At 42.8% G+C, this 116,006-nt stretch overlaps 5 protein-coding genes and 1 long non-coding RNA gene across 16 annotated transcripts; 3 read left to right on the top strand and 3 right to left on the bottom strand.

The window, feature by feature from the left end:
* The first annotated feature begins 1,753 nt into the window (after positions 1-1,753).
* On the top strand, positions 1,754-10,895 carry PIAS3 (protein inhibitor of activated STAT 3). Of its 4 annotated transcripts, XM_019739905.3 has the most exons (15): positions 2,544-2,634; positions 3,740-3,800; positions 4,488-4,905; positions 5,059-5,143; positions 5,372-5,422; positions 5,673-5,763; positions 6,224-6,358; positions 6,574-6,679; positions 7,236-7,309; positions 7,431-7,591; positions 8,262-8,395; positions 8,476-8,644; positions 8,808-8,941; positions 9,130-9,167; positions 9,710-10,895. In XM_019739905.3, the coding sequence occupies exons 3-15, from the start codon at positions 4,491-4,493 to the stop codon at positions 9,974-9,976; spliced, it is 1,860 nt and encodes a 619-aa protein (XP_019595464.1). In that variant the 5' UTR covers positions 2,544-2,634; positions 3,740-3,800; positions 4,488-4,490; the 3' UTR covers positions 9,977-10,895. The 4 variants fall into 4 exon arrangements, with proteins under 4 accessions (XP_019595462.1, XP_019595461.1, XP_019595464.1 ...); XM_019739903.3 differs by lacking the exons at positions 2,544-2,634; positions 3,740-3,800 and adding an exon at positions 1,754-1,907; XM_019739902.3 differs by lacking the exon at positions 3,740-3,800 and having other exon boundaries at positions 2,484-2,634.
* NUDT17 (nudix hydrolase 17) lies at positions 8,374-13,629 on the bottom strand. 4 transcript variants are annotated; one of them, XR_016021770.1, is made up of 9 exons: positions 13,379-13,570; positions 12,967-13,150; positions 12,697-12,722; positions 12,479-12,571; positions 12,127-12,225; positions 11,772-11,908; positions 11,231-11,383; positions 10,872-11,043; positions 8,374-8,507 (listed from the first exon to the last, which is right to left on the bottom strand). XR_016021770.1 is itself a non-coding variant. In XM_088799568.1 (8 exons), exons 1-8 carry the CDS (start codon positions 13,568-13,570, stop codon positions 10,929-10,931), a joined length of 855 nt encoding a protein of 284 aa, XP_088655694.1. In that variant the 5' UTR covers positions 13,571-13,629; the 3' UTR covers positions 10,465-10,928. The 4 variants fall into 4 exon arrangements, 2 of the variants coding, with proteins under 2 accessions (XP_088655694.1, XP_088655693.1); XR_016021769.1 differs by lacking the exon at positions 8,374-8,507 and adding an exon at positions 8,632-8,721; XM_088799568.1 differs by lacking the exon at positions 8,374-8,507 and having other exon boundaries at positions 10,465-11,043; positions 13,523-13,629.
* Positions 13,630-13,646: 17 nt separating this feature from the next.
* Positions 13,647-14,583, top strand: LOC148757803 (uncharacterized). The gene is made up of 3 exons (XR_016021771.1): positions 13,647-13,757; positions 13,811-13,906; positions 14,500-14,583. It is a non-coding gene; the product is annotated as an uncharacterized LOC148757803 (long non-coding RNA).
* An 800-nt stretch (positions 14,584-15,383) lies between these two features.
* On the bottom strand, positions 15,384-28,727 carry POLR3C (RNA polymerase III subunit C). Its single transcript, XM_019739906.3, has 15 exons — positions 28,572-28,727; positions 27,387-27,553; positions 26,599-26,854; positions 26,304-26,489; positions 25,158-25,246; positions 21,856-21,960; positions 21,632-21,724; positions 20,375-20,455; positions 20,084-20,135; positions 19,666-19,726; positions 19,070-19,220; positions 18,206-18,307; positions 18,027-18,076; positions 17,466-17,615; positions 15,384-15,532 (listed from the first exon to the last, which is right to left on the bottom strand). The coding sequence occupies exons 2-15, from the start codon at positions 27,531-27,533 to the stop codon at positions 15,454-15,456; spliced, it is 1,602 nt and encodes a 533-aa protein (XP_019595465.3). The 5' UTR covers positions 27,534-27,553; positions 28,572-28,727; the 3' UTR covers positions 15,384-15,453.
* A 58-nt stretch (positions 28,728-28,785) lies between these two features.
* RNF115 (ring finger protein 115) lies at positions 28,786-83,937 on the top strand. Of its 3 annotated transcripts, XM_074318755.2 has the most exons (11): positions 28,826-29,143; positions 32,294-32,410; positions 47,622-47,680; positions 48,545-48,596; positions 50,956-51,013; positions 63,014-63,225; positions 74,627-74,698; positions 75,832-75,904; positions 76,821-76,914; positions 78,803-78,918; positions 79,599-83,937. In XM_074318755.2, exons 3-11 carry the CDS (start codon positions 47,671-47,673, stop codon positions 79,728-79,730), a joined length of 819 nt encoding a protein of 272 aa, XP_074174856.1. In that variant the 5' UTR covers positions 28,826-29,143; positions 32,294-32,410; positions 47,622-47,670; the 3' UTR covers positions 79,731-83,937. The 3 variants fall into 3 exon arrangements, with proteins under 3 accessions (XP_019595469.1, XP_074174855.1, XP_074174856.1); XM_074318754.2 differs by lacking the exon at positions 32,294-32,410 and having other exon boundaries at positions 28,793-29,143; XM_019739910.3 differs by lacking the exons at positions 32,294-32,410; positions 48,545-48,596 and having other exon boundaries at positions 28,786-29,143.
* Positions 83,938-84,861: 924 nt separating this feature from the next.
* On the bottom strand, positions 84,862-101,218 carry CD160 (CD160 molecule). Of its 3 annotated transcripts, XM_019739912.3 has the most exons (5): positions 101,089-101,218; positions 92,127-92,270; positions 91,166-91,492; positions 87,745-87,882; positions 84,862-85,986 (listed from the first exon to the last, which is right to left on the bottom strand). In XM_019739912.3, the coding sequence occupies exons 2-5, from the start codon at positions 92,191-92,193 to the stop codon at positions 85,979-85,981; spliced, it is 540 nt and encodes a 179-aa protein (XP_019595471.2). In that variant the 5' UTR covers positions 92,194-92,270; positions 101,089-101,218; the 3' UTR covers positions 84,862-85,978. The 3 variants fall into 3 exon arrangements, with proteins under 3 accessions (XP_019595471.2, XP_088655696.1, XP_088655695.1); XM_088799570.1 differs by lacking the exon at positions 84,862-85,986 and having other exon boundaries at positions 85,999-87,882; positions 92,127-92,413; XM_088799569.1 differs by lacking the exon at positions 84,862-85,986 and having other exon boundaries at positions 85,999-87,882.
* Between the last annotated feature and the right edge of the window lie 14,788 nt (positions 101,219-116,006).

Below are 116,006 nucleotides of genomic sequence, written 5' to 3'. Positions count from 1 at the left end.
CCCTCCTTTGTCTGGTAACATTAATTTATTACACTGATATTTAAAGAGTCTACTACGTGCCAGGCACTGGGGATAGAGTGAACAGCACCGAGAAGGTTCTTGTCCTCATGGAGCTTGCTTGCACGCAGGATCAGATTCAAGTGCCCTGCAGGGTTCCTAGTTTTCTAGCATCTTGTAGGGATGCCGAACTTAGAAGTCAAATGAACTATTAAAGGAGACCCCTCCTTTATGAAATCACTCGGAACCAAGCTGAGGTTGACTTTCTTTTATATTTTTACAGCTTTAATGAGGTATAATTGACATACAATAAACTGTATGAACTTACAGTGTACAGTTTAAGTTCTGACATGTGTATATACCCATGAAACCATCTCACCATCAAGATTATGAACATCCATCACTCCCAAGAGTTCCGTCGTCTCTCTCTTTTTTTAAATCCTCTCTATCCTCCTTCCCTCGAAATCACTGAAAATTCTAGAAGAGACAAAATAGTTCATAGTCACTTTTTTTTTTTGAAGTTAGAAAGTTTGTTCAAGAAGAAAAGTGCCGACGGAGAAGCCACCAGGGCAGAGTCTAGATAGAGCAGACAACTGCCCATAATAACTTTTGACCTAGAGGAATGAACAGGAAAAACAATGAGCTCAAGGCCTGATGAAGGCTCAAGTGTTGGAGACGATGGATGCTTGGGATTAGGGACCAAATACTTGCGCTTCAGTTTAGCTTGAGGTCCCACCATTGCTCGCAGCAAAGCAGCAAGGAAAGAACCCGAGTGTCAGCTGAAAGTGGACATCTTCCCGAAGGACAAAATCCACTAAGTAGTTGGGCATAGTGCAGTTTAGAAGGTACATGGCATATTGGTAGGTAGGCTGGCACCTTCAGGCCTAAGGCTTGGGTGGGGTCTTATGGGGGAGGATTACACTGAAGGTTTAAACTAGATGAGAGAATTATTATTATTTACTAAAGCACTCTTTTTGTATGCTGATTATAGGTTTAAGTGTCTTGTCACTGCGGCTAGACTGAGAACTCCTGCAAGGCTTTTATATCCCAAGCACCTAACAATGTCTGAACAGCATTCAAATATTTATTGAACAAACACATTACCACTTAGGTCCCAGCCAACTAACTATAAAATGCTATGTTTGTTGTGGGTAATTTGTTTGGGTAAACTGCCCTGAAGTTGGTGCTTTCAGGAGACCTGCACGTGAGTGATTAGCTTGGCTGAGGATGGGGCCTCTGGAAGGTCCAAGGCTTTGGAAGAGGGGAAGTAATTAGTTGAGAAAGGGGCAGAAAAATGCCATATTTGGGCAAGAAAACCTCCCCTCTGGTCACCTTCAGCTACACCAAAGGTGTGGGGTCTCGTGTCTGCCCGTGTATTTGGGGAGGGGGTGGGAGACCACAGGTAGAGTTAGGGTTTAGATACACTTTGGATTCTAGCAGCCCAGGCTATTCCCCCAGGGGGAGGCTTGTTCCAAGTAGGAACCTCTTTATGCGGTCAGATCCCTGGTCCAGACTCTCATTTCCAGCAGGCCTCCACCTCAAGCCTGTACCCCAGAGCAAAGGGTCAGAGCGATGGTGAAAATGCTGAGCTCCGAGAACGTCCACTCTCCTGACCCGCTGACTCGAGGAGTTAATGTCTCCAGAGCCTGACTCCGAGTCCCTCCTTCTCCCGCCTTAGACTCCGCCCCCTCCCCTCTAGCGGGCAGTCCAGGCCGGCTCACCCGGGAGGGGGCGGCCCCAGCCGGAGCGCTGGGCCGGGCGGAGCTCCCGCTCGGGCGGAGCTGCGGCTGCAGCGTCCAGCTGCCTGACCGACCTCCAGCCGTGCCGCCTGCGGGAGCCGCGCCGGGCCCCCTCCCCCACCTCCCCAGCCCACCCTCTGAGCGCCCTCCCCGCTCCCCGCTACCGAGCTGGTAAGTCACGCTCTCGCACCAAACTTTTCTGCTGCCAAGTCTGAGTCCTGCGGCCGGACCACCAGCTACATTGTAGTTGGTGGTGGTGGTTGGCGGGCGGTGTGTGTGGGGGAGGTTTGAAGGACTGAGAATAGCCGTCGTGAAATGAGCTATTCACGACTCCATTGCTTCCCTAAAATGGGTCGGATCTCCCCCATTTCCCGAGTTGGCAGAACTCTTGATTTTAGCTGCTCAAACTTGTAAAGAGGGAGAGGAGGGTGTTTTGGAACTTCGCTCCCCCAACCCCCATTTCTGTAAGTTTTAGCAGGTCTCGATACTTTCCCTCGGTATTTCAAGACTCTGGTTTCCTAAAAGCTCATTCCCTCCTAACTCCGGCGTGGCAAAACCTCCTCCCCCAGGCACCTCTGTCCCGCCTCCTCTCCTTTACCCCCCGGAACCCCGCGATCTCTCGGGCCGTACACTCCCTCGGTGTCCACCCGTTTCGCATCCCGGCCAAAGACGTGCGGGGGCTGGGTCCGGAGTGGTGGGAGGGGCTGAGGCTGGGGCTTGTCCGGAGCCAGGCGGGCGGGGCCGGGAAGGGGAGGTGTAGGGGCCGGACGGGGCGGAGCAGGCGGCATTTGCGGCCGGCGCCGGGGTGGAGAGTTGTGCGCCGGTCCCTGGGCCTGAGCTCGGGCTCGGGCTCGGGCGCCTGCGATGTCTCAAGATGGCGGAGCTGGGCGAATTAAAGGTACCGGCCCCCTCCCCCATCCCCATCTGGACTGAGCCCGGCGGTCCGCCGAGTCAGGGGAGCGACCGAGACTGGGTGCTGACGGCTCGGGTGGCGGCTGGAGACGTGGCGGGGACTGGCTGCTGGGGATGGGAGAGAAGTGGCTGTGGCGAGGAAGGGGCTGCGGCGGAGCTCCGGGGGCGGGGCCGAGGGGCAGATGGAGGGGTGGGGCCGAGGGGAATTGCAGCTGTTGGGGGCCGGTGCGCAGGGGGCGGGGACGCGGGGTAGGAGTCGGGTTTGGTGGTAGGGGCAGATGTAGGGGTAGGGTCAGGGGGAGAAGCTGCTGCAGAGGCATAGGGGGCGAGTTGATCAAGGCCAAGAGATGCGACAGTAGGGGCAGATGTAGGGGTGGGACTGGGGGTCAGGCGTACTCGAGGCTCCTCTGGGAAAGGCAGCTGAGAGGCAGAGGCTTTGGGGCTGCTTTTGGGATCCCAGCCTTGGGAAGTACCAGTGGGCGGCTGATCTAGGGGGCGGGGCTGTGCAGGCGCTAGATGGAGGGGTGGGGCAGAAGCATCCTGGAGCCCGAGAGGCAGGTCCTCCCTCACTGAGTTTGGTATCTTTGGGCAGAGACAGAGGAGGCGGAAACTGGGGGATAGAAAGGGGGGAGTTCTTGTCAAAGCTAATGGGGAAATACACACAGGACAGAGGAAATAAGGATGGGCAGAAAGGTATAGGAGCAAGTTTTTTTCATCACTCCTCAAGATTCACAGAAGGGAGTCCTTTGAGGAGAGAGCTTGTGTTCTCCCACTGCCATCCAGTCTTGAGAGTAACCATATCCGAGGCCATCTCACAGAACCTTAAAGAAAACCTTTGGGTTCATCCCCTTGCCTCCCGGCTTTGTTCTGCCCTTTGAAATGGAGTCATAGCCCTGGGCAGGCCTGAGGTCTAGTCTCTGGGCCCAGCTGACTTTGTGATTCCTCACCGGGGCCACCTGCCTTCTCATTCTCCCAGGGCCTCTATTTAGAGTTATGCCCTCTCCTCTTCCACCCCTATGGAGGCGGGGAGGTGGGGGGAATCACTCATTTTTCTCTACGAAGGAGACAAGCAGGATATTTGCTCCTGACAGATGGAGTAAACAGGCAGGATACCTGGACTCAGTGATTCACCGTTAGCCACGTCGCCCCAAGGTTTGGTCTTGTTTCCCTCCCAGAAAAATAGGACTGAGGGAGGGGTGGTTAAGTAAATACCCTGAGAAAGGGTTTGGGGGAGTTGTGAGCATTGAACCCTGACCTGAAAACCCTGGCTTGGGGAATATAGCTGAGGTGGACTGAAGTGTGTGGAGAGATGGGCGGGGGACACAGTCCCCCAGCCACCTGGCCCCCTTCTTCTCTGTGGGGTGTCTGGCCTGAAACCTCTTCTCCCCCTCCTTCTCCTCGTGTCCTGTCCTCTTCCCAAGAGGCTGGGATGGGTCTGAAGGTCTGAGAAAGAGCAGGAGAAGAGATCAGCAGCTTAAAGGAGCGTCCAGGTTTGAGGCAGGTTAGGAGCCTGTAGTGGACTCAGGTGTGCCTGAGGATGGCTTGCTGTCTCCCCTGCCCCCACCAGGTCAGCTTCCAGGCCCAGGGAGATAGGGTTGCTCAGGCTCTGGGGGGGTGCGGTGGGGGAGGTGGTGAGGTTGACTGAGGGTTGCTACAATGGGACTGAGCTGTCCCTTTGGCCAGGTTGGCTGTCTGACAGTAATTCACTGGCTGCAAAGCATCTTTATGGTCAGTGCTGGAGGGAAAGAGGCATTGACCTCCCTGGTAGCTCCGCCCCAGGCTCCTTGGCAGGACAGGCCCGTGGAAGGTAGGATTCTCAAGCTTCTCTGTTGCCCACAGCACATGGTGATGAGTTTCCGGGTGTCTGAGCTCCAGGTGCTCCTCGGCTTTGCTGGCCGGAACAAGAGTGGACGGAAGCACGAGCTCCTGGCTAAGGCCCTGCACCTCCTCAAGTCCAGCTGTGCCCCCAGCGTCCAAATGAAGATCAAAGAGCTTTACCGCCGCCGCTTCCCCCGGAAGACCCTGGGGCCCTCAGATCTCTCCCTGCTCTCTCTGCCCCCTGGCACCCCTCCTGTAGGCTCCCCTGGTCCTCTAGCTCCCATCCCCCCAGCCCTCTTGGCCCCTGGCACGCTGCTGGGCCCCAAGCGTGAAGTGGACATGCACCCCCCTCTGCCCCAGCCTGTGCACCCTGACGTCACCATGAAGCCATTGCCCTTCTATGAAGTCTATGGGGAGCTCATCCGGCCCACCACCCTCGGTATGGCTCTTTGTGGTCCCTCAGTCTTCCCGGACTCCATGTCTCCAAGCCTCTCGTAGGCTTTATTCTTGTGGGACCAGCCGCCTGGGATGGGGGCACCTTCTGCGGCTGCCTGTGCACAGGCAGGGGAGTAACTGCCCTTTGTGTCCTCAGCATCCAACTCTAGCCAGCGGTTTGAGGAAGCGCACTTTACCTTTGCCCTCACACCCCAGCAAGTGCAGCAGATTCTCACGTCCAGGTGCGTCATCCTTCCGTCCTTCTGCCTCACCGTAGGGCGGTTACCCCTGGCCCCTGCTCTCTCTCCTCTCTGCCCCGCTCTCCTCCCTGTCCGGCCTTCTGTACCCGCTTTGCCTCTCGTTCTCTGTATGTCTCATCTCTTCACTATCCTCTGCATATCTAAGTTCTGTGTCTCTGTTCACCTCTGCCCTCCAAGGGCCACGTACTGACACCTCTCCCTCTATTACAGAGAGGTTCTGCCAGGAGCCAAATGCGATTATACCATACAGGTGCAGCTCAGGTGAGTTGACCCTCCCTCCTCCCTCCCTCCCTCCCTGCCAGGCTCCTGTTGGGGGTGGGAATGAAATAAGGGTGTGACAGGTACTCCTAGGAGATGTCCCCACCCTGCTGTGTCCACTGGCCCTGGGTCTCTTTTGGGTGCTGAGGCCTACAGATACCCACCACTGATTTTCTGAAGTTCCCTTCCTCTCTGCGAGATTCTGCTCAAGAAACTGCCTCTTGCCCTTTCATCTTCTCTCATCTCTTCCCAGGTTCTGTCTCTGTGAGACCAGCTGCCCCCAGGAGGATTATTTTCCCCCCAACCTGTTTGTCAAGGTCAATGGGAAACTGTGCCCCCTGCCGGTAAATGCTCTTTCCTTCTTCTGGCAGTAATCCCTTCCCTGTTTCAGTTCCTAAGTATTAACTACAAAGCTGTTGTAAAAGAGACATGCCTAGCACAGTGCCTGGCACATAGTAGGTGCTCAGTTTACTGACTGAATCACTATGATCTAGAAAGTACTAAGATAGCTCTGAACAAGGGTTTTGTCAGAACCCAGAGGAGGGATGTTAGTTCAACCCAAAGGTTCAGGGAAGACTTCACAGAAGCGATGACACCCAGAGCTGAGAGTTGGACGAAATGGGGTGGCCCTGTTTTTCCTCCGGAACTCAGTGAGTGGGTTCCTGTTTCCTTGGTCAATGAATAAACTCTCCTTTTCCCCCAGGAATGAACCCTACACACAACCCTTTGATAGTGCCCCACTTTTGTGAGTCACAAAATTGACTGAGTTAGTCTTCCCTCTTGACCAGTCCCTCCCTTCCCCAGGGTTATCTTCCCCCTACCAAGAATGGGGCTGAGCCCAAGAGGCCCAGCCGCCCCATCAACATCACACCCCTGGCTCGACTTTCGGCCACTGTTCCCAACACCATCGTGGTCAACTGGTCATCTGAGTTTGGACGGGTGAGCATGGCTTGAGGCAGAGAGGCTGAGAAGCCTGCAGCGGGTAACGGGGAATCACCCGGTGTCCTGGGTTCGGGAAGTATCTTTCTCTTTATGGGTCTCTTTGCCTTAACCCACTGTCTCTGGTCCTCATGGGACAAAGGGTAGGGGGGTGGTAGAAGCTAACTGTCTCTCCCCCAAAACAGAAGCTAATTCTTTCCCCCATCTCCAAGTAGAATTACTCCTTGTCTGTGTACCTGGTGAGGCAGTTGACTGCAGGGACCCTTCTACAGAAACTCAGGGCAAAGGGTATCCGGAACCCAGACCACTCCCGGGCACTGAGTGAGTAGCGTCCTGCCCCCTTCCCCTCTCTCATCTGGATCCAAGCCTTCCTGGCCCTCCATCCTTGACAATCAAACCCATACCCCTCTAGGACAATTTATCTCACCTCTCACCGTAAGCCCAGGCCTCCCCTTACCTCCCTTACCAATTTCATCGTTGTGAAGTCAGGCCACTCCCACGTGCTGAATGACACCCTTGTATTCCCAACTGTCCATCTGCTTTTACCTCCCACACCCTAACTCTGGCCCCACTGGAATATGGCTTTTCCAGACTGGAAAGAATCTTAAAGATCATCTAATCTAACTGTCTCGTAGTGCTTCAATTCTCCCTAGGTCATGTCTGCCAAAGTGTCACCCAGCTGTATTTAAGCATCTGGGGGATGAGGAAATCTCTGTCCCCCATCCAGTCTTCATAAGCCCATGTGACATCCCACTGGCCCCCAAAGCTTCTACCCAGCTGTCTGTCAGCCAGAGCCATCTGCTTCTGGCCTTGCCTCCTTCCTGGCTCCCTCTCTAGCCTTGCTGACCCCATGGCTCTGGCCTCACTCTTGTTTCAGTCAAGGAGAAACTGACCGCTGACCCAGACAGTGAGGTGGCCACTACAAGTCTCCGGGTGTCACTCATGTGTCCGGTGGGTACAAGAGAGAAGAGAAGCGGGAGGAGGGTTGGATTAAGCCTCTGGACTCAGAGGAGGGCTCCTGGGCTCCTAGAGGAGGTGTGGGGACTCTGACCAGAGAACTTTTTCTCCTCAGCTGGGGAAGATGCGCCTGACGGTCCCTTGTCGTGCCCTCACCTGCGCCCACCTGCAGAGCTTCGATGCTGCCCTTTATCTACAGATGAATGAGAAGAAGCCAACGTGGACATGTCCTGTGTGCGACAAGAAGGCTCCTTATGAATCTCTCATCATTGATGGGTAGGGCCATTCTGCATCCTGCGTTCTCACTGAGGACGGCCACGGGCCGCTCCCCCACATCTATGCCTCTTACTGGGTATTTCCAGCAGTGAGGACTTACTGTACGCTAAACGTGGTGCTGGGCACTTTGCAGGCCTTCTCTCCCTGAATCCTCCTAATAACTCCATGACAGGTACTGTCGGGACAGGTGAAGAAACAGGCCTAGAGAGATTGAGTCTTTTGCTCAGTTCTATCGTTAAGTGGCAGCCAGTGGATCGAACTGTTCCAATGTTCGCCTGCGTGAGCTCTCCCTGAGCGTAGCAGTCAAGTGCTTCTGAGGCGTGTGTTGGTCTAGCTAGTTCTGACCCCCTTCCAGAGCCCACACTACGGTTCTTGTGCCCAGTGCCCTTTTTAAGATGGTTTATGGAGTTCTGCATCCTTGTTCCCTTTGTTTTATCCCTCGTACTATACAAAATAGGTGCTAAAAGTGCATTTATTTTAAAGCTTAGCATTTAAAGTTTGCAAAGCTCTTTTACATACTTTGATTCGAATAACAACTCAGAGAGGTCAGTAGCGTAGGTAATACCCATGTTTTATAGATGAGGAAGCTGAGATTCAGAAAAGGGAGTCCCAGAATTCCCTGGGGACTGCCCCAGCCAATGAATTCCCTTTTCTCCCCTCCACCCCCCAGTTTATTCATGGAGATTCTTAATTCCTGTTCGGATTGTGATGAGATCCAGTTCATGGAAGATGGCTCCTGGTGCCCAATGAAACCCAAGAAGGAGGCATCTGAGGTTTGCCCCCCGCCAGGGTATGGGCTGGATGGTGAGTGACCCCCTGTCCCCCAGCACAGCTAAGTCTGGGGTGGCCTCTTCTCTGAGACACAGTCTTCTTACCACCCACAGGCCTCCAGTACAGCCCAGTCCAAGAGGGCAGTCTGTCAGAGAATAAGAAGAAGGTGGAAGTTATCGACTTGACAATAGAAAGCTCATCAGACGAGGAGGACTTGCCCCCGACCAAGAAGCACTGCCCTGTCACCTCAGCTGCCATCCCGGCCCTACCTGGAAGCAAAGGGTATGAGGAAACAGGCTGAGTCTGTAGCAGAAGGGACCAAGGAAGAAGTCCGAAGCTTTCTGGCCACTGGGCCAACCCTGGGGCGGAGAGGGCATGTGGGAGGCTGAGCTGGGTCAGGGCATCTGCGGGTCACTGGCTACCCCGGCTCCTCCTCTCTCCTCAGAGTCCTGACATCTGGTCACCAGCCCTCTTCGGTGCTACGGAGCCCTGCTATGGGCACGCTGGGCGGGGATTTCCTGTCCAGTCTGCCCCTACACGAGTACCCACCTGCCTTCCCACTGGGGGCCGACATCCAAGGTAGGACACTGACCCCAGGGCGGGGCCCCACACTGCCACATCCTCCCCAGAACCAGATCGGAACCCCTGCTCCTCCATAAGCCTTCTGGCTGTGTTTGCAAAGGGCCACAATCCATGGACTTCTTTGGTGGTTCTTTGGCGGTGAAGGGGTCAGACAGGAGGTTGATTTTCATTTTTTTTCCTACCAGGTTTAGATTTATTTTCTTTCCTTCAGACTGAGAGTCAGGTAAGCGGCCCTGACCCTCCCATGGAGATGTCAGATCTCTGAGGCTTCCTTTCTGGGCCCTGATGGACACCCTCCCTCTCTGCTTTTCCCTGGAGTCCTAAACCTGCTGCTCTGTGAGGGAAGGGGGAGGGTGCAGGCTGTTTATTTCCTTTCGAGGCCCCACTGGTACCTCCTCAGCTTCTCACGCCTTCCTGGGTCCCCGGTTACTGTTCTGTGTAGAGATTTTGGTATAGTCCTGCCACTGCCTGCTCACCCCCACGCCATGTGCACTTGAGTACCGGGCCTGCCCCAACCGGACATTCCTCACATTTCAGACGCCCACGAGGCCAAGAACCTAGCGGGGTGGAGGGGCTGTCTCCAGGCCGGGAATCGGGGTGCGGTGGAGGGGAGTAGGGAAAGGGTCAGAGAGAGGCTGTCCTGCTTCTCAGAGAACACCTTGGGATCCGGAGGGCTTGTTTGCCCAGGTGCTATTCCTGAGGGGAGTGACGGGGAGGTGCGTCGTCAGGATACAATCCTAACCTGTGCCCTTGATTTCCTCCCAGCACTATGGTCCCTCCGTCATCACCTCGCTAGATGAACAGGATGCCCTTGGCCATTTCTTCCAGTACCGAGGGACCCCTTCCCATTTCCTGGGCCCACTGGCCCCCACACTGGGGAGCTCGCACCGCAGCACCACTCCAGCACCCCCTCCTGGCCGTGTCAGTAGTATTGTGGCTCCTGGTGGGGCCTTGAGGGAGGGGCACGGAGGACCCCTGCCCTCAGGTCCCTCTTTGACTGGCTGCCGGTCAGACATCATTTCCCTGGACTGAGTCCCCTGGATTGTGGAACCTTCGCTGTCTCCCAGTGCTGAGCAAGTCTGCTGCGGCGTCCGGACCCCTGGCCACTCTGTCTTCTTGGGGGGGCTTTGGCCAAAGCCAGATAGACCTTCTTGGACACTTGTTTTTGGCCTCATCTCTGCCTGACAAGGCCAGCACCCAAAGGACTAATATTTAACCTCTTTTTAAGGACATTTGGGGTCTATTTTTGGAAATGGTCTTTAGATGGCTGGCACATTCCTTTGGGGATGTTAACCCAGGCAGTGAGAGGCAGATGGGATGTGAGTTGGGGGAAGGGCTGAATCCTCAGCTTTGATTGTCTAGAACCTCATGGGGAAGGGGCCCCTCCCTTGTCCCCCAGATGCCCTCTCTTCCCATTCCCCAAACGCACGGCTCAGTTCCTTCCCCACAGCCATTGTTTCTTCGTGTCCATTCCATTTTCTTTGGCCAAACAGAAAGGTGGAGAAACAGATAGGCAGACACATGGACAGAAAACTCTATTTTGGGTTGCAGATTTTTTGTACATAAAGAAGAAAAACCAAAATACATCCAAAGATGACTTCCCCTGCCTCCTACTTCCCAGTATGACTGAGGAGGAGATAAGGCCTTAGCCCTGGTCCCCAGGGGTTTGGGAGCAGGGCCTGGCCTGTTGCCTGGGGCTCTCTCTATTTATATATTTAAGTTCACGATGTTTCTTAGGCCGACCAGCCTAGGGTCTGAGCTTCTAAAGGCTCATGGCCCTGTGGGTAGGTCTGGCTCATTCTGCACCTTTCCTGGGAGGTAGGAGGACACTTGTGCTCTCCCCAGTTTCCTTTTTCGGCTCCCCCAGGGCCTGGGACCTCTGTTGTAATTTTACTTTTGATTCCCAAAGGTGTAGCAAAGTTCTTACCCATAATAAAGGTTGTGAATGTTCTGTGAGTGTCACAGAGGTGGGCTGGGGAGGGGATTATGCACTTGGCTTTCCGGATCCCTGGTTTGGGGGGAGGGGGTCCACGTTCTGTTCTTCCTTTGCGAGCCCTGGGTCCACGTGAGCGCCACTTGCATACGGTCGGGGTGTCACACTGAGGATTCCAAGAGCAGTTGTTTTTTTCTTCTTCCTCTCCTCCATGCCCACAAAAACACTAGCACATTCAGCCCAATGCCATGGAGCCATCCAGCCCTTCCTCACCCTCGCCGGCCCTTCCTCACCCTTGTCTGCCCTTCCTCACCCTCGCGGGCCCTTCCTCACCCTCGTCTGCCCTTCCTCACCCGCTTAGATGTTGCAGCCAGAGCCTGAGGGCAAACTTAGTTCCAGTGCTGACCCTCTCTTCGCCTTCTGTGGTGGTTGGGGTCGTCCGGAGCAGTGTGGACACGGGCAAGGCCAGAGGGCGAGTTCCTCCATCGTGCTCCAGTTCCACCGCACTGCATAATGACAGCCCGTCTGGCCTGTGCCTGTGGCTTAGCCCACGTCCATATCCATCAGGTCATGCCCCAGCCACGGCAGGAGGGGTGGGTGCGTGTTAATGTTTTACAGAAAGGAAACAGATTCGAGGAGGGTTAAATGACTGGCCCCTATGGGAGAGGGGCACAAACCCAGGTCTTGAGCACAAGCTAGTAGGAGCAGGTACCCCTGGAGTTTGATGGGCAGTGTCTTTGGTCTCATGTGCTCTCTTCATTTATCAGATGACCAACTCACCCCCTAAATGCCTCCCACTGCACAGAATTCCCCTTCCCCCCGCCAAGGAGGAGCTAGAAGCTTAACTTCTCAATGTGGTGTGTGTTGGGGGGCCAGGGATAAGCTCTTACTTACAGTACAGAGGGCGGTAGGTCCTGGGAGAGATGTCTGGGTGTCTCTGTCCCATCCTCTGTGGCAGCTATTGCAGCTGCCACTTCTGGTCCCAGCCACATAAAGGCGCTCACCTCACTTGGGTTTGGTTGGATCCGGGCCTGGGGCCAGACACGTTGCTCCCTTTATCGTGGCCTCTCTTGGGAGGCCTGTTGTGATCACAGCCTGCCCACAGGTGGAGTGGGGAGAAACTTGGGGCAGAGGCTATTGGATTTCTTGGTTATCACTGACTTCCCCCCTTCCCCACCTTAGGAATAGTCAGAACCAGTGTGCTTGGGCCTCCTGCGCCCCCATTTCCTTCCTTCACTGCCAGCCTTACCTGCAGCTGCTGCTGTGACTCCTGCGAGACCACAAGTAGATAGAGGACGATGTGATGGTATCTGGGGAGACCCCAGCTCAGCCTAGGCGGGTAGGCAGACTAAGAGAAGAAAACAGTGCAAGTGTGAACTTCCTGGCTCATTTTGAGACTGTAAATCCAACTGAGGAAATGGAGGGTAGAGATGGCACAGGAGGGACATAGGTGAGGATTGTGGGTTCAAGGACTCCAGACCACCCATTCCATCGTTAACCCTGCGGTCAAGGCAGGTAGGACTGTTCTATGGGTTTTGGTGGCTTAGTTGTTGAGGTTCTTTATTAGATAAGGAGGGACCTCTCTCAGGTCCCTGTCTTACCTCCCATAACCCCAGAGGGACCCAAGAGAACTGGCCCTGGGGTAGCTGTAGTCCACTCTCCTCCCAAAGCTCTCGAAGCCCTCCATCCAACAGCTGGCAGTGAGAGAGGGCAGGTCAGACCAATGCCTGACCTCCAAGGCCTCTGCCCCTCCTCAGCCCGCACCCAAGGTGGTCCCAGACAGGTCTTCCGGTTCCGGTGGGGTCAGCTGGTTGGTTACCTCTTCATCAAGTTCCACGTGCCCACCTGCAACAACAGTGGGCCCAATAGGTGAATGGTGGTGTTCCTGGCCAGGGGCCCACAATCACTGTTGACACTGCCCCCCTCCAGTGGGCACAGATGCACTTGCAGCCTCTTGTGATTATGGCACAGACCACATTTCTGGGCCTACTTCGCAATGTATTCTGGTCTCCTGAGACAAGGAATAGCATTGCTGGGTGAAGGGCACGTTTCTTCCCTGGACTTGGGGCTTTGTCTTCAGGGCGCTCACCTGGGGGTACCCAGAGGTTGGGGGACACTCTGAGGGTGCGTGTCCTTCGGGTCAACAAGACAGTCTGGTCGCTGGACTGCAGAATGATGGCCACACCCAGATCCACGCCTCGATTCGTGGGCAGCTCAGTCCCCACTGGGTTGGGCTGCTGGCTCAGGGCCGCAAAAGGGCAGAAAGGGGGTCGCTGGCGGGAGGGAGCCGGGTGGGTTAAAGCTTCAGAGGCGGGGCGGGGCTTGGAAAAACGGGGGGACACAGCGCGACGGGAAGGAGGGGCTTCAGAGGGAGGGCGGGGCTTTCAAAATTGGGAGACACCCTGTGACCGGGAAGGAGTCGGGTCGGGGCGATGGGCCCCGCCGGCTCCCAGGCCGTACCTGCGGCCCTTCCCCCGCCCCGCGGCCGCGCTCCTCCTGACCTGGAGCGGGAGCCTGGCCGAGGCGCCTGGGAACGGCCTGGCCGAGAGGAGGAGCTGCCCTCGCTGCAGGCCGCAGTGCGTGAGCCACGGCCCGAGCTCGGGCCCGGCGCCCAGGAGGCCACACACACTCTGTGCGAAGCTCACCGACTCCGGGCGCCCGGACAGGAGCAGCAGCACCCGCGCCGCGGCCATTACGTGGCTCAGGGTCGCGGCGGCCCGCTCGGCGCCCTCTGCTGGCCTAGGGGCGCCTTTCCTGGGTCCGCGGGGTGAAAGGAAGCCGGGCTTCCTCAACGTCGGGGAAATTTGGGCGTGACCCTTGGGGATGATCCCTGAGTGTAATGTTAATGCGCGACAAAGGAGACCACCTCTAAATCCTCAGGTCCCTTTTCTTTTTCTTATTAAATTTATTGGGGTGACAATTGTTAGTATCAGGTCCCTTTTCTAACCGCCTTCTCTGTTTAGGACAATGACCCCAGACTGAACGACTTCTGGACTCACATAGCACCCCTCCACAGCACGTTACTGCAGGTATCGCCTCGAATTAATTACATTGTCGCCTAACCAGACACCCAGAGAACATGTTGACATCTCCCCTTCTCAACCAAATGCAAGTGCAGCAGATTCTGCCTCCTTAAACTTTCTCAAAGCCAGGTGTCCCTCCAGCCTCCACTGCCCTACTTCAAGCCTTCCTCATATTCTGCCTGAGGTATTATTGCAAGTCTCCAAATATCCCTGCCGCCACCAGTTGGTTCTCTGCAGTGCTGTCAGTGATTTTTCTAAAACACCCGTCTTACCATTTTCTTTCCCATCGCTTTCAGGATATGCTACTTAGCAGTGTAGGAAGGACTCACCAGTCCTTGCCCCTACCTGTCTTCCAGCCTCAATTCTGGCAGGACTCATGCCCGATTTTCTAGTCATATCCTGTTTGCAGTTCCCACAAGAACCAGGCTCTGCTTCCCACTGGGATCCTTTCCCCCTTCCATCTGGCAAATCATTTGTCAAACTACAGATGGTCACTTTCTCTACTCCCTGCCTGCCTGCCCCTGGCCCTGTGGCCTCTGTACATACTTTCCACTATAGCCCCCAATACTTCTTTGTCCTTATTTGTCTCACCTTACTAGGCTGTATGCTCAAGGCTCAGTCATCTTTGGATCCCTAAGGCCTGGCCCAGAACTGGCCACATAATAGGTGCTCAGTAAATGATGGTGAGTGGCTTGAAGGCAGAGATGGTTCTCCTGTGTATCTTTGTGTATTATATCTAGCATAGTGGCTAGCAATTAATTGGCACTCAAATGTTGAATGAATTAGAACTAACATTGGTAAGAGGAAACTGAAGAGTTTATAAAGCAACACTTAACTGCTTTAAATGAACTGAAGGGGCTGTGACACATTACATCCACTATATTAATCACGGTACTGAGAGAAAATTTAGAATTGCCACTTTTAAGGGACCATGGAGAAGAGGGAGGCAATGGTTTACTGAGTACTTAGCAGATGCCGGGCATTGTGCTGTTTTACACACACAATTTCAGATGTGCTAGAAGCATGGAGCTGGCAAACGTGGCTTCCATCCAGATTCCTGGGTGACTGCTTGAGCCAATCCATCTGAGTCCTGAAAGTAGTTTTCCACCCCGTCTTGGTGGTAGTCTTTCACGTTCCCTACATAGCGTATGTGTGTTTAAGATTATAGCACAGCCAAATAAGTGTAATCTTTTGAAAATGGAATAACCTGCTTAGAAGAAGTTTCTTCCACTGCTGGGGAAGTTCAAACACAGGCTGACTGCTGGGTGGGAACTAATGCATCTGATAGATGGTTAATCTAGTTGATTTTAAGTTTCAGTCTCCTGCCAAGATTTGAGGAAGGGAGAATACGAGTATAGTGATGGGTTGAAGACAGGATTAGAAACTTGAAAGAAAAAGGCCAAACTCTTTCTGGTGTATTCTAGGTGGTAGGGATACAGGGTCTCAGTACAAGAATCTAACTTATCCCATTGCAAAGAATGGATCCAGGCATCTCCTTTATTTTTCCTTCCTGTCCTCCCAGATCTTTTGAGGAAGACTCTTCTTCTGGGTCACTATCTCTTCATGGTGCTCTCGATGTATGACTCCAGCAGGAAGATGGTTTCATCCACCTGGATCTCACTGGCATCCAACCTGAGTGACAAAATGAAAGCGTTTGCCCAGACTGAATCACAATTAGCATATTTATGATTAGAGGCGGGGCTGGGTATGGCCATGGGGCATTGCTTGGCTACCCCTGAGAGTAATGGGTAGAAAGCAGGACAATCAATAAATCACTCTTCCTTTTACTATCATCTCTTATATGCCAGGCACTGTGCAAATTGCTGAGGATGCAAAAGAGACAGCCTCTGTCCTGAGAGAAGCTCCAGTCTAACCTGCAACCAGGAGAGAGAATAGCAGCTGTAAGGGCACAGGTGTAAAAGGACCTAGTGTATTTTAAAATAGAAGCTGCGAGTGGCTGAGGCTAAAGTGAGTGGTGATGAGGAATGAGGGGAACTTCGTCAACATGAGTTAAGTCATCTAGGACAACCCCACAGCTAATGTCATACGTAATGGTGAAAGGTTGAAAGCTTTCTCCCTAAGATCAGGAACAAGACAAGCATGTCTGCTTTTCACTTCCATTCAACCTTTTCCTGGAGGTTCTAGCCAGGGCAACTAGGTACTTAAATAAAAGGCATCCAGGTCGAAAGGGACGATGCAAAGCTAGTTCTATTCACTTAATCCTACATATTGAAAAATCTCAAAGGATCCGCAAAAAAACCCGACTAGAGCCAATAAACAAATTTCTGAAAGTTGCAGGATATAAAATCTAAACAAAAATTAGTTATATTTCTATACACTAGCAATGAACAATTCAAAAATGAAATTAAGAAAATACTATAATTGCATCAAAAAATAAAATATTTAGGAATAAATTTATCAAAAGAAGTGCAAGACTTGAATATTGAAAATGAAAAAACATTGAAGACATTAAAGAAGACCTAAATAAATGGAAAGGCCTCCCATGTTCAAGGGTTGGAGGATTTAACACGGTTAAGATGGCAATACTGCCCAAAGTGAGCTACAGATTCAAAGCAGTCCCGCTTCAGGTGAATGGTGAGGCGTAAAGGGAACTGAAGATGGAGAGATAGGCTGCTCTGAAACTGTAAAAGGCCCAATGTGTCACGCCAAGGAGTCTGGTCTTTATATTGTAAATACAAGAGTTAACAAAGCATTGAAAGTAGGACAGTGATATTACCAATCCTATTAACGATAATAAATTAGAGAGCATTCTAAGAGATAGTTGGAAGAGGGACGTGATTGTCAAGATCTAGGAAAGAGGTTGTGGGGACAGCGTCCCAGAGAGCAGTGTCCGGGCTCTTGGCCTCACATGGAGGGGTGCTGGCTTGGTTATGAGATGGACATCCGCTGTGGCTGGGTGGCTATCAGCTGTTACCAGTTAACCATCAGCCACTAATATAAGTGCCATGGCTAGGCTAGGGGGTTGGTTGGTTGGCAGAGAAGTGGACGGGGGATTGCAGCTAGCAAGTGGGGTTAGCAAGCGTGGCTCGTGTAAATCCTACTTCCTGTATCTCACCCGGCCGCCAGGGAGATTGGGGTGCAGGAAGACTCCTTGTTGGGGTACTGGCGGGTGTTTGCTTTTGTGTCTCAACCAGCCACCATCGAGAATATAGTGGTATGACTCCCCTATCTATGGCTCCGTGGGTGTTCCTTTTGGCCTCACCATATCCTGCGTTCTTGTGCGGGGAGTGGGATCTGAGACCCTGAATGACAGAGGTGATTAAGGCCTGCACGGGGACCAAGATGAAAGGCCAGATTTGAGACACATCACTCAAGTTCAATCAACAGCCTTGGTGGATAAGATAGGGTGTGCGGTGAGGGAGAAGCTGAGGATGTCTTCCGAGTTTTTAGCTTAGGCAGATAGGTGGATTAAATTCTGTTAACTGAGCTGGAAAAGAAGAGAGTGAGTTTCGGTTTGCTCGGGTTAAGTTGGAGGGGTTGCAGGATATTGAGGTGGATTTGTCTGGAAGGTATTTTGAAACAGGTTTAAGTGTGTGATGCTTACTTGTTGACATTACGCTTCAGGGTTTCTAGCTGCTGGCGTTCGGGGGCTGTGATCATCTCTTCTATTTCTTGCAGCTGTGCCTCCTCTGCCCCTGTAGCCTGCATAGATGCAATGATGGCTTCTACCCTCTGAGACTTTTCTAGTAGACGCCTGCCAGACAAACACAACTCTGAGGCTGCGCCCCTAGCCTTGGAGATTCTTTTACCCTGTAGCCCTAGGGCATAACTCCCCTTTTACCACGTTCCTGGTCAAAGTAATAATGCCACCCTCCAAGGACGTTTTCTACAAACTTCTTAAGAAATGTGACTTCGCTCCTGAAGCTCTTACTGTCTCTCATTTGCACCTTAAGTTTGGTGCCAGTTTATATATTTCTCATCAATGTAATCTACAGAATTATTTCAATGGGCGTATATTAGAAAAGTGTAGAATAATGCGTGACTTACAAATCATTCAATGCAACTAGACTGGTTATTGTCTCTACGGGTTTCCATTTCTAGACGAAATTTTCCGACCAAGCCTTTGACCTTGAAAAATAATTACTCAACTAAAAATGCTACTCACTTGTTCTCTTTGGTTTCAAATTGCCTCCTTTCTATCAAGTTGGCTATGCTCTGAGGGGAGAGAAGAAAGACAAGAAATGCGCATAGTTCTGTTTAGGTAACTCAGGTAAAATGGCTGAAGGGGGCACAAGCGTGAGACTTGTCTGTGTGGAGGGAGTGGGGAGAAGGGCCAGGAGTTACCTTGTAGCACCTGTGCAGTAGCATTCGGGCAGCTGACAGGATGTTCACAGTATATAAATAGAAGGTCCTGGATGGGGCATGGTCTGGTGTTTTGGGAATTTCCTATTTGTCCATGGAAAGAAAAATAAGAGAAATTATACTGTTCTTCAGTATAGTAAAAAACCTGTCGCATCCAGAGCTACTCAGCCCTCCTTTCACATATACTTTCCTTTTCCCCAGCCATTCAGCATGTGTTTATGACCTAATCAGCCACACAGCGAGTTGGGTTGCCCTGTTTTTCCCATTTGACGGTCAACATCTTGAGTGGGGAAGAAAGAGAAGGCAACTAACATTTACTGAGCAACTCGTGTTTGCCAGGCAGACTGTATTTAATGTTTACAACAAACCAGATTATTCTTATTACCACCATCCATCACCGCTTTACAGGTTATTTTTATCACCACCATCCATCACCACTTTAGATGGGAAAAATGACGGTGGGTAATTTGCTCAGTGTAACTGGGTAAGAGGTAGAGCTGTGATTTTGACTCCAAAATCCATTCTACCTATTTCCTTGTAGATGCTGTTGATGGATTTAATCTATAATAAACTTAAGGCTCGAGGAAAGGACAACTCACAGGGACTAGGAGCTAAAGAAAAAGGGTAGGGTGGTTCTGCGGTGATTTCTTCGCTGTGCCTCTTTTTTACTAGGTTAGTTAGAGCGCCACAATTATCTTTCAAGTGCTTGCTATGTCTTTGTTAACCTTTTTTTCTCTGTCTCAAAGCTGGATAAAGAGTTTGCCTGGGATTCAGGATGTTTGCCTGAGGAGTTTCTCTCACGTTATGCCAGCTCTGCTCTTTGGTGATTATTATACTATGGGTTACCTGGAGCGATATGAAATTTTCTGAGAGCATCTTATAAAGCATATCCTTTGCCTCCTTTGCTGGAATCATTGCAAAGTCTTCTACCTGCTTCTGCTCCAGGTGTTTCTTTTGCAAAACTAGACGGAATATTCTGGCACAGCGAGACCCAAATCTGGAAAGGAATGAAGAAAGCAAATGGCACGCCGACACAAATTAGCTTTAGTTCCCAGTCACAGATGGTGGCTGCTCTGCTTCCATGTGTGGAGCCAGAACCAGAGAGAATCAGCGACCGGAGAATTCTCTCACAGCTCCAGCCTTATGATGGTACTGCCAATCATGAAGCCATCACCAACTGCTGACACGCGAGTGCCTCAGTTCCTGCATTGGTAAGTACAAGCTTTAGGAAAGCTGGTTAACTGGTATCACTGAGAATTAAGCAGGATATTTAGGGTGAAGAGTAGTAATAGGTGGGATTCAAAGCAGTGCAGGGGGAAAATGGGGCAAGATGTGCCAAGGTGTGCCAATGTTGGTTGCTTACATAATGATCCAATTATTCATTCAAATGGGGCACGGAAAGGAAGTGTCTGCCCCATCCCCAGGCACGGTGACCTCCTTACCTCTCCTGTACAACCGACTCCAGAGTGGCTGTGGCGAGGGATCCTAGAACCTTATGGAGGTCTTTATGTAGAGGGTTAAGGTGACTCAGTAATGTGCTGGCCCAGTCACTGTGATCTTAGTTTTGTTCCTAAGTCTCTAATTTAAAATTTAAATGTTATTTTGTTTTTCACATTGGTCTCATTTATGGTATATAAATATTTCAAAACCTTAACGACATAAGGTGTTTAAGTCAGGATCTTCCTTAACTAAAATTTGGTTAACTAAAAGTCCTATTTACTTCTTTTATCATCAATGTATTAGTTCAATGTTCTAACTTATTTAGTATGCTAAATATGTCAAATCTTTTCTTTCATTGAGTCACCATTCTGTTTCATAGTCCAGCTGCCTGACTGTGAGGAAATAACTAGTAAAGGATACTGATGACATACATTCCTCCTCCACTGTCGCCAGACTTTCCAACAAACTCTAGCTGTTAAAAAAGAGAGAGAGAGCAAGTTAGTTAACTGAATGGAAAGTCCCGTGATTCTGTTTCCAAAGGAGTGAAATCTGGCCAAAAGTCTGCAGCAGGTAACCGTCCTATCAAATGATGGTAGAGAAATTGTCGGAGTTGGCTAGGTAGAGAATGATACCAGGTATCAGGGGCAGAAAAACATCATAAAGAGCAGAAAATAGAAACAAACAAACCCACAAAAACAAAAACAGACTCACGGGATCATCTGCCAGAAGAGTGAGATACTGATCGAGAACTTGCTTAGAGATATTGTAGCCAACAGGTAAGGATCTGACAATCTATGGAGCAAAAAGAGACAGTGGAAATGGGTTTGGGATCTTAGAATTGCTGACATTAATTACTACAACAACGTTATTTTAATTTTAGATATCACAAGTATAAAAATGTGCAAAAATACAGCAGCATTGTTTGTAAGAGTAAAAATCTAGAAACAAGTCAAATGTCTGACAGTAGAGAACTGTTTAAAATAAAGTACAACATAGCCATTGAGTGGAATATAATATAGATATTATACAGAATAAAATAGATCTATAAATACTGGCATGAAAAGAAGGTTTACATTATACTGTCATATGAAAGATGCAAGTTGAGAAGAGTATATAGAGTGTAATCCTTTTTTTTTTGGTTAAAAAATATACATATACCTACATACATGTGAAACGATACATTAAAAAAAGTTCTGAATAACGATACTCACCAAACTATTAACAAGGATCTCTGGGGCTGGGATTAAGCAAAACTATATATATACATATATGTTTAAATTGAGGCATGTTACATATGCTAAGAAGCACAGATCTTAGGGGTTCAATTTGATGAGTGTTGACAATTGTACATACCCATGTAACTACCACTCACAACAAGATATATAACATGTCCAGTATTCCCGAAAGTTTGAGAAACTACAATTTTAAAAAAATTATACATTTCTATGCTGTTTGAATATAGGCCATATAATCAATTACTTTTGTCATCAGAAAAAAATATTTAAATTTTTGAAATTCTAAATAAATAATATAAAAGTATAGTAATATATTTTATATGGGTAAATATAATTATGAAATTCATAGACTATAAATAAACATTCGATAAATTAAATGTTACTATTTTAAGAAACAGCTGTATTAAAAACAAATTTAAAATACGCAAAATTAATATATTGAAAAACCCAAATAGAAGGGACCAAATCATGTCCTCAGCACCAAGGCTCTCAGATTCCAAATGGTGCGTGCTCAGAAGAGGAATAGCTTGTACTTTGACTAAAAGAACAGTTTAGGTTTTTAAAGGCTGGATCCCAAGAGACCAAATATTTCAGCGCCTGTCAACCTGAAGATTCTCCCCGCCTCGCCTCAAACAACAAAGATTCTTTTGAGGCTCAGGCCTCAACCTAATCCCAGGCTGTATGGATCATAATTACGTCTGTCAGAAAAGCAGTCTCAGAACAGGAAACTCACCTCGTTGGAAGACAGGGGCTGGGTGAAGGGGGCACTCGAGGGGGTGGTGATCTCACTCACCCTCAGCATGGTCCTTACAATCTCGCTGCTGGTCTGGGTTTGAAAAGTGAACTGGGATTCAGAATTCACTCTGCTGCACTGGCTCTGGCTAAATGCCAGTGGCCACATCTGGCAAATAAGGGAATGTCCCTGATGGGCACCATCCCACCCACTTAAGAGATCACCTGGTCCATCCTGTTGGCAACTGCGCTGACAATGGCTTGGTCTCGGAAGTGCTGGTGGAATCTGTCAAGGTTGGCCTGCCAGTAAATCCCATCATCTGGAATGGGCTAAGGAGGAGAAAAGGATTAGAGAGAAACATCCGGATGCAGCGAGGAGGTTTCTGGTGAGGAGCTGGGGTTGAACTGGTCACCATTTCTTTTCCCATACAGCAGCGACAAACTGGCTGCAGAGAAATCATCCAGTCATGTGGATTCGTACCTCAACGAATTCACAATCTCCACTTCACACAGATACTCTAAGCCCACCTCCAATCTTTCTCTATTTCATATTTTAACTCTTCTCTAGTACCTGCAAATCTCCCATTTACCTCACCCTTCTCACTCTCGGCAGATGACCTTGTCTCTTATTTTAGAGAGAAAATAGAAGCCATTCAACTTTGCGCACATGTTCCCACCATTTTTTTTTAAATTTGTATTTTACCCACTTTCATCACAGTGGAAAATTGTCCCTTCTTTTACCTAAGGGTAATGCCCATGCTAGTATGCTAAACCGCCCCCTCCCCCTCCGTTCTCAGGGACCCAGCTCAATCAGTTTTCCCTCCTCTCCTTTAAATCTTCAGCCTTTCTTTACTGTCTTCTTCCCATCAGCCTTTACCTTGTCCAAATCTCTTCTACACTAAAAGAATTCTTCTTCAGCACTATGCCTTCCCTCCTTTTCATTTTTGTCATAGCCAAGCTTCTCACAGAGTTGGCCATCCCAGCTGTATCCCCATCCACAGATGTACCCAACCTATTTCCACTATTTCACTGAAATGCCCAGGTCCCCGAGAACCTCCCTGCTGCTGCGTTCCAAGAATACTGTCCACTTCTGATCCGATTTGATCTTCCTGAAGCATTCAACACAGATGGACATTTTTTCCTTCTTAACTCCAGGGACCCCTTGGATTTTATGACACCATTCTTGGTGCTCCATTCTTTCTTGGCTACTCTTCCTTAGTTTCCACAGACTCCTTTTCCAGAACCCACCTATAAACACTGGTGTTCCGCAGGATTCTGTCCATAGCCCTCTTTTCTTTTTACTCCACACATTCTACTGAGGTGATTTTATCTGCTCTCAAGGCTTCAACTATTGATGCACTTCCAAATCTATTACTTAACTCTAGAACTCTCTATGAAGCTCCACATGCTTAGACTCAACTGTCAATTTGACACTTGCACCTGGTCCCCAAAACTGTTCTTTTTCAAAGTTTTCAGCTAACTAGACTACAACCAACCCAATTTCTTCAGCTAGAAACTTGAGTACCATCCCTCACCCCTTGGCTCTCCCACATCGACCACCCAATTAAAAAGTTCCATCTGCTCTTTATATTATCAGATGTCTATTTATCTTCATCCTGACTATCATTACCTTATTTCAGGCTCTCATTGTGGCTCACCTGGATTCCTACAATAGCTTCCTGTTTTTTTTTATTTTTCTTTTTAACATAGTGGATGCTATAAAAAGGACAACTGGGTCTTTTGCTTTTAATCTTGTCCTTTGCATCGTCCTCCCTATTTCTCATAGTTTTTTTTTTTTTTTTTTACCTTTTTGGGGTCACAATTCCCTTGAAGAATAAGGTATGGAGTGTTCTACAGAAAAATGCACACATGTACAAATACAGGTGGACTCTGAAATCCATCCATGAAGTCGTATGAGTTATGAGCCATTGTACTATAGTAATCTTCCTAAAGTACAAATCTAACCATTTCATTCCCCTGCTTTAAATCATCAATGGCTCCCCCTGGCCTTCCATATAAGGTCCAAAACTCTGTTAGTCAACCAAGAAATATTCATTGATGTCTTACTAGTATTCTAGGCAGCAGGGTCAAGATACTGCCCTTAAGGAGTTTATAGTCTACTGGGAGTAATAAATAATTTCACCTATTTATAAATGCTGTGAAGATGAAATGGAAAAATGTGGTAGTGACTGGAGTAGAGGGTGGGCAGTGGTGTTTGAGCTCTAAAAAAATAGCATTTGAGCGGAGATCTGAACGATGAAAAAGAGGCAACTACATGACAATCTGTGGAAAAAGCATTTGAAGCAGAAGGAATACTAGGGGAAAAAGCCTAAAGACTGGAAAGAGTTTGACATGTTTGAGGAATGGAAAGAAAGAAGCTGGAACACAACAAGAGGAAGAGTGGAATGGCTGAGGTTGGGAGCCGTATCCCCAGCATGTCATGCAAAGATCCAGCTCACGTGAGGCTTCATTATCCATAGTTAAGATTTGTATTTTTTCAATGACAAGCTATTAAAGGAATCTGTATTAGGATTAAAAAAAACAAAAGCAAACTTAGAAAGTCATTTTGGCTCTTAAATACTGGGGGCGCCAAAAAAATGTCTACAAGTGGATACTTTGGTCAACGTTGCTCAAGCAGTAGTTCGCCATCATCAGAAGTGTCTGGACGCTGATGGGAACCACTTTGAGCACCTCTTGTCATTGCAGAAGTCAAACGTGACTTGTATTCATCTTTTGTTATTGGTATATATCGAGTATTACAGTTTTAATACAGTTTTCCTTTCTTGAAATGTGTGTACATTTTTTTTTGGCATCCTCTGTAGGTAAGAAGGCAGGTAGACCATTTCGGAAAGTGTTAGCAAAGTCTTGACTAGAGATGCTAGTGGTTTGCACGAGGGTAATAGCAGTGGAAATGGTGAGAACTGGTTGGAGTTGAGATAATTTTGGAAATTGGGCTGACAGGATTTACTGTGCGATTGGATGGTTCCCAGGATTTGGGCCTAAGCAAATGGTGGTGTTCTAGGTGGTTGGCCGAGTGGTGTGTCTTTTACAAAGATGAGGACAGCTGAGGAAGGAGTAGATATTTGGGTGGGGGAAAACAGTTACTCTGTTTTAACAAAATGAATTTTGAGATGCTTATTGGACATCTTTATAGAGATGCTGAGAAGGTATTAGACTATAAGAGCTCAGGCCTATATATGTATCTTCCTAGACTCATCTCTCACCACTGGCTCTCATGGGTCTCTATGTTCCAGCCATACCAAATACTATAAACTTTTTCTAGCCCCGCACCGGTGTTTTTTTTTTTGCATAAGCTGCTACCTCTGTCCAATGATTGAAGTAAGTTAAGCCTCAGAAGGGATTTAGCAATAGAGTTCATGTTTGTTAGGGTATTCCTGGCAATAGTTGATGAAATTCTTAATCCTACCACTTCTCAGCCCAGGAACCTTTAAAGTCTCTTGGGGCTTATCTCAGTCCTCTTTCTGGTTTGCGTCGGGGTGAGGACTCTAATCAAGAAGCCCCATTACCTCTTTGTTATCTGGGGTGTGTTTTGGTCTCTTGGCCTTGGGCTCCCCAGTAGCGTCATCCTCAGATGATCTCCTCCTCTTACCTTTCCCTGCCAAATAAAATAGTTGAGCAGTTAGGCTACATCTCCCAGGATGACAGGAAATGACCCAACATGAGAGCCGGTGTCTGTAGCTGGCTCTAGGTGAGAGTTGCTGAGGCGATGGAGTAGCTAAAAGAAATTCAAGTAAATGATGACGTCATCTGAAACTCTACATGCTCTAAAAGAAATTCATCCTCTTTCTCCCTGAAACTGTTCCTGCTCGTGTTTCCTTTCACAGTGAATGGCACCATCCTCCTCCCACATGTCCAAGTCAGACACACAGACGTCGTTCTTGATACCTCTGTCTCCCTCACCCCTTCTAGATCTAATTTTTCACTGGTTTGTCTAGATTTACCTTTGCCCTATCCTTTCTGCACACAGAATGCAAATTAGATTGTCACTTCCCCGCTTAAAATCCTTTCATGGTTTTCCTCTGCTCTTAGGATAAAGAACAGATAGTCTACGAGGTCTTGCATGTCTAACCCCTGCCTATATCTCTAACCTTATCTCATGGTTTGCTTTCCTTTGTTCGCCATGCTTTAATTAACGTACCTGCTTTTGCTTCCTCAAATACCCTATTCTTTTCTCAGTCTACTGTTCCTTTTGCCAAAAATGTTTATCTTCTGTACCCCTTCATACCTTAGCTCACTGGTTGGCTTCTACTTCCTGCTTCAAATCTGAGCTCAAATGCCACTTTCTCAAAGGAGCATGTGCCCCAAGCCCCGAGGTAAGTCCGGTCCCCTGTTATATATTTGCATAACACCTCATGCTTTTCCTTCACAGTATTTATCACAGTTTGTTAGTTATACATCTACATGGTTATTTGATTAATGTAAGTTGCCTATAGTAGACTTAAGCCCTGAAAGGGTAGGGACCATGATGGTTTTTCATCATTTTAGACCAAAGTATCTGGCACAGAATAATTGCTCGATTCATTCAGTCCTTCACTCATTCAACAATCACTAAGAAAGTATTTGCTCGATTCCTTCATTCATTCATTTAACAATCAGTGAGAAAGAATCTACAATTAAGGCAAGTCACAAGTCCAGGGGTTCAAATTCCTTACCTATCAAGCTCAGTTTAGGGACCAGGTACATGTCCTTTTCATTGATGACAAGAGTGGGGGCAGGTGGTGGTGGCCCAGGGTCTGAATTCTCAGTGGCAGGCACCAAAGGGCAGCGCTGTACAAAATGTGTGTCTGCTAGTCGCACAAATGTGTTTGCTACCTCAGTGTAGTCCATGGTCTTGCCGTCTGTACAACAGGAGGAAGCAGCAGGTGAGATGGCCGAAGATAGCTGAGGGCCCGCTCCCGCAGCCAGCTAATGTGTGCTTTTGCTAACAGCTGTGGATACAGTACTAACCCTCCATAGTCTCTGTGAGCCGGTCTGCCACTTTCTTCACGATAGCTGACATTGTCATTTTGCCATTCAGCAGCAGCTCCTCAACAATCAGCTCTCCAGTGTCATTATACAGTGTTTTGGCAGTATAGATATAGCGGGGGTACCTGAGGATTCTCAACACCCGGCTGCACTGGGCTTCATACTCCACTACACCGCGTTTGTGTACTTGGTATGTCACCAGGTTATGCTGGATGAGGACACAAAGGGCTTTTTTTACCTAGATAAGACCCAAAAGAAAGAGGGGAAAGATCCGGAGACAGCTCGTTATTGCTCGCAATTTTTGTTCAACCATGTACTAAGCATCAGGAGATGACCGGATAATTTCTGCGCTTTCTTCCCTCCGTTGGAATAGCTAATAAAAATCACATGTCAATGGAAGAAACCAGGAAGATTCCTTGTTACGATGCTCATACTTCCTCTGATCTGTATCGTTCAAAGGACAATTAATTTCCCCTCTATTAGTCTCATTCCTTAAAAGTATTACTGAGATTAATAGGTTCAACGTGAGGAAATGAGATATGGCAAAGGAAGAGCAAAGATTTGCCTAAGAGCCACGATGAGCCAGGAACACTCTGAGAAACAGAACCAATCTTCGGGCCTAGGTCTCATCCTCTTCCCCCAAATAACACTGGTCTGATCCTAGAGCAGGGTTCCCCCCTTTCCATTTTGTGAGGTAGGGAGTAACAATATTCAAAGGTAGGTAACAGAAATTAATGAAATGAAAGCAAATTAATATCATCCAAACATACCTGATCGAGGGATGTTCCTGTGTCATGGGCAATTACTCTTAGTGGCTGGCTGCCAGTTCTAATTAGGTGGACTCCAATTTTTTCCACAATCTCTCCAAAATGCTCTTGCAACAACAAAGAGCACAGTTTAATTTCTGCTTGAGTCATTGTACTGAGGGGTCTCGGAGCTGGGAAAAAATAAAAAAGACTGTATGATGGGAAGTTTTTATGTTGGGAGTAGAGCTGCTGAGTATAAATTCCTGGACTTTCTGGAGGGCAATCTGACATTACATATCAAAAGCCTTCGACCTAATAACTTCGTTTTGGATACTCTGCTCTAAGGAAATCATAAAAGGATATCACTGTAGTTCTCTTTAGAATACTGCTATACTGGAAACAACCTAATGATTAACAATAAGAAATCAATTCAATAAATTATGGTATACCCACACAATGGAATACTACTTCAACATTTAAAATGATGTATAATATATACTAGCATCGAAAATTGTTCATTAAGTGAAAGAAGCAGACTACAAACCAAAATATAGAGGAATATTCAATAATAAAAAATCACGTATGCATATCAAGACTGGAAGACTATACATCACAGTGATCTTTATGGGATTGTGTGTAATTCTAATTTTCTTTAAAGATAGGATTAGATGGCTTTGCAATGTCGCAGGCTTTATTTAGATCCTATACTTCGTTGTTTGGAAGAATTAAGGCCACTTCACAGCCCATTGGGAGTGAACAGGCAGTGTCATTCCCAGTCTATAAAGGAAATGGCAACTTAGAAGAAATTAAGAGGTAAAGGAGGGCTTCCCAACACGATGTTTCAAATAGGAAATGGGGTATGTTGTCTTCAGGGCCATATCCTGAAATTTCTACTTCTTGACAAAGTAGATACAGAAATAGACGTAGTTGACTATGTAATTACTTTCTTATTATCACAAGTGCTACCAAACATTAGTGTGTTCATTTATTTCTCCCAATTCCTCGGAAGCAGGTCTTTGCCTCTCGGCCTCAGTATCCCCATCCACACGTCTCTGCGGAAGCATCCCCACGCCCTTTGCCATCCTCGAAAAGGATTTGCAAGGAGCTTGGTTCCTGGCTCTTTACTCCCTTCACGCAGGTTCCCGTTGGGGACTTGGTGCCTCGGTCCAGAGAGGCGGCCGCCTCGTTCAGGCAGCATTTTCCACTAACCTCGGGGTCAATGCGATCTAACGCCGCCGAGATCCCCGCGGCGACTTCGTGCGGCTCCTGCTACCGCGATGGCAGGGGGAGCCCTCGGCCCTTTCTCGCAGGAGGACCGGCACCGAGGAGGACCCGGAAAGGGGTAAAACGTGGGCCGCTCTACCCCGGAGTCTCGGTGGTTTCTGGAGACGCTCTTTCTCTCTTCTCGCTGGTAGGTTGGAGGACAGGCGAAAGGCTGTCGGAGGAGCCGGCGGGCGGACTCTCCTTCCTGTGCCTCTTCAGTGCTGGAGGCGGGCCTTGGGGTCGCAGTCCGCGCCGACGCCCGGCCGCCTCACGTGACTGACCTGGGCTCTGGAGCTGCCGGGCAGAGTGAGGAAGCGGCGACCGAGGCGGCAGCGGAGGCGACTGCAGCCGGGAGGTAGCGGCCTGGCGAGGGACGGGCCGGCTGCCCTCTCGGACCGCCGCGGCGGAAGAGAAAAATGGCGGAGGCCTCGGCGGCCGGGGCGGGCTCAGGCGCCACCGTCGCCGCGCATCGGTTTTTCTGCCACTTTTGCAAGGGCGAGGTCAGCCCCAAACTACCGGTAAGCGCCCAGTGTCCCCTGCGTTTGGCATTGGCGTGGATTCCTCGCCCCGAAGTCCCGGAGTGGGTCTTAAGCTCCCCTCACACCCTTGAAATCGGTCTCCCAGATGCTGCTGCCCACTGTCTCTGGTCGCCGACCCCAGACCCCGGGCGTCCCGGCCCTGGCTGCTCCTTAACTCCCGCCCAGCCTTTTATTCCCCCTCGGACGCTCCACCTGCCCCTCACTCCCTCTCCTTTCTTGACCTGCCCCCTCCACCTTTTTTCTTCCTTAGCAAGTCCTCTCCCCTGACAACTCGCCTTGATTTCCTTGCACTCTTCCTCACCTTGTGTCCTTCCCACAGTGACCTCGCCCCTAATCGAGACTCTTTCTGCTGCAGCTTCTCACCTTCCTCTGTTTCCTTTTCCACTTTTCCCCAGACCCTCCCCCCACACCCTGTCCTTAATGAAGCCAGATAGCGGATTGATGAGGATGGCCTCTATTCGGCTGTCTCTAGGGAATGAAGCACGGCAAGCAGAGGGTTGGAAGGTAACTGGGGCGGAGGGGGATTTTGCTCTTCAGTGGTTCCCAGCGTTGTTGTGAAAGTGAAAACAGTACTCATGACTCGCAGACTGCGCTCCCTCCTCACTATCGGAGGAAATGGCTTTAGGAAGAAGGCAGGACATGTTGTTTCAACTTGGTTATTTTGGTTGTTGGGCTGCCAGGATCTTGAGCACCGTTTACCTGCCCCGCCCCTGCCCCGTTCTGTCGCTTAATGCAAAGATCCAGGGCAGGATGCTGGGGACGGCATCCTCGGACATTAATTGGTTCTCACCAGTTTCTGCCAGACGGTCAGTCCGTCCCTAGAGAGGGAGTGAAGAAAGCGCTTCTGCAGCATGCCGGCCAACCCCAGAAGCTGTTGGGGTTGGGTTATAGTTATTTCAGGGAGACACACCTGGGTGAAGAGGAATCTTTTGGCCAACCATCTTTGAAATGAGTTAGGGTTCTTTTCCTTGGAAGTATCCAGGTTCCGTCTTAAGACAGGGTGTCTCCCTAACAACTGAACTGTATAGTGTCTCAGATACAACCTATGAGAAAGCCTAGTGAATTAAAGTATGTCTGTGTCTTATTAGACACACGAGTGGAGTCCTGTGAATAAACGCCTAAAGGGTATTTTAACCTTTTCACCTAAAAGTTGTACCTTTTTTTTTTTTTTTAAAGGCTTTTGTGGCATTTTCTTTCCTTTCTGTTTGCCCCAACTTCATGGTTTCATCTTGTGAAACACAAAATTTGAACTTCACTGGCCTAGGCCTCAAGTCTTTGTCACGGAAAGGGTTTATTAGGCCATTGCCAGACAAAAGAGAAGACCGTCTTGGGGCATTGAGTCTAAACCACCAGCTTGGTAGGAAAGAAGACATGTCCATCACCTTCGGAGTTTTGCAAGGTTTTTTTTTTTTTTTTTTTTTTTTTTTTTTTTTTTTTTATACATCAGGTAGCAGGAAGGGGGAAGAAAGGTGTAAACTGTCTGAGAGAATTTACATTCCATTAGCTATACGCATGGGGTGGGAAGTGGGGCCGGCTCTGAAATAGGCTCAGAGTCCACAAGAAGCAATGTCCCCTCCTGTGGATTGGCTGTGGGCAGCAGTCCGGAAAGCCCACGTGTAAACAAAAAGCTGAGGCTCCTGGAGGTCAGGGGTGCTTGGCTGGAATAATCTGCGGAAATAGCCACCTGGAAATTAATCCCAAATTCCTCCAGGCAATGGAAGGCATGTGAGCAATCTTTTGTCAGAGCTGGTCCACAGCTATTAACAGGCTAACTGTTCTGTCTGTCACTCTCGCCTCTGTAATTTTAATTGAAAACATCTCAGAATTTTCTTCTTGTCAGTATGCTTGTTACTTTTACTTAGTTTGCTTGCCGATTTGTATGTGCATGCACCTGTGCTTTGTGCCATGTTTCAGTGCTGGGAAGAGCAGGTACCTTGTTTTTTTCCAGTGGACATCAGAGCCCCCAGAAATCTCGCTGACAACAAAGATGGAGCCTGGGATTTGTCCAGTATGTGTGTGACCAGTGACATGTTGTTGAATGTGATGCTTTGTTGAACATCGTGACCTTAGTTCTTCTGGTCTTTTTAATCGTGGTTTACTTATTTGCCTTTAAGAGCTAGAAAACAGCCTAATTTTCCACAACTTTTTTTTTATTTTTTAAATCACCTGAAGTCCTCACTGTAAAGTGCTCTTGAAAAGGGATAATTTGAAAGACATTAGGTGTTTTTCTAAACCTGAGTTTGATGCCCAGCGGTGAAGTTATTGATCTTTTTAGTCTGATTTATTATCTCTGATGCCAGGTTTGTAAATTGAGGCCTAACACAATTGAATTTAACGGGACTGGGACTGCTTCTACATACCACAAGTTTCTAGGTTCTCTGCTGGATGTCCTGAAGGCAGTACCTAGGACTATGTGTGCTTCCTGCCCTTAGGGACCTCAAAAAGACCAGACAAACTGGAATAGTTAACAATAAAACGTGAATGGGGATAGATAAGAAGTGCTTTAGAATTCAGAGGGAGGGAGATACCGTATGCTAGCATTGGGGAGGCCAAGGAAAGAGTGAGAGATGGGTTTTAAATTGAGTTCTGTGGGCTGGGTGGAATCCAGATTGAGGAGAACAGCGTAGACTGAGGCAGGAGAGGAAGAGTGCCTTGAGGGAGAAGAGAGAAACATTTAGGAAGTCACTTATGCATTTTTAAGAAAAGGTGCAGTGATGTCAGGGGTAGAGTTTTGATGCGTAGATCAGCCAGTGAGCTTCATCTTGTTTCATGACCGTTTCTATATCCTGAACCCAGACTGTCATCTGGAAAATGTTGGTTGGAAGAATGACAGGTCAGTAAGTGGCTGGTTCAGTACGAATCTGTCTCTGTTGCTATCTAAACACGAACTCAAACACTGTTAAAAAGTCAGTAGTATGATTTTTCATATGTATAGGACACACTGAAAAGATTTTTAAAATAATTTTTTATATAAACTTGAGATTCCCTCACTGTAAGGACTCAGCATACATTAGGAATGCATTGTTTCTTCAGCTGGATGACAGTTTTGGGAAATCTGCATGTCTTTTTGAAGACCCAGCTTCACACAAATAAAGTTTTTCTTTGTCTTGACTTATTTTGCATTTCAAGGGGGTACTTTTGTGCAAGTTGGAACACGGGAACCATCACCCATGAGTGCTGTCCTCTGAACACCTGAGGCTGAGTACTGAGTTTTACATCAGCTTTTAATGAGCTGTAGCTTCGTAGGTAAGTTTCTTCTCCCAATCAGTGGGAAAGACTGCTTCACAGCCATCTCACGTCTTGCCCGTTTATTCACTGCATAGCAGCGTCATAATTGTGTTAGTGGGACTAGGCTGCTAGGTTTTTACAACTTTTCCCTTCTGCAGTCTCTAGGATACAGCTCTTCTTGATACATTTGGCAGTGTGTATAGGCAATAGCAATAGCTTACCTAACGTTTGCCCTGAAACTACCTTAGGTTTTTATCATTTTTTCTTGTCAGTTCTACTCTAGATTAGTGTCTATATTAGAAGAAATAGTTTTGGCTATAACTTCAGGGAGAAATTGGAATATGCCTAAAGCTATCCAGGTTAAGCCACATTCGGTTGAATGAATTTGGTGCAGTAACTCCTTACTGCTGATCCTAATCTATGCATTTTAGCTTCGTGTGTCTGGTTTGGATCCTCCCAGATAAGAGAACAAAAGTTTCATTTAGAAGGAAGATAGGAAATGTGGGGAAACCATGAAGGGAATTTTACAATGAAAATGATCAGTGCTACTGTTACCTGTTCGGCTTCAAAAGAGTCTACGTTCTAGAAGTGAATATTGATTTGGAAATCTCTTTGTCTATTTAAGAGTGTTTTTCTGTTTACAGTGAAAACTATAGTTCTCTTTAGAATACTGATATACTGGAAGCACCCTAATGATTAGAAATCAATTCACGTCAATAAAATTTAGTGAGTACTAAACTTGGATTTTAAAATAAGAGATTTTGATTATGTGGTCTGAAACTCCAGGGTTTCAACTTTATATGTGATGGAGTAGAATGGTATTGTGTATTTTTTTATCGTCAGCTGATAGAGGAAATATTTAAGTAACTTAAAATTATTTTCAAAACAACAGAACCTTCTACCTCACCTGCCTGTCCTACTGCGAGACAGTGTAACGTCAAAGTGATGGAGTGACTATGCTGCATCGAGGGCTGTGTCACAGAATGTAAAGGTGTCAGTGCATCCCTGTACTAACTCCCCACCCCCTTTAAATCAGGGCCAGGGAATATTACCTTATGAGGTTGAATCTGGTAGTCATTAAACAGGCGAGAGAAATCATATGCAGGGTAAACTACTTGTGGTATTGATGAGGTTCTTAAGTGTTGTATGGACATCAGAGTATCCAAATCGAGACAAGAGACCAGTCTAAGGCCTGCCAGAGTATTGCTCACCTCTGAGGCGCCGCCTGAGGGAATGAGCAGGCTCTCTCCCTCTCCCATCTCTTTATTATATCACCTTCTTTGACCTAATAAAATGTCATTCTTATTAATAAGTCATGTTACTTAGCTTGGCTTTTGACCTGGTGCTCCACAGGTCATTATCATTGTGCCGTGGGTACTTGTAATGCATCTAATACAGGAGAACTTTCTAACCGCTCTCTGATAAGAGTAGCTAAAAAGTAGATTTCTTAAAGACTTTGTGATTCTTAAAACTCTAAGCTCACTGGCCTTGCTTTTTAAGTTGCATGATTCTTAGATCCCAGAGCTGCGCCTGAGTAAATTGGTAGTGTTATTGAACTGGGGGAAGGAATTTAGTGATTTGAGCTGCGTTTGAGAGGTTTTAATTGTTAGGTTAACTTAAATTCTGCTATTGGTGACTTAGCAGCTTAAAAAGTCTACTTGGTTATCTAGCATCTTTCTGATTCTACATGGCAGTTGCTCATTAAATATTTCTTGAATGAATAAGTAATACGATGAGTTGAATATACCCAATAATTCTATTTAAAAAGTAGTGGCTTTAGTATTGTGAGATCTTTAAAAGGCTTTAGTGGTACAAAATGCAGGTTCTGTCTATCACATGAAGTTTGAACAGGCACTGTCAGTAAATAGCCATAGCGATAGTTTACCTAATGTAATATAGCAATAGAGCAATAGCTTAATATAATAACGTAATATAGCAATAGCAATAGCTTAGTATAATAACGTAATATAGCAATAGCTTACCTGCAAGAATCTGGAAATAAGAAATATCTATTCTTATGGGTAGAAAGCTAGTTCTAGTCTTGAAATTCTGCTGATAAATAGACATGTACGTACTGGGGAAATCTGGGACTTTTTCAGTATGGGGAAGAATAAAAATTTAAACTCACTGCGGGTGAAATGCCTTGTGTTTTGGGGGGAAGTACTGATTGGATGCTAACACTTCATGTTTCTTTATGTTTAGTTGGCTTTTTATGACCTTTACGTATGTTCAGGGAGAGGATGCTAAGGGCTTTTAGACGGCTATTTTATTAAAAGAGGAAAGGTGTGGATTGCTTCTTATTCTCTATCTTCACGCTAGAAGGGACCTAAGAATGAGCCTGTGATGCTGACTTGTTCATCTCTCCACAGCTTAACGATGAGCAGTAAAGGAGACAGCTTAGAATAGTGGTTCTCAACCAAGGGCACTTTTCTCCCTAGGAGACATTTGGCAGAGTCTGTAGACAGTTTGGTTGTCACAACTGGGGGAGCTAGCGGATTGATTCAGGCATCTAGTGGGTGGAGTAGTGCTGCTAAACATGCTACAATGCGCAGGACAGCCCTCCCCGCCGCCCCCCCCCCAACCAAGAATAATGGGGCCCAAAATATCGAGAGCTGAGATTGAGGAACCCTGATGTAGAAGGACAAAAGCATAGTTATTGCTTTTTTTTTTTTTTTTTTAAATAAATTTTATTGGGGAACATTGGGGAACTGTGTTTTTCCAGGGCCCATCAGCTCCAAGTCATCCCTCAATCTAGTTGTGGAGGGCACAGCTCGCTGGCCTATGTGGGAATCGAACTGGCAACCCGAGCTTGCGTTCAGACCAACTGAGCCATCCGGCCGCCAGGCATTGCCTTCTTAAGTCAGGGATGCTTAAGGTTTTGTCCTGATATAGTTTTGATTTCCGATTTGGGGATCCTGAGAGTTTTCAGTAAAATAGAGACCTTATAGTTTTAGCCAAAGCCCTGATGGGAAGGATTGTTTAGAATAGTGGTTAATGACTGCTGTTCCATTATAGCAGTAACTGCTGGGGTCACTTTCTCTCTTTGTAGTTACTGAGACCAGGGGAATTGGATCACTCACTCCTCTCAAGTTACACACTGTAGGGTAACTTCTAAAAGAGAGGTATCCAAAGTTTTTGTCAGTTGGGAAGTAACTTAGGTAGTAACATTGTGTGTAACTTACTAAGACAACTGGAAATTTTAGTTTCAAAATAAAACAGAAAGCAGGCAAGCCCAACTTGTAGTTTTTCTATAGCTCATCAATCAAGTTTCACTTTCTGTGTTTCTCTTACAGCTCTTCAGTTTCATGAGCTCAGGAAATTCTGTGCTTAAACTTAGTTTCTTCAAACTGATGGTGGAGAGGGTGAATTGAAGTTATCAATCCTTGTTCTAATACTAATTCTTCATGTGACTGGTGCCACGTCATCGGACCGGCTCAGTTTGCCTTCGTATATCTCACTGTAAAATGACACTCAGGAGCCCTTATTGGAAGCTTGAATGAGCACTCAGAGAAATGGAACTCTGTCGTCTTTGATTGAAACGTAGTGTAGGAATGAGCAATCTTTGTAGAGAAATAGGGCCTTAGGACCTAGTAGAAACATTTTAGATCGTTCTTAGGGATAGTTTCACATGCAGAAGTTTAGGTTAGATTCTGAAAGATTTTTAAACTCTTGTTAGCAGTTCAAAGTTCCTTAGAGGTGTCCAGATGAGTGTGTATCAAATAGAAGTTAGTTGGCTCTGGTGATTTTAAACTGGGCACACTTTTCTTGTCTGTTGAATAGATTGTCCAGCCCCTCTTCCCAAAATAGGCAGTATGTTTTTTGTTTTCCTTGAAAATTTGTTAAGATGGGTAATCTCTCTCCTTGATGATTTCAACAAGTGTCACGAGGAAGTTTTTCCTAGACGAGGTTATCTTCATCTCCTTGCCTCTGATGTGCAGATTTGAATAAACCTAGAGAACCACCTTCCAGTAAAAGTTTCATTATGTTTACTTTTACCATGCTTAGAATTTACATTCTCAAAATAAAGAAAAAATCCCATGGTTACATGCCCTTTTCTGCCTTTTTCAGAGTCAATACTCAAGTTGTCCGTAACAGAACGATATCTGTATTGTAGTAGATGTTGGCACCAGGCATAAACTTAAACAGCTCCCCAAGTAGACTGCTCTAAGGGTATTTGTAGCTTAAATACCATGAGAAGCAAACCACCAGAATGGTGAACAGTTCTTGGTAAAATTACAAATAAAGTGCAGTTTTCTCTCACTTTATTCAGTAGTTGTTTTTCTGAGCATTTAGTGCCTCTTAAAATTATACAGAAAGACTTGGTATTTATATGTAGAATGGAGCTAGGTCCTAGGCTTTGACAGTTTTGAAGATTTTTTTTATCTACTTAACTGTCCGTGTGAAGTTTGAGAATAGAGACATTTCTTTGTGCTGGAGTTTCCTATGCTTTCCTGGCTTCTGCACTCTGAAAACGAAAACACTTCAATAGATGTCCAAAATGTCCCCTAGATGATTGTGTTGTCCTCATTGAGAATGCCTGCTAGTCAGACAGGAAAACGTTTTCCCGTTTTATTATTCACCCTTCTTTCCTCTTGCTTGTTATTCACTACGTTCGTGCAGTACTTTTCACGTATTTTGAGATGCACTCTTTGTCCTTTAGATTTGCTTTTCTTTTCCTTTAAAGTTCTTCTATGCCTTTAAATTTCCCATTTCCTCATCACTCTTATTGCTACTTCTTTTCCAGTCAGTCTTTAGAACAGTGCCAGGTACATTCAATACGTATTTGTTGAATGAAGAAATTGTAATTGTAGGCTTTTTCTTCTCGCCACTTTCTGCTTTTATACATGTTGAAAATCATGGGCCTACTAGTGTTCATAAAACAAAGCACAGACCTGTAGGTTAATGAGTAAAAAAGAAAGGTTGGCTCCCAGAAATGGTCTGCTGGACCGCTTACCATTAGTGGCACGCAGAGTTGGAGCCTCTTGCTTTTGAAGATGACTTTGTTTCTCTATCTGACAGCTTATAAATGGTGGAGCTTCCCATAGTCACCTGCCTTCCAGATGAACAGCTGATGGGCTTTTTAAGCAAAGTTATTTCAGTCATCATTTGTAACTGAATTTGTTGAATGGAATTTAACTGCTGCTTGTACTTTAAGTGGTAGTCTGAAGTACTTTATTCTCAGATTTAGTAAGTTGTTGGTTCCTTGATTGTAATTTACAGTGCCAGTTACTAGGTTCTGATCTTGTAATATGGTCACTGCGAATGTTTAGAGGCATTAATGTACTTACTTAAAGACAAGTTAGGTTGAGGAAGGGCAGTTTTGTACCTTGAGCTTGTTGGTTTGAAAAACTCTATTTTGATTGCTGATGTAGTGTGAAAACTATACGGCACATTTACTTTTTGTTTAATAATATGTAAAAGGAAAATTAAGCAAGTTAGCTTTCACTGCTAGTCTTAATTTGCATGTTTTACATTAAAAAATGGTTGAAAATAATATTAATAAGTGAAAATCATGTGAGTGTTTAATTCCCTAAATTTTTCAATCTTATTTTACTCATCACTAAAATTATTGGTTCATTATTCTGTGCCAAGTGTAGTTTGCTGTTTCGATGAGGGAGACTAGTTTTAATGTTACATTAGCGTTCTGTTGTAACATACAGTCAACATTAGATGAGGAGATTCAGAGTTCCCAAGGTGTTTAATCAGGTTAGCAGTGTAACATAGGTCTGTGTCACCCTCCAACACTAATTCTATAAAGGGTATGTATGTCTGTTTCTATTCCTGAATGTAATCGAGTCTGAGTCTGGATATTTCTTTGGGGACACACATACACTCTGTGAAGTATAGCAGTTGGAAATCTGTTTGATAATAACATTAACGTAATAGGCACTAGATCATGCAGTAATAGCAATAGTCTATTTGCATTCATTCAATAATTTTGCTGGTGCCTACTCTTTTCAAGGAACCGTTCTAGTACTCCGGCTATGTGCAGGAAGAAGTAAAGAAATTCATAAAATGAGTAGTGAAATTAGGATTTAAATATTTTCTCCTTTTCACTTTCTGTTTAAACATTACGATGATGTAGCTATCTCAAGATGAGAGTGAATGTCTTTTTGCCCATTTGGGGTCTGAGCTATGTTTAAAAATGGTAGGAAAGGGCTTTCAGAATAAACTGGCTGCAAGCTGTAGATCTAATAGCCCTCATTTCACAGCTGTTACCAGCCTTTTCTATAGTGGTTTTATTGATTTTATTAATTATATATAAATGGTACTATAGCACTGTGGGGGGAAAATGTTTTATTTTAATCTAAACAAATTATTGACTCTTTCAAGGGCCTTAGTTTTCCTTTTCTGTACAATGAAACTTTCCTTTTCTGTAAAATGAAACATTCATGTTTATTACTATCTATGGTTTAGTGATTTGAGCTTTGGGGTATTTTTGGATTTTGCGTAAGAGAATTTTGTTCTATAGTTTTTTCACAGAAAATCATGTGCTATCCCCTGAATTATCCTTATTGGGATTTAAATTTTCCTTCTGAAGTGACTCTCCTTCATGAGTACAGACTCTATTATTTTATAATGAACAGTCTTGAAAATGTTAGGATTGGGCACATTGTAAAGCAAAGCAATACCAAGATTTTCATTTGTTAAAGGAAGCAAAGCAATACATTCTTAATGCTGGTAATGTTGATTGAATAAATTCAAATCTCATTTTTTTTTTTTTTTTTGAAGACTTGGGATTCAGTGACAGAGAACTTTGGCCTGGGATAATTTCCTTTTCAGAACTATTCTATAAATATCTCTCTGTTCCTTTTATTCTTAAAGTTCTATTCAGTTAACTCATTCTTTTCTTACTTTGTAATGGTCAGTGGCTACTTTCATTGGCCCAGTTTGTACGCGAGATCTTTCCTGACCTGAATGTTCCTGAAGTAAATGAGATCATACTTGTAACGTTTTCTTATCTCACTGATAGAAAGTCTATGCTAGAATTCCAAGTATTATTTGTATTTTGATGAAAAGGTCTGTATCAGAGGTTCTGGGATTGCTCTGTGGGCACATGGGAGAAAGGACAGCACTAAATTATTTTGTTTAAAAATTAGTTATTTAATTTAATCTCATCTAAAGGTCTGTTCTTTATTCCTATCTTTTTGGTGTAAACTGATACTTTTAAAGTGAAATGACAGTGATACTGGGTGGTGATTAAAAAAAAATGTTTTTGCTTGTCAAAATAAAGAAGTTGACAGTCCTGTGTGGGTTCCTAATTTTTAAATTTTAAAATAAAACTGCTTTGTGGAAACTCAAAAGTCTGGAAATCAGTAGTCTAAATCAGTGTTTCTCAAACCGTGTGCCTGGAGTTCAGAATCTTGGTAAAATGCTGCACACGGAATCTTCCTGCCTCCATCCCTCTACTTCCCCTGCACAGAAGAGCATATTAATGGTTCTGAAAATCATTCAGTAAAGCAACGTGCTCAGTACTATTGTTTAATCCAACCTTTCCCAGATTTATTTTGTTTTGCTTTCTTAACAGACCACTGATTAATACCTTCTTATGGAGCATGGTTTTGAGAAGGGCTCCACATTCTGTTCAGAGGAATTTATTAGAATCTACACTTTGTTGCAAACTTCCTATGTTCCAGGCACTATTTCATTGATGAAATGACTTGCAGGATGGACCTCACGCAGCTGGTTTGTTGCTCATTGTTTCCAGTCCCGTTTTGTTTGTCTTCAGGTTTATTGCTATTAACCACTCGGGCTGTTGGGAAGCATTGCTCAGTCCCTATTTTGAGGCTAATACTGAAGATTAGGATATTCAGAGGTTTGTTTTAGGCTCCTTTATTTCCCTAAGTGTGATTTTATTAAAACATGCGCATTGGACATGATTTCAGTGCCTTTTGATCCCAGGTTATTTTCCCCATCAAGAATGCTTTTCTTTCAACAGTGCTTGGAATGTAGAGCTTAGAATATATTTGCTGAGTACATGAATGTTGTCAGTTTGTGTAAGAAGATTCTATCAGCCGAAACTGAATGTAAGATGAAATTTTCCTCCAAGCTTGGGTGGTATATCTGAGAGTGTTACAGAATTTGGACGGCTGAAAGTTTTTCTTAAAGGTGTCATTGAGCCAAAAATGCTAGCTATAAAAGACCAGTCTTAAGGTGCGAAGTGTAAACCACTAGAAGCATGGCTCGGTGGAAACCACAAGCCTGTCATTCCTGTAAACTAGAAGCGGAGGCCCCTGGGGGCCTGTGGCGCCTGCCTGTTGTCTTGTGTCTTCTGGATAATGGTGGAAATAGCCACGTGGAAGTTAATCTAGAGTTCGACAGACACAGTGTGAGCTGTCTTTTGTCAGCTGGTCCATAGCTGTTAACAGACTAACTCTTCTGCCTCTCTCTCACACTCCGGCCTCTGTCATTTAATTTAGAACATCTCAGAAGTTTTTTCACGTCAAGCGCTGATGGCAAGCATTTTGACTCATTTACTATTTTGTGTCAACCTGTGTCACTGGGTTGTTCCCCTTCTTACTGCCTTTAGTGGGAGCCAGCAAAGAACACTGTGACAAAATCTTTCCTGACTACGTGGTGTTGTGTGAGGTTAACTTTTTCTCTGATAATTCTTGTAGTTTAGTCTGTTTTTTTTCTTAGAAAATTTGGCTGCCTGTCCATCTGATCAGGCTTATATCAAGTAACGCTTTGTCCTGTGACCTGATTTTCTGACTTGCTACACAATGAGCTAAAGAAGGTTGGTTGATTCTATGCTCCTGTTTGGACTCCCTGATAATGTCGATGTCCAGTCATGGCCTGGAATGAAGGAACAAAATGATGAAGATTGTGAATGTTACTATTCTAAGGGAGGGAGACCATAAATATCAAGGCAGTTTTATCGGCCTGGAACTGAATCACAGCTCTTCAAACAGCAATAGGTATCTTTGTGGCCTGATGTTTTCTTTATTTGTAAACTGGCTTTATTCCTGATTAACAGGCAGGGGAACAACTCATAGCGTAAGATTTCTTGAGTTCAGAGAACTAATTCAAAATGCTTAAAATGGACATTTTTCCTTCTATGGGGGTGGGCCGCATGAATGAGCGTGATTTTGTTTTCCTGGAGGAGAGTGGGGGAGACAAATAAATAAGGACAGCGTTTGTGTTCTAGTTTTACTGATGAAGAAACAATTCTTCCCAAAGATCATGAAAGTAGTGGTGGAACTGGGAACAGAACTCAGAGTTCTGTTGTCTTTGTTTTGGGGTTCACTTGATGCTTTTGAAAAGGGATGAAGTGGAACCTGGCTTGAAAAGGGATAATTATACGGTTTTATGGGAAAAGGCTCTAGAAAAAAGCAGGGTCTCTGGCCTAGAGATGTGAGTTGGCATGATGTTCAGGGTGTGGCGGCTTCTGGCCTAGGAGCTGTGATGCGTTTCAGTCTGTGTTCCTCAGCCATCTGACGAAGAGTTCCTGAACAGGTTTTTGCCATGTGATACGCAGAGGATACGAGTAAGAGAATATGACTAACAATATTGTGATCTTAGATTTCTGACTGTCAGAAGACATAGAAAAAAAGACTTGTTTTTGATAAAATAAAAATCACTTAAGACACTGATAGTGAACAGGTAGAAAAACAATGCTGTGGAATTAGGAAGTAGTCTCGTATTTTATATACTGAATAAATATTGGGTACAACTTTGCATAAAGTTCAAGGGTACATAAATTTCACAGTGGGACTTAATATAAATAGGTCCTGGTTTATAGCTCATGGTCCCGCCAGAATCTCACATTTTGTGATAATTGATCTCTTGGAGTATAAGACAGATAACTGCATTAAAACCATGTGGGGGCTAAAAAAAAAATAGTTTTCCTCCCACCTTCTAAATTCATCTAGGTGGGGAAATAATCAAATTAACACAGATTAACAGGAGAAAATCTAATTTTTAATACATATCCATGGCGAATTCACATAAGCATGAAAATTCCAAAGACAGGCAAAATTGGGTATATGTGTCATTTTGGACAAAAGAGAAAAGGAAGGAACAGGATCTTAGATTTCAAAAGAGAGAATGGGTGATTTACAGCTAATTGAGAAAGAGCTGGACATCCCTGGCAGGTAAATTTTTGCTAGGCAACCCAGAGATGGTGAGACATGGGGCAATCTAGTAAACAGGCCTCTGCATGGCCACTTCCCATCCACCTACTTAATTCAAATTAGGCTGAGGTGAGTATGTCTTTCCTGAAGCGAGTTTTTCTGTCTGAATCTATTGGGTGGGGAAGTGGTGTATGTGTCAACGTTCTATTATAGTCTTTTGTTTCTTAATAACCCGCTCAGTATCCCCAAAAGGCAAATCTTCTCGTCCCCTTAACCACCGTTTTCCGTTCTTCCCCATATTCCAAGTGTTTTGCGTCCTCTTGGGCTGCTGTGCTCAGTGGGTAAGCGGCAGGGCTAAACTTTCCTTAGGGAGTTGTTCCTGATTCAGACTATTAATGGTGAAAACTACTGCTCCTTGTGGGTATTTTTAGATGAAACAGGCCCTGGAACATCTGAAGCAGTTCTTTCAAGTATACCTGCTAGAGTCGCTTTATACCGGGCCCTGGGGGAAAGCAGCTTAGTTTGTTGGAAACGACTGATTCTGGCTGGATAAGTAACTTAGGTTTGTTATACGCCTTTTTTTTTTTTATACATGAGACGCTAGAAGTGACTTGATGAAATGTTTTTGATAAGACCTTGCTGCTGGGGGGGCTGTATACATTGGCAATATTTTTTTGGGGGTGTGTGTGAAGACTTGATGTATTAATATTTCAGCAGAGGAGAGATTTTCGTAGTGCCAGACATACGATGGGTGTTTAATTCATTATTATCTTTGGTTTGCCCTTCTCTCTCCCCCCAACACAAACCTCTTATGGTTAAAATTCAAAACTCTGCATCGGGATTGTACTAAGGCCCCGGCCTGGGTGTGGAAGGAGAGTAGAAGCAGAGAGAGGCTGTTCGCTGCCTGTTTTCACCCTGTTACAAATTCTCCTTCATTCATGGACATCCCCCCAAATTGGAGTTTAAAAAGTTAGGAAAAATTAAAATACAGAGTTAGCCATCTTCAGAAGTGACCCAAGTTCCAAAACACTTAAAATCCAATCTGGTTGGAATCTCAGTGTAGGGCAGGACTCAATTGTGATTGTAATTCCGAAAAAACAGCCTAGTAATAGTAGTCTATTCTATCGGGAGAAAGAATGTGTCTGTTAGAAGGTGTGCCAGTCGTTGGTCAGAAGTGTAAGAATACAAAAGAAAGTCAGAGGCAAACATAAACTGCTGTTCCTGGTGCCCGCCCCGGGGGAGAGGAGTCCCAGGTCTGGTTGGCGCTCATACTGAGGAAGGATCTATTGGGCTCGCGGAGCGTGCCGACACGAGCCGCATACCCACGTCTCGTATTGCTCTGATTCTCTGCTTGTTTAGCAAGGGGTTATCATCTGGAGTAACTGTAGCAGCCGTCTTTATTAAATGTCTTCTGTGTAACGTGCCAGTCACCGAGTTAGGTGTTTTACAAGCACCTTAACCTTTACAATACTGCAGTGAAGCAGGCGTCTCCATTTTACAGATGAGGAAACTGAGTCTCGAAAAGTGATGTGACTTCTTCCCAAGACTTCAAGTCGAATAAGTGAAGTCCTGAGATTGGAATTTAGGTCTGTAACCCCAAAACTCTTTCCTCTGTTTTCAGGTAGATTAGCTGATTGAGAAACACTGCTGAATATGAATAGTAAAAGTAAACGGGCCGCTTAGTAGCTCTTTTTCATTGTAATTAAGTAAATTGGCCTTCTGGGCTTTTTCTGTGTATGGCCTCTGAACTTGCTTTTATATGAATCTGTGAATCTTCCTCTAAGAGACAGGTCTTTTCTTGGTCTGCTAAATTAGATTTCTGAGCTTGTAAGATGAAAGGTTTCAGACCCACGGTTGTAAGGGGGCTGAGTGGCTGCTGAATTTCCCAAGGCCTCAACTCATTTGGCTTTGCCATAAACTTTTTCATTCAGTCTACAGCAAATTATAGTTCCTGTTCCTTTCTCTAAAAGCATAGTTATTTTCAATCAATGAAAAGACTGTATTTCCCAGATTTATTTTAATCGGTGGTTAAAATATGCTTTTTTAAACTATGATAAGGAGGTTTCTAAAATGTGTTTTTTCTTATCAGCCAAAAGCTTGATAGTATTTACTTAAAAGACTTATGGTACTGAAAGGGAGCAGACTTTGCCACCTCAAAATTTGCCACTTTGGGATGTTGATTATTTTAGGTTGGTTAATTGTAAGAAACAGCAGACCCGGGAGAAGCTGAAAACCTAGTAGAAGTACCTTTTGTAAAAGGACATTTACATTTGTAAGGGAAATCTCCATTTGTAAAGGTGTTTCCTTCACAGTGGAGAAGGCTTGGACTTAAATCTGCATAACAGTGTAACCCTTGTTTGCTGTTTTTCCCAGTAACTTCCCTTGGCTGACTCTACCGCCAACGCTGTCTTTGGGCTTTAGCTGTGAGGGCAGTATTTAAGGTGTTGGCCTCCGTCATTTGGGGGAGTTACCCAGTGTTCCCGGGTGTCCCTCATGTTTACAGGAGGTATGCGTGTGATTCAGCTTTGTGTCTCCCCTGCTCGTCTGTCTTGGGTTCATTTATTTGTCCAGCCAGAAGAACCTTGAAGAGTACAGGATAATTTTTCCTCCCCGACAGCACTGAAGCAGATTTAATAGAATTGTTTGGTTATTTGAATTAATATTTCTATAGAATAACAGTGAATGTTAAGTTTTTTCCTTACAGAGATTATTTTTTAATGGGGCGAGTTAGGTGATATGCAAGTAGATGAATAAGATAATTTTGCATAAAAATACTTGATACGACATTTTATTTATTTTGCGGACCCCTCTAAGAAAAATTCATTTGTTGTGAACCCTGAGAAGGAATTTATCTGCTAAGATAGACTCCCATGGTCAATCGAGGGCCCAAGTTTTATAAATAAGAGTCCAGTGGCCATTTATTGTCAGGGCTACTCACGTACTCTGTACCAGGAAGAACCTCAGACTGAACTCAGCTTCTCGCACCCGCCTGCTTGTTTAGGCGTCTGAGTCAACTGAGAAACCTGGCTTTGTCTTCCTACCAACAGATTGAGACCTGCTCTCCTCAGTCAGAACTGTCTGATTAGGGTGCCTCATTTACATAAGGGACCTACTGGAGATCCTGGGCAGGACCGTTTGCACCTCCCCTTTAACTCCTTGGAACAAAACTTGAGTTGCTCCCTGAATCTGTGCCTTCCTGGCTGTGGCTCCTTTTTGCTCAAATGTTTTTTATTCTTTATTACAGTCTAAAATTAATTTTGATTTACAATTTTTTCAGATTTTTTTATTCCCATCCCCTCATCCATAACCTTTGGTAACCGTCAGCTTGTTCTCTATATGAATCTGTTTCTGTTTTGTTTTTTGTTTTTTTTAAGATTCCACATGTAAGATCATATGGTATTTGTCTTTTCCTGACTTAACTTCGCTTAGCATAGTACCCTCCAGGTCCACCCATGTTGTTGCAAATGGTAAGATTTCCTTCTGTTTTATGGCCGAGTAATATTCCATTGTGTGTGTACACACACCACTTTGTCATTCATCTGTTGATGGACTTCTAGGTTGCTTCCATATCTTGGCTATTACTAGTAATAGTGCAGTGAACATAGGGGTGCGTGTATCTTTTCAAATTATTTTGTTTTCTTCCAATAAATACCCGGAAGTGAAGTTGGCTGGATTGAATGGCAGCTTTCATTTTCTGAGGAATCTCCATGCTGTTTTCTATTAGTGGCTGCACTGATTTACAATCCTGCCAACTGTACAAGGGTTCCTTTTTTCCTGCATCCTTGCCAGCATTTATTTGTCGATTTTTTTTTTTTTTTATGATAGCCACTCTGACAGGTGTGAAGTGACATCTCACTGTGGTTTTAATTTGCATTTCCCTGGTGACTAGTGATATTGAGCATCTTTTCATATACCTGTTGGCCATCTCTGTGTCCTCTTGGGAGAAATGTTTATTCAGGTCCTCTGCCTTTTTTTTAATTGTGTGTTTTTTTGGTGTTAAATTGTATGAGCTCTTTATATATTTTGGATATTAACCTCTTATTGGATATATCATTTTTTAATATCTTCTCCCATTCAGTAGGTTGTCTTTTTCATTTTATTGGTTTTCTTACTGTGAAAAACCTTTTTAGTTTGTAGTCCCTTTTCTTTATTTCCTTTTTTATTTCCCTTGCTGGAGGAGATATGTATCCAAAAAGATACTGCTAAGGGCAGTGTCAAAGAGTTTCCTGCCTATGTTTTCTTCTAGGAGTTTTATAGTTTCAGGTCTAACATTTAAGTCTAATCCATTTTGAGTTTATTTTTGTATGTGGTTTAAGAAAATGATCCAATTTCCTTTTTTTTTTGCATGTATATGTAGTTTTGTCAACACTACTTATTAAAGAGACTGTCTTTACCCCTTTATGTATCTTTGCCTCATTTGTCATATATTAATTGACCATATCAGTGAGGATTTATTTCTGAGCTCTCTATTCTATTCCATTGGGGGTGTGTGTGTGTGTGTGTGTGTGTGTGTGTGTGTGTGTATGCTTTTATGGCATACCATACCATTCTGGTTATTGTAGCTTTGTAGTATAGTTTGATATCAGGGAGCGTGATACCTCTACTTTGTTCTTTTTGAAGATTTCTTTGGCTAACTGGGGTCTTATACTCCCTTTATTTGGAATCATCGGTAATCAAAAAATAGATTAGAAACATTATAATAAAACTTCATTGTAAAATCCTAGTCTCCAAATTGATTTATGCTGTGATTCAGTTTATGTCTCCTATATGTACATAGTAAAAAAAATAGCAGTTTCTGTACCCATCAGTATCATATAATATTTTACTGCTCTGATATCTCTAGTGGAGCTTTTTCATTAGATATGAAGAGAAAATTAGTGAATTCATTCCAGTTTGAAAAAAAACCCAAATTAAAGGGGAAAAAAATCTTTGACATTATCCCTTTCAACTCTCAGTGGTACCACTTAAGAATTGGGAACCTTATTCTGCAAACAGCTTATGGAATTTATTTGCCAGAATATAAAAGAAAAAAACTGTTCCAGGAGTGAGCAAGCACATACAACATTTCACAGCATCAGCTTGTGTACTGCATGTTATTCTGAAACTACATACTCAGCTTTCTAATGAAAGACTTTTATTTCTTCTTTCTTTTGTAGGAATATATTTGTCCCAGATGTGAATCAGGCTTTATTGAAGAAGTGACAGATGATTCCAGGTATTGTACAAGCTCATGGTTAAATCAGGCATTGTTACCAAAATTATTCTCTCTCAGCGTTGACTGAATAGAAAGGAATTTGTTTTATGACTTATCCTGTCTGCTGAGAGCAAGACTGGTGCGGTGGGGAGTGGCGGAGGGAAGGGGAAGAAAAATGGGAAAATTTGGCAAGTGATGTGAAAATGGGTATGATGGGATGTAGTTTTTGGTTGTGTGTGACATTCCTTGGAAACCACACATCAGAGGATTCGTAAGTCTGGTAAGTGTTCATTTGTTTTCTGAGACTTCAGGATTGGTTCTTCTAGATTACTGGTTGGTTTTTAATGACCACTGTTGCTTGGAGGTAAACTGCTGTTACACCTCCTTGGTGGGTTGGGGAGCCACTTCTGACGAAAATATCTGACACAATAAACTGGCTGTTTTCTAGCCAGGGAAACTGAGTAATTATTCTGCTTTGAGGAAGCCTTGGGTCCTTGTTCTTATTAGGGTTATCATGGTCAAACATATGCCATCTTGCTACTGTGATATTAATATTTGGGTTTGTAATGCTTCAAATTGGCTCTCACTGGTCTTAAAACTTATAAAAAGGGGAAATACTTCTGAAAGTGACCGTATTATACATTATTGGTTAATATGAAGAAAACTAAACATTTAATAAAAAGTAGAATTGCATTGATAAGCTGGCTTATTTTGGCTGAACACAGTGACACGTTTGTTCTTTTGTGCCTGTGTGGTTATACATTAGTTGGACAGTTGCAGAAGTACTGACTGGATGAAAAGAATCTGTAATCTGAAACTTCTTTTAATCTTGATTTGGGGGAGTTTAATGGCAGTAAATAATTCCTTTACTGTTGCTGTTGGCAGAATTTAAAGTTGAAGGTCCCTTCCACAACCAGGAAAAACTACACATTTTACAGTATGTACTATTAGTTTAATTTTATTAATGATTGGTGATTATATATAAATGAGTTGGAGCTTCTGAGGCAGCATATGGCATGGGAACTAGCTTGGTATACGCACTAATAATCTTGGTTTTAAATAACACGGTACCAACTCTAAACCTGTAAGATTAGCATGATAGCAAAATTTGCAATTTTGTGTGGATGGCATGCTAATTTGGCTCTGCATGTGTTAAATAAAGAGCATATTGGTTGTTGGGGGTAATTAATGGACTTTGTTTTTCCTTCTAAATTTTATAATGGTAATATTGGTTTCTTTAGGCCTATATATGAACTGTGGTTATAAATGAGATTGTGGATAGCTGCAGGATGAGTCTTTTCTAGCAGAGAACTATGAATTCTGTGGACTCTGCTTCTACTTGAATTAGCAGTTCTCTTATTTGTGTCTTTGTAGGTCAGAGGTTGTACTGTACAGGTATGATTGGTAGCAAATACTCACATGCAAAGATTATGTCTTTATGTCTTTTGAAAGACTAGTATTTTAAATAGTTGAAGAAATCTTTTTCTTAGTGTCTCAGAGGCAGCATGGTATTTCCTTCTGCCAAGTTAATAAACATTTGCTGATTTGAATGCTTAACAATTACAGTGGTGAATAGTGGATGGTAAAAATTAATAAGAGGAAGTCCTTGCATGTAAATATTTCATAACGGGCCCGGTGTGCTACTAGACATACATACAGAGAGGCACCTTATAACTTTTCTTAAGCTTTGTAACATTTCTCAGAACAATGTGGTTGTTTTTGTTATCCCTTCTCTATGATCAGCCCTATCACTCATAAGATACAAAGGAATTTTAAGGAAAGGAAATGCTGAGGGATTTTCATGGGGTGCAGAACCCCAAAAGATAGTTGATAGCTTTAATTATAAGGATATTTGAATCCCTGAAATTATGTAGGAAAAGCAGTTAACGGCCCTGCGAGTCTTTCTAGGCTTGAGCAATAAAATGGATACACAGACACTCAACTTTAGTTTTTTTAAAGGTGTGTGGTAGCTTAGTATTTATTTGGCATGGATTGTACTTTTGGGCTTGTTCTACATTTGAAGTATTTTTTACAAAAGCATTTTTAACTTCCGAAGCGAATATGGATGTTAAATGGTTTCTAATCAGAATAAGGCCTGAGAATGATTACACGGAGAATGGCATTAGCTTTGCTTTTTCCCTTGTGGTTCTAAACTAACCAGAGTATGTTTCTTAATGAGCTCAGCACAGTGCCTGGACTGGGGTTGTAATTCTGAAAGTGAAAGCTGTTTGTCGTAGTGTGTGGACTTTGTGTCACACACAAAGTTTGTGCACTTACGTGTGTCTCTTGAAGTAAAAGTGATATCTTGCAGTTTTTGTGATTCTTTCCATTCCCCTTTCCCCAAAGAATTCCCCAGATCTTTGCAAATTTCATGGAGACAATGGGATCTAACATTTCTTTGGGAATAGGTAGTTATTTTATTGTTTACACATGTGGTATTAATTTAACAACTTTTATTTTCAAGGTGCCAATATAGAACATGGCCAATACAGAATATAGAATAGAGTTTTCAAAAGTGATGAGTGATCTATATAGTGTCTGACACATAATAAACACTCTACATATATTTGTGGTATTAATAGTCTTTACCCTCTGAATTTATATTTATGAAAGGAGGGAAAGGGGTAGAAATGGATGAGAAAAATTCTAGGTATTTATAATACAAGGTAAAGTTCAGAATCAAAGGGTGTGGCGGGGTCTCATTTGGTTGGTGAGCTCAGCAAAGACTTCATGAAGGGAGTAGGATTTGAGAAGGGCTCGGAGGGATGTATAGGACAAAGAATGGGATAAACTATCAAGAAAAAGCAATGAGCCCTTTTATAAAGTGCTGAATATAGTACCAGTCCCCTCACAATACCACGTTTAACTATTCCCAAGAAATATTGACTGTTGTAGTCTTAAATATGTTTATCTGGTAGTTGAATCGTTTTTTTAGTGAAACATTATTTGGAGAATCTTGTTTTGTTACTTGGCCTCTTTGAGAATAAATGTTTTGTTTTTCTTCTTTTGCTAAGTCAAATTTGAATTGTATTGCTGGTTATGGGTCCTTCCTTCTGGGGTGCCCTCTCTCCCCAATATTTCACTTGATTTTTCCTTTGTGTTGTAGTTTGTTATAATATTTTTCATAGATTAGTCCACATGCCAGTTCTTCATAATTTCCTTTGTAGATGTCATGTTGGGATGAGTTCTTTTCCCTTCTTGGGTTTTGTGCTCATTGTACCATTCTATATTTAGGCTTCTGGGAGGGAGGCTTGCTCCTGGGAATAGAATCACTACTCATTCCTTTTTCTCTTTAGTTTTTTAGGTGGTGGCGGAGGCCGGATGGACAATAGCACATCAACACATTTTGCAGAGGTAAGTTTTCCTTTGGCTGTAGGAATGCTTTAGTGAGTGGGTGGATGTGAAAATCATGACATATTTTTCCCTTCCCAGTGCAACAAAACAACAGAATGGATAAGGAAAATGTGGGAAAGAGTAGCCCTTAGAAAGATTTGTGTTTTTAGGAGCTGGGGCGTTGGCATAACACTTTTGGTAAACCCTCGATTAGGAGAGAGTAATAGCTTCTGGCTGTGCTGTTTTAAATGTGGTGGTGTTTTCAATTCTGTTTTCTGATTCTTTATTGTGTATATGTTGTGAAAATAAAAAGCTTGTGTTGTTTTTTAAATAGCAGTCTTGCAGATTCTGCTTTAGTGGTATGATAGCCAAGGAAAAGACAGGCCAGGAGAAGTTGTTCTAGAAGTCACAGTAAGGCACAGTCTTCAACTTTACCCAGAGGTACTGGTTTCTAGAGATCACCTCTAATGAGCATGGCAGTTTAGTATAATTGGGATTAGGGGGCCAGATTAAGGATAAGATATTCACTTGTCTTCTAGATCTCAAGATGGGACCTATAATTAATTTCCAATTCTTTATATAATGCATCATCTATATTTGGGGTGGGGGTGTCTTAACTGTGATTTTAAAATAAAGTGTTAGTGTGCATCTTTGAATACCATTTTAGACTAAATTCAGAGTAATTTTCTTTTTTCACTTTATTTATTGACTTAAAGTTTGCTTTTTTTTTTGACCATTTTTAACTGTACAATTTAGTGGCATTATGTACTCTTTGCTTTTAATCATTTAGAGACTAGTCTTCCAGCTCAGCCTACAAAAAACACTGGTTTGCTTTGCTGCTATTGTCACAGAATTTACTTGGTTCTAGAAAGCTAAGAGATGCTAAAGGAGAAAAAAGTTAAATCGCATAATCAATTTCTTTTTGTTTCATTATATTATTAGCCTCTTCCGGAGGTAGCTCAAATGCCTTAAGCTAGCAAAATTTTGATATTTATTTGTGGGTAAATTAAAAGTGTTTTAGCATTATATTTGAAAAGTGGTATTCAATTAAGGAGCCCTTAACACCCTAAGCCTCTCTTCCTTCTGAAAATTATCTTAAGCCCTATAGCCCCTCAGATTTGTATGTTCTTAGATTTATGGTCAAGAAAATTGAAATCTTTGGGAACTAGTCCTATTTTATTAAGAGCCTTTTCTTTTACGTACTTAATAGCCAGTATTAAGTTTTTGGGTTAACTCTGAACTGCCTTGGTACATGGGTGGATAAAAGTGACTCCAGACAGATCATGTCTTTGAACTCCCATTTTCATTTCCTCATTTTGATGGATTGAAAACATTTAAAATTGATTCTGCTTGCGAGGCCTAGAAGTCTTTCTGATTTTAGTATGTTTGTTTCCCCTTGTGTGTGCTATTCCTGATAACACAAGTGGTCACTTAACTGATTATGCATACGCAGAAGCAGCTTCATCTGATTTTCCTTAAGTGTTAGTTCTCCTTTAGGAAATAGAAATACGTTGGTCTGTCAGTTTTATAGATATGACTCACCAGGAGGAGATGCACTAAGAAGAAAAATAAACATGTGCAGTCAGTTTCCTAACTTTAGCAATGCTAAATCTGACACTGATGGCGTGAGCTATCATACTTGAGGTGTTAAAGTAATTTTGCTGAGTCATAGCTGTGACTTCATGTTCTTTAGGGTTTGTCACAAGGGCATGATAATGCCCAGCTTTCCCTCTATAGAATTTCCTTGTCATCATGCATGAATATTTCAGTTTTTTCTTTTTCAAACTTCCTATTTTAAAAAAATAGAAAAAAATTGCCTGTTTTTATAACACAGAAGTTGCCAGGGTTTAAAAAAAAAGTCAGCTAAGTGGTCTATGTTGAGTGCTTTAGTATACACAGCATCTGCTAGAACTAGGGGCAGGAAACAAACATCGTGGTTGCCTTGCCTGCAAGGGACTTATAATTTATTTAGGGAACAAATGAAAACACATATGAAACAAATAGGAAAACAACAAAGAGGACAGAGAATATAATAAACCTAGTGCGGGGTCTGTGTAACAACCACTGTGGGGAGAGATTAGATTAGGTGGGCTGCAGTCTTTGGAAAGACTAAAAGTCTTCAAGGGGAGACATCAGATGACCAAGTGATGTACCTGGAACCAGACAACCTGAGTTCAAATCTTGGGTCTGCCACTTAATGACTGTATACCCTGGACAAAATGACTCTGTGTCTCTATTTCCTCCTCTGTAAATTGGGGGAAATAATCCCTACCTCATAGAGTTGTTGTGCGGGTTCGGTGAGTTAATACATGCCAGGTGTGAAGGCCAGTGTGTCTGACATAGGAATGCTTAATACATTTTAGCCATTATGAAGACTTCACGGAGAGGGTAACGCTTCATGGAAAAGGTGAAACAGGGCTTCAAGTACTAGAGCCTTGAAGAGTAGGTGGAGTTTAGATAAGCAACGAGGTAAGAAAAGCTTATTTCAAGATTGTACTCATAAGCTATAAGGTTTTATACTCCTGTCCCTGGAGAAAAAAAGCTTAGAAAGAAAATTACATATAGAAACCAAAGTTATTTTTCTTTTAGTTGGTGATTTCAGCGAAGGGCTTATGCTCAATTTTGCTCGATTTTTCTTCAGGCCAGAGCTGCTGGTACAGTGAAGAGGTTCTTTTCTGTAATTAGCATTTAGTAATAGCTGAATTCTTAAAATACTAGATATATTAGAAGAGGCTTAGTCCAAGCAACATTTCCTAACAGATTTAGTATTGATTTTTTTTTTTTTTTTTTTTTTTTTTTGGAGATAAGAGTGTGAAGATGGAAGGGTGGGAGGAGGTCGGTTGCCAGTTAATGTGTGAGGGCCACAGGAGAGTGAATCTAAAAATGTTGCCAGCAGTTTGTGGAGAGAGAAGACATTGCTCTACAGAGGTCCCTGATGATAACCTAGGGAATTGAGTCCATGGCTACCTGAGGGTTTCATTGATTACTGGAGAGCTTCTGACCGTGGCGTGGTGCCAAGGAGACATCTGATCTGAGAGTCTCAGCTTACCCGAAAGGATCACTTCAGTACAAGAGTGGCTGTGTCTGCTGTCTCCGATTAGCAGAAAATAGATAGATGGCTTCCTAGAAATAGAGCTCCACGTATGCACTAAAGGGCAGGGTGCTCTGAACAGTCTGATTGATATTTATTTAAATAAAATTAGTTTTGGTACATACGTAGCATTATCATGGTATTAAAGAATATCTGGAGTCTCACCATTCTTCCTTTCTCCATAAATTTTCTTTCGGGTTTTGTCCTGAGGCATGCGGTAGATACTGAAAGATATTATAACAACATAAAGAAAATTTTTTTCTTAAATGAAAAATTTCCCATCCTCATTACCATATTTTAGCTTTATTTTTTTGCATAATACTTTTCATTTCTCACATGCATGCTTTGTAACTGTTTTCAGATGCAAGCATTGTGTGTACCATATTGTATTTCTGTTTTTTTAAATTTACTTAGAACTATATCAGGTCTTCTTTCTCATCTCCATAGTTTACAAGAATTATGTATTTTATGACTTCAAATTCTTTCACGTCTGTACTATAGTTATTAAACTATTGTCCTATGTTAAACATGTCTGGTTTTATGTACTGGTTGGCCATTGGTTGTACTTCTTCCTAATACCCCTGAGTCTAGAACATATGGAGAAATATAGAAGCCAGACAGATGGAAATTAAAGCTTAGTTTTTATTCGGCCACATTTGACAATACAGTTGATCTGTGGCCAAATGGATGGTCTAAGTCTTTACAGGATGACCCACCTGAGAATTAGCGGCTGTAGAGCGGCGCTCCGACTCAGAACCACTTCTCTGGCATTTGTGCGGCTTCCTAATACATGAACTCCATCCATTGGAGAAATGTGAATTCAGCAGAAGGTAGGCTCTTGCCACTTACCAATCAGAAACATCACTTCTCTGGTACGGAAGAGTAATGGGGATCAGTGAGGAGGTCGGAGGTGGAAATGCGAGATCTGATTCTTCCCTCCTCTTCACCTGTGGGTGTAGTCATTTAAGCCTGTAGTTAGCTAGCAGGGGCCTGGGAGTAGTGTCTGCGGTGGTTGGGGGAGATTGTAATCAGTGAGGACAGTTTTGCTTCTACCTTCACGGAGACGCTCTCCGATACCAAATCATGCTCCTTTGCGTGTACTCCTGAGACCTGTGGAGAAAGCGCTGAAATAATCGAGAACAATATAAAGTTAAATTGAACTAAATAAAATTCTACCGATTTTGACACATGAAAATGACAATTTTGAATGATTCAACCTAGAAAAAAGAAGTGAAAGATTTCAAACTATCCTTCCTTAGGTATGAACCATCCTTTACCTGTTTGCTGTTCTTCTCAGTCTCAGCCAGAGGGCTTGTACTCAGAGGCCAGGTAGAGTTTGGATTGTTTGAGTAGATTCAATTGGATTGAATCTAAAGGTTGAATTAATTCAACCAAATCTTTCATGTGTCTCACTTTTTCGTATGAGGAGTTAAAAGAACTCATTTCACAGTACCTGCTTCATAGCCAATCAATTTGGAAATATCATAAAACTCCTGCAGTCTTCAGCAATTCAAAGAATAATTATGTTTCCACAATTCAGTACACACTAAGTTCACATCCCATAATACTGTTGTGAAGCTAAGACCATAACGTAAACTCACTGGTAACTGAAGGAAGAAGGAAGGGTAAAATGGAAAATATTCTTGTGCTCAGTCAGCTTTGCCAGTTTTCTGTTCAGTGAGTGCCAGTTGCCCAGAGTCCATGGCCTGTAAATTTAAACTCAATTGGGAAGAGGTGCCTTTCAAGAGATTGCTTAGGGCATAGCGCTTACAGTATTGGGGGGGTGTGCGCACGCGTGCATGCACATCATATTATTTCTTTGTGAATGGCATTTGAATGCTTTATGTTTTTGTAAAATTCAGGAATTTTCCATGGTGGTAACTATAGTTTTGAGATTTTTTTCTGAGGGCCCTCTCTTGCCCAACCAGCATTTTATAAACTTGTTAATTTCCATTTGCTTTTGAGCCTTATATTCCAGGTACCCTTGAACTGATTTAAGGGTGAGCACCTTTTTCTTTCATTTTCCACTGTTCTGGACACTCATTCTAATGCTTATTACTCCTTTTTTTTTAAAAAAACTGTTCTAATTTTTCATTAATTTATTGAACAAATCTATTTCCTCGAGACAGACATTTTAAAGTACAGGTCTTTTAAATTGTCCTCTTAGCTTTTAGGTTTGTAATAGTTTTATTTAACCTTCCTTTACCTCTTCTCTTACGTCCACATGCAGATCAAAATAAGATAAAAAGGTGTTTGGAGCAGCTAATCTAGCCATTTAACTGCCACTGATGGCAGTTTGAAGGTATAATGCTTCTAGAGCCATGGTAACCACATAATAGCCATATAATTCATCTTCCAAAATGGGATACTTAGATTATGAGAGAAACAATAAAAATAATAAAAATTATATAATGTTTTAGAAATTTATTTATTGACCAAAAAAATTGGTGTAATTATGTTGGTGGACTTGTAAAGAAATTTTGTTTAAAGACTTTTCAAAATAAAATTCCAAAAAATCAAAGTAATTTAGATCCTCAAAACCTGACAGATATTACAAGAAAGGAAAACTATGGACCAGTATCCCCTCAGAAACAGATGTGAAAATTCTAAACACAATTTTAGCAAATAGAACTCAACAATATATAAGATGGGTTATATGTCATAATAAGTGGGATTTATTCTAGGAATGCAAGGTTAGTTCAACATTGGAATGTTAGTTCAATATTTGAAAATCAACCAATGTGATTCACCATAGTAACATGAAAAATAAAAACTATATGATCATCTCAATAGATGCAAATAAAGTACTTGACAAAATTTAACATCAATATTTTAAATAAAAACCCAGCAAACTAGAAGTAGCTGGGAACTGCCTTAATCAGACAAAGAATATCCAGTAAAAACCGACATCATAATTAATGGTGAAAGACTGAGAGTTTTTCCAGCTCAAATCAGGACCAAGACCAGATGTCCTCCTTCATCACTTCTGTTCAACATTGTGCTGGAGGTTGTAGCCAATGTAATAAGGTAAGACAGAAAGATAGAGACAAACAGATACAAGTGGCACCCAGATTGGAAAGGGAGAACTAAAACTGTCTGTTCACAGTTGACATTATCTTTTATGTAGAAAATCTGGGGATTCTATAAAAAAGCTAATAGAACTAATGAATATATAAGCAAGGTTGCAGAATATAAGAAAAACATACAAAAAATCAATTGTATTTCTACATATTAGCAACAAATTAAAAAAATTTAAATAACATTTACAGTAGCATAAAAATAAATACTTTAAATTTCAGAAAAGATATTTGAGAACTACAAAATATTGCTTAGAGAAATTAAAGATCACCCAAATGAGGAATATATCCTGCTTGTGGAACAGAAGACTTAATATATTGTTAGGATGTCATTTATAGATTCAATATAATTTCAGTCAAAATCCCACTCAGGTTTTTTGCAGAAATTTACAAGTAGATTCTAAAATTCATACGTAGAATAGTTAAAATAACGTTGAAAAAGAAAAAAGAGGACTAATACTACCTGATTTCAACATTTATTATAAAGCTACACTAACGAAAACTGGTATTGCCATCAAGATAGATCAAGAGAACAGAAGGGAGTCTAGAAAAAGATCCCACACACACTATGGACAACTGATTTTGACAAAAGTACAAAGAATCTAGGAGAAAAAAGGATAGCATTTTAAATCAATAGATGTGGAAACAGTTGGATATACGCAGGACAAAAATATGAGCTTGGATGCATCCTTTAAACCATATACAGGAATTAACTCAAGATGGATAATAGACCTAAATGTGGAACTTTATATAAAATTGGAAGGAAACAGGAGAAAACCTTTGTGACCTTGAATTATGCAAAGATATCTTAGACACCAAATTATGATGCATAGAAACAAAAATTGGTAAATTGGACTTCATCAAAATTAAAACTTCTGCTCTTTATAAGAATTAAAAGACAAGCCACAGACTAACAAAAATTTTTTTCAAACCATCTGATACAGGACTTTTATCTAGACTGTATAAAGAACTGTTAACATGGAGTAAGAAAACAACCCATTTTTAGAAAATGGCAAAATATTTGAATTATCTACTTCACCAAAGAAGATAGGACAGATGGCAAATAAGCATGCAAAAAAATTCTCAACTTCATTAGTCATTAGAGAAAGGCAAATTAAAACCTCAATGAAATACTACTACACAGCTCTTAGAATAGCTAAAATGTAAAAGAATGACCATACTCACTATTCATGAGGCCGTGGAGCAACTGAAATTAAATGTAAAAATGGTACAACCAATTTAGAAAACAGGCCAGCTATTTTTTAAAAAAGATAAAAATACATCTACCATATGATCCAGCTATTCCACTTAAGAGAAAAGAACGCATATATTCACACATATGCATATATACACAAATGTTTATAGCCCAAATATTATTTATTTATAATAGCTCAAAACTAGAAACAACCCAAATGCCCACCAATAGGTGGATGATAAACAAATTATGGTATATTAGTACTATGGAATACTAAGCAGTATAAAGTATGTGGAATACTCCTCAGCATACACCATTGATACATGTAAAAATATGGATAAATCTCAAAATAATTAAGCTGAGTAAAAGAAGCCAGAGTACAAATATGATTCCTTTTACATAAAATTCTAGAAAATATAAATTTCTAAAAAATGCAAACCATAGAAAGGTCAGTGGTTGCTTGGGGGCAGGGAGAGGGTATGAGGGAGGTGATGGGTATGTTTCTTGATATGTTTTCAACAATTCCTCCTCAATTGACTCAACAATTTCTCCTCAATTATATTTTTGTGAGATATAATTCACATACCATGTGATTGACTCTTTAAAGTGTACAATTCAGCAGTTATAGTATATTCACAAAGTTGTACAAGCATCACCATTGTTAATTCGTCACCCCAGAAAGAAACCCTGTACCCATTGGTGACTCCTTTTTTCCTCTCCAGTTTCCCCTATTTATTTTCTGTCTCTCTGGATTTGCCTGTTTAGGATATTTAATAATGGAATCATTAAATACATGACCTTTGTGACTGACTTCTTTTACTTACCGTAATGTTTTTAAGTTTCATCCATGTTGTAGCATATGTCACTACTTCATTCTTTTGTAGGGCTGCACAACATTCTGTTATATGGTTATGCTATATTTTTATCCTCTCACCAGTTGATGGACATTTGGGTTGTTTACGCTTTTTAGCTGTTATGAATAATGCTCGTATGAATATTTGTGTACAAATGTTTGTGTGAACATATGTTTTCAGTTCTCTTGGGTGTATAAGTAAGAGTGAAATTGCTGGGTCACATGGTAACTTTAACTTTTTGTGGAACCATAACATTTTAAGAGGTGCTGATGTGATCATGGTCCGCTTATAGCATATTCTGCTAACTGGAAGATACTGTCCATCAAGTTACATATTGAAATATGTAAATATTTTAGCCCACATATTTTCAGAAGCATAATCTCATTCCTCCATTCAGAGTAACATTTTCAGTTCTTCAAGACAAAACTTATCAGATAAACTGCCTCTGCGATTCTTTTGAATGTTCCACCAAAACTTGCTAATAGTGTTCTCTAATTGTTTGTACTTATGTAAGTCATGTCCTGAATACCCAGTTTTGTTGTGTGAGCTATTTTTTTCTCTCATGCTTGTCTAAGTCTGCTCAGAGGCAAATGACCTGAGGCTATTCTTATCCTGAATGTTGATTTGGTATAAATTTGTGAGATGTGTTTTTTTATCCTGTGTTCTATGGTCTGGGTGCAGTTATTTTGGGACAAATTCATGAACTGTTAATACTCATTTGCACTAAATTGCAGTTTTTAAACAAGTAACAAAATGCCTCATACTGATGTTGAAACTACTTGTCAGCCTGCGTTCCTTCAGAATTTTTACTTAACATTAGATGTGATAATGAGTTATGTCATTATCAGTACAGATTATTGATATGATGAGCTTGGTGCTTGGCTTTTCTTCTAGTCAAAATTGTCAAATATTCAGTTTTAACATAGTGAAAATAATGATTGCTTTGAGAGTTCTTTTCCGGAAGCAAATGTGGAACTTGACATCATAAGGGAATCGGCTTTCTTCCTATGTTTATAAGTGAAATAGGTGGTAGAGAACATAGACGGGGCTGCTAACACTTTCTCACTCATTGAAGGAAAGTATAGTTTGGGATTTTTAAATGTTGTATTTACTTTGGAATTTCAGGTCCAGAAAAACTGTGTTGTAGACCACTTTTCAGGCTAGAAGAAAGAAATTTCTAACAAATGGAGGCGGTCGCTAGCAAGCAAAGGGAAATGAGTCTGATAAGTAAAAATGGCAGTTAAAATGAAAAAGTGCTTTACCTCACTGGTATTTTGAGAATTTTTATTGTTTTTAGTGTGCATATTATTTTTGCTCTTCAGATTGGATATTAGAATTTAAGAAAAATGAACAGTGTTGTCACAAGTATGGGAAACTTAATTAAGCTCTTGTATGCTGGTAAGTGTATAAATTGGTATAGCCCTTTGGCGGGTAGTTTGGTACTGTCTAGTGAAATTTAAAATGCTATATCCAGTAATTCTATTTCTATACTATAGGGTGTTCTTATGAAAGAGAAGGAATACTTCCCGATAACATTTTATGGGGCTACTATAACCTGACTCCTAAACCAGACAAGGACAGTACAGAGAATTACAGGCCAATTCACTCATGAATATAAATGCAGGATTTCATCGAAAACACTAGAAATGGAATCCACCAATGTGTCATAAGCCAAATTGTAATTTGTTCTAAGAATTCAAGGTTGGGGAAATACCAAAGGATAGAAGGCAGTGGGATGACATATTTAAAGTGCTGAAAGGAAAAAAACTGCCAACCAAGAATTCTCAGTCCGCAAAAGTATCCTTCGAGAACAAAGGAGAAATTATAACACTCCCAGATAAACAAGAGCTGAGGGAGTTTGTTACTAATAGACTGCCTAAATGAAATGTTGAAGGGAGTCTTTTAGGCTCACTGCAGATGTACTGAATTTACTTTCTGGAATAGGGCCAAATAATACGCACTTTAAACAAACCCTCCAATGGATTCTTATCCACCAAAACCAAAACCAAACCTTATAATGAGATACCATTTTCTATCCAGCAGGTTGGTAAAAACTGAACAAACAAACAACAAATCCTATTGCGTGCTTGCCAAGATTTGGTACACACCTCTTGATGGATGTGTAAATTGGTACAACCACTGTGGAAAACAGTTTGGGCATTACCTGGTCAAGGTGAAGATGTATAGACCACATTAAGGTTGTACAGCCCACTAATAGAGAAACTCTTCTATGCCTGCAGCGGGAGACATATAAGACTGTTCACACGGGCTGTTTGTAATAGCAAAAAACCAAAAACAATCCATGTGTATATTGGGAGGAGAAAAGATTTTTTTAAGGTGTGGCATAAAGTGTGTGTGAAAATAAATGTGTCTACATGTGGAGCCCAAAAAGCAACTGCTCTCATAAGGCACTTCCACAACATGTCAGGCACACTTTATTTAGGGGTGTATACATTTGTAGTAACACTGTACAGAAAGGCAAGGGAATAATGAGCAATTGAGGGTACCGGTTACCTGGGGGGGTAGGGGAGGGAGGGACACACAGGGTTTCAGTGGCTTTGGTGATGTGAGCTAAGATGGTTACGTGGGCATTTGTTTTATTAGACCGCATTTATTGTTATTTGTATGTATCAAATACTACACTTACAATAAAAATGTTAATGACTATATAAAATACAAAACACCCATGCTGTGCTACTGTTGGAAGAAACGATATGACTATGTGTGCTCCAAGTCAATGCAAGCCTTTTTTCCTCCATAGCATTTATCCCTTTCTAACATACACACTTTCCTTTTCCTTTTTTTTTTGGAGGGAGGCGCGTGTCTGTCTCTTCCCACTTGCAGATGAAATCCGTTAGGGCAGAGGTTTTTTTGTTTTCTAACATTTTGTTCACTGCTGTATCCTAGCAGTTCCCAGAAAGTGCTTGAGACATAGCATAATACATGCTCAGTAAGTATTTGTTGAATGAATGAGACAGAAAGTATGTGTGTGTGTGTTACAAAATCTAGTGTGTGTATATACACACAGATACGTAAAGATCTGGCATCACACCAAGTTAACCTCTCAGTAGGGGTGTGGAATTAAGTAAGGGTTGGGGTTGGTCACATCTGAGTGAATAGAGACTATTGCACTTTATATTTTATATTCTATTGTGTATTTTTAATTAAAAAGGGACGAAACATCTTAAATTAAGAAGCAAATTGTAAACGGGGGAAAAAATAACATTATTGACAACTGTAAACAAACTCCTGAATTTCGAGAATTGTTTTTACAAGTTACTGGATGGTAGATTGAGAATAGAGTGGGATCTGGAATCAGCTCAGCTTAACCTGCAGCTGGCTGGTTACCTTTTCTCAGAGTGTCTCGAGAGGAGGTTGTTTCCTAATGTGGGGCTCTGGAAGAAAGGAGGTGTCTGGACGGGAGGGGCTGTGTGTTTTAAGACATAAGGTCATGTGCTGAGCGATTGATTATGCTTAGGACAGAAGTCCATGATCACCTTTGGCTCCTGTTTTTATTTCAAAAGGGGAAACTGGTGGATATGAGCTCAGTGGTAAGGAAGGGGTTCAGCCATTGGCCTGTTGTTTCTATATGAAGGAAACTAAGTGTCTCCGTCTAGTAGGTTTTCTTTCCCTTGTGCATCCACTTGAAAGACTTCTCTTTTTCTCCGCCATAAAATTGGGGAAACCTATACTTTAGAGTTGTTGATTTTCAAAATGTTAAGTTGTATTCCTCTCTTTTTCAATATTTCTTCTTTCCCCTGTTCTTGAAAATGTAACATGTGGTTTGTTTCTGGTTTCTACTAGTTCTGGCGCAATTTGGACCACACGATGATTATACAAGATTTCAGACCATTTCTAAGTAGCAATCCACTGGACCAAGATAATAGAGCCAATGAGAGAGGTCACCAAACTCACAGTGACTTCTGGGGACCAAGTCGGCCTCCAAGGCTGCCAATGACTCGGAGGTACAGATCGCAAGGAAGTGCTCGTCCCGATAGATCCCCGGCCATCGAAGGGTGAGCACAGTGATTTATGGTCTCTTTCAAGGTATTTCAATAAAGGACAGTGGCATCATCTAGTCTTTATAAGGTTCTTATATTTATCACTTTGTGGACAAGATGGAGATACATAGACTGAATGAAAATGAAGCTAAATTGAATGTCTGCTTAACTAATGCCCGTTAACCAATGATGATCTAGAAGATGATGAAACTAATGATGTAGGTCTTCCGGTTTTGTAATTAATGTCTCAGATTAGTATATAGGTGATGTTTGTTTATCTATCAAGATTCAGAAGCTACTGAAAGGGAATGGTCAGATATGTTGGGTGACATTAGGATTCAAAAAGACCCCAGTAGATCGGAGCAATGGAATTAACATGAAATTTGTTAGGGATAAAGGTAGAGTGTTGTGGCTGCAAAAACGTTCATGCAACAACTGTTTACTGAGTGTCTTTGATGCCAGGGCGTTTGTACTAACACTGGGGAGACAATGGTGACCCTTGATCTCAGGGATCCCACTTAGTAGGGATAATGGAAAATTTTTTCTAAGTGTCTGCCCTATGCGTAGGATTGTGCTGCATGCTTTATCTGCTTGTCTCATTTCATCCATATGAATTGGTGGGTGCTATTGCTATTGCCATTTTGTATAAGAGTAAACTGAAACTCAGGGAATTAAAGTTAGCCGGATGGGTGGGGGACCCAGGACTTGAGCACAGGGATAGGAATCTAGAACCGCATTATCCGGTACAGCAGCCACCGGCCACATGAAGTTATATCCGTATAAAATAAAAGTTAATAAAACTCAAAGTTCCAGTCACACTAGCCACATTTCCAGGGCTCAGTAGCGACAGATAGCTAGATTATAGAACAGTTCTCTCATCTCAGAGTCCTATTGGGTAGTTTTGTTCTAATGCCTATACTTCTTCCCACACACACCTTCTAGACTTTGCTATTAATATTTTACCCTAATTATTTTGTCACATGTCTATCCATCTGTTTGTCCATTAGTTTATCTTACGTTTTTGTGAATTTCAGTTCGTTTCAGACATTCCTTAGGACAATTATAGGATATGGCAATCCAGTTTAATGGGATTGTCTAGGACAAAAGCCAATGTAATCTTAGAGCGTTTTAATAACTTCAGCGCTCAGAGGTAAATCCACTGTGTCCTGTGCCAGTTAAATTGCATGTAGATTACTTTCCTTTCTCCCATTGTTGAATGCCTCTGCTACAGTTCTTCTATTACCTCCTGTGTACTTTTTTTCCCTCCCACCCACAATACTGCCAGTTTTGGATTAGTGCTGTGGTCTGCTTCTCCTTGCTCCTGTACCTGGGGTTGATGGCTCAGTACTGCCTGAGGAAAATCATTTAAATGAACCCTTTGGTGCCCCTGCAATTGGTAAAGTGCATTTATTCTCCATCAAACTGTCAATGCTTTTGATTCGTATTTATTTATTTACTCCCCCCCCCCCTTCAAGCCGTTGTTTTTCAGTTTAGTTCTGTAGGACACAGCTCCCTGGCCCATGCTGCTGTTAGGAGCCTTGTACTCCCCTCCGGCTGAGGCAGTCGGTCGGCCGCCCGCCCTCTCACGATGGCTGCCGGCCACTCATGCTGGCCACCGGCCGCTCCTGGCAGCACAGCAGCGACGGCAGCTCATGCTTACCTCTGGCTGCTCACACAGCCCAGCTCCAGGAAGAGCTGTTGTTCACAATCTTAGCTGTAGAGGGCGCAGCTCACTGGCCCATGTGGGAATCGAACTGGCGACCCTGGCGTAAGGAGCATGGCGCTCCAACCACCTGAGCCACCGGGCTGGCCCTTGATTCGTTTTTAAATTTGCATTCCTCTCAGAAATATTTTGAACTTTCACCATATTTTACTCTCCAAATTACCTGTCCAGTAACTGATTCTCAGCAAGCTGGCTTCTATTCTTCATTATGAAAATTGGGGCCTTAGTAATGAACTCCCCAAATCCCTGTGCCCAGCTTCTCTACATCAGTATTCTTCCGGTCTCCTCAGATGAGGTGTCCTTTCTTTCTTTCTTTTTTTTCTCTTTTTTTTAAAGCAACTCCATCAGCCCATGTTTCTGACCCATTTCTTTGACCTATTTCTTCTGGGATTTCATTTCATCCATTTTCTTCTCCCTGTTCTTTTTTTCTCCCTTTACTGTCTCCTGCCTTGTCTCCCCTTCCCTACTCCACCTCTACTCCCACTCTCACACTTTAGTTCTGTGGGTGTCAATTCTGGTGTACGTTAGTATCACTGAGGATATTTTTTAAAATCTTGATTACCCCCGCCCCATTCTGATTTAATTATTCTGTGTGAGATTCAGGCATTGGTAATTTTTAAAAGCCGCTGAGGTTATTCTGATTGTAACCAGATTGAGAAACACTGCTTTAGTTATTACCCAATCTCATTTCCTTCCCTTTTCAATAAAACTTCTTAAGAGGAGTCTACGTTTACTTTCTGTACTCCCTCATCTCTCATTATTCCTGGCCCTCCTTTCACTAAAATCAATGGTGACCTAGTAGATACTTTGAAATCTTTATTGTATGGGTCCAATTCACTGGATTCAACATTTTTGGTCTTTTTGTTCCCTCTTGAAATTCTGTACTTCTGACTTTCATGACATTAACATTTTCTTGATTTACCTCTTCTGACTTTTCCTTCTTGTGGCTACTTCCTAAGTATTGGTTTTCCCAAGGTGTTTCCTTCATTTTGCTTTTCCCCTTACTCTACGACAGAGTTCTTAACTTTAGGACTGTTGACATTTGGGGTAATTTTTTGTTGTTGGGGCTGCCTGTACATCGTAGGATGTTTAGTGGTGTCCCGGGCCCTCTGTCTGCTATATGCAGTAACCACTTTCTCACCAGACTGACCTCCCCGCCAAGGTAAGACAACCAAAAATGTCTCCAGATATTGCCAGGTGTCCCTTGAGGAGCACATGTTGTCCCTGGTTGAGAACCCCTGCTCTATAAGGTCTGGCCATTCTCAGGTTCTCTCACAGTTCTAATAATTGCCTATGTACTAAAGACTCCCAGATCTAAGTGTCTATTTTAACCTTTTCCCCTAATTTAAGACTTGAATAGAAAACCTCTTGTTAGACATTTCCATCTGGACGTTCCACAGATACTCCCAACTCACCAAGATGGAAACTAAACTCTTTTCTTCCAAATTTACTCCCACGTTACCCTTGCAGGATTGTCTACCTAATGTTTCAAATCTGTATCCTCACTTTCCTGCTTAAAGTCCATTGTCACAGGGTCCATAACTTCATAGACACATCCCTCCATGATTTTGAATCCTCCCAGCCTCTGCAGCCTTGTTTCCTGTCAAGATTTTTTTAAGTTGCTAAATGGGAGAATTACCCTAATTTGTTCCTTCTCCTGTACGAATGCTTAAAAACGCAATGTGAATGCCCTCGGGCAGGCTTACCATATATCCTGTCTGCAATCTAAGAGGAGAAGGTAACTTAACATCTATCAAATGCCTAGAATTTTTGGGGCACTGGGCTATATACACTTTTCACAGAATCCTTGAGCTGGGTCACATACAGTTAAAGTAAGTAGGGGTCAAATTTTAAAATCTTCTGCTCAAAAATTCCTTTCAGACTAAAAATATCAATGCGATCATAGTAGCTTGAATCAGTCAGTACTCCTTGGTTGCTTTGCCTTTTTATTCTGTAGGAAACTGGGGTCTGCTCTATCACTACATGGTCCCGTTGACTAACAGAGTGGGAGAAAGACTAAACTTCCTGTTCTCACATGTCCTTTACAGATAATCGTATTTATGTTACCTTAGTAACATGCAAGTGACATATAACCTGATTTAATGGTGGCTTCAACAAGAATGTTTTTCTTACACTTAAGTCTCTAGGTAGGTGGCAGCAGGTTAGTTCAGTGTGGCAACCAGGTTAGGGTTGGATCTCGGTGATTCTCTTGGTCTTTCCCTCTGACTTCCTGCCTTAAGGCCTCATGCAGGAAGACAGGGAAAATAAGTGACATGTTATTTTAGATTAATTGTAACGTAGGGTTAACATTTATTTTACATTAAACCATGTTTTAGCAATTTTCTGAGGATTTTGATCTTATCACTTACAAAACCATGGGCACCCACCCCCACCTTTTTTTGGGTAGGTGTTCGTAACTCAGTGATTTTGACTCTAAATTAGTGTTTTCCACGTTTTAGACATTAAGTACTATTTTGATGAATTTTTCCCTCTCTATCAATATTATTTGATGTTTTCTTTAAATAGACCTACCTGTTTTTTAGCTTATTTGTAAACATTACTATATATTCATTAGCTGGGTTTTTTTCACTCATCTTTCTTGCCAAGTGGAGACCACCTTCTGCTTAGGATCAGAAAATGCCAGAATTACTTTCCAAGGCTCTGACAGGTGGGCCATAGGCATGTAACCCATTTCTCACCTATGGGACCTAAAGAGTCTGCTGGAAGGACTTCTGAGAAAAATTTTCTTCTCTTTTCTTCTCCTGAGGACAGTCCTAGCTCTTTACTTCCTGTGTAAGGATGTGATTCTTGGAGCTGCTGCAGCCATCTTGCAACCATGTATGGGAGACATGGCTGATATGCTGAGGATGGCAGAATGGAAAGATGGAAAGAGTCATCTTTCATTGAGTTGCTATACCAAACTTGGGACTGTTTGCCTCCAGACTATTTGTTAATTAAGGTAAATAAATGTCCTTGCAGTTTAAGTCATTTTTAGTCAGATGCCTGTTATTTGCAGCTGAATACATCTTTTAATTCTCACAGTTTATGTCAACGGAAAAACATTTGCCATTAGTAGAAAGTAACTGTAAAAATACATTTAAACTGAAAGCAAAATTACTGAATTTTAAAAAGAAACTGAAAAAATTTAAGATCAAACTGCATTTCGCTCCTAAAGTAGGTTCCTGCCTACTTCTCCCCACTTTATTCCGTACCCCTTCTCCCCTGCTCGCTCCATTCTAACCATATTGGCCTTTTAAGTGTCCCACGGAATCTCTGTTCCCTTCATCCACAGGCTTTTGCACATTTTGGTTTTCTCGGGGTTGCTGGAATGTTCTGCCCCCCACCTGACCCAATCCCGTTCCTTAAGTTAACTCAGACCTATCCCGTGGATATCAGTTCCTTGGGTATTACCTCCTCTGGGAAGCTTCCTGATACTCCTACTTGGTCCCTGAGTATATCCTTACAGAACTCAGTGTATTGCTTTTTAGCCCTAGTCCCAGAAGCAGTTTTATTTTGTGTGTGATTATTTAATGTCTCTGTCTCTTCCCCACTAAACTGTAAGTTCCAAGAAGGCAGGGACCATTATTCCTCCAGAGCCTAACATAATACCTGGCATATAGTACATCCTGAAATATTTACTGACCGACTGAGAGAAAGAAAACATTCTCCATAGTTTAAAGATATGTCAGTGAATTTATGCATTTTTTCTTGAATGTAACTTTTGCTGCTCTGAATTTTACAGTTTGTCCGCCAGGTAGTATTAAATTGGATTCCAGTGATTGCCCAAGTAAGAGTGGAGGGGTGGGGAATGAGGATGAGTTACTGTTAATTTCTTCAGGCCACTGAATATTATGGTAAAGATTTTGAGGTCCTTTGGGTTCTCCAGCTCTGCAAATCCTCAGCGATAACCATGTTCTCGGTCTCTTACTTTGACATAAGAAATGTGGCAGCTTTTGAATTAAATGTATAACCGTTGAATTTGTTTTTTAAATGTCCCTATTATGTAAAATCACCTCATGGTAGTACAGCTGCCTTCAAAAACATTGCCCTAACATTTTAATTCTAGGTACACATTTAGGGAGAAAATAACCAACCATTAGAGATGCGTAAAAATTATTAAAAATTTTTTTGCTATATTTATATGGAAAATAAAAAATCCAATTTATGTACCTGTTTATACTTGTGATTTTTCTCATAGTTTTGTGAGGGTAGGGATAGTATCTAATTTTCTTCATGCAACAGTGTATCTTGTCCATCTTTCCATGTCATTACTTCTAGAGCTGCCAGATCTGTCACATTTAAACATAAAACTAGAATTCCATTTTATGAATAGTAGAATAATTAATTTAGACAATTCCCCAATGATGGACATTGGGGACCTTGTATATTTTCTTTTCATCATTATAAGTTAAGCCATACTGAATTGACAGTCCTTCTTGTTTATATATTTTTGTATGTCTGTGAAAGTGTGTTTCCATATTTTCTGTTCTTTTCTCACTATACTTCAGTTTGGGTATATTCTGTTGACCCACTTTCAGTATAATTAATCTTTTATCTTTTGTTAAACCTATTGAATGAATTCCTTGTTTCAGATGTAATAGTTTTCATTGTAAAATTTCAATTTGTTTGCCATATAGATTCAGATTCTTGGGTGAAATTCTCCATTTTTAGTGAACATATAGCTAAAGCCCTTTTTTTTTTTGTAACCAGTATCTGGACCCCCTGATTCTGTTTCTGTTATCTATCTTTTCTTCTTGGTTTTTGGTCATTGGTCTTGTCATCTGGTGTGTCTAGTAATTTTTGGTTGACTCTAGATTGTATAAGAAAATACTAGAGGCTCTAGACAATGTTACTTTTCTCTGGAGAGGGTTGTTCTTTTCTTCCTGCACATACAGAATGGTGGATGATGACTTTGGTTCTTTCAGGGACTGTGCTAAGTCAGGACTGGGTTGCAGCCCTGAGGAGGGTGGCCTACCTAGGACTCTTCCCTGGCCTCTGGAGGTTTCAGTTCAGAGCCTGATGTATTCTGTAGGACCCTTCCTCCGGTGGGTCCTGAACTCTCATTTGGTCTCATGAGAGTGCTGCAAAGCTCAGCTCTAGTTTTCAAAGGTTTCCACTTAAGTTTTTTATTTGCTGCCCTGTATTGTCTCGGATTTGGTAAATGTTCTGAAGGGAAATTGCTTTGTGCTTGAGGCCTCCGAGCCTTTGCCAAAAGATGTGAATTCGCTATGTCCCTCCCTGAAGCTTTGCACAGGCTTAGCCTTCTGCTCTTGCCCAGCATCAGCAAATGTAGTTACAGTTGGTTCCTTCTTCCAAGGTTATTCCCTCTCTGTAGAGTCTAAACCCCTCTACTTGTCATTGCCTGAGCAGCTCTACTCTGCCTTCAAATGAATTTTCTAAATTGTTTTAGGTATTAGTACTTGTCTGCTGTCAACTGCTTGATCTCACCTGAGGGTGAACATCTGTGGAAATGTTTTTGTAGGATGAAATTCTAAGAGAGAAGATGCTAGGTGAAAGGGTCTACCATTTAAAAATTGGTATTGTCAAATTGCCCTTCTGAAAGGCTGTAACTATTCTCACCTGTGGTATTTAAAAGTGCACTGTACATCCTTATCAAATTAGATGTTAGCAGTCTTTATCTTTTCTAATCTGATAGACAAACACATGATATTTTGTCTTAATCTATGTCTCTGATTTTTTTCCCTTGACCTAAGCTTATTTTTATATAACTATTGGATATTTATATTTGTTCTTCTATGAGTTGTTATTAATATCTTTTGCCCAGTTTTCCTATTATGGAGTTAAAAAAATTGTAGGAGTTATCTCTGTGTAGTAAAGATTTAATCTTTTGTGTACACTGTAAATATAAATTTCTAGTCTTTCTTTTGTCTTGTCCTTGGTAACTTGTATAGATGTTTTTAATTTTTAGGATATCAGATCTTTCAATCTTTTAGATTTCACACCATGTTTAAAAAGTCTCTTTATTCCAATATTTATTCCTATATTTATTCCATTTATTCCTATATTTTCTCTAGTACTTCTTTATCTGGTACTTTTTGGTGGTACTAGACAGAACTCTTTTGGTTATAAGCAGTAAAAGTCCAGTATAATATAACTTAAAAAAATTAGAATGTATTGTTTCATATAACTCAGATGGTTCTTGGCCATATCAGACCCAATATCTCCCCATTATAACAAATACAATGTCCTCTCTTACTATCCTGATTCGAAATTCATTGATAATATAATCCATAAAACAATTTTAAAAACTATATATATATTATATAAAGAAGAAATAAAAAGATAGTAATATATGAAAATAGATGTTTTAATTTATACATGTGTGGCTGTGACTATTTTGGGAGACAAAATGAAATATCAGAGGCTGGCTTCTGTGTATAGAATCATCACGAATGTGATTGTGCCAGTCTGGCCGCAGCCATCAGTAAGCCAAGATGGGCGCTTCCAAGTACATCCAGGAGCCGAGGAGGAAGCAGCAGTCCGATGTAATGCGCTTTCTTCTCGGTGTGCTGCTGGCAGTACCGCCTGTGCTCTGCGCTGCACAGGGACACAAGGTTATGTCATATATCAGATTTGTATGCACCATGGTGGCCGCAAATGCCCAGTTCCTTAAGGATGCAACCTGTGACAAACCTGTCCATCGCGGTGTTAACCAGCGAAAGTGCTCGAAGCCTTCAGTCTGTTGCTGAGGAGTGAGCTGGATGCCACTGTCGGGCTCTGAAGAGTCCTAACTTCTTACTGGGTTGGTGAAGATTTCACATAAAAATTCTTTGAGGTTACCCTCATGGATCCATTTCACAGAGCTCTCAGAAGAAGTTCTGACACTCAGTGGATCACCAAAGCAGTCCACATGCACAGGAAGATGGCAGGGCTGACATCTGCAGGCCGCAAGAGCCATGGCCTTGGCCAGTCTCACCACACTGTTGGTGTTTCTCGGCCTGCGCCTTGGAGAAGGTATAATGCTCTCCAGCTCCACCGTTACTGGAATAGAAGTAATGTTTATTAAATTCTTACCTAATAAAATAAACTAAGACAATCGTATCTGCTTATAAGTGATTTTTATTCAATGCAATCCCTATCAAAATTTCAGTGGCATTTTTCAAAGAAATGAACAGTCGTAAAATTTTTATGGAAACATAAAAGATCCCTAACAGTCAAAGCGATCTTGAGAAAGAACAAAGCTGGAGGCATCATGCTCCCTGATTTCAAACGATATTACAAAGCTATAGTGTAATCAAATCAGTGTGATATTGGCATACAAACCGACACATTTGTCATTGGCACGGAACAGACAGCCCAGAAATGAGCATACTCGTATATGGTCAGTTGATTTATGACAAAGAAGCTGAGACTATACAATGGGAAAAGGACAGTCTCTTCAATAAATGGTGTTGGAAAACTGGACAGCCATGTGCAAAAGAATAAGACTGGATCCCTATCTTAAACGAGACACAAAAATTCATCCAAAAAGGATTAAAGACTTGAATGTAAGACCTGAAACCATAAAGCTCAGAAGAAAACAGGCGGTACGCTCCTTGGCATTGGTGTCGGTGATGACTTTTTTAGACTCCAAAAGCAAAGGCAATACAAGCAAAAATAAACAAGTGGGACTACATCAAACTAAAAAGCTCCTGCATAGCAAAGAAAACCATCAACAAAATGAAAAGACAACCTACTGAATAGAAAATAATTTACAAGTCGTATCTGATAAAGGGTTAATATCCAAAATATAGAAAGAACTCGTGTAACTCAATAGCAAAGATCTGAATAGACATTTTCCAAAGAAGACATGCATTGGCCAGCAGTGACATAGGAAAGATGCTCCACATCACTAATCATCCGGGAAATGCAAATCAAAACCACAAGGAGCTACCATCTCACACCTGTCAGAACGACTGTTATGAAAAATATAGGAAATAAGTGTTGGTGAAGATGTAGAGAAAAGGGAATGAACCTTTGTGTATTGTTGGTGGAACTGTAAATTGGTACAACCACTATGGAAAGTAGTATGCAGGTTCTTTTAAAAATTAAAAATAGAACTACCATATGATCCAGCAATTCCACTTCTGGGTATTTATCTGAAGAAAACAAAAACAGTGGTTCAAAAAAATGCGTGCTTCCCCCCCTCTCCCCCGCCCCGTGTTCATTGCAGTATTATTTACAGTAGCCAAGATACGACAGAACCCAAGTCTTATCCATGGATGAATGGATAAAGGAAATGGTATATACACACAATGGAATATTCAGTCAAAAAATAAAAAATGAAATCTTGTAATTTGTGACAACATGGATTGACCTTGAGGGTATTATGGTAAGTGAAATAAGACACAGAGAGACAGATACTAGATGATCTCCATGGGATTCTTAAACAAAAAACCAAGTTAATAGAACAGGTTAGTGTTTGCCAGAGCGGGTGGGGAAAATGGGTGAAGAGGGTCAAAAGGTACAAACTTCCAGTTATCAAATAAATAATGGGATGTAACGTACAGCATGGCGACTCCATCATCAGGGAAGTGCAAATCAGAACCACAGTGAGATTATAGTTTATTATAATTAATCATAGTATTGTAGTTAATAATACTGTATCGTATATGTGAAAGTTGCTAAAAGAGTAGATCTTAAACATTCTCATCACAGGAAAGTTTTGTAACTATACCTGGTGATGGATGGTAACTAGTCTTATTGTGTTGATCATTTGTAATATACAAACATGAAGTCATTATGTTGTATACCTGACACTCGTATGTCAGTTATGCCTCAATAAAAGAAAAAGTCACCAAGTCCAGCCTACACTTAAGGGAGGAGTGTTAAATAATTTCTGGACATGTTTTAAAACAGACAAATAGTGTAGTTAGCTATTGGTGAGCCTTAGGAATAGGGAGGGTCTAACTGACTATTGCCGTTGTTACATTGATCAGCCTAAAAAGTGGGAACCTGGGGGTTAAAAGTACCTATCGTGTCAGTTATAACTCAGTAAAGGTGTGTGTGTGTGTGGGGGGGGGAGTGCATATCATTCAGAAAACAGGAGACCTAGGGGAAAATTTCCTTCAGTGATTTTCTTTTGCTGAGACATTACCCCGTAATCTCTGAGTAACAAAGACAAACTCACTAGGATGCAGTACTGGGTAGGTGTGCCATCCTATAGCATTCAGAACGACAAGTTTCAAGTGTGTATTTGTGTTATAAGTATCTGAAACGCCTGATATACATGTTGATAGGTGTTTGTAAGATGGAATTCTCAAAAAAAATTCTTTAAGGGCCCATTAAATGGTATCTTAAGGAGAAGCCCAATGTGTGAAACATAAAATGGAACTACCCTTGTGACGAGGAGATGGGCCCAGAATCCCACTGACTTAGCATCCTTTTCAGTCTCCTCATATTGCTGCCAGGGATCCAGAGAACATAGTTTGAAAACTATACCGTACAGTCAGATCCCTTTCCAGCCTAATTCACAAAAATCTATTGATATATAGGGCAGCACAGGTCAGGAAGCTAGCCATACTAGCAAAGTAACACTGTACCAGGTAGCAGACTGATTTCTGGTGCTATCTTATTGTGTAATAGTCAGTGAAAAGCCACTGGGGCTTGGGAAGGAGTTGGTGATTTGTCAGCTATGGATATTTACACTTTCATTAGTTTATTGTCTTACCTAATTTTTTTCTCCTCCGACAGAATAATACAACAATTCTTTGCAGGATTTTTTGCAAATTCTGCAGTTCCTGGGTCCCCACACCCTTTTTCCTGGTAAGTAACTACTTGCCTTCTGTCTTCCTCTGCTGAAGCAGTATTAGTTTAGGTACTATAGTATCCGTGCTATAGTGAGAAAGAGAGAGAGCTGCGGAGGTGAGCACATGGATGTGATTGGCAGGCGATTACACTGCCATTGTTTGCTGAGCCCAGGCTTAATCAGAGCTCATTTTTTTGTCCAGGCTCATGAGGGCCCACAATGTCTGGGCACCGGATGTGTCTGATTCTGGCTTGTGTTGAGGTGTGAAATGAGATGGTCCCTGTCAGGCTTGCTTTCTAATTTACGGATTTCTCCTCATTCTATGGGAAGATTTTATTCCTTAAGAATTTCTGAAATGGAAAACATTCCTTGACTTCCTTTTTTCAAAGTGAGAAGGTTTGTCAGAAGGAAGAAAGGCGTATATAATTCAGTGACACTTCTGTACAGTGGGCGTTAAAGATGGAATTGCCTTTCCTCTGGACAATTATTTCGCCACTTCTGACTTTACCCCAGAAGGCTTCTTGCTCAGAAGGACCTCAGTTCATCCACATAGTTACCCTGTTTCTCAGCCTCTAGTTTCTCTACACGTTCCCCCCCAAAGAGTCTGGACATCTGTCAACCAGGGCAGTGTACCAGCCGCTCAAAAAGAGGTGCTGCCAAGTCTCTTGTAATTGCTCTAAGTTGTGCTTCCGAGAGACTTCTATGGCTGTTTCTCTACTTGAAAGCTCCTCTTTTTCCAGGACCATGTCAGCCTCTTCGCATGAGGGAAGTCTGCTCGATTTGGGCAGTCAGTCACAAAGGGAAAACTTGCCTTAGAAAGCAGTTCCATCCAGCAGTGTAAGTGGGCACAGAGAAGACAAACTTTTCTAACCAGTGAGTCAGTGTTTTTGCTCTTGTGTGTCATGTATTTTAGGCAGCTTCACATTTTAGGTTCCATTCAGTTTAGTAAAAACTCCTAGAGAATGAGGAACTACCTTTGGGTAATCCGTTTGACCTTGAAAATATTGAGAAATTCTTTGCCACTTGATTCGACAGAACCAGTGATTTTTCCGGGGCTGAGAGAGAACAGGATCCCTCTGCCAGTTGGTTTTCTGGGCTGCGAGGCAGGGCTGCTCACTCCATCTAATGCTGTGTCTCACCTCTTGTACAGGAGCGGAATGCTGCACTCCAACCCGGGAGACTATGCCTGGGGTCAGACAGGGCTCGATGCCATTGTAACCCAGGTGAGGAGCTGCCTTCGGAGGGTGTCTGTCAGTGGGTCTCGTGCCACAGGCTTCCTGCTCTCCTTCTGCTACTTTCTGAAATGGAAGTCACTTTGCTTTCCCTAATGTTTTGAGCTGGTGGGTTTGCACTTTACTAAAGGGATAAACGGTGTATGGGCTTAGCTCGGCATCCATGTAGCTTCTAGATCCGAGGGGCTTTCCAGAAGATGGCTTCACCTCCATAGGAAGAAGACTTCTCCTGTAACAAACAGTGTTTTGTAGTTTGGGCCTCTCGTTCAGTCCTGTGATGATCCTTTTAACAACTAGTTCACAGAAAAGGAGGGTCTCACGTGCTGAAGCAGGGATTTCTGCTAGATGGGGCGAAGTAGGGGAAGGAAGCAGAGAAGAAGGTATTCCCTTGCCAAACGTGTGTAATGGCTTCCACTTGTTTATTTTAATTTAAGTGGTTTTCATTTCTCTTTTGGATTGCTGAGAATAGAAAGCATGTGGTTTATATCCAAGTCTTATAGGCAGTAATTTACCTATTTCTTGGCTTACCTTATGCTATTTTCCATACTCCCACCCTTTTCTTCCTTCCAGCAGAATGAAGTTTTGGGACCAGTTAAGTATCACTTTTGGTTAAGCTGTAGTTTTATTCATGACATCACAACCCTTTTGCTGCCTCTAAAGTTGCTTTATGCCCAAAGGTGCACCTTGCAATGATGGGTCTGTCTGTAGAGTTACACTCATGTCCCTCTGAAATTATAAAGCAATTCTGAGGGTTCTGGCGTCAGGAAGGTGAAACCTGTGCCTCTCAGAGCCTTGCAGAAGTAAGAGCAACAAACGTTTCTAATATCTACACTCTTTGTTCTCAGCTGGAGCAGCTCACTCCTCAGGAATAGTGAGATGTCTACTATTTCTTTTTCTGTTTTTGTAGCTTTTAGGACAACTGGAAAACACAGGGCCTCCCCCAGCTGACAAGGAAAAGATCACGTCTCTTCCAACAGTGACAGTAACTCAGGAACAAGTTGGTAGGTTCATTTTCATAATTATTCTGTCATCTTCTGATCTGTGTTCAAAATTCTAGCACCTTTCTATGCTAAGGATTTTCAAGTGAAGCTACAGCTCTCTTAAAATTCCTGCCTGGGTGCCAGCTGTGGAAGGTACCTCCCCTCTTTGGTAGGGTTGGTCGACAGGTATTTCCTGAGCAATTACTATGTCCCTTTTCTAAATGCCATGCAGGAAATTTAAAAGTACAAAAATACATAAGACTTGATTTCTTGAAGAACTTACTAGGGGAAGCAGGAGTCACCAGTGATTAGATAACAGTGAAAAAATATTGTTGAGCAGATGCTACTGACTTGGGAGAAAGAGGAAGAGGAAAAAATGAGAGCCTGGGAATTTGTTTCATATCTACTGTGCCAGATACAGTTAATTACATTAGATGTAGATATTTTATTTATAAGCACTGGAGGAATTCAGTGATAAAGGGCATTCTTTTGGTTTGGGAGTTTTCTTTCCCCACATATTCCAGTTTAGAGTAGAAAAGATTTTAAAGACAGGATGGGCTGTCTTATAGAGAAGTCATGCTATTTAAGGAAAAGTGAACCGATGTAAAAATGTCAGCATGGACATAGTGTTTGAATCAGGTATGAGGCGAGTGACCTCATTAGACCTGAAATAGAATCTGGTTTAGGGAGTAATGGGAGGTATGACTGGACAGGAAGGGGGGGTTGGGGGTGGGGCTTTGTTAGAGGACGTTGAAACTGGCAGAGTAGTTAGGAATGGATATTTTAGGTAGTAGGTAAGTTTTGTAGGTTCCCAAACGGAGGAATGAAGGAATTTAAGTGGCCTTCAGAGTGAATTTGTTTGGAGGTGGCGTCTAAAGTAGATTGGAAGGGGGAGAAAGCAGGAACAGGAATTGAAGGGGCTGCTGCAGCATCCAGTGGGGTTCCAGTGATGGTGGCAGTGCTAACAGAAAGGAAAGATCATTTTGAAGAAGGGCTTTCATCGCTGGTTGCATAATGGGATGAAGAAAGGGAGAGGGTCAAAGATAATTCTCAGGTTTTTCAGCTTTGTAACTACAGAGGGTGCCGCCATCATCAGAAGTGAGGGGCTTGTGAGCGGGCCCAGGTTTGGGTAAGGAGGTGATGTTTGCGGTTTTGAGGTGCCAAGTGAAGGTGAGCTGGGAATTGCTATGGAGCTGGTACTGAGGTGTAGGGTGTGTTTGTTGGGTTGAAGGCCTGACGTCAGGGTACTACCTGGGAGGCTGTTAAGTCGACTCAGCATAAGAAGTAAGAAGTGAAACGCTAGAATGAGGGCAGAGGTGGTGGGGAGGGAGAGGAAGGAGTGAGTCCACTTAAGTGGTAGGAGTGTGGGGGGCATGCAGCAGCCCCGGCCCCTGGGGAGGTGGGCAGCTGGTGTTATTAGCCAGATCTGGGGGACTCGGAGTTGGCTGCAGTTGGCTGCGGGTGCTCGCGGTGGAGTTGGTAGCCATTTCCTCTGAGAAGGAGGGCTGGGAGCCTGCGCTGCTCTGGGCGCTGCAGTGCTGGAGCACCACCTCCTGGTACAGCCTGTACTTACCGCCGTGTGCCGAGGGCTTTTAGGCAGCCACGCTGAAGGACGGTAGTGTGGGAAATCGTGGGCTTGCTGAGTGAGTCCCTCGATTGTGGTAACATTGCCAGTGTGTCTCTGAGTGCCAGCTGCCAGAAGGCTATCACACATTGGGGACGCTTCTGCTCCTGTTTCATTGAACAGATAATCTAAGCCCCGGTTTATTTCTCCTGACTCTTTACCTCGGAAAGCAGGCCTTATACTTCCCAGCTAGGTCTTATCAGAATAGGCCCATCCACCAGCCCTCCTTCTCATATCCGTCTGCTGCCACTTGAAGTAACAAAAAGGCATTTCCTCCTCCAACAGATATGGGTTTAGAGTGTTCAGTGTGCAAAGAAGATTACACAGTAGAAGAGGAAGTCCGGCAGCTACCCTGCAACCACTTCTTTCACAGCAGTTGTATCGTGCCCTGGTTAGAGCTGGTGAGTACGGACAGCTCTCATCTGTGATGGGGCATCTGTGCCCGTCACGTCTTCCGGCGGGGGGTGGGGGGGTGATTGAGAGTAAGGGCAGAGTTAATGGAGAGCCGTGCAGATCGGCTCTTAGTCCCTAACTAACTCCTATAGCACCATTACTTTGTTTTAGATCACTGCCTCTTTGGAACTTCTGAAGGGGGTTAGCAAACTACAGTCCACGGGTCACTGTGGGCTGCCATCTGTTTTTGTAAATGAGGTTTTATTGGCACACAGCTATGCTCATTTGTTTACAGATTGTCCGTGGCTACTTTCGTGCTACATCAGCAGAATTGAGTAGTTGCGACACAGGTGGTATAGACCCTGCAGAGCCTAAAATATTTACTACCTGTCTGTTTACAGGGAAAGTTTGCTGACCCCTGCTCTAGGCCATCTCAGGTCACTGATTCTATTCTGTTTGGTGAATGTGTCAGCTGTTGTTTCGCTGCTGGCCTAGAACTGTCAGTTCTGCTTAAAGTTCTGTTTGGGAGGCGTCCTGCTGTTGCAGGTTGGAACCCAGTGTGCGCCGTGTGAGAATCATGCCCTTTTTGTTTTTCTGTCCGCCGACTCTCAGGGTTTCTGATGTGTTGAGTACCTCCAGCTTCTCAGGTCAGGTTGTTGACGTGGAGACCGATATCTTTCTGTTTCAGCATGATACATGTCCTATATGTAGGAAGAGCTTAAATGGTGAGGACTCTACTTGGCAAACCCAGAGCTCTGAGGCCTCTGCAAGCAACAGATTTAGCAGTGACAGCCAGCTACATGATCGATGGACTTTCTGAAGCTAAAAGACCACGTCGGAGCCAGGGCTGTGGTGTTCTTCTTCCTGCAGCTGTACATTGTATCACAACAACAAGATAGTAGGTGGATTTAGGAATTGTATGAGAAACCCTGACCCATAATATTAATGCAATGAGTGTTTTTCTTCTCTAAATTTAAAGTTAGCCTCTGTAGATGGAATTGTATCTACAACCAAATGCCTCTCGTTCCTGAATTCAGAGTGGTAATTCTCTAAGTGTGAAACTTCGTTATGTGGGTTTCCCACCACCAGAATAGAATCAGTTCCTTAAGTCTAGCTAGGGTCCTGCTACCTGTCATGTTACCTTGTAACGATGCTTTCACCTCCTGCCCCGCCTCCACCTGCCATCCCTTAGTGTGTGTTTCGGTAAATACAGTGGAACTAGGGCCCTAACGTGCTGCTGATGTGAAATCCTCCTGTTTTAATTGTACAAAAGCATATTCTTGGCCACATTAGCTGTGACTTGGGGTCAAGTTAATTCATGAATCCAAGTAATGATTTTGTTTTGTCTTAAACCGTCAGAGAACAAATCAAAGAAAAATTACAGTGGGAAGGGGAAAGTGGCATATTATTACACCCTTTGGTTTTCTCATTTGAATTTTTACTGTCTACTTCACAAGATGCCGTTTCCTCAGAAACCACCATGACACGTCTTAGGGGTCTTCTGTGGGTAGGAATGTGATTCTGGGTCCTTTTGGGGACGAGTAGAGCGGCAGACAGGCACAGAAAGACACATGTTTGGAGTCTTTGCTTCTGAAGTTTTTTAACGCTCCCCAGCTCATCGTTTACTGTCTTTTGTCCTTAAACTAATTTGCTTCACAGAGATAGAATTATTTCATTATTGCTTCTACAGCCATTTCACTGTTTTTAGTAATTCATTGGTCTTAAGGGATTGAGATTTTACGTTGTCTCATTTTAATTTTTTAAGCCCTTTAATCATCTCTGAAACTTTTCTGTTGGCTTGGTTCTGGCTCTACTTGGAATCAAACTGATGCTTGTAATCATGCCCAAAACAGCTTGGCCTATGAGAGCTATGGCGTGTTTTTTTAGCCTAACAGTGTCCTGTGTACAGGCATGTGCTCTTTGGAGCATTTGAAAATCAGAAATGTCCTTGGAACCTCAAAGTCTCAAAAGGAAATGATGGAGACACGTAACCACTGTTGGTGCACCCAAAAGGGGGACCGAGGAAATGCCGTTTATATGGTCACATCAGCCCTTCATAGTTTGGAACGATCAGAACAGGAAAGCCACTTTTTGGTCAGTCTCTTTCTTAGCTAGGAGTCTTTTTCAGTTTTTGTTGACTATCATACATTATACACTGATTTGGGAGGGTAAGAAAAGGGGGTCAGAGAGATCTTTGTACTTTGATAGATGATAAAGGAGTGGGGGAGGGAAGAGAGAAAGTGGGAGAGTGGCTTGCTGACTTAATAGGGAATAAAAGTTGTTTTTTCATATGCCTCTCATGTCATACCTCTGTAGAGATTGTTTCTTTGGAGAATGTGAGCTATTTACTAAGGCTATTGAAATGTAGCCTCAAAATACACATTGGTTTTGAACGGGGTGGTGGGGGGGAGGGTGAAGAGATGTGGGTGAGGTATATTATGTCTGTTTAATGGCCACTATTCAGCTGTCTCAGAAAAATGATGACAGCCTGGGAAAATTTGCCTGCCTGTTAATGTGTGCAGGTGCCAGGATAGGCAGTTGTGTTTTTACTCATAATTGGAGAACTAGAAAGGATTGGAGTGGCTTCACTAAAGGATGAAACACAGTGCTGGGTAGGGCTTTACCTTTTCAGTACACAGAATAGCAAGTAGCATCTGCCTCAGTTACCTGCAATCTTCCCTTTTTGCTCTGATAGAGGACAGTCAGGCTCATTGGCCGTTTCCCAGACCCCTCCCACGTAAGGAGGCTGTAGTGCTTCTTCCTGGAATTGGCGCCCCTCGGACTTCCAGGTTCATTTAGGTTAAGGAGTGTTAGTCGGGGCTCTCTAGTGCAGCAGAGACTTATAAGGAGTTGGTTCACGTGATTATGGAGGCCAAGAAGTCCCCAGGTCTGCAGCCAGCGAGCCAGGAGGGGGTCGGTGGGATGGTTCCAGCCTGACTCCAAAGGCCTGAGTGTAGGCAAGTTGGTGGTGTAAGCTCCAGCCCCCAAAGCGAGCAAGTTCAAAACCCAAGAGGATCTGATGTTTCAGTGTGAGTCCAGAGACAGTAAAGGACTGACGTCCCCAACCCATCTGGCCAGGGGGAGAAATTGCCGGGGTCAGAGTGTCGGCTTTTTATTCTGTGCAGGCCTTCAACTGATTGGATGAGGCCCCGCCCACATTAGGGAAGGCAATGTGTTTTATTCAGTCCACTGATTTAGATAGTACTCTTATAAAAAATACCCTCATGGACACACCCAGGGATAGTGTTTGACCAATTATCTTGGCATCCCATGGCTGAGTCAGGTTGACACATAAAATTAGCCATCACAAGAAAACTGGAAATGATGCACACAGCAGAATACTCCGCCTCCCGCTTTTTTGCCAGGTGAAGAGTGTGTGTATGGTAATGTCTGGCTTGCTGGGAGATGTCAGTACTAGGGTTAAACAGTGGGAGGAATATATGTGGGACGTGGACCAGTTTGCTTTGTGCATCACACCTGTTTTCCTCTTCGACCTAAATTCACCTGGAAGTGTGAGATGCCTCCCATTCTCGGAAGAAACATTGCGGATTCATTGGCCTAACACCAGAACGTGGCTGGAGTTAAGAGTTTATTTTTAGGAATGCCTTGCTCTTAAATGATTCAAAACATAGTTTAGATATAGTGCCCGCATCAGAGGGGTACGTAACCCGGTCTTTTCAGGTGTTTCATTCCTTGATAGCAGGAAGGCTTACAGACTCAGGAATCTGGAGCCTTCATAGGAGTCAAGAGAGTTGATTTAGCTCTCCCTGATTGTTGAAGAGAAGAGACAACTGTTGCAATTTCAGATCTTGGACCCGTAGAGTCTTGAGGCCTTCACATGTTAAATGGCCTACCCTTTGAGTCCCACGCAGAGCTAAATAGATTTTTTTATTCATGAATGTCTTCTTTGTCTTGTCTGTTATAATTTGAAATAAGGGGGAAGAAAACTATCTTTAGCACATAAATAGGAGAGGCTTTCTAGAAATCTGTAGACTTGAAAGTTGCGAAGTTGTACAGGGCAACTTCTTGCTTGCTTCTCAGGTAGTTTCCAGGCGGGTTAGTCTAACTCATCTTCATTGGGTTGGTTCTGGCTGGACAGAACTGGTCAGTTGAGCGGGAAGGGCAGAGAAGGGAACTTTTAGCTGATAGATTGCCAACATCTTTAAAGTTTCCAAGCTAGTGCGTTGGGAACAGGGAGCAGGACTCATTCTGGCACAAAAAATTACTTATCCCTCAAAGTTCCTATTGGCAGTTCTCTGGAGTTGAGAAACTTGGAGAATCCAGAATGACATTTTGTCCCCGTTGGTATAGATCCTTGACTCTTCCCTTAACAGTAATATTTTAATTTCTAAGAGAAAGGAATTATTCTAGGTGGAGGATGTGGAAATGGCTATAAATCAACAGCTTCCTTAGCTTATTCTAAATTTTAGTTACAACTGAAATTTAGTTACAACTAAAATCGTTGCTGCATAACGATTGAGCAGGTGCTCGTTAGATGTTTTCCTTGAGCACTACTATCTCTGGTCCAATAATTAGCTCTCAAGTTAGAAGGAAGATTTTTGGGGAACACCCCCACCCCCAACAAGTCTCACTTTAAGTAGTTAGAAAAATTCCATGTTTGTGTCTTTGTATTGCACTTTCGTACGTGTGTGTGGGTGTGTACATGTATATATTGACAGACGCACACAGATGCACGTGTCACTCTAGAGGAAGAAAGGACGTGATGGGCACTGAGGTAACGTGAGCGGGTGTACCGCAGAGGGCTGCAGCCTCACAGTCTGGTTTTCACTGCACATACCTCAGGCCCCCGTGTTTCTGTCGTTCTCGGTTACGGGACACAGTTGGCTACCCTGTACATGGTGTGGTGAAGGGTTCAGTAGAGAAAAAAGCCTCGTCATTTCTGAGGGTCGAGAATAAATGGCTTTCATAACCCTTTGCTTCTGTATTACAGTAAATTGAACTCAAATACAATTATTGTTTTGTTTTGTTTTTTCAATTTTCTTGATAAATTATTGCTACCAAATTGACTTCTCTCATGACTTGCATGCTTCATTTTCTCCCTGGTGTCCAGGTGCTGTTTCCTCAAGGAATACTAATTAAATATATCAGTCTAATGAGGAGGGACTCATAGTCTGTGTCTGTTCTAAACAACGAAACAGCCTCTGGGGTTTTTGGAGGTGAGGGCCACGTTAGAGTTGGATGTTAGAGCTGATCTAGGCCGGCCACTGCCATCTGGGAAGGAAGACAGATTTGGGGAGGAAAAGAAACAGAGCTGGTAAGTAGATGGTTGGATGTTAGTGGGAAACCCTCTTTGGCCTGTGGTAGAGAGGTGGGAGGGTCAGAGTGCTGTTTGCAAGAAAACCCAGTGGAGATTCGGGAGTTGGGCCACTAGCAGGAGAGTGCCCTTGGTGAGTTTCCAAAATGAGTGTCACATAAGCTGCAGGCAGTTGGGGGAAAGAAAGCTTTAAGGGGGTACACATCCCAAGTGGCTATCCTGTGGGAGGAAATTGTAGTGATGCCAGTTTCTCAGCACTCCGGCTGGAAACCACAGGGCTGCTCCGGGGCTCTAAAATCCGAATGCAGAGTGTACAACTGGGGATACTTGCCAGGATCAAAATAGAGCCCTTGTCTGATCCAAAGGACATGGAGGTTTCAATCTCTCATACCTGCCAGACAAGTGGAATTGTAGGCATGATACGTACAAACGTGGTTTTGCCAGATTACATTTAGAAGGTATGCACGGGAGTGGAGTCTAAATGTTGCCTTTACTCTTTCAACTAGGACGCTTAGATCTGTGAATCATGGGATGTCGTCTTGTGGTTTTTTTACCATTTCTGATCAGATGTACCGTTTTTAAGATCCCAAAATTATTAGACTCCCTCCCAACAAGATGATAGTTGTATTTTTAGCATCTTGGTGAAAAACGTAAGAAAAAGCAGCTATGATTTCAGTAAAGCTTTTAAAGCAGTTTGTCTTTATTAGCCACACTGGAACCTGCATCCAGTTGAATTGTACATACATATTTGTAAGACATATCTCAAAACTTCACTTGCCCAAGGACACACAGCCAGTATGTTGCCGAGCCAGAATTTGAATCCAGGTCTTTTCACTCCACGCCTACTCTTTTTAACTCCGTAAGACACACAATCGAAAATCCTTTGAGTTTGAGGTTCAAGACCATCACTAATAAGGGTCCTACCCATCTCTTTCAGCTTTCTCTCTCTGTGTTCCCACAAACCTTAGCTCCCACATTTGGCAGGTCCTGGCCAAGGATCACAGGTAAGGTGTCTGTTCCCTTTCGCTGACTTGCCATTTAGCTCCAGTTAAATAGTCTCCGATCCCGCCGCTTCATTCATGTAGTTCTTCCTATCAGGAATAGCCTGCCCCCTCCTCTGCTGAACTGTGACAAGAGGTCATCTGTTCAAAGAGAAACGGGATTTGTGAATTTAGGAGAAAAAAGGCTGCCAGTATTGCTTTGGGCCTTTATCTGACCAGAGGCGTTGACAAGTACTGAGTTGAAGCTGGACAGCTGGGTCTGTGGTGTTCCTCGTCTACACGCACCTTCCTCCCGCTGTGCTGTGTGGATGCCGTCGACCGCCACGTTGTCTCTTCGTTTCCTCATTGTCACACCACACCTTTGCTTGTTTCCTCTCTCTCCCCTTTACAGTGTTAAATAAAAATTTCTTCCAAAAAAAATTGGTGTTCTCACGTTGTTTGACTTGCTTGTTTGATTTACTGTGTTGGAGGGGAGGCAGGAAAAGTTCTTCAGGGCACAAACACACTTGTCCAGTGTTTTAGCGAGAGCCGTACACCAGTCGTTTACTGGGGACTGAGCTGGGAAGGAAGGCACTTTTGCTCTCGTAGTGAGGAGGGGAGGTCACAGAATACACATTTGCCCCACTTTATGTTCTACAGATTCTTGGCAAATTTTGCATCTCTTCCCATGTCCTTTGGGGGGGGCGGGGGCAGAGTGGAGCTCTATATATTGTAATATGAAAGATACCAAGCTAAAGAAAGTCGGGTTTGTCTAGCTGTTAACTTGCTAAAAAGTTTCTTCTGGCAGGAGGCTTATAGAGCTGTAGAAAGAAAAAGGAAAGTTTGTATTACTGCCACACGACTTAGAATAGCAATAAGACCTCATATCATTGGTCCTGGGAGGTGTGTTTATAGGTGCTCAGGACTAGAGAGGGAGTGGAAAAGGAAGCAACGAGGTATTACGTGCTGTGTCTGCCTGCCGACGTTGCAGTTGTAATCTTTCCGCAAATCTGACTGATCCTGGTGGAAGTGGGGAAGGAGGCAACTTTTGATCTCCTTGCTACAAGGTAGGACAATCAAAGAAGAAACAGATGCCATAAAAAATTCAGGGTAGGTTTTCCATGTATAGCACTGAGTGGTTGGCACCGTGATAGGACAAGAATACCCTCTGAAATTAGTCATGAGCTGAGGGAGGCACAGATCCAGGAACTCCCCCGTCCTTTCCGCTGCTGTGAGCGTGATGACTTGATTTAACATGACCCCCCATACCTGGGAAAATGTGTGTACTCTGCTGAACACTACCTCTTCCATAATTCTGCTAAGTCTTGAGTTGGGGAAGGACAATAAAGGAAAGGAATGAATTCTCAAAATTGCATTCTCTTCACCTGATTGGAGAAGGGGAAGCTGCTTAGAGATTTTTTTGCTCTAGCAGAAATTGGGAGTCAGGGGTAGTAGATTGTATGGCCAGGCTTAATTTCCTCTTCTCTTTGGAGTTTTTATTCTATATGAAGAAATAAGATTTATTTTACTAACAGTAGTCTAACCATCGGAGGGAATTGAGACTCAGTGAAGAAGCATGTCTCAAACGTCAGACTGCTTGACGTTCACCAGTTTCCTCTTGAAAAGTGGCGTAGGCTACATTTGCTAGGGCCTTGCTAATTATCGCCGATAACGGTCTGTTTTCTTTTGATACTTTAAGGGGCTAGAAGAATGAGACAATGAGAGGAAGGTGTCTCAGAATGGGGAGGGTGGTGAAGGAGTTGAGAGACGCTTATAGGTGATAGCAGGTGATTGCTGAGGACGCCAGAATTTAGACTGAGAAGGACCTAACGTTAGTTCCCGTGAACTGGGGCAACATTTAACCTCCTTGGACCTGTTTTCTGGTAAGTAATCAGGGAACTTGTTCCTGAAAAGGGTTGTGTGAGGTGGTAGAACCATCATATGCAAAGCCTGAGCCATCATACACATTCTTTTAAACAAATTTATGAAGAGCCTACACGTGCCTGCTGCTATTTGTTGGGGTAAGCGAGACAAAAAGTCCCAGCATTTATAGAGCTTCCCTCCTGGTAGCGCTCAAAATGGGGGTTATTGATTTGAGGAAAGCCTAAATAAAGTGGAATTCCGAATGCCAAGGGCAGGCAAGAATCTGCATCAATCAGAGGACTGACTCAGCTAGAAGTGTTGAATAGACAGTCTGGCCATCAGCCTTTGCTGAAGAGCTGCATTGTTTAACACCCATCAGACCCTGTCTGTCTTGCCCTGTGCATTGTCACATCATGGCCTCAACTTGTAGCTCTCTGTTCATCCAGCAAGTACAGGCAGCTGTATTTACCTGCCTCTCCCACAGGCCTTTCCTCATAGGTCTGACCTCCTTCCCAGTGGAAAGTGATTCATCCATCTTTGCCTAGTTAGTATGGAATCTTTAGTCCCTTTGGATCACTTGTTTCCTGCGGGCAGCCAGGGCTCGAGGAGCATTTCCCTCTCCCACTCGTCCTCCTTTCCAGCCTCGGAGAATAACCAAGATGTCAAAGGTATAGCACCCTCATTGCTTGGGGTGCTTAGGGTTTATCCGAACATACCTCGAAGGGCCACCAGGCTGGTCATCAGTGTCAGCCAGAGCTTTTCTTGCCGGAAGCCTGAATTGAAAGCACCTTTACTATGGCTGAACTCGTGGTGTCCTGTTTGTTTTGGTCCCATCACCGTGTAGTTCCCTGTTTCTGGTTCAAAAGAGAATCATTGGATCAGAGAAGGGTTTCAGAAGTAGGATCCCCTTTTGCATCGCCTCAGAACATCTTGTGATCTCCAAATATACCTGTCAGTATAGTTCATTGCCCAAATAAGTATTGTTTTTAAACATTTGTGGGTTATGCTGTACTTTAGCAGCAATGACTAAATATAGCCTCTACTGTGTCACACTGGGGGTGCAATGAGGCCTACCTTTAGAAGGAACTCTAAAGTCAAGCCAGAGAAACAGTAACAGTCGCCTTGGACTTGGGTGTTCCCAGATCTCATTTGAAAACCATCTTCTGCAGTGGGTCAAGCAGTTTCAGCCTGTTTAAATCTGGGCTTTGGACTAGATCTGGATTTTTATCCACCATTTATTAGCTGAAGTAAAATTACCTTTGAGCCTAAGTTATCACATAAGAGTGGTAGCTTTCTCAAAAGGCCATGAAGATATAATGAAATAGCATATCACGTAGTACAATGCCTGACACGCAGTAAGTGGTAGACACACATTTGGTGAGCGTGCTTATGTGCTGACTCTTACATATGCAGAGAGGACAAAAAAGGCGTTGTGTCTTAGGGAGAACCACGACAAGTAGAAATACTAGGAGGACATGAATACTAGATTTTACAGAGCAAGGGCTTTGTTGTACCCCCATTCTGTTCTCCAAGGCTTAGCACTCTGCCTGGGGTGCACAATAATATGAATTTGTTAGGTGAATGAAAGTATTAAATAGGAAATTTTATATGGCGCTCCAGGGCCGGGAGGAAGTAGTTTGGACTGTCTCATAGAGAGTGAAGAGACATTAAAACTGGATGATAGTGTGTCATGTACAAATTAGCATTTCAGAAAGCTGTCTGGTGGGAGTATGGATAGGAAGCAGAGACCGTCTTTAGAGTTAATGAACCATTTATTAGGCAACAGCTCAGTGCCAGGCCCTGGGATATGTGTGGAAGACAAATGCGTAAGATGCGGTTGGATCTCGAGGAGATTGCCAGTGAGGACACTACTGGGATAAGTGTGAGATGATGACCTGGGCAACACCCTTGGAAAGAGGAACGAATGTGGGAAAGAACTAGTAGTACTTGGTAACTGATTGGATAGGGGAGGGAAAAAAGGAGGAACCAATGTTTTGACAAAATCATGAATGAACAGAAATAGTCTCAAGGACAGGTTTGGGTTTGAGGAGATGGTAGGGCATTCAGGAGCTTGGAGTCCCGTCGTCAGTGGAAATGTTTAACTGAAACTTAGGAAAGAGGTTAGAGCTGGAGGAGGGTTGTGGATCAGTCATGAGGAGATGCAGGTTTAAATCATAAGGGTGAATGAGAACTGGGGAGAAGTAGAAAAGATGGAAGGCGCGAGGAGTGAGTCTTGGGGACTGAATTATGGTTGAGAGCTGCTTGGAGGAAATAGAGGCAAAGGAGGGAAAAGAATAGCCAGAAAGGTAGAAAGACCAGCGGCGCAGAGTCACAGAAGCCAGTGGAGTGGGGAATTTCACAAAGGAGAGACTGGAAGGGCGAAAGCTGTACCTGGGTCAGATGGGAAGACAGACACCAGCAAGCAAGAGGAAAATCGAAACCAAACTGAAGCGGAAAATTTGGATGAACTACTAACCATAGGAGATAATAAAAGGCTCTAGGCCAGATTTTTAGTTTGTGTGTGTGTGTGTGTAATTTATATCTTAAAAAGCATGATAGTATTTGAAAATTGATCATAGCAGTGTCCTTTTTTCCTCCTAGGCTCATTCCCCAGAAACCATCACTGTCAATTCTCAGAGATGTTTCACCATAGTCCTAAATAATAGGCTCATGTTACCACTTCTTGATGATGACGTTTAGACGTTTACTGACTTTCCCTTATAGAAGACGAAGGTGTGGTTCTCTTAAGCGTCTAGGCACTTCCCTTCTCTGCACCTTTTCAGAAATCATTATTACAAATTTTAGTTAAATTATTGTTTACATAATTTGGATTCTGTAAATGTACTTATTATATACATTGTGTGCTATGATTGTGTTTTCTTTGGTAAAATTTAGTGTTTTACCTGGAGATAATGGTCACCTGATTTATTTTTTAACCAGCAGACTATTCCATACCCATGTCTTCAATCCTTTGTCATATTTGTCATAGATCTTCAGAAAGATGATCTATCAATTCTGTTTTTACCCCCTAGAGATTTCCTTTCAGAGTCCTCTTTCTCCTGCTCTCCTCTAGATGAATTGCTCTTTGGGGCCCTTTTTCATTCTAGAATTTTCTTATCCCCTTTCCTCCATTAGATTCCTTGTCTCTGGTAACTTCTTAACACGTTGCGTACGGCGGGGTTTAAATCCCTCATGAAGATTCTCGTGATCCGTACGCAACGTGTTAAGAAAGATCCCATGGAAGACAAGTGTTTTTTTTGAGTCATTGCATGTCTGACAGTGTCTTGGTTCTCGCCTCACATTTGATTGTTAGTTTGGTGGGGCACAGAATTCCGGGTGGGACAAAAATTTCAGTTTTGAAGGCTTGCTCCATGGGGCAGATAGGAGCACAGAGCCACTGCTGGGCATATGAGGGTGTCACGTAAGTAAAGCGGAGGCTGGAGTGGCCATGTGTAGGCTGTGCCAGGGTAGTAACCGCAGGGGCGCGTGCACAAAACGAAGGAGATACGCGGAGGTGGGAGGGAAGCTTTGCTGCCCCAGACAGTAACTGTTTAGGGTTCTGGTGGCTTTCTGGTTTCTGATTCCAGAAACGAGCTCCTGGGGGCCCCACCATACTTGCTTGATTATTTTTTCCCCTATAATCTGTGGCAGGTTGAATGGGTTTCTGTTTTGTTACAACTAAATGCTCTAAGACAACCATCCATTTTATCTCAAATCCATCCCTCCATCCCAGCCTGAAGGCTCAGTACCTGTCTTTAGAAATATAGCCAAACTTCAGAGAGAGCTCTGAACGGGGAATCAGGAGGCCGAAATTCCAGACTTGTATCTGCTTTTACTGGCACTGGTCAGTGAGTGACCTTGGACAAGTTGCTTTACCTCCTTGTAACTCAGTGTCAATAAAAAATGGGATGGCCACCTCAGTAAGATTTTTTTAAAATTAAGGACAAAATGAGGTTAGCTTCCTATACATGCTTTGAGGAAAGCATTGACCAGTGGGAATGATGGAACAGGGTTGAGTAGTAGGAAGCACACTTCCCCAAGGACCTGCTTACCCAGCACCTGAAATACAACTACTATCTTCAGCTGTCGACCCTGCTTATGTTGCACCTAGTGGTATTAAGGACATCAGGAGCTCACCTGTGACTGAAACGGAGAAGAAATGGCCCTGGAGGCGAATATCTGTCTTCTGGCTTATGGCACAACACTGGTAGGTCCCACTGTCCGACGGCATGACCTGGTCAATGGTGAGCACCAACCGAGATGACGTCTCATTGATACCGTCTGTCCCAGGATCCCGTTTCAGTCTCAGTTGCTCCAAGCTGTTCTCAGGGGAGCAGCCCCCAGACTTGTCCTTGCAAAAAAACACGATAACCCCCTCCGCCTCTTCTTTCTTATGCCACAGAGTACAGATAAAGCTGAGTCGCTTTCCTTCTTGGGAAAAGGAGCTGTGGATGGTCATGCATCCTGGAACGGGAAAGGAAGAATTGGCTGCGGGAGGTCAGGTATATATGGTAAATGATTCACTTACGTGTAAATGTTGAGGCAGAGATAGACATTAAATACAACCCTTTTAGAAGAATTGTCTGGGAGGTATACCCATATCTGAGGGAAAACTGCAATCGCAACTATTCAGGAATGGTTTGTATTTTATTTCTATTCTCCATCTGCAACTTCTATAAAGCACTTTAACTACAAATCCTTGTTATAGCCCTAGAGACAGGTATTCTTGTTCCCATTTTATAGATGAACAAACTGAGGCACAGAGTGGTTAAATGGGTTGCCAGAGTTGACAAATATTGTGGTACCTGAATTTCATAAACTTAGAGTGTATAAATGCTTGTAGGAATCTTAGATTGAGGGACAAATTACCAGGCTCTTTGCAACACACAGCAGAGGCAGAATGTCTGATGAGGTGGGCAATAGTATTCTGACAAAAAAGAGAAACTACATTTTCCCCCTTTTCCTTAGTGTCAAGAAGAGTGGGTCCTTTTCTTCCCCACCAGAAAAAAAGTGTGGGACTCGACTGGACTCCTCATGAGTTCAGGATTCTCCCTGATGGCTGTCTCTGCTCTGGGGACCGGGGATGGGCTGTCCTCACCACCAAGCTGGATGTCCACAATTGCCAGCAGAATCGCCAGGCCAAAGCAGCCTCTCCCAGGTGCCATCAGCGTCCTGCACGTCGTCAGCAGCTCCAAGAACTCGAAGCAAATACTGGCTCTGTGATGTGCTTGGCCTCACTGTCCTGAAAGCACAGGGGGAGTCCTAAGCAAGGTCTTCCAGGGCTCCAAGACCGTCTCCCTGTTCCAGGCACTAGCTTCGGTCGGCTAGAGTCTGATGGAGGTGGAAGATAGTTTGCTGGGAAGCGAGACAATCAGGTGAGGTGTACTGGAGAGAAGAGAGGGGTAGAGAGAAGAGACAGAGACACTGAAGGCTGTGTTTTCAGATATTTTTCTAAGTTAAATTGGATTGCTGGATCAGAGAATATGAATATTTAAAAAAATTTTTTTCTACTATGTATTGTCAGATTACTCTCTACAAAGGTGGTCAAGGTTAAGACCTTCAACAAGAATGCTTGATGATGTACATTTCTCCATGAGCCTGCTAGTACTGGATATTTATCTGTCTTTCATTTTGCCAACCCAAGGGATGAAAAATTAGATGTCACTTTTATTTTGCATTTCCATGACTAGTGAGGGTGAAGAGCTCTTAATGTTTATTGGTCATTAACATTTTCTATTCTGTGAATTGCCTGTTCATATTCTTTGTATGTTGTTTTGTTTTTCAATTGTAGAATCTTTCTCTGTATTAGAGATATTAACCTATCTACCATTTTTTTTTTGAGTACTTACAAAAAATTTTTTATTTTTATTTTATTGGGGAATATTGGGGAACAGTGTTTTTTTCCAGGGCCATGAGCGCCAAGTCATTGTCCTTCAAGCTAGTTGTGGAGGGTGCAGCTCAGCTCCAAGTCCAGTCGCCGTTTTCAATCTTAGTTGCAGGGGGCGCAGCCCGCCATCCCATGTGGGAATTGAACTTGCAACCTTGTTGTTGAGAGCTCATGCTCTAACCAACTGAGCCATCCGGCCACCCCTCTGGAGGTTCAGTGGCTGCTCATTGTCTTCAATCTAGTTGTGGAGGGCGCAGCTCACTGGCCCATGTAGGAATCGAACCAGCAACCCTGCTCACACTCTAACCATCTGAGCCAGATGGCTGCCCCTCTACCATTTTTTTAAAACAAATATTTCCTCCCAATGGGTTGTTTGTCTCTTGACTTTGTTTTTTTCCGTAAGGAAAATTTATATTTGTATGCATTAAATACAATCTATCTTTTAAATCATCTGTTTCCTGTATTAAGAAAGTTTCCCTCAGGCTGAGGTTATAATTTTTTTCCAATATTTTTATTATTTTACCTTTTATATTTGTATCTTCTTATACTGGCTAAGAAAAATTACATACATATATATATATATAAAAGAAAACCAACCCAAACTGAACAAAAACCACGCCAAGGAAACACCAAATTTTCATCAATAGGGAAATTGTTGATCTAAGAACATGATATTCCACTCCATTTTTTAAGTCTTGTGTTTTGATGTGTGTGTCTCTCAGCCATATTTAGGTTTTATTCATAAAGGTCTTGTCCATTTGTTATTATTTCTGAATATTTTATATTTTTGCCACTATTGAAAATGTCGTCTTTTTCCCATTTTATCTTTTTGTTTCTCTTTGTCATTTTTCTTTTATATCATTCATTATATTCTTTAACTCTTCATTGTTGTTCCTATGTGAAAGACTGCTGATTATTATATGTGAATTTCATACCCAGCTACCTGCTCTTACTCAATTCTATAATTGTTCGTAATAATTTTTCAGTTGATTCTGTTGGATTTTCCAGTCATGCAGTCATATTATTTGTAAATAATAATTACTTCCTTTTCTATTGTTATATCTCTGATTTCTTTCTCCTGTCTAATTGTGTTGATGAAAATCTCCAGAAATTATTAAGTAGCAGTGGTGACAATGAATCCCTGTCTTTTTTCTGAGTTTAATGGGTGATGCTTTAATTAAGCATATGCTAGCTTTGGGGATGAAGTATGTTTTATTATATTAAGGAATATACATATATTTCTATTTTATTAGGAGTTTTAAAAATATCAAGGATGAATGTGAAATGCTTTATTAATTGCCTTTTAAACATCAACTAAAATGGTCATATGATTTTTATTTGTAGGTATATTAGTATGGTGGTCTATGTTAATAGATTTCCTGAAATTGGTGCATTCATGCATTCCTAAAAAACAAAACCAAAAACAACATTTGTTTTTGGTATGTTATCCTTTTAATATGCTGCTGGACTCTGTTTCATAGTATTTTATTTAAGATTTTTACTCCAATATTCTCAGATAAGATTGATTTCTTTTTTATTTTTGGTATTTCTTTAGTTGGGTTTTGGAATAAATGTTATGCTTGCTTCACAAAAAGAATTTGGAAACTTCTTTTTTAGGCTGAGAAACAATTTCCAATAGCATTGAAATAATGTGTTTTTTAAAGAATTCTCTAGTGATACTATGAGCTTAATGCTTTGGCAGGGAGAAGTTAGGCCTTGATAAATTTTCTCTATTTCCTGTTTGGTAATTATTCTATTTAGTGTTCTCTCTTTACTGAACCAGTTTTCTTGTTTTTTTTTTGTTTTAGAAAATTATCTGCTGTATCCATAATTTATATTCATGGAATTGAGAAAAGGAATCTTTTTGGTTCTTTAAATTTCTTCTGCATTCATGGATAATTCTTTATTTTTTGTTTTAAAAAGTAAAGAAAAAGAATACTCCCAATTTAAATATGTTAATGATTCTATAAATATACCAGGCTAAACTAACCAATTAAAAGACAGATCATAAGATAGGATTTAATGAAATGTAGCCATATGCTGTATGCAAAAGGAGCATTTAAAGCACAAGGCCATAAAAAGGTTGAAATAAAAGGACAGAAAACATATGAATTAAATATAAAACAGAGCAAAAAGAAAGTGGCATATGTTAATACCAGACAAAAAAGACAAAAATTTTTAGAAATAGAAAGAGTTACTATATGGTGATAAAAATTCAGTCCACCAGGACAATATAATTAGAATCATGTATGCACTTAATAACATAATCTCACACTATGTAAAGCAAAATTTGAAAGAACTGTAGGAAACCACAAGAAGGTCCACAATAATGGCTGTGTTTCCACACCCCTGCCTCAATCATGGATAAATCAAGCAGACAAACAAACAAGATATAGAAGATTTAAATAATAATAAGTTAATACAGTGGACATACAGAGCTCTCTCCACATAATCATTAGAGAATTCATATTCTTTTCAAACACACATGGAAAAATTATTCAATTGATCATGTACTACTAGCTAATAAAGGAAGTCTCAAAGAATCAGTATCATAAAGACCACGTTCTCTGCCATAATGCAATTAGCATACATGTCAAAACCAAAAAGATACATTTTTAAAATCCTATTTTCCATGAGTTGCATCTTCTTTACCTGTCATTCTCACGTTGTCAGTGAAATGGTGCAGGGGAGGAATGCACAGGTAGGGGGGCCTTTGGTTGTGTCCTAGTTCTGTGGTTGTGCAATGGGCTCATCTGTGTTAATTACATTGTTCTGCTTTATGTTTTTAGATGTATGTTACCTATTTTTATATATATATCAAATGATATATTTTAAAAGGTAATGATAACACATATGATAAAGAAAAAGTCATGTATATGTGATGCTATTATAACATGTATACAAAACTGAGAACAGAGATCTGAGGAAGTCTACTACCTACCAGCTTTTGTATTACTCTAAAGAGTTAGAAAAGCTGGTTGCAATAAATCACTTTCTATGAGAATACAAATGACCAGACGTGACAAAGAGCGGAAACCTAAAATGCCCAATAACCACGGAAAAAATTGAGAAAATTATTTGGTAGTATCTTCCTAGAAAGAGCTACTTTGGACAGTTTATAAGTAAATTCTTCAAGATATTCTGATGCTATTCAAATTGATAGCATAGTAGGAAAAGAAGGAAATCTCATTTCTTTTTACTAATATCAAAACCTTAAAAGAAAGAATAAAGAGGACTACAGACCAATCTCACATAAATATGCATGTGAAAATCCTAAATAAAACATGAACAAACTAATCCAGCAGGATATTAAAAATATGATATACCATGACAAATGGAGTGGGATTTATTTCAGAAATTCTTGGATAATTCAATATTAGGATTAATTAATATGTTACTAGATCAAAAAAGAAAGTTAATATTCTAATCAAATATTTATTGCCACTAAAACCCTAAGTAAAATGGTAATGAAAGAATATTGTTCAACATAATAGAGAAAAATATATATCAAATAACATTCTAGCATCATATTTAATGGTAAAATATAATTTCTATTAAAATTGGGGGCAAGGCAAAAATACTTTCTATTACCTCTATTATTTTACTTTCTTTCCTGGAAATGTTACTCATTGAATTTAGACAATTAGAGAATAAAGTCAGGGATATAAATATTGGAACGCTTGAGGCAAAATTACTGTTATTTATACATGATGTAACTTACATCTGGAGATTCCAGGAGAATTAATTAAGACTCTGAGAAACAATGAAAGGGAGAGTGTCTGAATAGGCCGTTCACAAAAAAGGAAATGCAGTGAAAAGTTGTTCAGTCTTACTAGTAGTCAGGGAAGTACAAATTTTTAAATTCAGAGTTCAGAATTACCACCCAACAGATAAACATGAAAAAGACAGATAAATCCAATTCTGGTAAGGGTCTGAGCAAATAGGTACAATCACTCTGAATAAAAATATATCCTGTCCCTTTGGCTTTATCTAATTGAAATAAAAGCACGAGTATGCTGGGATATATATGAATGAGGATATTCACTGCAGCAGTGTTTAGAATACCAAAAAATTAGAAAAAAGTGGAGACCCATTGGTTAGAGAATGGTTGAGTAAATTATGGCATTTCCGTAGTATGGACAATTATGTAACTATAATTTATATAAAATAATATATTAATGTATAAACATACAACAAAAATAAAACTTCGTAAGACATTCACTTATAACATGAATACATAAAATCATTCATTTTCCTAGATACCATTGCTAGTCGGAAAATATGATAGAAGAAAAAAATCTCACTCAGTATAGCAATAAAAAAATACTCCCATAAAATGCCCAGGAATTTAAAATGTAATAAGATTTCTATTAGGACCTACAAGATAAAAACTATAGAGTGCTATTAAGGAACATAAAAGAAAATCGAAATGGAGACACCTGTTAATTTGTACTTAGCTATAAATTTGTCACAATCCTAATAAACCCCAGCAGCCTCCCCGTGGTCTGGGCCCCGTGCTATTGCTCTGGCCTTGACCTCTTGCTCCCTGTCCTGTGTTGTATGTCACACCTTCACGCTGCTATGTCACACCTTCACGCTGCACCACCATGACTCCAGAATGTCCTGCTGACTCTTGAGACAAAACATTGAAAGTCGAGTGACATGCTTTTGTCCTAGCTACAAAGCATCATCTGATTCGAGAGGAAGATAAAGAGGGATTGCATTTACTCACTCAGCCTAGGGTTGTGGTTAAAAGCATAGACTGCTTGTGTCCAAGTCCCCGTCTCAAAACTTACTAGTTGTGTGATGGGCAAGTTTCTTAGGCTCCTGGAACAGGAAGTAAGCTAAACTCTTAATAAATGGCTCTTTGGCACACGCCCAGCAACGATGACATGTCAGGCACCAGAGGGCACAGAGAGATGGCAAACAGCAGAGGCAGACTATCCGAGGGATAAATGCAGCCTCTAGAGTCAGGGCAGGTTTGTGATCTGACTGACAGGTACTAGCTGTCTAATGTTGGGCAAGTTTCTTAACCTCTGAAAATCAGCTTATTGATCTATGAAATGGTGATAATACTCTCTTCCCAAGGTTGTGTGGGTTAGAGGAGGCCACCAATGTAAACTGCTTACATAGCATACGAGTACTTCCCATATGGTGCCTGGAGCAGAGTAAGGGCTCAGTAAATGTTAGCCATGCTGATTTTTACGGTCCCTCAGATTTGAGGCAATTTACAATGTCCCAAATAAATCATGCATAGACGCATACCTGATTATGTTTAGTTCTTATAGAACACTGAGCTGTTATGGTTATTTAAAAATGGTCATCTGTACTAAGCGTCTGGAGGCTTACAGAAGCATTGTGACTAGTTTGAAAGCACGGCTTCTAAGTGGGGGTGCAAGGATTCTAACTCCCAACTTCTCCGGGTCTTTCTCTCACAGTTTCGAGTCCTTTGTCCCTCTTCTCACACGGCTGCAACGCCAGGACTGTGATGACAATAGTAAGGTCATAAGTGTACCAAGGAATTGGGAAGGAGAATTCTGAATGCGAGGTCTTGGAAAGGCTGCAAGGTGGCAATGGAGTTAGTCCCCAGTGATGTTTGTCGACTTTGGGGCGCTGGTGCCTGGTGGATACAGTGGTGAGGTAAGGTGCAGAGTGAGCGGGGGAGATTTGGCTTCCGGTCCTGACTCAGCACTAGCTAGTGGTGACATGTTGAGACTGTCCAGACTCTTCTCTAGGCATGTTTCCTTAGGGACTAATGCAGCGGAATGGGAGGGAGGCGGGGTAGGAACTGAGACAAGAAGAGAGTGGCAGACAGGCTGGTGTCGTAGGCGCTGACGTTTCTCTGTGCCTAGGGCCTAGCTGGAGCAGAGCATGTAAGTCTGTTGTGGGCCGTGCAGGAGGGCTGGGGGCCATGGGGAAAGGATGCTCTTGGAATAGGTGACCTTGGTGTCCCGCAGAGCAGGCACCGCTGGTTCTGCACTTTGACCGCTAGAGGGCGCTGCCTTCCAGTCCTCCCTGCACTTCCCTTTGAGCCATGCGTGGCCCCTTGAACCACGCGTGGCACGGAGTCGGGCTTGCGAGGCTAGCCTGGAGAAACTTAAAGTAGTAGTGGAGGGGTGTGTGTGTGTGTGTGTGTGTGTGTGTGTGTGTGTGTGTGTGCAAGATCGGGTCTGGTGGGTCCTAATGACACGGCATGTATTGGATCCACAACTGGCCCTCAATAGAGGGAAGAGGTAGTGGGGGAGGGCAGTCTGGGGAGCTTGTGGGGCCATGTGCCAGGAGCAGGTCTCTTCTCATGAACCAGAGCGTGCACGCAGGAGGGTGCAGATTAGGTTAGCATCGTCACCTTCCAGCCTTCCCCAGGGCTTCCCCGTTGGCTGCCCAGGGCCTATGGATGGAGAGGTGACAGCGGGCAGTAAATGTCCCCTCTCCCTGACCTTTGGAAGTGGGAGGCACGTGGGGGCCAGGATTCACATCCAAGCTTCGTGTGATCTCAAGCCCCTATCTAACCTTGCTCAGCCGCACATTCCTCTCGTGTTTAAAGTTCTCTCATGCAAATATTGTGTGGATTAAATGACACCTGAAGCTGTCCCCGGAGTTTTCTGGGGAATGTGGACTGTCGCTGGTGGGGACAAGAGTGTAAAGATGACGCTCCATTCGCTCTGCCACTAAAACCCAGATCTGGCCTCTCAGAGGAGTTGCAAGGTTAACACTCAGCTCCACAAACACCTCTCTTTTCAGATCTTCCACAAAACTGAAAAAGATGTCCCAGGCCCAGAAATGGGATCTCACCAACTGCCACAAACCTGATTCTTTAAAGTAGAACCAGACTGCAAGTAAACCAGGGTTAGTGCCCGGATGCCCTGGGAGCACTTGTCTGCTTTCTCAGGCTTCCGGCTCTGAACCTTCACTTCAATGGGCCTCGGGCCCTTCTGGCTGTCTGCTGAAGTCTCCGGGTCCTCTTCTCAGAGTGACATTTAAAATGAATAACATAAAATACACAGGCTAACAAAGGAATCACATTATATCAAAACAGTTGTCCAAATGTTAGAAGAATGTGTGATGAAGTAGGATACATGCTGCTTTAGATCTAGCATGAGCCTCAGAACTGTCGTAATTGCACAGTAGTGGTGACCATACATGACATTTTGAGAAATCTGTAATAAGCTGTCATGAGATTTGAAAATACCTGTGATTTCTATTGATGGCAGATTCTATCAGGGTTTGTTGCCTACATTCATAATGGAAGCAAATGCTAATTTTCACCTAGAGACTGGTGAAAATAAAGATGGAATGTTTTCCCCAGATTCACAAATCACATGAATAAATACACGGCCCCCCAGTTAAGAATCTCTGCAGATCGGGCTCCTTGTTTTGCAACTAGGGAAACTGAAGCAAGCAGGTCTCCTGATTCCTAGGTCAAAGGTCTTCCCACTGAAGTGTGTAATTCTGTACCTGGGAGAAAACTATCTTCAAACCATTATTTTCACCTTGGAGTTCCCAGGTTTACTCTGTCAAAAATGTGCCGGTGGCCTGAAGTGTCCCTTGTTTGCATCAACCCCCCTCCCCTGCCCCCCCAGCATCTATCTGGGATGTGAACTGCCATCAGAAGTGCCTCCCAGGACCAGCTCCTGCTCCATGGAGCCCAGTGGCTTGTCCCAGGCCAGGCTCTGAGGGCTCCAGAGGTGAGGCAATCCAAACCATGGAAACTATCCTCCACTAACTATTTCCTTTTTACTGCCAAGAATGACCCTATGGCATTCGTCCCCCAGTGAGCACTGAAAAAAAGAAAGTAGCCTGGAGGATTTAGAACAGCACGAGGGACTTAGGGTTTGTCAGGTACAGTTCTTTCATGGCGTGTGTGTGAGTGTGTGTGTGTGCAAGATCGGGTCTGGATTTCACCTGGATTTCCTTCCCATGAACACACTGTGTCTTTCTTTCCCATTTGAGGACAGTGTCAGGGCGCCCATAGCCCTGAGAGTGCTAGAGAAGAGCGAGCATGCCGGCCCAATTGGCCAAGTGACACTTCTCTTTCCCAGGCTCCTGAGGGTAAAGGCATTTCAAGAACCAGGATTTCTCAGGGACCTCCCTGGAATCCTGTCTTTGCCTGAGCAGTTTCGTCAACTGTTCCATCCCTGCTCCCAGACCCCAGGTCCCCAGGGGGGCTCTTTACCTTAGGAAAGTAGTTCTCTTCTGCTCTTAGGCGGGGGGCTCTGGTGACAGCACCTTGAAGAAGTTCTCAGCCCTTGACTTGTTCTTCAGTCTTGTGAAAACCCCATCTCCCACTTCCGTCATTGTTCTGCCTTCACTACGGGTATATATGGTCTTTGAAAACCACAGAATGGGTTTTTCTAGCCGTCAGGAGTCTTCCTGCCTTGCTCTCCTCCCCACCCACTGTGTTTTTCTCCTTTCTCTCCTCCGCCTCCTCTGCTGCTTTCTCCTTTTCCCTTTCCTTTTTCTTGTGTTAGAAATAGACGAAGACGCTGAGACGACTGAGGGAAAGAAACCCACCCTTTGAAACTGTTTTCCTCACCTTGTGGGACACAGATTTTTCACTTGATAATTCATAGTAAGGACAAGACTGGTAATAGAATAACAAGAAGATATAAGGACAGACTGTGCCTTCAAGTGCAAAGAAAGGTGCCAAGTCTTTCCCTGAGAGAAGGGTTTGCTTAGGAGTAGGACAGAACGGAGCTGCTCCAGGCGGAAGTGGACCATGGCAGGGAGGGCAGGGGAGGGGAGGAACGGGGGCAGCCAAAATGGTCCTGTACGTAGGGGTGAGAGATGGATGACTTACCTTATTTCCCCCACCTACGACCTCTTTACCATTTCTATTCTGTTCCTCCTTGGTTGATGATGGCTGGGGAGACCACGATGATTCTTTCTAAATTCTAGGGTTGTGCACGTTGGTGGAAAGAGCTTTTGATTCTTGGCAAGGCCAGGCCAGGCCCTGTGCCAGAGGGTACCCAGCACACAGGGAAGCCCCTGGGTTCTGGAGCAGGCACCTGTCATGATGGCCAACCAGTGCCGAGCTACCCGGGAGCTCGAGGGGTATCATAAGAAGTGAGGTTTGGGGAAATTTCTCGTGACTAATTTAGAATTGCTCTGACCCTTGTGTGGACAGGAAACTCCTGTTTGGTTGTACTCTTGGTCCTTAAGACAGTAAGGTGCTCTGGGCTTGGATGTCCTTGGAGGTGGCCGCACCAAAGCCATCATTGCAAGTGTTGTCAGGTGACACACACAACAGGGACATCTCCTTATTCCATCACCTGTTCAGCTTTCACAACAGAAGGAGTTGATTCCAGGAGCCCATGGAAACCCATGTTGGGAAGGGGGAGCTTCATCCCATCTACATGTCTGTCACCACCAACCTGGTCACAGGACCGGTCTACCAGGAGACCTGACCCCACAGACATCAACTGCTAAACTGGGCCCGGTATCTGGTAACCCAGTATCTTTTGCTGTCTCTACTGTAGCGGTCAAATTTATGACTTCTCTGTTCCTTAAAATGGAGATTTGTCCATGCTTGTCTGTGTGGGATACGTGGAAGGTTGGCTCTGCGGGCGTTTCATTCAGGGCCTATCCGGCAATGATTGTTACGAACATGAGGAGTTGAAACAAGGGCTGTAGGTGCATGAAAATGGGGCCACTTGAGCACCCGCAGACGCACATGTGTTTACACTGGTTATTGCAAACCCTCAAAGTTCTGCAAAGACCTCAGGTCTTGAAATGGAACCACAGAGGACTCACTTCCTTCGTATCAGTCACGTGGTGTCTGTCCATCCTGCAAACTGTTGTACATATAGTTTTCTGAAAATGCTGCTTCTGATCACCCCTCACTGAACGGCATTGCACGTTGGGCAGCGTGGGGTTGACATGAGTGAACTTGCAAGCAGAGCACGTTGTTGAGGGGGCCCCATCCCCATGAGATGAGGTGGAATGCACTAAGTGCTTACGCACCCCAGAAGTGAGAGCAAACCCAGAAAGGGAGGGAGGAAGGCAAGAGGAAAGAAAGGGGGACTCCCCGTGTGCCAGACACTGTTAGGTACTTTAGGGGACAAAGGGACATTTGAAGGGAGCTTTTAAAGAAGGTAGGATTTCAAAAGGCAGGGATACGTGTTTTACAGATATAGGAACGACAAAAACAAACAAAGTGTAAGGGACGTACAGGGAAACCAGTGTCCAACTTTGGGGGGCTGGTGCCTGTTGGATTCAGTGGGAACCTCTGAAGTGACTTAGGTGGCTAGTATGTGGTCTGCCTCCTGGTGGGGGGCTGGAGAGGCTGCCACTCACCCACAGCTTCCCAAATAACCATCCTGTCAGCCTTTGGATGTCTAAAGGACCTGAGTCCAATTACACAATTTAGCAACTTGCGTAATGCATAGTTTTCAAAATCTTCCTAGTAAGTGCTCAGCATTACAGGAAAATCTGGTGGGATAGTAAATCATATTTTTATCTTCTGTAGAACTGTGAGGTCTCAGAAATGGAAAGGACTAAAACAGCCATCGGGCAGGGTGCAGGCACTTCTAAGCCGGTGGTTCTCACACTTGAGCGTGTATGAGGACCACCAGGTGACCGTGAAAAGACAGATGGTGGGGCCCGGCCACGGAGTTTCTGATCCAGTAGGTTTGTGGCGGGGTCCAAGGCGTTGTATTCCTAACAAGTTCCCAGGTGCTGCTGCAAACTGTTCCATGCGATGCCTCTCGTGTTCTTTGCTTTCCTCTCCGGTGGTGTGCAGCTCATTACCACCCAAAGCACCCCCCCCCCCCCCACCAATATTCTTTGGCGAGCACTTCCAGCTTTTGAAACATTCTTCCTCGTGTCGCCTTCACACCTGTGTCCCTTTAACTTGCAATCAGTGCTCCTAATTCTGCCGAGGGCTCCACACAGAACATGTCTCTGGCTCTTGGTGAAGTCTTAGCCACAAGGGTCAGGATGTCTGGTTCATCCACCACTGAGGTGACCTTGGGCAAATCACTCAACTTTTCTGAATTTTCTTCATCTGTAGAATGGGAAGAATAATAACACTTACATCCTAGGACTGATGTTTAGAGTAAATGAGAAACTGTATGGGAAATAATTAACATGGTGCTTGGCACATAGTAAGTACTCAATAAATGCTGGCTGTTATTACCGAGTTTTCCTTTTCACCTGGGAGTCCATCAAATATCTGAAGAAACTAAATCCTCCTATCAAATATTTCCTGGGCTAAATAGCCCCAATTCCTTCAACTATCCCTTATAGCACAACTTCTTTTATTTTTAATTTATTTTTTATGTGTTTATGTTTCAATTACAGCGGACAGTCAATATTTGATATTAGTTTCAGGTGTACAGCACAGTGGTCAGACATTTATATAATTTATGTAGTGATCCTCTGATTAGTCCCCACCTGACAGCGTGCATAGTTATTACCATATTACTGACTACGTTCTCCATGCTGTACTTTGCATCCCTGTGACTGTTTCGTAACTACCAATTTGTACTTCTTAAGCCCCTTCACCTTTTTCACCTGGCCCCCCAAGCCCCCTCCCCTCTGGCAACCATCAATTTGTTCTCTGTATCTATGAGTCTGTTTCTGTTTTGTTTGTTCATTTAGTCTGTTCTTTAGATTCCACATATAAGTGAAATCATACGGTATTTGTCTTTCTCTGACTTATTTCACTTAGCATAATATCTTCTAGGTCCATCCATGTTGTCACAAATGGTAAGATTTCATTCTTTTTTATGGCCGAGTAATATTCCATTGTATGTACCACTTCTTTATCCAATTGTCTATTGATAGATGCTTCGGTGGCTTCCATATCTTGGCCACTGTAAATAACGCTGCAATGAACATAAGGGTGTATGTATCTTTCCAAATTAGAGTTTTGGGTTTTTTGGATAAATACCTAGAAGTAGAATTGCTGGATCATAAGGTAGATCTTTACTTTTTTTTTTTTAAACTTTTATTTAAGTGTGCTTTTCCAGGACCGATCAGCTCCAAGTCAAGTAGTTGTTTCAATCTAGTTATGGAGGGCGCAGCTCACAGTGGCTCATGTGGGGATCGAACCAGTAACCTTGTTATAAGAGCACCGTGCTCTAACCAACTGAGCTAACTGGCCACCCTCTATTTTTAATTTTTTGAGGAACCTCCATACTGTTTTCCATAGTGGCTGCACCAATCTGCAATCCCACCAACAGTGCACGAGGGTTCTCTTTTCTCCACATCCTCACCAACACTTGTTATTTGTTGATTTATTGATAAAAGCCATTCTGACAGGTGTGAGGTGATATGTCATTGTGGTTTTCATTTTCATTTCTCTGATTATTAGTGACATTAGTCATCTTTTTACACGTCTACTGGCCACCTATAGGTCCTCTGGAGAAATGTCTGTTCAAGTCCTGTGCCCATTTTTTTTTTTTTTTTTTTTTTTAAGATTTTATTGGGGAAGGGGAACAGGACTTTATGGGGGAACAGTGTGTACTTCCAGGCCTTTTTTCCAAGTCAAGTTGTTGTCCTTTCAGTCTCAGTTGTGGAGGGCGCAGCTCAGCTCCAGGTCCAGTTGCCGTTTTCTAGTTGCAGGGGGCACAGCCCACCATCCCTTGCAGGAGTTGAACAGGCAACTTTGTAGTTGAGAGGACGCATTACAACCAACTGAGCCATCCGGGAGCTCAGCGGCAGCTCAGCTCAAGGTGCCGTGTTCAATCTTAGTTGCAGGGGGCGCAGCCCACCATCCCTTGCGGGACTCGAGCAATTGAACTGGCAACCTTGTGGTTGAGAGCCCACTGGCCCATGTGGGAATCGAACTGGCAGCCTTTGGAGTTAGGAGCATGGAGCTCTAACCGCCTGAGCCACCGGGCTGGCCCCTTCTGCCCATATTTAAATTGGATTATTTGTTTTTTTGGTACTGAGTTGTATGAGTTCTTTATAAATTTTGGATATTAACCCATTATCAGATGTATCATTGGGTAAATATCTTCTCCCATTCAGTAGGTTGTCTTCTCATTTTGTTGATGATTTCCTTTGAGATGCAAAAACTCTTTAGCTTGATGTAGTCCTATTTATTTATTTTTTTCTTTTGTTTCCCTTGCCTGAGGAGATATATCAGAAAAAAATAATGCTAAGAGCAATGTCAGAGAATTTACTGCCTATGTTTTCTTTTAGGAGTTTTATGATTTCAGGTCTTACATTTAAGTCTTTAATCTATTTTGAGTTTATTCTTGTGCATGGTGTAGGAAGCTGGTGTAATTTTATTTTTTTGTATGTATTTGTCCAGTTTTCCCAACACCATTTCTTGATGAGACTGTCTTTACCCCATTGTATCTTCTTGCATCCTCCTTTGTCAGAGATTAATTGACCAAATAGGTGTGGGTTTATTTCTGGGCCCTCTATTTTGTTCCATTGATTTATGTGTCTGTTTTTATGCCAGTATCATGCCGTTTTGATTACTATAGCCTTGTAGTGTAGTTTCATATTGGGTAGTGTGATACCTCCAACTTTGTTCTTTTTTCTCAAGATTGCTGTGGCTACTTGGGGTCTTTTGTGATTCCATATAAACACACTTGTTTACATGTTGTATCATATTAATTGATTTGTGGATATTGATCCAATCTTTCATCCCAAGAATAAATCCCACTTGATCATGGCATATGATCTTTTTAATGTATTGCTGAATTCAATTTGCTAATATTTTGTTGAGGATTTTTGCATCTGTCATCAGGGATACTGGCCTATAGTTTTTTTTGTTGTTGTTGTTTTTTTTTTTTTGTAATGTCTTTGTCTGGTTTTGGAATCCATTATTTAATGGTGGCCTTGTAAAATGAGCTTGGCAGCCTTTCACCCTCTTGAATATTTTGGAATAGTTTGAGACGGATAAGTGTTAAGTCTTATTTGAATATTTGGTAAAATTCACCTGTGAAGCCATCTGGTCCAGAACTTTTATTTGTTGGGAGTTTTTTGATTACTTATTCAATTTTGTAGTAATCAATCTGTTCAGATTTTCTGTTTCTTTTTTATTCAGTCTTGGAAGGTTGTATGTATCTAGGAATTTATCCATTTCTTCCAGATTGTCCCATTTGTTGGCATATAATTGTTCACAGTATTTTCTTATAATCCTTTGTATTTCTGTGGTTTCAGTTATTCAGTTCTCCTCTTTCATTTTTGATTTTATTTATTTGGGTCCTCTCTCTTTTCTCTTGATGAGTCTGGTTAAAGTTTTATCAATTTTGTCTTTTCAAAAAACCAGATCTTGGTTTCATTGATCTTTTGTATTGTTTTTTTAGACTCTATTTCATTTATATTTGCTCTGGTCTTTATTATTTCTTTCCTTCTATTTCTTTGGGCTTTGTTTGTTGTTTTTTTCCTAGTCCCTATAGGTGTAAGGGTAGATTGTTTATTAGAGATTTTTCTTGTTTCTTGATGTAGGCCTGTATTGCTATGAATTTCCCTCTTAGGACTGCTTTTGCTGTGTCCTGTAGATTTTTGGGTCATCGTATTTTCATTTTCCTTTGTCTTAAGGTATCTTTTGATTTCTTCCTTGGTCTCATTGTTGACCCATTCATTGTTTAGTAGCATGTTATTTAGCCTCCATGTGTTTGTGTGTTTTCCAGTTTTTTTTTCTTGCAATTGATTTCTAGTTTCATACCATTGTGGTTGGTAAGAAACTGGAAATCAATTACAAGAAAAAAATATTTTTGTTGTTTATCTTATGCCCATGACATATTATAGATGCTTGATATAATTTCAGTCTTCTTAAATTTATTGAGATTTGTTTTTTGCCCTAACATGTGGTCTATTTTCAAAAGTGTTCCATGTGCACTTGAAAAGTGTGTATATTCTGCTCCTTTGGGGTGAAATGCTCTAAAAACGTCAATTAAATCCATCTGGTTTAATGTGTCATTTAAGGCCACTGTTTCCTTGTTGATTTTCTGTCTGAAAGATCTATCCCTTGATGTCAGTGGTGTGTTAAAGTCCCTTACTATGACTGTTTTACTGTCAATCTTTCCCTTTACATTGGTTAATATTTGCTTTATGTATTTAGGTGCTCCTATGTTGGGTGCATAAATGTTTACAAGGATTATATCCTCTCGTTGGATTGTTCCCTTTATCGTTATGCAATGTCCTTCTTTGCCTTTTGTTCTAACCTTTGTTTTAAAGTCTATTTTGTCTGATATAAGTATTGCTATCCCACCTTTCTTTTCATTTCCATTCACATGAAATATCTTTTTCCATCCCTTTACTTTCAGTCTGTCTTTCAATCTGAGGTGGGTCTCTTGCAGACAGCATATGTATGGGTCTTGTTTTCTTATCCATTCAGCTACCCATTTACATTTAAAGTGATTGTTGATAGGTATGTAGTCATTGCCTTACGGCACAGTTTCAGTATTTCTTTCATCCTTGTCACTGTTCCCTGAAAAGAGTCTAGTTTGTCCAATTCCCTTGTCAAATGCGGGACTGGCCTCAGCATAGTCAGAGCTTCATCTGTTCACTGCAGCCAAAGATCACATTTGCTTTCGTGACTCATTTCCACATTTCACTCAATCATATTGGCCTTTCAGGCAGCGAAGATGCCAGAGATCATGTCTGCATATAGAGAAGTTTCGTTATTCGCTCACATTTGCCCTCGAAGCTCTCCTGGCTGTATCCACACATGGCTCTTACTGTGTGTGAGTTTGTGGGTGTTAGTTGGAGAGAGCACCTCTGATCTTTGGTTCGATTTGGGGCTTATAACTGCTTCGTGACTGATGGGATGGTCAGTGGCCCAGCAGACTGCACGAAGCATGTCAGAGACTGACAAAGAAAAGGATTTACTACTCTTCTCTGCCTTGGCCTTGATCCCTCTGGCAGAGTGAGCAGTTTTCTGGAAGGAAACCAAGCCTCAGGGCCAGAGGGCACTTAGAGCAAACCTGGCAGGCGTTTCAATGCCCTCCCCCAGCGTCTGTCCCCATTGGCCTTTTGCCCAGAGTCCTTGGTAATATCATACGAAGAGGGAGTCAGGGCTGTTTTATTGTGGAGATGGGGTGGCTGCCTCAGGGGGTTGAGTATCAAGATGACAGGGCAGGCCCCGGGGAGAATGCCTCTGTCAGCCTCCAGCCTCATTTCCAGTCTGTAGCGAATGACTCCTTAAGTTCTGTCTTTCTAAACAGGAGGCAGAGAAAATGTGTCCGCCCAAGCCCCTCCTGGTCATAGAAGATACCAGGCTCCTTTGTAGCGAGGACTCTGCTGGCGGTGACCAGGCCTGTGGGGCCCCTGGCTCAGCAGCCCCAACACTGCCACCTGTTCCACACACTGGTTTGTGTGGGGATAACCTGAGTTTCTCTAGGACGCGCCAGCCTAATGGCAGGAAGGGTTGTGGTCGCAGCTTTGTCTGTCCTCTGGATGGGGATGCTCCCTCATCGCCGCCATAAAGCCACTGTGCTGTGCGAGCAAATAGGGAGAAGTCTCCTCTCCCCACCTCAGGGCCACACTGCCTCCTAGATGCCAGAGTCACACAGCACAGGGCCCCGTAGCTGCAGATCTCCGTTCTCCCCTGCTTATTGCCTCCTGAGAGCCGCCAGTGCTGGCTCCTGGCCAACGACGCCTGCCTAGCTCTGTCTTTGGCCAAAGGAGTGGAGGGAAGGAGCCTCCTGTACTTGTGGCATCTATACTTCTTCAGCCTTCCCACAGCATCAGGAATCCCAGGCCTTTTTTTCTTTCTTTTTTTTTTGAGGTGTTCATATTTAATTCCACCAAAATCACACCATAAAATTGGAACATTCTGAAGGATGGCCGACAAGAGGAAAGCGGGAATGAAAACCTCTGTATGCACTTACACACACGAGTCACGTTCAGTATTCACTTCTTGACTTCACCGTTACCACAAAGAAGTGGATTTCTGATCATGTGAGTCATGACGCAACATCAGACACTCCTGCCCCGGGTCTGTAGATACTTTCCTCCCCACCCCGCCCAGGCCTCTAAGTGCTGGCACAGAGTAGTCTTAACCTCTTGTGGAGACTAAAGCAAGTGATGGATGCTTACTTCTTTGAATCAGGAATCAAGCACTTTGCCCTTCAGGATAGTTTCAGTACAATCTATGGGAAAAAGGGGAGTGTTTATCAATGGATACACTACTGAGGGCGGAATTGCAGACATTCCTATAGCAGGCTGACGGGTGGCAAGCACAGAGGCTGCATTCCATCCTAAGGCAGATCCCATGGGAGCGTCCTCAACCTCACTTGGGCCTCTGAGAAGAAAACACCTTCTTCAGTGGAAAACGAAGGCAAGCGTTGCATTTTTTTCACCCTGGCATATTAGAATTCTAAGCGATGGGAAAAACAGGGTGAGCATGGATTAGTTTGCTTTCTAAACTAGAATACTGGGGGGCACTGGAACCATTCTGATAGAGGCAGCACTTTGAGACAGTGGTGCCTTTTAAATCATGCCACAAACTTGGACCCACTAGCTTCTCCTTGTCTTGATTCTCACTGGCCCTTCACCCCTGGATGGATGGTCCCTAGTCCCTCTGTGAGGGGTGGAGTCAGGCTCAGGCTGTGGCCTTGAGATCCCTGACACTTTCCTTACTGTTCTGTTCCCAAGCTTGTCTCTCTGGAGGCCCTGAGAGGCTAGCCCTTTAAGATGGGGTCCAATCTTCCCAAGGTCACAATCCTCATTTTTGTGTCTCTTAGGAAGAGGCAAATGGAGACCCTAATCCCTTCTCTGAGAGGGCCCAGACTTTGGTACACGCAGAACCCAGGATATGGCCTGTTCTTGCTCTAAGCCTCAGTTTTTTTTTGTTTTTAATGGAAAAGGATTGTGTATTCTCCTCCCTCAGCTGTGAAGAGGGAGACTAAAGCTTGCAAGTGTTAATAATTCACAGCCCTGCAAGGGCCCTCAGGCCCCCCTGACCTGACACCTTATTGTTGAAAAAAAACAAAACAAAACTAGCTCTGCAGTCATGTGGGGCCACACTCATAAAGCAACAGAGAAGAGTGGCTTTGCCCTTTCTCACGCCCATCTCCTTGCATGGCTGTAGAACATGTATCTCGGGTCTGCATATGGACCCCGGCTTAATAAATTTCTCCAAAGGCACGCAGACTTCTTCTTCAGGTGGTGGATGAGGCCAGAGCAACATGGGGAATGAAAGGGAGAACTGTCATAAACATGGGCACAGGACAGGGACGGAAAACCACTGGAGCTTAAAATGCCCGGCTCCAAGTAAGTTAATGAGCTACTCAAAAGACAAGGTAATACTGGGACAATCAGATCTGAAATTGGAATAAAAATTTGGAGATATCAGAAATGCTGTCAAACATTAAGGGTGGAGGCTGGCATCTTGTACCCAGCCTGGAAGACTGGTTTAGTAGAAAGGGCACCGACCTTGGAAGTAAAGGCACAGGGTTTTAGCCATGGCTCTGCTATGAACTTGGGTGACCTTGGCCAAGTCACTTCACCTCTCTAGTTCTTAATTTCCTAGTCAAAAAATTGAAGTGGTACAACCCAACAACAAAAAAAATCAAACAACCTAATTAAAAAATGGGCAAAGGACTCGAAGAGACATTTCGCTAAAGAAGACATACGAAAGGGCAACGAGCCCATGAAAAGATGCTCAACATTATTAATCTTTAGGGAAATGCAAATCAAAACTACAGTGAGATGCCACCTCACACCCATTAGGGTGACCATCATCAAAACAAAACAAAACAAAACGAAAATAATAAGTGTTGGCGAGGCTGTGGAGAAATTGGAACTCTTGTGTGTTGTTGGTGGGAAGCTACAATGGGGCAGCCTCTTGGAGAAAACAGTATGGAAATTCCTCAGCCCCCCCAAACATAAAATTACCATATGATCCAGCAATTCCACTTCTGGGTATGTATCCCAAATAATTGAAAGCAGGGATTCGAACAGATATTATACATCCATGTTCACAGTAGCATTATTCACAGTAGCCAGAAGGTGGAAGGAACCGATTCATGGCTAGATGAATGGATAAATCAAATGTGGTGTCCATACAATGGAATATTATTTTGCCTTAAAAAGGAAGGAAATTCTTACACAGGCTATACCATGGATGAGCCTGGAAGACATTTGCTAAATGAAATAAGCCAGTGACAAAAAGACAAATACTGGCTCAAAGATTCCTGACCAGGGTGCCAAGGTACGCCAATGCCAAGGTATTGATCCCTTCCAATTTTGAATAAGTCAGGTAGGGCTGAGCACAGCTGAAACCCCCAGGTATGTCACTTCCAGCATCAGAGAGCTTCTTCTATTGACCCCGGTATGCTATACACATATCATAGCTTTAAAAATATTTATTACCATAATTAATTATCAGATAAATATATGTACAGAAAAGGGCATAAAACTAAACTACATAGCTCAGTCATAAACACCTGTGGAACCACCCCTCACCTCAAGAGCTAGAATCTTGCCAGCACCCCAGAAGTCAGGACAGCGTGTTACCACCTAAGCGGGCATCACCCAAGTTCTGCCTGGTATTTGGACATTATATAAACAGAATCCCAGAATAAAAACAACTGCACGCAGCAACGTGGATACTCTCACAAAGGTAATTATTGGATGAAGTAAAACACACCTAAAAGGAATACACCAGAACAATTTATTGAAAAAAGACCTGCCTTTCCCTCTGTTCTTTGTCATAAGTCAACCGTTTTATTTGAACGGGTCTGTCGTGGGGCTGTCTAGTCTATTCCATTGGTCCATTTGTCTATCATGCCCATGCCATATGGTAGTAATTCCTGTCACTCTACTGTCCTGTTACCCAGCAGAGCACCTCCTTCCTTATTCTTACTTTTCAGAACTAGCTTGTCAAATTCCACCAAAAAACAAACAAATAACAAAAAAAACAAAAAAACAAAACCCAGAAAAAACCCAGTGGGGAATTTGATTGGCGACACATTCATCTGTAGATCAATGTGGAGAGGATTGACGTCTTTACAGTGTTGAAGTTTCAATCCCCGGATATGGTATCACTCATCTTCATTTACTTAAGTTTTCTTGAGTGGCTCTCAACAATGTTGTATAGTTTTCTAAGTGTATGCTCAAGTGCTGTTCCCCTCAATCTTTGGGGGGTCTGAGCAGAGCCTGCGGCAGCTGGCCCTCGGTCACTCCAGCCTTGAAAAGCCTCAGCTATTTACCCTAGTGAACTGTACAACTATTATCAATTTCTCTGTGTGACGTGGTGGGGAAAATATTGGGGAGAATTGGCAAGTGCTTCCAGTTTTCTGTGTCTGACCACTTGCACAAAACGCTGTGTTGTGAGTGGGCAAGAACGCCACCACAATGCCCCAAACATCCGGAGCTCCCGAGTTGCCCACTGTACTTCTAGCCTGTTTATTTCCATGAGCCTGTCTGTACAATGTGTGCCCATAAATTAAGAAGGCTTATTCTTGCAAAAACATTAGTAACGTGATTATGTACTGAGCATTTACCTGGCTCTGGGTGATGTACAAATGTCTTCTTAACTTAAGTCTCCAAGAAATCCTATGAGGTTGTTAATGTTATCTATATTTTACAGAAGAAAAAGCTAGAGTTTTGAGAGGCAAATGGTAGAACCACTTCCGTAAACATGGCAGACTAGATCATCTGAAAACCCTCCCTCTTCAAAGTTCATAGAAAAACTGGGTAAAATATATCAAACATTTTTTTTTTTTTTCAAATAGATAGTTGAACTTGGAAGAAAGGAAAGAAATCTGTACAGTCCAGAAGTGAAGTGAAAGCTGAAACCAGTAATCCAGCAGTTTGTTTTCACACGGTCACTTAGGGACAGGAGATAAGACCTCGGAATTGAGACCCTCCGTAGAACTGAAATCCTCAAAGGCTACATTCTCAGTGAAAGGATGAGCTAAAAACCAATCCTGTTGGCAAAAGGAGATTCATTTATTCACTTATTGATTCAGTAACATTTTTGAAAGCTTACTATAAGCTAGGCTTATATTCCAGACACTTGGGATACAGTGACAAAACAAATACAGATCTCTGCCCCTGGGGAATTTATATTCTGGTGGGGGAGAGACAGAAAATAATAAACATATCAGTATGATAAAAGGGAATATGTTTATGGGAAAAACAGATCAGGGATAATGAGGAAACCATCTGTTGGCCTGGACTATGGGAAAAAAAGGAATTCCTGCAAATTTCCAGCCACAGATCTGCCCTTTGAGGGGGCTGGGGTTGTAACTGACATTAATTATTCGCATGATCTAGAAACACTAAGGCAAGTAATTAACATAAATCGGCCCCAGGGTGTTAGTGTCTTCTCATTATTCTGGGGTTATAGAGAAGGGCTGGCTGACAAAACCCAAAGAAAACCCTCCACCCAGCCTGCCAAGGGTTCCCAGAGATAAAGCTCAAACAAACTTGAGCTCACAGTAAAAAAAACAACCACCACAAAACATTAATGGTAGATTTAGGGTTCAATACCGTATCTGTTTGATGCCGAAATCCATGCCAATAGCTTCACATGCTTTCTAGACCCTCGCCAGGACTTATACCACCCACCCTCACGGGCTTGCCTTAGGACCCAAGGTATTTAGGATCAAAGAATCTTAGAGTTGTAAGGGACCCCCAAAAATCCCTTACTCTAATCTCCTTAACAAGGCAGAACATCCTTCTGTAACGTGACACAGATCCTCAGCCTTCGCTTGAATACCTCCAGGAAAAAAAACACAGTCCCTCCCTGAATGGTGGGTGAAACAACACTGCCTAAAGAGAGGGACAGGCTCCTGAATCTTTCTGAGCCAGGTGACCTTGGACACGATAACTAATCAGATGAATTTCAGTGGTCTTATCTGTATAATGGGGCTATCGTTTCATGGGGTCTTTCTGAGACGATATCCCCATTATAACAGAATAATGGCTATAAAGATTTACCAGGCTAGGTAATCTTATTTCCCCTTTTCATTAATGTCTAGATCTAAGTCATCAATAAAAAGACTTACTCTGCTTTGCGTTAATCAGATCAAATCCACTTATGGGCATGAGATTTTTAAATCCAAATTTCAGTGGGGGGCAAATCTCATTCAGTTCAATGTTTCACTGGGAAAGGGTTTTGTCATTTAAAAAAAATTGCTCATTTCCATGTAATTTTGAATCAACACTGTTTCTGCATTTCAAGGCCTCTCTATTTCCAGTCTGAAGGCTTGTGGCTGTTCCATCTGTGCTGGGATGGAGGGCGAGTCTGAGAATTCTCTCGATCGGGGCTGGAGTGGAAGCTCCACTGTAAGGGTTATCTTTTTTTTTTTTTGTCATTCAATTTTTTTAAAATTTCAGAAGGCTCAAGAATAGATTTTACTACTAGGGCTCCTTAATTTAAAAAATGATGGCATTATTTACATAATTCTGTACTTGTAGACAATGAATTGCAGAGCTACCCCACACTCAAGATATAGAACAATTCTCTCACCTGGCATTACAACAAAGAAAACCCAGAAAATTTTTTTAAAAAGGTTAAGAAAAACAAATTTTCCCCTTTACGTCCTTCATTTTAAGAGGGACACTGACAAATCGACTGGGTCCAGGGAGAGAAGTCCTGAAGCCTTGGCATAGGCAGACCATCTTCAGGACTGAGGCTTATGGGGGATACATCAGCCCCCCAGTATTTGAAGGGCTGCTATATAGCTACAGAGTGGACTTAGTTCAGCTTGGAGCCATCAGAACCTGTGGGCAGGAGTGAGAGCTCTTTTTGACTCGATATAAAAAAGGAAACTTCTAGAAACAACGTAATAAGAATTATTTACAGAGGATGAAGCTAAGTGAGACTCAGAGGGAGAAAAATCTAGGTCTCGCACCTGGGAAATGGCAGTCAGAATTTGAACCCAGGTGTTTTGATCTTAAATCCAGGTTCTCCCCATTCCTCCTTTCTACGTTGGAAGACACATTGGGGGCCCAGGGGGCCACAGCGTCAGGTGGAGGTGACCTGAGTTAGCTGCTCAGGTGTTTGTCATTTTCACCCAGGGGCCCTCTGGCTTGGGCCATGCCTTTGTTGGAAGCAGCCAAAGCCCAGCGGAAACAAATGGCCCTTCCAGCGTGGGGGTGGAGGGAGAGGCCACCCCCTGCTCAGCCAGTGGGTCGCTTTGCCTCACAGCCTAAAGCCATCTCTCGCCCTGGTTT

Source organism: Rhinolophus sinicus, chromosome 7, assembly GCF_057876585.1.
Source record: "Rhinolophus sinicus isolate RSI-liver-muscle chromosome 7, RSI-T2T, whole genome shotgun sequence".
NCBI lineage: Eukaryota > Metazoa > Chordata > Mammalia > Chiroptera > Rhinolophidae > Rhinolophus > Rhinolophus sinicus.
This window is presented reverse-complemented; position numbering and strand designations above follow the sequence as displayed.

Bases quoted from the DNA above. Each gene is read 5' to 3' on its own strand.
- PIAS3 (XM_019739902.3), top strand. From the start codon at position 2,611: ATGGCGGAGCTGGGCGAATTAAAG. The intron at 6,680-7,235 runs GTGAGTAGCGTC...CTCTTGTTTCAG, and splicing joins AGACCACTCCCGGGCACTGA to TCAAGGAGAAACTGACCGCT. The intron at 8,942-9,129 runs GTAGGACACTGA...TTTTCCTACCAG, and splicing joins ACTGGGGGCCGACATCCAAG to GTTTAGATTTATTTTCTTTC.
- NUDT17 (XM_088799567.1), bottom strand. From the start codon at position 13,570: ATGGCCGCGGCGCGGGTGCTGCTGCTCCTGTCCGGGCGCCCGGAGTCG. The intron at 12,572-12,696 runs GTAACCAACCAG...TCTCACTGCCAG, and splicing joins ACGTGGAACTTGATGAAGAG to CTGTTGGATGGAGGGCTTCG. The intron at 12,226-12,478 runs GTAAGACAGGGA...TTCTTCTCTTAG, and splicing joins TCCCTCTGGGGTTATGGGAG to TCTGCCTACCCGCCTAGGCT.
- POLR3C (XM_019739906.3), bottom strand. From the start codon at position 27,533: ATGACTCAAGCAGAAATTAAACTGTGCTCTTTGTTGTTGCAAGAGCAT. The intron at 25,247-26,303 runs GTAAGGAATTTG...TTTATTTGGCAG, and splicing joins CCCTAAACTGAGCTTGATAG to GGAAAGGTAAGAGGAGGAGA. The intron at 18,077-18,205 runs GTAACTCCTGGC...CTCTCCCCTCAG, and splicing joins TACTGCACAGGTGCTACAAG to AGCATAGCCAACTTGATAGA.
- RNF115 (XM_019739910.3), top strand. From the start codon at position 29,042: ATGGCGGAGGCCTCGGCGGCCGGGGCGGGCTCAGGCGCCACCGTCGCC. The intron at 29,144-47,621 runs GTAAGCGCCCAG...TTTCTTTTGTAG, and splicing joins AGGTCAGCCCCAAACTACCG to GAATATATTTGTCCCAGATG. The intron at 75,905-76,820 runs GTGAGGAGCTGC...CTGTTTTTGTAG, and splicing joins TCGATGCCATTGTAACCCAG to CTTTTAGGACAACTGGAAAA.
- CD160 (XM_088799570.1), bottom strand. From the start codon at position 92,193: ATGGCACCTGGGAGAGGCTGCTTTGGCCTGGCGATTCTGCTGGCAATT. The intron at 91,493-92,126 runs GTGAGGACAGCC...TTCCCGTTCCAG, and splicing joins TGTGGACATCCAGCTTGGTG to GATGCATGACCATCCACAGC. The intron at 87,883-91,165 runs GTGAGCTCCTGA...CTTTTGAACCAG, and splicing joins CTTCTCCGTTTCAGTCACAG to AAACAGGGAACTACACGGTG.